The sequence below is a fragment of the Giraffa tippelskirchi genome, chromosome 14 (genome assembly GCF_054371585.1).
Source record: "Giraffa tippelskirchi isolate mGirTip1 chromosome 14, T2T-mGirTip1v1.2.pri, whole genome shotgun sequence".
NCBI classification, from domain to species: Eukaryota; Metazoa; Chordata; class Mammalia; order Artiodactyla; family Giraffidae; genus Giraffa; species Giraffa tippelskirchi.
In genome coordinates, this window is record NC_137288.1 from 20,841,482 (window position 1) to 20,985,660 (window position 144,179).

Here is a 144,179-nt window from a genome sequence, read left to right on the forward strand (position 1 = left end):
TGAAGATGCATAATCCATGACCTTGAAAACTAGTAGGATCAATACAATTCATTTTTACTACTTTATGTCATCAATAGATTTGATGACTTTTATGCATTTAAATTTGACTTTTATAGATTTAAAGTCCACAGAATGTTATTTTAATGATGAATACTTCTTACTTGCAGACAAGAACTTAACTCTGTTTATGAATATCCTGGAGAAATTATTTACTGGCAGATATAACCCAAGTAGACAGACTTTTTGTTAACACATTTCAGGTCAGTTATAATTGCTGTTATTATAATTACTACTAACTATTATTGTTAGGATGATGATGATATTTTTCCTCAGCTTCTACAAAACTGAAAGTTGCCAATTTAGGAAACTCAAGGAGAACAAACAGTCACTGTTGACAGGATGGCTTCATGTGTAAGTTTAACGGACAGGCACAGTAGAAGATCCACCTGCTAATGCAGGAGACAAGGGTTCGATCCCTGGGTTGGGAAAATCACCTGCAGAAGGAAATAGCAACCCCTTTCCTGTATTCTTGCCTGGTAAACCCCATGGACAGAGAGCCTGGTGGGCTACAGTTCATGGGGTCACAAAGAGTTGGACAGGAATGAGTGACTAAACAACAATAGCAGAAGAACCATACTTTATGAAAACAGTCTGGTTAAAGAGAGAAACTAAATAATGTCATACAATGACCTGTACTAACTGATTTTTCATCTATGGCGCCCCCAAAGGGGATATTGACTGTACTTACTATAGCAAAATATTTATAAGCAATATTTTTGAAACAATAAACATAAAAAACACCTGATATATTAGTCAAAATAGATCAGATTAATCTGATAATTCCAAAATCTCACTGTGGCCCTTTCACATATTATATAGCATGATGTTTTTACACACTTATTCCTGTTTAACCAGAGAAACTATTTTTGCTTATTCCTGGAAAGCTCTCCCCTCCCTCTCTGCCTGGCTTATGTCCACACTTCCTTAGGTGAGGATTTTGCTTTCATAGTCTCTTTTTAGTGTAATCATTCCTGACGTTCCTTCCTAAAATGTCTGTCTACTCCCTAATGCTATATTTGTCCCCTGGACATAATATCTTATTCCCAGGCTTTGTTTCGTTTTCACCACAGCAACTACAATATGGGGCACACTCTGTATCAATGAGTTACTTATTTTTGTATTCCTGTATTTGAACACAGAGGGCTTCCCTGGTGGCTCAGTGGTAAAGAATCCACAGAGTTGGGAAGATACAGGAAGATCCCCTGGAGAAGTAAATGGCAAACTACCCCAGTATTCTGCCTGGGAAATCCCATGGATAGGGGAGCCTGGTGGGCTACAGTCCATGGGTTCACGAAAGAGTTGGACACAACTTAGTGACTAAAAAACAACATTTGAATTCAGTTTGTGTGTTCTGTTTGTTCATCACTTCATCTCTTCTTGGGGCCCCAATATCTTCTGGCTCTATAGCAAACTATATATAGTACACTATCTATAGTAAACTTCAGCTTGGACCTTGGAGAGAGACTGTGAGAATGGACTCTGAAACTTGCCCTTGTTCTGCCTTTGCCGGCAATGTGTTCGTCTCTCTGGCCAAGTATAGATGCCTTGAGATCAACTCCTATGTCACTCAACATGGGTACATTTCCTGTTGTCATCATTATAATTTCATTTTAGCTTATAGATAAATAAGATAAGTAAGACTCACAGTCTATCTGCTGAGTGATATTAATGGATATTTTTCCTTTGATAGTTATGCACATTATGAGACTTTTAAATGGAAAATATCAAACTTATGATTTCTATTCTTCCTATGTGAAAGGTCCTGATCCATGTCAAGCTGGACAGTAACTCCTCTGCAAAATGATATATGGCAACAGAGAGGGTGAAATGGCAATACTTTTAGGGCAGTGACCTTAATTTCTTCATCATTTATTGTAAACAGCATGATTCCCTTCAATGACCCGTACCTATCAATATCAATTGTGTTTCCAATTTCGGCCTGTATGTCTGTCAGTGATGAGCAACTACCAGAAGCTGCTGCTGCCAATCCAGCTTCTATAGATATAAATGTCTCTAGGTTACCTTATTTTGTTTTTCTCTTCTTCTTTCTGATGTCTTAGTACCCTGGCGATAAATTGCCTGCTATCATTTCTTTTTCTTTTTTTAAACTAAGCCTCAGTTGCAGTTGAGGCTATATACTGAATTTGGTGTTGAAGAACTTCCAAAGAGAGTGTTCATTACTTGTTCCCAATCTTGCATTCAGGTCATGATGGTAGCAGAATTAACTCTAGACTCTTTTTAAAAGTATAAATTTAGAACTCTGTGATACTGTCTGAGCTATGAAATTATCTGCTAGAAAGGCTTCAAAATAAGTGCAAAGTTTTAAACACAAGAACGGTCAATGTGTTTGCCTGACACCTAACACAGCCCCTTGTTTGTGAAGTCTATATGTCATGCCTGAAGTGGTACCTCTGATGGGTGTGAGTGTCTGAAAATTGGCTTTTGCATTAAAGCAGAGAATTTTTAAAAAAATCTCTGAATATATATGACCTAGCCCTTAAAAAGTATCGATTTAAGATTGAATTCAATATCTAAGATTGAATTTAAGGTCTTCACTAACTTAATGAACATGAATTTGAGCAAAAACTGGGAGATAGTGAAGGACAGGGAAGCCTGGTACAGTCCACGGAGTTGCAAAGAGTCAGACATGACTTAGCAAATGAACCACAACAACAGAAACTGTATGAAAACATGTAAACATGGTATCTTTATATCTAGAATTTAAGGATTTTAGAACTGACAAATAGGGTGATCATGCCCCAGAACCATTGGGTTAAGCTCATATATGTCCCAATTTTACGTCTCTTGATGTGCTGAAATTATTAAATAATGCCTCCATTTTATTCTCTACGGTGTCCTTGTTTGGAAATTCAATTATAAGGTAACACAGGTGCACATTTGTTTATTCATCCATTCCTGTATCCATTCATTTTTCCATCCTCTGAACGAATATTTTCTGAGTCTGATGAGGAGCACACACTCTTCATTCTAGGGTTAGAAATGTGATTTTGAAAGAAGCAGACACAACTTCTTCCTCTTTCAAGGAGCTTGTTTTTGAGTGTAGAGTCCCAGACATTAAACGTATGAGTAGACAATAACAGCAGAATGATGTGCCGAACATCAGAATATAGAAATGTGCAGGAAAGGGAATTTTATTAAGTATGGAAAGATGAGGAAAAGCCTCCACTGAAAAGTTGACATTGAGGAAACTTTATTTCTGGTAGAAAAGCAAGGGCAAGTGCTCTCAAGGTGAAAACAAGTTTGAAGAGCTGCTGGGAATAAGTTCGGTGTGGATGGATGCATAGTGTGTGGTTTTGGGGATGGGTATAAAATTGGCTTAGGAATGTTCAGATAGGTGAGATAATATTTGTAAAGATAATATAAATTATCATTATTTTAGAAACCAACAATTTAGAGCAAATAAATACCACAAAAACGGGGCTTTGAGTGTCAACAATTAGTAACAAAAGATCTGGAACAAACATCCTCTTTTAAAGGTAACAGTAGCATTCCAGAAAGAAGACACTGCTTATGGCATAAAAGAACTACCTAGAATATACCTCCTGTAACACAGGTGATCAAAAGCTGTTTGTTTTAAATTCAATGGTTTCAAATAGTACTTGATCATCTATGTTATGGGAGGCCCATTCTAGTTAGTAACTGTCCTGCCATCTGCAAGATCCCCCGACTTTGCTAGGATCACTTGCTTGTTCTTGGAGGAATTTTTTGTCAGTTCTCTATTATATTTATAGCATCATGTTCTAGCATCATGACAATCATGTGAAAATGAAAGTAAAAGTCACTCAGTTGTGTCCAACTCTTTGCCACTCCATGGACTACACAGTCCATGGAAATCTCCAGGCCAGAATACTGGAGTGGGCAGCCTTTCCCTTCTCCAGGGGATCTTCCCAACCAAGGGATAGAACCCAGGTCTCCCACATTGCAGGTGGATTCTTTACCAGCTGAGCCACAAGGGAAGCCCAGGAACACTAGAGTGGGTAGCCCTTCTTCTCCAACAGATCTTCCCAACCCAGGCATGTTATCTGCAACAATTTCATTTCTTCCTTCTTGATCTTTATGCCTTTTATTGCTTTTCTTCTTTCATAGTGCAATAACTAGGACTTCTAGTACAATGCTGAAAAGCAAGGGAGAAAGGGGACATCCTTTTCTTGTTCCTGATCTTAGTAGACTTTCTCACAATTAAGTACGATATTAACTGTTGTTTTTCAGAAATGATCTTTATCAAGTTAAAGAAGTTTCTCTATATGGCTTCCCTGGTGGTTCAGGGGTTAAGAATCTGCCTTGCAATGCAGGAGATACTGGTTCAATCCCTGGTCTAGGAAGATCCCACATGCTGTGAAGCAACTAAGCCCAGGCTTTCTACAGCCCACGGGCCACAACTACAAAAGCCCATGTGCCTAGAGCCTGTGCTTCACAACAAGAGAAGCTGCAACAATGAGAAGCCTGCATGCCATGACTAGCGAGTAGCCCCCATTCTCTGCAACTAGAGAAAGCCTGCGTGCAGCAACCAAGACTCAGAGTGGCCAAAAATAGACAAATCTTAAAAAAAAAAACACTAGTTCCTCTCTATTACAAGTTTGAGATTTGAAGTTTGGTTGGAACGTGGTCAAATTCATTTATTTATTGTTTTGTGAATGGGTGTTGGGTTTTTCAAATGCCTTTCTGCACCTATATCTATATCATACAGATATGATCAGGTGATTTTCTTTTTCAGCCTGTCAATAACGATGGATTTATATTAAATGATTTTTCAATGTTGAAACAATCTTGCACACCTAGGATAAATCCTACTTGATTATGGTGTATTACAGTTTTTATAAACTGTTGAAACTGATTTGCTAATATTTGTGGAGGAACTTAGGCTATTTTTCATAAAGGAAATTGGCCAAGTATTACAAGTTGGCTCACACATTTTTTCTTCTCGGGTTTTTGATGTTTGTTGCTCCGTTCTTTGAAGACACAACATTGCTTGTAGTGTACTGACTGGCAAACTGGTTGGTATGTTTACATTGCCTTCATTTTCTTTTCGTTTTTTTCCTCATTCCCCTTCTCTTATCTCTTTTGAAAATAACCAACATATAATATGGGAAATAATTTAATAAAAGAAAGAGTTGATAAAATATATCTTTAAGTACATCTTTGATACATAATATTTGAAATTGTGTCTTATCTTTGTAGTTTATTGCTGATAAAGTTAACTGATGTCTAGTTTTAATTGCTTGCTTAAATTTTTGTCTGTAACAATATCAATATGCTGATTCAGGACTTTATATCAGAAAATAATTCTACTATCATTTAATTCAGTGGAGTTCTCTATATCAGTATATTTTTATTGTATTATATACTACCCTCGATAGCTATTAATTTCTATCAACTTTTGACTTTTTCATGTTTTCATTCCTTGTTATGACCTGATAATAATGTTAAAATTTATTTTAATTCGTCTATTATGTATCTTGATACTTCTAAAATCTTGATTAGTTATGTAGTATTATTTCTTTGTTCCTACAATGAATTAGCACCAGAAGTTTCCTTTTTATATCCCTTATTTTACATTGTTTGTATCACCTGGTCTTTGATGCTGACATTTTGTTGTTATTAATTTACTATATTGAGCAAACCATTCAATATGAGAAATCTGATTTTAGCTTATAACAAAAGATGTCTTCTGAACACTATACCACTTTCGCTCTCATATTTGTAGCTGAACTTTTACAGGTGTGCAATGTTTTCTTATTTGTTACACACTGAACATGAACATATTTCCCAAGAATCTTCTATGATTATGTAACAGTTATGGGGCCACAAAGAGTCAGATATTACTGAGCGCATGCACACACACACACACACACATTACAACTGACCCTAGAACAACATGAGGTTAACCCTTAATGGGTTCTGGCCCTCATAAAATCTGCACATAAATTTTGATTCTCCCAAAACTTAACTACTAAGAGCCTACTGTGGTCTGGCAACCTTACCAACTACCTTGCCAATAAACAGCCAATGAACACATATATGGTGTGTCATATGTATATCTCCATAAATTTTATGCACTCAGGAAAATACCTAATTTTTTTACTTTTTTCAACATTTCTAGATGACATGATTCATCTGTAAGTTTTTTTCAAAGTGTCACAAATCTCCAGAAAATTTTCCAATACATTTACTGAGAAAAATCAATGTACAAAAGGACCCGTGCAGTTAAAACCCTTGTTGTGCAAGTGTCAGCTGTTGCCTTGATTTCCAGCCCCATTTATCTGAAAACTATTTCTAACATTTCATTTAATGTTTTAGTTTTTTTTTTTTAATTTTTAATTGGAAGAAAATTGCTTTCCAATGTTGTATTGGCTTCTGCCATACCACTGCGCGTGCGCACACACACACACATATACACACAAAAAAAGTGTATAGATGTCTATCCTACTTTCTTTTTTCATCCCACTCTTTCTCTTCCCCACTGGGTCCATAAATCTGTTTATATCTGTGTCTCCATTCCTTCCCTGCAAATAGGCTCATCAATATCATTTTCTAGATTCTACATACATGCGTTAATATACAATATCCGTTTTTCTCTTTATGCTTTAGTCTGTTGGACAATTGACACATCTGATATTCTAGTGATAGTGACTAGAAGGGAGTAAGAGGTAAGAGGAAGCTTCTCTGCATTGTGTAATTGTTGAAATCCCTTCTACATAGTAAAAAAAAATCCTCTATTAAATGTCAGTCCACCTATTTGAAGAAATATTTGTTTGTTTGTTTTATTCTTTTGGGGGCATTCCATCCAAGATGCATTTTTGTCTCCAAATATTGCTTTTATAGACACAGTAATCTCCATGATTTGACTACATTGTGGGAGCAATTACAACCCCTAGACCGTCTGTCACAGGAGGAAAAAATGTAAATTACATAAATACTTAGCCAAGTCCTTATTAGTTCTAAACGGAGAAGAGTGAAAATACAACCGGAATATGTGGGAAAATATCGCCCATAGAGAGCCAGTTCCTGTAGAGTGTTTTATCTTATTTTTATCTCTTTATATGCCATCTAGTTAATCTCTATTTAAGTCTAAAGATAATTAATTCTTGGTGATTATGTTTATCTGTTCTTCCCTTTCATGCTTTTCTTCCAACGAGAAAAAATAAAACAAGAACAAAATACTGTATTCTGTGGAATTTCCCTGTGTTGTGGCTTAATTATGGAATTAACATCCTGTCTTAAGCAGGCTTCTGAGCCTTAGTCTTCCATCGGTATGGGAAGAGAACCCATTATTAGTTAGATTTGTTTTTTTCTTATACTTCACTCCTTTCACCAATAATAGTTGATAATTCCCCAAACTAAAATATATTGTTTTCTGTTGATTTCACATTATTTCTCAGAGTCTTGAGTGTGGCACTGTGCTTTGCCTTCCTTTCATGAACTGTGGTACTATATTTTTGATACATTGTTTTCTGGTTACATCATTAAGTGTGAGGGGAGAAAACCCTGAGACCTAGGTCAACATTGCCATCTTTCAATAGAAGTCTCTTTAAATTGATTTTAAAAATTACATTCTTGGCAAAAATCTTCATGCAGTAATTTTGAAGTCGATTTGTATCAGAAAAATGCTAAAAATCCTAGAGTATGTCAGACATTTGGAAGCTGCATTAATTATATTAAGTCATTAAAGTATAATGACTAAATAATTAATGAAAAGCCTGAGGAATTCTGAAGGTTTAAATCAAACTCTAAATTTTCTTAACAAACTATTGTCATAGGCACTTTGAAAGTTTTATTATGCAAACTATATATAAACTATAGAGATTTTAAAAGTTTTATTATATAAACTATACAAATATATAAATTCTATGTAAATTAGTGTTTTTGTAAAAGATTGTTTACTGCATTATAAAACATTTAAATCTGATCAAACCTTAGTTTTTGAGCAGTTATTTGCTATTTTTATTTTCATAACAGCAGTAGTATATGAGAGTGTATTTGTTTTAATTGAGGAGAAGAAAATTAGTCATCATCTCCTGATAATTTCAATGACTGACCAAGTCATAATGTTTGGTGTATATGAACACTATGCTTTCAAGGTGGGTATTCAGTAAGTTTTATTTATTTGTTTGTTTAGTTTTATATAAATGACTCCCCAAAAGAGATTAGGAATAATCACAGTACATTGTACAGTACATTAATAATCACAGTAATAAGTACAGTACATTGACATGTAGGTTAAGCCACAAGGTGGTAATTAATGAAATAGCTATAGCATGCTAGATAGATGTCACTTTCAAGAACCAGGGCAGGATAATGGAGGCACTTTCTGTACATCTCAGCCACTTTTCTACCAGTTCTCTCCCCTCCTCTCCTTTCCTCCTTAGAGACGCACTTAAATATTTATACTGCTGCTGCTTCAGTCGTGTTGGACTCTGCGTGACCCCATAGATGGCAGCCTACCAGGCTCCTCCATCCCTGGAATTCTCCAGGCAGGAACACTGGAGTGGGTTGCCATTTCCTTCTCCAATGCATGAAAGTGAAAAGAGAAAGTGAAGTTGCTCAGTCGCATCCAACTCTTAGCGACCCCATGGACTGCAGCCTACCAGGCTCCTCCGTCCATGGGATTTTCCAGGTGAGAGTACCGGAGTGGGGTGCCATTGCCTTCTCCGAAATATTTATACTAAGTCATATCTAATGGGGGGACATGAGAAGGATGAATAAGACAATGCAACTGCACAAATAGGTCTTCCAGGTTTCTCCAGAGAGCAGGTGGATAAATATAAACAGAAACACGGCTTGGCCTTCCCCACACTAGTGATGGACACACTTACCTTTACTGATGCTCTTTGCTTTTTCACAAGTAGGCAAATTACCATCTGGTTCCCTTGATTTCAGTAAGAAGACATTCTTTTATTATTTTTTTTTATAAGGTTGGTCTCCCAGTAATGATTTTTCTCAGTTTTGTTTTTCTCGAAATGTCTTTATTTTGCCGTCAAAAGTGAAAATTCCCTTTTACATGGCATGTAATTCTTTCTTTTGTTGCTTTTGATATTTTCTGTCACTTCACCCTGATGTGTCTACATGTGAATCTTCATCCTACTTGGAGTTGGCTGAGCTAATTAGATGTATAGGTCTATGTATTTTATCAAATGCGGGAATCTCTGAGTCCTGAGAGGAGAAGCGGAGATGCTGACAGGCCTGGTGGGAAAGGAAAATCTTAGGATCGGCTTAAGAACACCCAGGAGCAGGTGTTTGTAATTGGAGCTAATGACTAGATCCATGAGTTCAAGAAGTATTCAATACACAGAGGCCGAAAAGGCCAAAAGGAAATAGCGGAACCACAGGAAGAGCCCAGAAACTAGATCAGAACCCACTTCGTGGAAACCAAGCAGGGTCCAGAAGACAGCAAACACAAGCGTGGCTCCCCCTCTCAGGCTACACTGCTGTCCCACTGGAGTCACAGCCCACCTGTACTCTGAAGCCATCGCAGATCAAAGAGGAGGAGAAGGAAACACCATAGACTTCATATTTTACACTAGGAAGAGGGAGTTATCCTACAGCAGTTAAAAATAGATATGGATAGATATAGATATTTCATATAAAGGAAGCATATATGATAATATGCAATAGTCATCATCGAAAGTGACAATTTTAAAAAGAAAATACAATGGACTACTTAAGACCTCTGTCAGCTTACGGTGTAAGAAGAGCTTATGAGCAAGGACAAATCAGTCACTCGGAAATAAATAAGCTATGTTTTCTTTGCGTATCTGAGTACTAATATGTAACTACTTACATCTTTGTCATAGATACACAAGTATTAGTGAAGTAATCTCTAAAAATTTACTGAGTAGAATAAAAGGGAAAAAAAACTAACAGAAACTCTTAATGGAGCTTATGCACTGTAAGGTTCAGTATTTAAATAAACAAATTCTCCCCAAAACAATTTATAAAGATTTAAATTTCAGTAAAATGACTTTAAATTTAACCTGAAAAATGAACAATTCATCTGTTAAGAATATCTTGAAAAGCATGTACAGAGAGTAAGGAAAAAATATTTGAAAATAAATTCTATTTTATATTAACATTTGTATATAATTTGTAAATAAATTGAAATGATTTAAAACATAACATGAGATTTAAAAATAAATTATATGTCGCTATATAATTAATATATATTCAGTTGTGTCCAACTCTTTGTTATCCCATGGACTGTGACCTACCAGGCTCCTCTGTGCATGGGATTCTCCAGGCAAGAATACTGGAGTGGGTTGCTATGCCCTCCTCCAGGGGATCTTCTTGACCCAGGAATCAAACTTGCATCTTTTAAGTCTCCTGCCTTTGCAGGTGGGTTCTTTACCAGTAGCACCACCTGGGAAGCCCTATCATAAATTGAGCAGTGTGTATTTATTTTGAAAGTAGATACCAGTACTTCTCTGGCAGTGTAGTGGTTAAGACTCTGCTTACAATGCAGAGTATGCAGATTCGATAGCTGGTCGGGGAACTAAGATCCCACATGCCAAAAAATATGGGAGAAAAAAAATAGACACCAAACCAGAGACACTTACAAATAAAACAGAATATTACACAATAAAAGTTACCATAAGGTATAAGAGAAAGCTGTTGACTGTTTTATTTTCTTCTTGTTTTGTTATGAGGCTACCTTAGGAAAAGATGGTTTCAAGAAACATTCCTATTTATGTGTTATATACAACACTATAAGTATAAAATATAACGCTCTATATACAATGAGCTAGGGTTTCTATAATATACCTATCTTGGCCTCTGCTGTGAAATGTAGTGAAGTATCCGTTTTTAAAATGTAGTGAAGTATTCATTTTTAAAATTTTTACCTGATCATTATTAAACATTCATTCACTAAATGAATTAGAATTTTCCATACTATATGGAAAATAGTATTTCAACCATATTGGTTTTTTATTAGCATTTTATATATTATTATATTTCCATATGAATGCCTTTTACAGAATGTTGAATTATAGGCATTTTTTGTGTGTTTTAAGAAAGAAACAGAAATTTGCCTCTATTTTTCATTTTCTAAAGTAAAATTATTTAATAAATGTATCTAATTTTTGAGAAATAAGAGTATGTATGTATAAAATACACACATATATATCACATATATACACAGATGTATATTATATATACATTCATAACTACATATACATGTAGACTGAGAGGTAGATGCATCTGTAGATGAAGTCAGAGAATTTTATAGAACATATTTAGAGAGAAAATTTTTTATGAGACTAGAAAGTAGGAGTAGTTTTTTTTCTCCTCAGGTTATTTGCTTCCTATATGGAATCAAACATTTTTTAATATTGATTCAATTGGTTTTCTTCATGCAAAGTGATTTAAATATTACTTTAATTTTATTGTTATTGGGATACATCTTAAAAGCTTATTTCAAAAAGTCAACTAGTATAGGGATGACTAATAACTGAAAACATAGTTCTAATTTAAGATGTTCTGAAGAAATAGAATTTAATCCTCCAAGAATAGGCTCAAGAAAAGTACTGAAATGTTTCTTGTCTGTAATTCTTCAAATATTTTAAATTATTTTTGTTATCCTTGAAAAAGTCCTAGAATACATGACAAACAGGTCACAGCTGATACAAGACAAAGCGTGAGTACAAAAATGAAATAAATCAAAAATGAAAAAAAGTGCTTCCATTCTCTGCAGTTATTTAAAAATACAAGACTCCACTATAAGTATTTCATTCTATAAAAGTCAATTTACTTAGCAAATGGACAGGCTGAAGTAATTCTGGAAAGTCATATGAAGAAAACTGTACTAAAATTACATGAAAAATAATTAGTCTGAAGATGAAGAGAAAGAATAACTTATCTGTGAATAAATGAAAGATTTTAATGACATTAATATATACCCTATAAAATATGTTGATTTTTGAATGTCGTAGTATATCTCTACACATTAAATTTTAATTCTAGCTTTACATAATCTCACATCAGTTCATTTTTTCCTGAGTGTTTTGAATTGTATACATTTAGAGCTGTGTGTGTGTGTGTGTGTGTGTGTGTGTGTGTGTGTGTGTGTGTGGTGTGGGGAATTAGAAACAGGAGACCAATAGAAAAGAGAACCAGTGCTTAGCTGACATTTAAGTATTCTGTGTCATTGTGGAAATCACACCCAATTTCTGTTTTTTTTTAATGAACAAATGAGCATTTCCAGGACCTACATTTTTAAAGGTAGTGGTGTTTTGACCAATTTTATTGTCCCTCTCCAACAATGTGCCTTCTAAAAATTTCTCCTCTCACAATTCCTCCCACATCTCCTATTGTTCTGGAATGATCCATAGTAATCCTTTTCTTCTAACACTTCAACACTTTCCAAATATCTAATTCTTTTTAATTCTCCAAAACAACACTTTACTATGTGACATTTATTTTCCATAAATCCATTAGATAATTCTGACTTTCTGACCATACCTTTACATTAACGATTATATTACTTTCTCATTTTCATGCTACTTTTAGATATATTTCCGTATTTTAAGTTCTTTTCAGAACATTTCCTAATATCTATTTTGCTAGCCCCTTTACTTTAAATCTCCCTAAACTCCTAAATCTCCATATCACAACAATACCTATTAACAGCCACTCTACACTCATCACTGACCATGATACCTGAAATTTCATACCTGAAATTCCTAAATCAGTCTTTTCTCTCAGTAAGTCTATCAAAATTTAATCAGAATCTATTTTTTTTTTTTCTTATAAGTCCTTATTTTCTAAGTTTTCCCACCTCTCTAGCTTTTTAGCCAAGACTTTAATCAACTGCTGGTCAACTTACTACAGCACTGATTTCTATCTTCCATATGCACTGCCGCTAATAATTCTTTCTTGTTTTGATACAAGATGTAGACTAAGTAACACTCTATATCTTCTCTATGTGTTTTTGTAGGGAGCAGCCTGAGGATTTTAAGGTCAAAAAGCATCTAGACTTTTAGGCCTTCCCTCAAGAAAAGGAACTCATCATCAGCTGATAGGTTCAAGGGTGAGAATGTAAAGACATCAATTCTGATGGCCATGGCCAAGAATCCTCTCCATCATGCCTGGAATTTACTATCCAGGAATGGTTCCTACACATGGTGCATCCAGCATGCAACCTGAACGAGTTATTTGTAAGATAGTCGTTGCAGTTAATAACGGCAAAGCATAGAATAATGTTCTACATCCATGTCTTCCTCAAATTTAGATCACACAACTCTGAAATCCTGGGAGATTCCAAAATCCCAGAAGCCTTTTCTATCAGATCCAGCCCACAGAAACACACAATCACCCTTTTATAGTTCTTATAGACCGCCATACTTTTTCATACCAGCATATAATCTCAGGTCCTATTAAGTTTTCTATACATTTTTAGGGACTTTGTCCTTCAGCAGCATTTTTTATTTCATATTCCATCACTCTTCACAGCCCACCTAATGATTTAGCTATTACTCCATTACATGATTTGCAGAACAGTGTTATTACTAGCAAGTGATGTCTTAAAGATGATACAGAGAAATCTTAATGTGATAAAAGGAACAGAAAAGTGAAAGGGGACTGTCCCTACTATGCCACAGCTCTTTAATCTTTAAAATATTTATCAATAATTTAGAAGATAGCATTCCTTTCTTCCTCTTGAACTAAAGCATGACACTATACCTGTTTCCCTGAAATGTCAATGTGCCTTTTTTAAGATCCTGAATTAGTAAAAGGGATTGACTTAACAAGTTAAAACCTGATAATCTTAAGTTATATTTGTTCAGTCACTAAGTGGTGTCCAACTATTTGCAACCCCATGGACTATAGCAAGCTAGGCTTCCCTGTCCTTCACTATCTCCTGAAATGTATTCAAATTCATGCTCATTGAGTTGACCATGCCACGATGCATCTTAAGTAGAACTGAAACAAAGATGTGGAAGCTTAAGCCATCATTTTTATAGAAAATTTTACAGAGGCCTTCAATAGAAATCATTGGCAGCACTTAACTTATCAAAACAACAACTTTGGCTAGAAGAGCACCAGAAACAAGAAATCCCAGTCTAATTCTCTCCCTTAATTGCTCAGAAACCATCAGCTCCATAAATTGATTCCATTCTAACAATGCAATTTAAAAGATTTTTTAAAATTTTAATTGATTTTAATATTGTAAATGTTTTATCTGGTTCACTGTTCCTGATGGCATTGGAGAGGTATATCTCAATAATGCTGTTACTATATTAAATCAGTATATCAATATGCCCTGCATTAAGAAGCAAGGGCCTTAGAGAGTCTATGAATCAAAGAGGCAAGAAAAATGCTTGCTGAACTCCGGCTTTCCTTAAACAAACACATTAATGGAAAAACATCATAAAAGTCTTCCTTTGTGCTGAGGGATACATAAAACAAAAAATGAACAGCATGGTAGATATTTCCCCTCCATATAGTGATACCTAGCACTAAAATATTTTCTGTAAGACAGAAAATTCAAATGGCTACATCAAAATAATTCATAAGCTGTATGGATTAAAAAAAAAAAAGCAACGACCTTGTTTATGACAATCATTTTCTCTAAAATGAAAAAAGTAATGGTGGTGTCTACCTTTCTCACAGGAGTACACAGACAGCTTCAATTTATGGCTTGCTTACACCCCAAACTGGTACGTGAAGACAGCTGTAGACCTTTGAGTGAACTTCCACACACAAGTACGAAAATGGGTGAATGAGCAGATCCCTGAAGACAATTTATTCCTGACAAAGTGAAAGCAGAACAGTAGTTACACTGCATTGTCTTTCTTTCTCGTTCTTTATGTGTTGGCTGCGCGGGGTCTTTGTTGCCGTGCAGATGGGCTTTCTCTAGTTGTGGAGAGCGGGGGCTACTCTCCAGTTGCGGGGTGTGGGCTTCTCACTGCAGTGGCGTCTCTTGTTGTGGAGCACGGGTTTTAAAGAAGGTGGGCTTCGCTACTCATGGCTCCCAGGCTCTATTGCACAGGCTCAGCAGTTGCGGTGCATGAGCTTAGCTGCCCCGTGGCATGTGGGTCTTCCAGGACCAGGGTGGAACCGGTGTCCCTGCATCACAAGGCCGATTCTTAACCACCGGACCACCAGGGCAGCCCCACAGGGCTCTACTGGAAAACGCTTACCAAACGAAAGATGATAGTAATAGGCATCTATTTTCAAACACTGTAGCGCTTCCTGTGTGCTTTCACTTGCAATGTCAGTGTGTATTTTTTATTCATGGCTGAAAATATTACCACAGAAACTACCGTGTTAGCATTGTCCACTACAACAGATGGAGCTGTGTCTCTAGGGTCACTTGTTGTAAAGGGACTCTTCTGTCATGACTGGGGCACTGGCCTCTCTCCAGGGGTTAACTCTGCTGATGGAAAACAAGGTTAAAGTGAAACTGAGACAGTCGTTTCATAGAAAAGATGTATTTCTAAGGCTGCCCATGTATCGTGTCTTATATGGATGCATCACGGAGGAGAGAAGGTGGCGGTGTGGATATGAGCATAACCTTCCCAAACCATTTCTCTAAGCGGCCCCAGAGTCTGATACAAAGGCTGAATTTCTTCTGCCAAAACTAAGTGAAAATGCCAGGAGGAATTATTAAAAGGGAGTGTGCTAATGAATGGCTCTGTTTTGGAGGCAGAAGACCTGCAGTAACAGAACTTGGACAATGGAGGGGACAGCACTTGGAAAGCTGAGTGGAACAGAGGACACGTGGTCATCACTCAAGGGATTGTGTGCAGCTTTTACTAAGATGTGAAGAAGGAACTGATGTGTTCAAAATCATTTAAAGCATTTTAAATACAAGCTGGATCTTCCACATACACTGCATTACACATTTAATGCATTATGTCAATATTTGGAAGAGAAGCACTTGTCATTATGGTCTCGGGGATCATATGCTTCACATATCCCCCACCTCTTCATTTATCTCTGAGGTTGTTAATTTATATTTATAGAACATGCAATAAGGAAGCAGATCTTTAAATTAATGAAACTGATATTAATTTCAGAACCACAGATGGAGTCATGTTTCACATGAGACGAAGAAGGACCATGACGCCTGAAAATGGAGGCACAGATGATGTGGATGGAATGAAGTGTGTGGATTATTCAAGTAAACAGCAAGGTTGCATTTGGAGTAACTGTGCTTGTACAGTTAAAGTGAAAATTGTTTTGGAAACCATCCAGCATATTCTGTACTTATCATGAAAACTTACTAGGTTTTTTTATTACAATCACATTATAAATAAAGAAACTTCTCGCCTATTAATGACAGAGCCATAATTCAGATCTAGTTTTTAGAAAATCTGTAGCTCATGCCACTATACCATATAACAAGAGAAAACTTTCCTTCATTAATAGCTAAGACATAAATACCACCATATAGCAATTATAGAGAAATCATGCTGAAGTAAAACTAGGGGTTGGTCAAGTACCAATGCTCAAAGCATCAACCGTCCAAGCTAAAGTTTAAGGATGTAATCTTCTGCTCATCAGTGGGGAATATCACAGAAGTCAGGACAGTTACTGCTCAGCCAAAAACGTGGATGAGATCCAAGGTCATCATTGGCAGAAACAAATAACGAAAAAAGAAAAGTGGTGTCATTTTCAGCGAAAGGTATTTTAGTGATATTGGATATGTATTCACTCATCTATTGGGTGCAAAATTTAAAAATACATGTATGTACAACTTTGATGTTATTAAAGTTTCTACTTTAACCTTGGACATTACAGATATTTACTCCTGAAAAGTCTTACAAGCCACTCTGGGCTGCTTTCATATTTCAAGAGTCTGTTTTGAGTGGGAAAAAACTACTTATAAAATACACAATTTAAATCTTTTGACTTCTCTTATTTGACTCCATTCTTTGTCTTTTCATTTCTTTTGTGATGAGTCCCATGCCAAGCTTTTAATTCTAAATGACTTGTCACATTTCTAGAAATATGTCTTATGTTTTAGACTCCATGACTTGCTCAAACTTTTCCATCTTTCTGGAATAGCTTTCTTCCTGTTTACCTCTTACTCAAACTCTATGAGTTCACAAAACACAAATAAACAGCATCTTCTTCAATGAAAACTACTTTCACTTAGATTTATTTCTTGTTAACTCGTCATAACACACTATTAGCTAAGTCACCTCAGTCGTGTCCGACTCTGTAACACACTATACTAGGTATTAATTAGTATATTTGTCTGTACCCATTTAGATTTGAAGCCCTTAAGATATAAATCCCATGAGTTAGGCTCTGTGGAACAAATGTATACCAATCATTGAATTATCCTTGTAACATTTTTATAGGATTGAAATTAAAAAGAAAGTTGGAAAATGAGGAAAAATGATTTTGCCAATAATAATGACAGAACATTCATAGTAAGTAGGTCATATATAAATTCATTTTATAGAAATTTTATAATTTCATTTTATAATTTTATAGAAATCAAAGTTCAGCTCAGTAATTTAGCAATTTAAAGGAATATTTGTAATTGAAGAATTGTCTCCTACTCCAGTATTTTTGCTTGGAAAATCTCATGGACAGAGGAGCCTGGTGGGTTACAGTCCATGAGGTCACAAAGAGTCAGACATGACTGAGCAATTAAACCACCACCACCTATTTTTAATATAATAATATAGTTTTTCCAATGATTTCCACATGATGTGGAACTGAAAGAGACCTTTTATTCACTAGACATTCTTTAACGCAGCACAATATGTTCATTTGGAAAGAACTCTTACTTAATTATCTTGGGGTATGGGGCAAGTGTCCATACTCCAACTGGACTAGTCCACAGCCAAACTGATGTTTGGAGATAATCAGAAGACTTGTGTTTCTTTCCCTCTATATCCTGAGTGAACAATGGTTGGGAGAACAGGATTTATCAGTAAATAACATTGCTATTCAAAGATCATGAATAAAAACATAGATCTGTTTAATTCTTTTGTTCACATTGAGAAAGTAGTAGCCTACGACTCACTGTAAAACAAGAGAAAAAATATTCTCCACTGTATATTCTCAGAACTATGCTGGCAATTTTTTCACAGTGAAAACAAAGAGAAAACCTTTTATTCTTTTATACTTGTGTAGTCTTACAGTTGGCAAGCAGCTGTCCCCCAAAATGTAGTGCAGAATTTGAACAGTGGCAGTTTTTAAGGGTAAGCACCACTATGTTGATACACAGTTGATAAGGAAACCTCTTCCTCTCTTTCCAGGGACTCCACAGTGGTTCCTTTGTGGGTCTGTGAAACCCCTCTCTCCTCTCCTTCATAGCAAGTGAAAATAGGCTCACTTTCTGTGCTCAGTTAAATCAATCAACAAAACAGAGTCACTCACTGAAAGTAGAATGGCACATTAGTGTCGGATCAGGATTGCTTCATTTTTAGGGTGGTCATAAGGGAAATGTCAGCAGAATTGAAACGTATTTGATCAATAGTTTTTAAAGAAAGGCAAACACCTCAATGACTTCATGTGGAATAACTGGCTGTCACTGGAAAGAAACTCTTATTAAATGATCCCTTTAAAACATTAAAATTGAAGACGTGCTGAAAAGTATGGGTCATTGGAAAATTAAAAGCATGACATGCTGGAAATCTCTGGTGGATATCATATTTTATCACAAAACTCAGCTAACGCTATGGATGATTCATATTGATGTATGGCAGAGACCAACACAACACTGTAAAGCAATTATCCTCCAATTAAAAGTAAATAAAGTTTTAAAAAAGCTATCAAGGCCCTTTGGAAGAAATTTTATATCATACACCAGACTTTTGATAAATAGAAAATTGAAATTTACACTGCACTCACATTACATTTACTATTCAGATCAGAGATTTGTGACTCCTTATTCAAACTCTCAGATGTTATTAACAGGTCAAGGGTAATGTGTCTGCAAAGTGAGGAATTTGATACATTTACAGAAATAACATTTATTATTTGCCAACTTAGAAGAGAGTTTTTTCCTAAGTTTTTCCTATAAAATTGATAATATAGTTTAGAGGAGAATCTCTGTGTGGAGTGATTGTGAATCAAAGTTTAAAAAAATAAAATAAAAAACAGGGTTCAAAACAACAATAATTATGCATACATTCCCTCTTTCCCTGGCCTCTCTTCCTTCCCCATCCCATTCTTTCAGGTCATCACAGAGCACCAGACTGGGCTCCCTGTACTACAATGCAATTTCTCACCAGCTATCCATCTTACAACTGATAGCGTACATATGTTGATGCTACTTTCTCCATTCCTGTAACTTTCTCCCTCTCCCATTGTGTCCACAAGTCCATTTTCTACATATGCATCTCTATTCCTTCCCTGGAAATAGGTTCCTCAATATCATTTTCCGAGATTCCAGATATATGCATTAATATACTATATTTGTTTTTCTCTTTCTGACTTACTTCATTATGTATAACAAACTCTAGGTTCATCCACCTCACTAGAACTGACTCAAGTTCATTCTTTTTATGGCTGAGTAATATTCCATTGTATATATGTACCAAAACTTCTCAGCAGAAACCACAAAACACTGTAAAGCTATTATACTCCATGTGTGTATATATATATATATATATATATTAAACTTAAAAACAAAATTAATTTCCAGCCATGGGACTGGAAAAGGTCAGTTTTCATTCCAATCCCAAAGAAAGGCAATGCCAAAGAATGTTCAAACTAGTGCACAGCTGCACTCATCTCACACGCTAGTAAAGTAATGCTCAAAATTCTCCAAGCCAGGCTTCAACAGTATGTGAACCATGAAATTCCAGATGTTGAAGCTGGATTTACGAAAGGCAGAAGAACCAGAGATCAGATCGCCAACATCCGTTGGATCATCTAAAAAGCAAGAGAGTTCCAGAAAAACATCTACTTCTGCTTTATTGACTATGTCAAAGCCTTTGTGTGGATCACAACAAACTGTGGAAAATTCTTCAAGAGATTGGAATACCAAACCACCTGACCTGCCTTCTGAGAAATCTGTATGCAGGTCAAGAAGCAACAGTTAGAACTGGACATGAACAACAGACTGGTTCCAAATTGGGAAAGGAGTACATCAAGGCTGTATATTGTCACCCTGCTTATTTAACTAATATGCAGAGTATATCCTGGAATGGAGGAAGCACAAGCTGGAATCAAGATTGCCGGGAGAAATATCAATAACCTCAGATATGCAGATGACATCACCCTTATGGCATAAACAAAGAAGAACTAAAGAGCCTCTTGATGAAAATGAAAGAGGAGAGTGAAAAATCTGGCTTAAAAGTCAACATTCAGAAAACTAAGATCATGGCATCTGACCCCATCACTTTACGGCAAATGGAGATGGGAAAACAGTGACAGATTTTATTTTGGGTGGCTCCAAAATCACTGCAGATGGTGACTACAGTCATGAAATTAAAAGATGCTTGCTTCTTGGAAGAAAAGCTATGACCAACATAGACAGCATATTAGAAAGCAGAGACGTTACTTTGCCAACAAAGGCCCATCTAGTCAAAGCTATGGTTTTCCCAGTAGTCATGTATGGATGTAAGAGTTGGATTATAAAGAAATTGAGTGCCAAAGAATTGATGCTTTTGACCTGTGATGTTGGAGAAGTCTCTTGAGAGTCCCTTGGACTGCAAGGAGATCAAACCAATCAATCTTCAAGGAAATCAGTCCTTAATATTCATTGGAAGGACTGATGCTGAAGCTGAAGCGCCAATACTTGGGTCACCTGATATGAAGAACTGACTCACCGGAAAAGACCCTAACACTTAGAAAGATTGAAGGCAGGAGGAGAAGGGGATGACAGAGGATGAGATGGTTGGATGGCATCACCGAATCAATGGACATGAGTCTGAGTAAGCTCCGAGAGTTGGTGATGGACAGGGAAGACTAACGTGCTGCAGTCCATGGGGTCTCAGATTCGCACACGACTGAGCAACTGAACTGAACTGAACTAATATATGTAACTTAAAAATAAAATTAAATATTAAAAAGACTGGGTTCAAAATTTATTTTATACCTGAATTGTCTAAGCACTCAAAGACAAAGCATATATTTTTTTCTAAGTCCCAGTTGCATGACCTGTAATGCAAGAACAATAATAAGATTATTATAGTACTATTGTGAAAGTAAAAAATTTTAACACATACAAAACTTTTATCAGTGAATTTCAACAACAAAAACCTTACTAAGATCCTCAATTTGTTGTATTGACTATAAATTTAAGAACTATTACTGGAGCTTATTTATAGAAGTATATATGCTTATAGACATTGACTTTTTTTGTGTTTGTAAAGTAGTTGCACTTTGTTATTGAATGATTCTAACTTTTTATATTTCCTCAAGACACTGAAATACATTCTAATGGGATAAAATGGCTTTCATTTGACTAACGAAAAGGATATTTGAGGAAAGTCCCTCTACTTTCTAGTTTAATTCTTGTTGACACATGAGGAAGATACTACAATTAAGTTTTCTGGCAAAGAAGGAGAGCTAGCTGTGAGAGGAGTTTGATTTTGTGAGAGGAAAGAACAGTTAGTCATGGAGAACAAGAATAGGGGACGGTTGGTTTCTGGTTCTGTGGGGAAAGAACATGGAAGTCACCAAATCATCCAAACAAGTAGAAAGACTGAAAAATGAGCAACTCTTCTTGAATTGATGTGAAAGAGAAGATCAGAAGGCAAACTTCTCCCCCAAGAGTAGAAAGACAGGCACATACAGGGAGTTGTACAGAGACTATGAATGTTGGAAATATTTAAAGAATTTGAAAGTTTTCTTACATTGTTTGATGCTGTTTAGCTGGTAAGTCATGTCTGACTCTGTGAGACTCTATGGACTGTAGCCCACCAGGCTCTCTGTCCATGGGATTTCCCGGCAAGAATACTGGAATGGGTTGCCATTTTCTTCCCCAGGGGAGCCTCTCAACCCAGGGATTGAACCTATGTCCCCTGCATTGGCAGGCAGGTTCTTACCCACTGAGCCCCCAGGGAAGCTATCTTTAACTGTAAAATCAGAACTATATTTATTGATAGGAGCACTTATTTTTCTAAATGAAAGTAGCCTGCATTATTACAGTAATTCTACTTCAATTTTCTTGCACAGGTTTTTTTAAAACTAACTTTTATTGGAGTATTTTTGCTTTACAATGTTAAGTTAGTTTCTACTGTGTAGCATGAGAACTCTCTGGAAGTCCAGGGGTCAAGATTCGGCACATTCCAGTGTAGGGACAGGGGTTCCATCTCTGGTAGGGGAACTGGGATTCCACATGCTGTTGGGTGCAGCCAAAAAATGAAAAAGATTAATAAATAAAAATAAGTCACTATTTAAAACAAGTTGTTGGACTCCATCTTATGAACCATTTCCAGAAAATTGCACTTTTTTCATAATTCTGAAATATTTTAATTTATCTGATAAAAATTTCTGACTTGTGATAAAATGATGATACATCATCCCTAATTTATGCATGATTGAAGCTTAGGTTAAAACATTAAAAATGGCTATTATATATAAACACACACTCAAAATTCCCTATTATTTGGAAATTTTAATTTCTCCCAATTTGTATTTTGCTATGTTATTAATCAAATTAAAACAGTGATTTCATAGACATATTCATATGTTATCTAAGAAGCATATAGTTCTTCTCATAAGGCTTAGCAGTAGCACTCATTTAAACAATTTATTTCAACACTAACCTGGAGAATATATTTTACTATAAATTTGAAATTTAATATTTTATACAATATTTAATCTATGCTTTAATTAGTAACATCAATATTCTATTTAATATATTCTAACCACTCATGTAGCTAGTGAGACTATTATCTTTGTATACTTTTTTAGTCTAAGACTGATAACATAAGTAATATTATGAATGGAAACTATATTAGTTCATCTATTCAATCCTATTCCTAATAAAGGACTATTCCCTTTAGGGCATCCTTAAGTGTTCAATTTGCTCAGTTTTTAAATGATTCAGAGTACAAAATCTACAATCCATTCTCTCAAGAGCTCAGTCTACTGCCTAATAAATTCTATAGTTATAAAAAATGGTCTTCTATATTTAATGTTTCTTGCAATTGAATTAATTGCATTTTTAATTTTGCACTTGTATACCTATGTATGAATTTTGGCATTTTTTTAGCCTTCAGTGGGTTAACTATGTTTAAGCTTCTCCTTTTAATTATCAAATGCTGCTGCAGCTGCTGCTAAGTCACTTTAGTTGTGTCTGACTCTCTGTGACCCCATAGACGGCAGCCCACCAGGCTTCTCTGTCCCTGGGATTCTCCAGGCAAGAACACTGGAGCAGATTGCCATTTCCTTCTCCAATGCATGCATGTATGCTAAGTTGCTTCAGTCATGTCCAACTGTGTGCTACCCCATGGACAGCCGCCCACCGAGGCTTCTCTGTCCACGGGATTCTCTAGGCAAGAATACTGGAGTGGGTTGCCATTTCTTTCTCCAATTATCAAATAATTTACTGTAAATCTTTAATCATTTATATATTTTAAGGTGAGTTCCCAAATATACCACCAAACTGAGCCATTTTATATAGATTGTTTTAATAGTCCTTTATTTCTCTTTTAGAAGAAAAAAACAAGATGCTATCTTTATAAAACAATTCGGAAATTTTAAATAAATAAATACAATCATATCCCTGTAATTTTATACTATTTTTTAATAAATTTTGAGAGCATAGTTTATATTTCTCAGAGGATTCATAAGTAGACATTCACTGCCAATTCAATCTTCACTGAGGCTCTTCAACTGAAAAATTCAATTCATGTAACTCCTCAATAAGAATTTATTAAATAACTACTATAATTTTTGTTTTAGCAATTGAGGATATACTACTCAACAGGATGATGGAGAATCTTAATTAGCTCAAATTCAAGTGAGAGGAGCAGAAATTGAATCACTAAATTAATTTACCATCAATTTAATTACAGAAAGAGAGAGTCAAATGACTCCTCTCTTCCTTATGCTGAGGCTCAGTTCCTTCTTACCTCTTCCTACCACCCATCTGAGGAAAGAACTTAGGTTGTGCTGAGACTGTTTCTCTGAAGGATCTTCCAGGCAGCATTCAAATCCTTTTTCCTTTCTGATATCCCTGATATCTCTCAGAGGCATTAGGTTTTCTGCCGTAGTTTCCAATTCTAGATGCATCACTTGTGATTTTTTCTTAAATTGACCATTACTATTATCTATGTTCTAGTCTTTTGAATCACAAACAACTTCAGTTCAGTTCAGTCGCTCAGTCATGTCTGACTCTTTGTGACCCCTTGAACCACAGTACGCTAGGCCTCCCTGTCCATCACCAACTCCCGGAGTCCACCCAAACCCATGTCCATTGAGTTGGTGATGCCATCCAACAATCTCATCCTCTGTTGTCCCCTTCTCCTCCTGCCCTCAATCCTTCCCAGCATCAGGGTCTTTTCCAATGAGTCAGCACTTCACATCAGGTGGCCAAAGTATTGCAGTTTCATCTTCAACATCAGTCCTTCCAATGAACACCCAGGACTGAATCCTTTAGGATGGACTGGTTGGATCTCCTTGCAGTCCAAGGAACTCTCAAGAGTTTCCTCCAACACCACAGTTCAAAAGCATCAATTCTTCAGTGCTCAGCTTTCTTTATAGTCCAACTCTCACATCCACACATGACCACTGGAAAAACCATAGCCTTGACTAGACAGACCTTTGCTGAGAAGTAATCTCTCAGCTTTTTAATATGCTGTCTAGGTTGGTCATAACTTTCCTTCCAAGGAGTAAGCGTCTTTTAATCTCATGGCTGCAGTCACCATCTGCAGTGATTCTGGAGCCCAGAAAAATAAAGTCTCTTGCTGTTTCCACTGTTTCCCCATCCACTTGCCATGAAGTGATGGGACCAGATGCCATGAACTTAGTTTTTTGAATGTTGAGCTTTAAGCCAACTTTTTTACTCTCCTCTTTCACTTTCATCAAGAGGCTCTTTAGTTCTTCTTCACTTTCTGCCATAAGGGTGGTGTCATCTGCATATCTGAGGTTATTGATATTTCTCCTGGCAATCTTGATTCCAGATTGTGTTTCCTCCAGCCCAGCATTTCTCATGACGTACTCTGCATATAAGTTAAACAAGCAGGGTGACAATATACAGCCTTGACATACTCCTTTTTCTATTTGGAACCAGTCTGTTGTTCCATGTCCAGTTCTAACTGTTGCTTCCTGACCCGCATACAGATTTCTCAGAAGGCAGGTCAGGTTGTCTGGTCTTCCCATCTATTGAAGAATTTTCCACAGTTTATTGTGATCCACACAGTCAAAGGCTTTGGCATAGTCAATAAAGCAGAAATATATGTTTTTTCTGGAACTCTCTTGCTTTTTCAATGATCCAGTGGATGTTGGCAATTTGATCCCTGGTTCCTCTGCCTTTTCTAAAACCAGCTTGAACATCGGGAAGTTCACAGTTTACGTATTACTGAAGCCTGGTTTAGAGAATTTTGAGCATTACTTTACTAACGTGTGAGATGAGTGCAATTGTACGGTAGTTTGAACATTCTTTGGCATTGCCTTTCTTTGGGATTGGAATGAAAACTCACCTTTTCCAGTCCTGTGGCCACTGCTGAGTTTTCCAAATTTGCTGACATATTGAGTGCAGCACTTTCACAGCATCACTTTTTAGGATTTGAAATAGCTCAACTGGAATTCCATCACCTCCACTAGCTTTGTTCGTAGTGATGCTTCCTAACACCCCCTTGAGTTCACACTCCAGGATGCCTGGCTCTAGGTGAGTATGAGTGATCACACCATCATGATCATCTGGGTCATGAAGATCTTTTTTGTACAGTTCTTCTGTGTATTCTTGCCACCTCTTCTTAATATCTTCTGCTTCTGTTAGGTCCATACCATTTCTGTCCTTTTTTGAGCCCATCTTTGCATGAAATGTTCACTTGGTATCTCTAATTTTCTTGAAGCAACTTCAGAAGATCATAATTATACATATCCCCAGAAAGGAACATAGTCAGAGAGCGTGGTCTAGTATGATTATAAATACCTAGAACTTCCCAAGTGGCTCAGTGGTAAAGAATCTGTCTGCCAAGGAAGGAGATGCAGGAGATGTCGGTTTGATCCCTGGGTTAGAAAGATCCCCTAGAGAAGGAAATGGCATACCCACTGCAGTATTCTTGCCTGGAGAATCCCATGGACAGAGGAGCCTGGTGGGCTACAATCCATGGGGTTGCAAAGGGTCGAACAGGACTTAGTGACTGAGACACACATACTCCATAGAGAGCTAATTCTCCCTTCTCCTTATGTTTAAAATGTACATTAACAATAGATCACACCTTAAAATAAAATTTACAGCCACACTCACAGGTTGTTGTTTTTCTCATCCCCTACACAACTGAACAGAGAAGGCAACGGCAACCCACTCCTGTACTCCTTCCTGGAAAATCCCATGGACGAAGGAGCCTGGTAGGCTGCAGTCCATGGGGTTGCTAAGAGTCAGACACGACTGAGCGACTTCACTTTCACTTTTCACTTTCATGCATTGGAGAAGGAAATGGCAACCCACTCCAGAGTTCTTGCCTGGAGAATCCCAGGGACGGCGGAGCCTGGTGGGCTGCCGTCTATGCGGTCACACAGAGTCGGACACGACTGAAGTGACTTAGCAGCAGCAGCAGCACCACTGAAATTAATTTACAAAATGAAGAGTTCAGAGGATGAATTTCCATAACTCTTGACTTCTGTAGAGAATACTTAGATATATCAATAACTTTCATATGATTGTAAGAAGAGAGTTCTTCTCATGAGACAGCAAAATTCCTTAAAGAATTCTTTTTCACTTGAGCTGCTTAGAAATAACTAACTGGATTTATATAGTATTCCTTGGCAATAAATGGATTACAGTTTTCTGTAAAGGTAGGGTATTACAGAATCCTTCTGTGTGTGCTTAGTCACTCAGTCATGTCCGACACTTTGCGACCCCACGTACTGCAGCTTGCCGGGCTCCTCTGTCCATGGGGATTCTCCATGCAAGAATATCGGAATGGGTTGCCATGCCCTTCTTCAGGAGATCTTCCCAACCCAGGGATCAAACCCAGGTGTCCTGCATTGCGGGTGGTTCAGTTGGATTCTTTACCAACTGAGCCACCAGGAAAGCCCTATAGAATTGTAGAAGATTATAATCCAAAGGGATCTGAAGTGAAAGTCACTCAGTTCTGTCCGACTCTTTGCAACCCCATGGGCTATACAGTCCATGCAATTCTCCAGGCCATAATACTGGAGGCGGTAGCCTTTCTCTTCTCCAGGGGATCTTTCCAACCCAGGGATTGAACCCAGGTCTCCCATATTGCAGATGAATTCTTCACCAGCTGAGCCACAAGGGAAGCCCAAAGGGATCTTGGTAGTCATTTACCATAGATTGTTTGATTATCTAGAGATATTATGAAGGATGTCTCCTCTCAAGAGAATTGCAGATTAATGAGTGGGAAACACCATACCTCTCTCCATTCTACATACTTGCTATTTCACTAAATTTATTTAGGATAAGTGTCCTCTTCTTTTAAAACAAATAGTGCATACAATTTTAATCATATTTTGTACTAAACTTGGAAGCAGATTAATTTTAAGAGTTTTCCTGCTGTAGGTTCCTCCACAAAATAAATGGGGTGAGACTCTACCCTAAATATTTGTGCTTTACACAGGTATTTATTGAGGTCCAGCCCATTTATAATAGCTATTCTCTAGGTGCTGGGCATAGCTCAGAGTATAAAATATACAGAATTACTTTTATCATCAAAAATACATTCCAGTGCAGAGAGATAGGCAATCTAGAAAGTAATTAAAACATAGGTTGTTTAAAATATATCAGCCTTCTCTGTTTTGGCAGATTTTGTTTCAGAAAGAACAATAGCAAACAAACAACAAAAAAATAAAGAAGAAATCTCAGTGACTGATATTACCAAAATTATATTCATTTCCTTATTCACATGTTAGGTTAAAGGGGTTTTCCCTCTTTGAAACAGAGGGTTCTCAGGGCAGAGAAAAACGATTAACAGTGGAACTGTAAGTTTGTTCTTACAGCTTCTACTTGTGCTGACTTCCCAGGTGGTGCAATGGGAAAGAATCCACCTGCCAATGCAGGAGACATAAGAGACACAAGTTAGAAACCTGGACTGGTCAGATCTCCTGAAGGAGGGCATGGCAACCCACTCCAGTATTAATGCCTGGAAAATTCCATGGACAAGAGTCTGGTGGGCTACACACCATGGGGTCGCAGAGTAGAACACGACTGAATGACTGAACATGCACACCTGTGATGTAAATTCTATTTCATTTTTGTCCTTAATATCTTCATTGAGAAAGATGTGGCTACAGTGATTATGGTTTTAAATAATAAACATTTTCTTCAAAGAAGATTCATTATTTAAATTGAAACCTATTAAAACATTTTTCAAAAGAAACTTACTCCTACAGAGAATGCTGATGGCCACACATTTATCTTTCCCAGGAAAAATGTCAAGACCACATCACACCCCTGAAAATCATGTGGAGCTACAGATCTGGCTCCTAGATAGTGAACTAGAGGAAGATCATGTGCATCAACAGGCCGAGCCTCTAAAATGTCTTCTTGTTCAATTTCCTTCACTCTCTCTCTCTCTCCATCTCTCCCGTTCCCCCTCTCCTCATCATATGGATTCTCCAGTGGAAGAATCAGGGGCTCCAAGGGGCAGAGAAACCACAAGATGGATGGAAAATAAGCCCCATTTGTCCTTCACCAACATGAGGGGAAAAATGAAACTTCGCTGTGCTAAGCCGCTAAAAATTGGTGGGGGGGCGGGTAGATTTGTTACAGTAGCTGGTGTATAACACCAGTTACAATGAATAATAAATCTTTCATATTACATTTTACACACAGTATTTTTTCCTAAAATATATCTACAGATATTTCTCAAATAACATAACTGCTTGAAAAGACAAATGAAGGTGTTAGTCACTCTGTCATGTCTGACTGTGCGACCCCACAGACTGTAGCCCACCAAGCTCCTCTGTCCATGAAATTCTCCAGGCAGGAATACTAGAGTGGGTTGCCATTCCCTTCTCCAAACATAATTGTTTAGTTTAAATTAATTCACTTGGGGGAAAATAATGCTGATGTTCCCTTTTATTTTTTGGCACTAAAAAGTAAAATCCTTATCAAAGTATTATAATTAGGAAATATAAAACAAAGTAAGACAGACAAAAACCAAAATAGCAGATTTGCTAGGAACAAGTCTGTTTGCACAAGGGTACAAAATTAAGTGAAGTAGCTCTAAATGTTGAGTAAGATAGCAGTCAGTAATTGTTACAGATCTATGTGTGATGTGTATGCTATAATTTATTTTTTTTTCAAATATGCAATTTCCCTTAAGCACAGCTGTATGGATTCTTGTGTTGCTGAGATCGGGAGAATGCTTTGGCAGTCCCAATATGTTGGCCTCTCTGCTGTCATTTTTGGTAATAAAGTAAAATGATTTTCCCTTTCTACTAAACTCTTAATTGCCCCCTGAGGAGCAAAGTGTCAGCAAAGATTCCTACCAAATCTTGTATAATGATTAAAAATGGAGAAACCAAGGCAGCTAAAGAAAAGGTCAGTGTATAATCTCTTCTTATTGAAACAAAAACACTTAAGGGAAGTGCTCTATCTTTGGTGCATCTCAGTGATTTTTTTCAGTTCTGAAGATATTCACCTTCATCACACTGAATTAAATGTTATGTTCGGGAGCATTCTCTCGTCAACAGCAAGGAGGTAAGCATTTCTGATTTTACTCTTTTTTTTTCCTCGCAAAAATTAACTTTTAAATAATTGTACTTTCCTTTGTGAAGGACTAAAGAAATATGAGTTTCCACAGTAAAGAGCATTTTTCCCCCTTTTTTAGCTGCAGAGAATAAAGAATAAGGCCTATCCTGCTTTTTGAATTTAGAAGCTCACATTTTACTATTATGGTGTAAATACATTTACTTTTCCTTTAATATCTAGAAAGTGTTCTCTATGGTAGGAAATGCAATTAACATTGAATTACATTTGCGACAGTTTACTGTAGGGGCTTCCCTGATAGCTCAGTTGGTAAAGAATCCGCCTGCAATGCAGGAGACCCCGGTTTGATTCCTGAGTCAGGAAGATCCCATGGAGAAAGGAAAGGCTACCTACTCCAGTATTCTGGCTTGGAGAATTCCATGGACTGTATAGCCCATGGGGTCACAAAGAGTTGGACACCACTGAGTGACTTTCACTTTCACTGTAGGAAAAGAAACCAGATATACTTTATTTATGTAAATCTCAGTATTAGCAGAAGGATCATTGCATGATTAAGCAACTGTAGAGAGTGACTTAAATAATGATGATGATGACAATAATAATAATAGCCAATTTAGTTATTGGATCTGAGAGCAATGATAAGGCCTGTGCAATAAACTGTTTTGCCTGTATTTAACTAACTTAGCCCCTCAAAACCTTTATGGATAAAGCAACTATACTCCAATAAAAATTTCAAAATATAAGTACAATAAACCTTTTGTGGATATTTTCCATTATTACCCTATAATTTTTTTAGACATCACATCGACAATCTGAGGTCTAAACTCACATATACAGTTTAAAATAATTCAATGAAATCAGATTTAAAAAATACAGAACTTTTTTAAAAAGTTAACAAAATCTACTTGCCTTGAAGAATATTTGCCTTTAGAGCTGTGTGTGCTTTGGGTGTTGTAAAGTATATCTAAGATAACTTATTTTTAAAAAGTGATGAATGGAAAATAATAACTGCAGAAAGGATTTTACATTAATGGTAGCATTTTACAATAGGCTGCAACCTTACAATCCTATTATTTTAGGTTTAGCATTCTTAAATCTGAAATTTCTTTAAAATTTGAGATGAAATTTAGTAAGATAATTCTATTTAAACTGCCTTACTTTAATTCTCTCAGGGGTAATGATCGTTTGATTTGACAGGGAAAAATAAACTGTTATACAAAGTTTTGGGTAATAACCACTCAAAGGATTTGTCTAAAGAAACTGTTCAAAGGAACGTGCTCACAATTTGATTTGTTTAAGCAGTGTGAGAATAATTTTTAGTCAAAACATTTCATTTGCAGCAGTGCTTTCAAGAGGCCTAATGTTACAAAAAGCTATCTAATAAGAATATTGGTATACTTTTCATAGTTTAAACTAGAATGGAAAAATTATACTATTAAATTCAATAATATGTGTTGAGTTATGAAATTTGTCTTTTAAAATAGAGTTCAGTTTTCTTCTCTTGATCTGATACAATTCATGATGTTTTACTTACTGTGAACATTTAAACATCTGTAAACCTAAATATACACCCAATTTATTATTATATAAATGGTATACAAATATACAGTGAGAGACTTTATTTTGGGGGGCTCCAAAATCACTGCAGATGGTGACTGCAGCCATAAAATTAAAAGACACTTGTTCCTTGGAAGAAAAGTTATGACCAACCTAGACAGCATATTAAAAACAGACATTACTTTACCAACAAAGGTCCATCTAGTCAAAGCTATGGTTTCTCCAGTAGTCGTGTATGGATGTCAGAGTTGGACTATAAAGAAAGCTGAGTGCCGAAATATTGATGATTTTGAACTGTGGTATTGGAAAAGACTCTTAAGAGTCCCTTGGACTGCAAGGAGATCCACTCAGTCAATCCTAAAGAAAATCAGTCCTGAATATTCATTGGAAGAACTGATGCTGAAGTTGAAACTCCAATACTTTTGGCTACCTGATGCGAAGAACTGACTCAATGGAAAAGACCCCAAAGACCCCAAAGGAAAGATTGAGGGCAGGAGGAGAAGGGGACGACAGAGGATGAGATGGTTGGATGGCATCACCGACTCAATGGACATGAGTTTGAGCAAGCTCCAGGAGTTAGTGATGGACAGGGAAGCCTGGCGTGCTGCAGTCAACAGGGTCACAAAGAGTCAGACACGACTGAGTGACTGAACTGACTGAAATATACAAGGCTCACACACATTTAGATTATACCATTGAGATTATTCTGTAATATGTATTTTAAATATTTATTTCAAATGTTAGCATATGCCCATGTAATTCAATAGTTTATAAACATATCAATGACTACGTAGTTTTTTGAAAGATTTAGCAGTTTTTGAATAAATTATTTAGCAAATTTCCTCTCGTTTGTTTTTGATGATGGGGAGGACTTAGCATAGCCTAGCATAGCATAGCATAGCATAGAAAACTCTGAGACATATCTCTATGCTAAGAAAAATACGTTTTACGAAATGCTTCATGGTAAAATAAATATGTTGTTGAGATACTATGATACCTAAGATGAGTTGAATGACTGGAATCATATCATTCTTTTCTACTTTCATTTATTTGATAGGGTCCAGAGGAAATTTTGTGGAAAATGACATGAAATGTCATTTCTTTTGCTATTTCCATTCCCTTCATTAGAATTCTCTTACCATTGGAAAGGCCTATCATTTCAGGAAAAGCCTGAGGTTTGAAGTTAATGATTCCTTGAATGTCAGACTGAGTTTATTGTTCAAAATATAGTTTCTTTCTTCAATAGAAATACATACTTACATTAGTCACATAAAATTATAACTATGTTCTTCAGTTATTTGTTTTGATGGGCCACATTAAGTAATGATTACCAATCACCCCAGAGGATTTTATCTCTAAAACTCCTTATTTGCTTCATAGATGTTTATTTCTTTTTAATTTTAAAAATCTCACATTTATTCTGCTAAAGAATCTTGTGAATAAGTGTAGAATATTGCCATTAAAATTTCTTACACTGTCTATAAATACGTCATCAAAAAAGGATATGAACAAATCTGTGATGAAAGTCTAATACAACAGTTTACTGAATTTTGAAATCATAGGATGAAAAATTCTCCAATGAAATTAATAGAATAATTTCATTGTGATAGTCAATATAATAGATGTTGCCTATGTGAGTTGTCTAGCTTGCATTCACAGCTCACAAACATATCAGTTTCATTTGGGGGAGATTTTCCTCTCTGATTTTGATTGGTATTTAAAGAGCATTAAACTTACTTGCTCTCCTTTCTCTATGGAATCACAGGAACACCCAATTCTTTCTCTCCGGGATTCCTAGTGAAGTGAGTGGTGGGCATGACCACCGCTCTATCCTACACACATCTCCCAGGGCTCTGAGTTTTGAGTAAGTGGTTAGGCATAGGGCAATTCACTCCTGCCTCTTAGCAGTGGCTGTGGCAGCAACATCCAGCGTGTGCTCGGTCACTTCAGTCGTGTCTGACTCTCTGCAACCCTACGGACTTTAGCCCACCAGGCTCCTCTGTCCATGAAATTCTCCAGGCAAGAATACTGAAGTGGGTTGCCATTTCCTTCTCCAGGGGACCTTCTTCCCAACCCAGTGACCAAACCCGAGTCTCCGGCATTGCAGGCATATTCTTTACCAATTGAGTCACCAGGGAAGCCCCTGAACTTGGTATTATTCCTGCCCTAATTGCAGAGTAGGAAAAAGAAACAAACATCTAAGCAATTAAGTGAAAATGAATATGGTAGGCATCATGGCAGTTGTTGGGCTTCCCTGGTGGCTCAGACGGTAAAGAATCTGTCTGAAAACCCATGCAGGAGACCTGGGTTCAATCCCTGGGTTGGGAAGATCCCCTGGAGAAGGAAGTGGCAACCCACTACAGTATTCTTGCCTGGAGAATCCCAATGGACAGAGGAGTCGGACAGGCTACAGTCCATGGGGTCGCAAAGAGACATGACTGAGGGTCTAAGCATACACATGGTAGTTGCTGGGGGTGGGGAGAGTTTTATAAAGGCAATGATCACGGCCATGAAAAGATTTACAGCAAAAATGACCTATTAACTCTAAAGAATGTGAAGTGTTTTTTAGGCATCAAACTAAGGGAGCTATTCGAGGAAGAAGTAACACCTTGAGATAATATGTAAATACTGAAGCAAACTGCTGTATGTTGGATGAGGAATTCTACGATCATGGGTTTAGATTAGAGTAAAATTTAGATGAAAAACAGCCTGTAAACAAGGTTACAGATATGGACAAAGGCCAGATCTTGGAAAATATCAGATGTCATGATAAGAATTTAGATTTTTTTTTCTGTATTTAATAAGAATACGTTGATGGTTTTTAAAGTCCACACTAACAGAATCAATTAGGACTTTTTGAGGATCTTTATTGATAACAAGTTATACTGAAAAGAGTATAAAATCATAAATAATCTTAGCAATGGTAGCTAATACTATACCTGATGCTTTCAACTAGAAATTCTAAAAAAATCAAATATAGAGCGTGCCCGGGCAGTTAGGGGCTTTTAAATTGTGAATAATGTTGCTTGATATGTAGACTGTTGACTTTTTCTGTGGTTGTGGAGGTCTCTCTTGGCACAATGACTGTGTAGATAAAATCTCTCTTGACACTGTTTTCATCTCTGGGTTCTCTCAAGTGCCCTTTCCCCCATGAGTTCCTTCCTAGAATCTCATTCTTAGTTAAATGGTATCTAACAGCTTTATCCACACCTGCCTGCAAGTCCAGTGTCAGCATTCTCCTGTCCACCTGTTTATCCTTTAGTGACAGCAAAAAGTTAAAAAAAAAAAAAAACACACCTCAATTAAGTTAATAGTAAACAGGATGTTAATGTAGTTTCCCATCTAGGTTTTATGTATTTTAATAGCTATTGTCTGTATTTGCATTACTAACCTGAAAGGAAACATTAATTGCTGAAATATCAGGTGCAGCAGATAAACTGACCCAATTAATGAGAACTTGGGAGCACAAATTCAGAGAGCTGACTGATCCCAAATTTTTGTTTCTTTGTTTATGACTCTTTCATTTTCTGAGAAGTATGATTCTTTATTCTTTGCTGAGGCTAAAGAAATTTCTTCATATATTTCAGTATGAGTTATGGTTATCTTCCTGACACAGCATGGCAGACAGAATGACAAGAACTGAAAGAAGAGACACAATAAGATAGAATTTTGGAAAGAAGAGTTATCATGGTGATGAAAACAGCATGAAAATTTCCCTCCTTCGGTCTGCTTGTTCTTTGGGATTTATTTTTTAACTCTCTCCGTGTTCGTTGTAGGAAAAGAGCTAATTATGCAAAAAGGAAATTGCAAATATAATTAAAAACCTGGGAGCCATGATTAAAAAAGGTAACTGCTGTGTGTACCCATCTCCATGGCTTTTGTTGTCATTGTTCAGTCATGTCCAACCTGTGACTTCAATCAACACTAAAATGAGCAGCTTTACTACCAAAAAACTCTCCATTGTTTATTCTTGCAGATGTAGTCTATGTCATCAATAGGTAGAGTAAAAATAATGCTTATGATGGAAAAAGTAATCTGCTATGATTTCATGGAACAAAAAGCATTTTTGGTTAACATCAAGATATCAACATATAATATTTTGGTGTGTTTTTCGATAGGAATTGTATTATGTATTGCTGAAAGTCACTATGGCATTGTCTGATATGTTCACTGTAAAACTATTATATTTTATCAGTTCACATGGATGATCTTCTTAGATACATGACTGATGATTTGATTAAAATAGGAGAAAAGATACTATTAAAGATCTAGATAACCTTTGTGCTACATAACAATAATTCAGCATCATTAGGTCTTTTATGATTTTGTTGCCTTTCATTTGTTACGTTCACTTCTGTCAAATAGAATCAAATAGAGAATTTCAGCCCAGTTACTAAGGAAAGAAGAATTTAAAAAACATTATAAGGATAGAGTTTCATTAAGAGATCCTAGGACTCTTGGGAACTGAAGAATCATAGATTTTTCTTTCTTTTTAAATGTACATTTCCTGTTTTGATAACAAACCTATACAACTTAAAAAAAAAAGGGGCATTTTAATCAATTGGTATGTTATATTTTTATTTTCTTTAGATATGTTGTCATAGCTGTTTGCAATTTTAAGTGTTACATTTAGGCCTAAACTATGCATATTTACTGAGAATCAGTCCTAGGAGGAAGTACCTAGACTTACTTTGAACTAACAGCTCTCTTCTCAATTTGCCAAATATATGATCCCAGGTGGTGCAGTGGTAAAGAATATGCCTGCAATGCAGGAGACCTGGATTAATCCCTGGGTGGGAAAGATCCCCTGGAGTAGGAAATGGCACCCCACTCCAGTATTCTTGCCTGGAGAATTACATGGACAGAGTAGCCTGGCAGGATACAGTCCATGGGTCACGAAAGAGTCTGACACGATTGAGCAACTGTGCACAAATGATCCAGTTATCCTCCTTTACATCTGAAGTTTTATTTTCAAAAATGTTTGGTTTAAAAATTTATCCATGTCTGAAATTCCATTAGGTTCAAAATGAGATTTTTCTATATAAAGGTCTCTACATTACTGAACTTTTTCCAGCAATGCCACTAAGCCTTGGAGAGTGCATGTTCCCAAAGTTAGGACAGCTTTTTAAGTCAGAATTTTATTTTTTGTTATTGTGACTCTTTCCAAAAATGATTATTATTGTCTGGTGCTCTGCTAAGGGACGTTGAATTCCTACAAGAGCAAGGCCATTTCTCATTGATTGTTTTATCATTGACATTAACAATGAATGGTGTGTAATGAATGCCTTATTAATATTTTGTGATTGAATACATGATATTTGCTTTCCTGATTTACCCATGTATTTCAGAAATTCATAAAAGTTTCAGAAGCATTTTTTTTCTAATGAGTGCATAAACCCCTTACTATAATTATTTCCATAACTAATTCACCTTTGAAACCTGTTCTATTATGTATCTATTGAAAATATGTGATATATTTTAAATGATTGCTTATAATTTACATATTGTTAATTTAGTATATAGATGCAGTCTTTCTATTGCTTTTTTATTCATACTCATTTATTATATGAAATACAATAAATATTTATAAGTATAGTTCTCACTGATAGGAAATACTGATAAATATCTTTAAGATATTCTTTTATGCAGTCTGTCATATTCAAGATGCAAATACTTTAGGTCCAAGGCATAGCTGGCAAATAAATAGTGTTTATCTGATCTTTCTTTAGCTGCATTTATTAGGATTCAGAATTGGAACATTGAGATTTTCTATCTCTATGACAGCTATTTTCTACCCTGACGTCTTTCAGAATTCACCTGGTCATAGACTTAATTCAGCTTTTCATCTTCCCATCATTTCATTGCTGGGTAGACTGACAGATCCGTTTTCCTAGACCTGTGTAAATTTGGTGAAATGCACTGACTGGAAGACCCTGGCATCAGGAAACTTTCAAGCACCTCTGAAGAACTTATCCCATGGGGTCTTCACTGTCATAATTCCCTGAGAATCTCGCCCACCATGAAGGGGGCAAAAGCACAAGATGACAACATTTAAAACAATATTTCAAAGAAAAGCAGTTGCTACAATGAAATTCTGGCATGAGTTTCGCTGAATCCACTCCCCAGTAGGTTTAGAAGGACTGGTGAGATGCTGTTCTAATCATCCAGGGAAGAGCAATGGCGGCCTGAATTATATGGTGGCTGTGCAGATGCAGAGAAAAGGAGACGCTTGAGAGATACTCAGGAGAAGGAATCAACAGGACTCGATGCTCCACTGGTCATGCAGGTTATGGGAAAAAAGAAGTGTCAGTGATGGATTCCAGACTTGTGACACATTTCCTGCCATGATTTAATAATAGTAAAGGACTAGTGATGTAGCCATGATATCTTGAAATATAGTTCATGTGCTTTTATAAAATTCTCTTCACTATAATGTAAGATATCATAAATGGACATGTTGGAAACAGGAATACTATTAGATTGTCAGATTATCAAGTCACTGGTCTTCTGAAAGAAGTCAGATATTTCCCAAAGAAGAGTGAGTGGTAGTAAGGCTATTCTAGTGCAAGTTAAGTCCAGTAATGAAGGTAGTTCATGCTTAGTTACTCAGTCATGTCCTACTCTCTGTGACCTCACTGACTGTAGCCTGCCAGGCTTATCTGTCCATGGAATTTTTTCCAGGCAAGAATACCTGAATGGGTTGCCATGCCCTCCAGGGGATCTTCCTGACCCAGGGATCAAACCCACATCTCTTAAATCTCCTGCATTGTTGGCAGGTTCTTTACCACTAGAGCCACCTGGGAAGCCCTATCCATAGTACAAAGAAAGGCACAATAAATAGACAGCTCAAGACACTTTCTACATATTCCTACTTTTATTTATATGTAGTACATGTATCAGTATCATGGACAGAGGAGCCTGGTGGGCTACAGTCCATGGGGTCGCAAAGAGTTGGGCACAACTTAGAGACTAAACAACAGTAAGGATCAATATTAATTGTTATAATATTTTGTTTGCCATATGGTGTCATTACTGCTGCAATTCATTTGGTTTTAAACTTGGATAAAATAAGATAGTATGTGGTAGGGTGACAAAATGATTATATTTTAACACTTGTATTCATGTTTACCAAGTACTATAGGGGAATGTTGTCCTCAAGTAAACGCTTAGCTCACTGAAAACTAGGGTAGATGACAAAAATCCACCTACAGACTGCAGAAACCCACTATTAAACTTGCCTGTATCTCTGGTGATTATTAATTATAAACATGACATTCTGGGGGTCAATATAGATTGAACCACACTTCACAATCTATTTAGGTTGAGACACTGACATTTAAATTAAAATCTATACCTGAAATACCACATGACAAAGCATCCTTCATATGTGGTATATCAGGTCTCCTAAGGTGACTCTAGTGATTTCTGGGTAGAGCTGCCTAAAAGATCACTAGATATCAGTTCTGGAGACAGTACCAATGATGTGCGGCCCTTGAGGACATTAATTAACATTTCTGGGTTCCAATTTCTTATGCATGAAAAGAAAACTAATAGTTCTTACCATGTAGGCTGATTGTGAGGCTTTAATTAGTTAACATTTACAAAGTCCTCCAAAAAACACCAACTGCTTACTAACTACGAGTAACCCAACCTCCGAGATCTGATGCCTGATGATCTGAGGGGGAGCTGATATAATAGTAACAGAAATAAAGTGCACAATAAATGTGATGCACTTGAATTGTCCCAAACCATTCCCTCCCACCTCCAGTCCATGGAAAAATTATCTTCCACATCACCATCTTCTGGTGCCAAAACGGCTGGGGATTGTTGTATGACACTAAATGATATGCGAAAGATGTATCTTTTTCGGAAGCAAAATAATATGAAAATATTTATGAAACATTCTGATGGGTGAATCCATCAGAAGAGAGGGCTGCTCTACTTGCTAGAGGTCACCAGACCCTCTGAACAACTGCATTTAGCCCATCACAAGGGAAACTGGCCTGGGGAATGAATGAGCAAGTACTGGAGTATTATTAACATTTGCATGGGTTTCAGAGAAAGTACATAAACTACATGCGCCAATGTCACTGTTTTTCATTTTCCCTCTCCCACTTTCCTAGGATACTTCTATTTTGTAATCATTAAGTTGATTTTTGAAGGTAAATCAAGCTATAGTTTGAGATATCTTGAAATGGATACAGAAGACTATTCATGTAAGTAGTTTTCAATTAAAAGGTTATACAGAAGTAGAATGAGAGAGAAGAGGGATGAAGGTATTATCTTTAAAAGAATAGCATTGTTGTCAGCCAAAGCCATGTCCCTAATAAGTTAACGGTGTAGAATACTGTTGTCATATATCGTTAAAAAAAATCTTTCTTTTTCTTTACTATTAATCTCATTGCTAAGCTTTTTCTAATGAAATGATCCTGAGTTTCCTATTTTACAAAAGACAAGGATACCAACCACACAAATGGAATATAAACTCACACACCAGAAGACAGACTGTCCAGATCCACCAAGAGGATGACTGAGGACAGAGTCCCAAATGACTACTTCCCCACACAAAGGGTCCTCAATGTCAGACACACATCACAACCAGTTGGCAAAATGCCCCAATGCCTCCCAGTGCTCACAAATGGCCCTCCCTGGTAGACACACATCACAACCGATTGGCAAAATGCCCAAATGATACTGTGTGCTCACAAAATGTCCTCAACGTCAGATACAAATCAAAATACTTCGTGCGCAAAAGAGAAGTTAGCCGGGCGCACACCCGCAGACTTACTCGGTCTTGGAGCTTCCAGAAGAATCTTTCCGTTCTTCCAAGGAAAAATGTCAGCTGGTAGTCAGTGCCCAGTAGGAGAGAAACAGGGAGGACCCTTGAAATAAATGGCTTCGGCAGCTGCTATGAATGTCTCCCCAAATCTCCCTCCCGAGGCCAGCGAGCCAAGAGCAGAGAAGCGAGCAGCAAGGCTCTGCCCAGCCATCTCATGGCATTGTCATGGCCACAGTCCTGCCGGGGAATGCCGGAGACCGAGATATCGCGAGAACACAGAGGAGCCACATGAGCGCCAAAAACGGCAACCAGAAGCGGGGTCCAGCTGCTCCCAGCTCTAAAGTCCGTGAAGAGGCAAGGTTGGTGGAAATGAATGTTTGCTTTATCGCAGAGACGGGCAATGAGAGGAGGTAGGGAGGCAGACTCCTGCCCAAAGGCTGACTCCTTCGCACTGACCTTCAGGGAGCAAGAGCTTTTATAGACAGAGGGAGGGGCCGACAGGCAGAAACAGCACAGTCAGCTCTGACAGTAACCTTGAAATTGGCCACATAGTGGTCTGACCAGCGTCGTTTTGATTAAGTACCCTTCATCTCCAGTTCCGGGATCAGTTTGTTCCCATTTCTTTGAAGCCAGCTTTCAGAATTGTGGCAGCTTATGTTGTCAGCACGGTCTGGTCATCATGTCATTACCTTGTTCTACCTGGTGGCCTGTTCTATAAGACAGCTCACAGGATATGGCTCTGAATATTACCTATAGCCCTTGAAAAGGAGCTAAAGGTCCTTGACTGTGTTTAATAACCAAACTATTATTATTGACCCGTTGGACTGTTTTCCTTTGTTTCTTCATTTCCTCACTTCTCTGATTCAACTTATTCTTCCGCGAAAGTTCTTCTGCCAACAAAAGGCAGGCTGAGGATCCTGGGGGCAAGAACCATGGGGTCCTGCTCTGTTTCATTATGAGAAACTAAATTCCCTACATAATCTTATCTGACATGAGAAAGGTGATTTTGCCAGTTGCTTTTTTCAACTCTAATTTTCTGAAAGAGGATTTCACTCATTTATATTTTATTTGAATAAATATCCATCTGAAACTGTCCCAAGTGGGAACTTGCTTTATAAGCCATGTTAAGTCTTAGAGAAAATGTTCTTCGGTGCTCGAGGGAGAGTGTGTTTTAAAACTGTCTCAAAAAACCGCACAAGTCAATGTAGCCAACTGTACTAATCGATAGGACAGAAATTGTCTCTAAGGTTGGATAGGAAAGAGATCACCTTCTGTTAACCTGAAAAGCAATCATAGCAGTCAAACTCATCTGGGGAAGACAGAATTAAGGAAGAGAAAGATATTTGAAATGTATTAGTTTTCACCAGGAGGAATAGTCAATGACCTTCAGAAACAGGGACAATGGCAATACCAATGATATTTATCACTTGTCTTTATAATTAAAGGTGAGAAAGCAGAGCCATTGAACAGATACCATTGAAATTAGGCGTTAAGTAGCAGAGTGAAGATTCAAACCCATGCTGACTCCACAGCTTTTAAAGGGAAGTCGCTCAGTCGTGTCCGACTCTTTGCGACCCCGTGGACTGTAGCCTACCAGGCTCCTTCGTCCATGGGATTCTCCAGGCAAGAATACTGGAGTGGTTTGCCATTTCCTTCTCCAGGGGATCTTCCCGACCCAGGGATCGAACCGAGGTCTCCCACATTGGAGGCAGACGCTTTAACCTCTGAGCCACCAGGGAAGTCCACAGCTTTTAAGCCGTACTCTATTCAAAAGGCAGGTGAGAGAGTCTGAACAGACATACATCAACAAGGACAGGAAGATGGTGGGAAAAATAGGTGTCACGTTGGTAAGCTATATGTTGAGTAAGAAAGATCCAAAATTGACCCACCCTTCCCTTTTATCTGTGATGTAGTTTTTTAATCATCTGTTGTGAGTGAAGATGAGCTGGAAACCATGAATTCATAGCTGATAGATTCAGCCTGACTTTATGATATCTCTTCAGCAGCACTTTGTTGAAACCCTGTAGACAGGGAAAAACAGGCAGCTAGACTCAATGCAAGTATAAGGTTTTGACCCAAGCATCATGGTGGAAGGAAAACAAAGAGGCAATTTGATAGAATCTGATTCAGTCTTGGATTAAAAAAAGAAATGGGATGGCCAGGACTGTGAAAGCAAAAAGTGGCTAATAAGAAAAGAAATCAAAGTGTCATTGGACTAGAAGTGCTAATTTGTTTATGCAACAGGTATCCTGTCTAGTAATTCTAAAGGACTGTGAAAATAAAGGTTGTTGATGTTTTTTAGTCCGTAAATCATGTCTGACACTTTTTGGCCCCATGGACTGTAGCCTGCCAGGCTTCTCTGTCCATGGGAATCTCCAGGCAAGAATACTGGAATGGCTTGTCATTTCCTCTCCCAGGGGATCTTCCTGACCCAGGGATTGAACTTGCGTCTCCTGCTTGGCAGGTGGATTCTTTACCACTGAGTCACCTGGGAAGCCCCAAAAATAAAGGTACCCACAGAGAATAGATTGTTAGGAATACTTCTAGGTGTTACTAGGTCTACAGACTCCAAAGTGGGACCATGTTCGTACGTGGATACATTTCAGCTCAAGGACAGGTCATAGGAGAAAGCACCAAGAAATTGAGAGGCTACACTTGTGAAAAGTGTCATGGGAATGAATGTTAAATCTCTTGAAATGAAAAAGTAACTGGATAGTAAGAAAAATGGAGACATTAGTATTAACAGTATTTGTCAGTGAGTGATGGGAAGAGACTCAAGTTTGAGAAATGACAGCAAACAAGAGTAAGCAGGCACTAGGTTTAAATAAAGTGACAAAGAGGTACAAACAGTGAAGTTTGGGAGTTCATTAACTTTACGTGGATCCACAGAGAAATATGACTCACAAGATATTAGCAATGTTTTGAGTAGAGCTGGTAATATTTGGTAATCTTACATGGTATTTTAGGAGGAAAAGAGTCCAGGGTAGGTCAGAGATTAACAAAAGAGTGATGATTTGTCAAAATATTTGAGCCCTTTTGTATTACTTTTTCATTTGGACTTTAGGAAAGGATTTGCCTATATATTAATAGCAAAGATGTTGCTGTCATATGGGTTTGAATATTTCTTCTCTGAGTCAGAAATTTCCTGGCTCAGAGGTGCTGTCACTAATAGTCACAGAAATCACAGAGCTGAATAGTAACTGAGTCTTCCCCAACAGACTGTAAATTCATAAACGGCAAAGATGAGTGTTTTCATTAAAATAATAAAATCTGTACCTTGTTTGACCTGGGGAGAGTGAAGTAAATATTTTGAATGAATGAATGAAAAAAGAATAGAAAGTTCCTTCATTGCTATCTTCCTTTGCAATGACAAAGAGAAGGGGCAATGCATGTACCAGAACTAACTGGATGATATAGAATATAATGTTAGTATGGAGATGTGTGCTGTGTGCTGAGTTGAGGCTGACTCTTTGTAGCCTGCAAAGCTTCTCTGTCTGTGGAATTTCCGAGGCAAGAATACTGGAGTGGCTTGCCATTTCCTTCTCCAAGGGATCTTTCTCAACCCAGGGATCAAACCCGGGGATTGAACCCACGTCTCCTGCATCTCCTGCATTGGCAGGCAGATTCTTTACCACTGAATCACCTGGAAAGCCCAAGATGGAGATAGTTTCATTCAGTAGAATAAGCTATATCAAAAATTAAAATATTTTATAGTTTAGGTATTGCAGGCAAAATATTCATTTTAAATGATTTTTCTGCACCAGAGGGTTTGGGGAGAAAAAAAGTTCCAAAACTGGTCATTCAAGATTTTCAGAGAATGACTATTTCTCTCTGCCTATGATTTAAAAGAAAAATCTCAAAGGGAGGAACACTTCTGTTCTTGAAGTCCCAAATAGCTGAGACTTCGAAGCTCATTCTGTCCTCAGGCTTCTCAAAGCCTACATCCACTAGAAACTTGTGTAAAAAAGAAAAAGGACAGAACTCTAATTTGTATCAGTGTTAAGTACTTTGATATATTACCTTGGAATCACATTTCCTTTTTAAGGGAGAAAAGTCAGAGAGAAATCAAATAGGCACCTTAAAGAAGAGGTTATTAAGAAAAAAATAAAATAAGAAAGAGTGAGTTGCAGCAGACCAAAATTGCTGCAGGGCCTTCCATTTGTATTCCAGTGGATTCCTTAAAGGAGCCTTTGTGAACAGATGACTGACAGAGATTTGCATTTAATTTCCTTGGAGGCACAGAAAATCCTAAACCATCAGTTATTTTAGGGCAAAGTGATTGATCAATTAATAATTGAATTCACAAAGATAAGACATAATCTTAGTTCATTGGAATACTTGATGAACAGTCAACATATATTATTTTTCCAACAGATTTTTAAATGCCATTGACAATGATTCACACTATGCCAGGCTAAAGGGCTTTGGCAAGGGTATTCCAGTGAGCAGTTAGTTATCAGAATGTGACAGCTGGGACAACAGCCATCCTCTTTTGACACAAAAACATTTTGACATAAAGAAATAATCTACATTATCTAGAGGTGTGATGAGATAACAAAATAATAGCATTCATAAATACTCACGGGGGAGTTGAGAGCAATTGCATGTGTTGATTCTGCAGGACCCTCACCAGGAATGCTGCCTTCCTCATCACCCTTGAGGGTAAAGAACACAGCAATTTGCAAACAAGACTTCCACAGCTGGCAACAGCTAGGTGAGGTCCTTTAATGAGGCTCATCCTTAGGAGATGTTTTATTGAAAGCACTACCACACAAAGCTCACCTTTTCTCTTTGGCCTTTTCTTCCATTATTTACACTCACTTAGGCCTCAGGTTTAATTCCTGGCTTCTCTTAATTTGGTTTTTCTTTTTCTTTGTTTCTTTTCTTTTCCTTTTATCTTCTTATTCCTTTACTTTCTTAAGATTTATAAATCTCAGGGTTAAGTGGTCACCTTTATTTTCCTTGAGACATTCAAGGAGCTTCCTTATTTTTCTTATCAACCGCAATGCTAATCTCAAACCTCCAGTTTAGCTGAGGGGCCCTATTGGAAGCAATCAAGCTGCTGAATACTACTAGTAACACGCCAACATTCTTTTACTTTCAGGAAGATCCCCGTCGACCATCCCCAACACCACGAATCCATCATCTTTAAACTCTGTCCTGCTTTCTGGTACTGTGATAAATTTAAACAACATTTAAAACTTGTGCATCATCTGAGGTTTTATACAGGTTCAGTAACTCCTTGTTTTTAAATTGTGAAGGAAAAATATTTTGTCGTTGTTCAGTCGCTAAGTCGTATGTGACTCTTTGCGACTACAGCACACCAGGCTTCCCTGTCCTTCACTATCTCTCCGAGTTTGCTCAAATTCATGTCCATTGAGTCAGTGATGCCATCTAACCATCTCATCCTATGCTGCCCCTTTTTCCTTTTGCCTTCAACCTTCCCCAGCACTGGGGTCTTTTCCAGTGAATCGGCTCTTTGCCTTCATTAAGCTTACTTTCTAATGTGAGGAAGTGGCCAAAACCACATGAACAGAAGTATAAAAATGAATGCCAATGTAAATTGTTGTGAATAATTTGTAAAAATAGGTCAAAAAAATATGGTGGGGGAATCCTCTCTGGAAATTATAAAATTTACTCTGCGAGAAAATAACACCCAAGTTAGCCTGGTCTTTTAATATTATGAATGTTTATGTCTAGAATATGGTTCTTTAAAAATCATCCCGGATCTAAGTTACACAATTTATAAGACACTTTAGTAATCATTTATACCTCTGAAAAGGCCGTCTTTTTATATGCTACTTTAACTTAATGATTTGAGCCCAACAAACTTGGCCGTTGAGATCACCCAATTGAGATGCATGTTTTGTAGCCATTCCTTCAATGAGTTTACAGAATAATTTGTACTGACTGCAGAGAATTTATAACATACAACCCGTCAAACATCTTATCTAAGCATAAATGTAGATATAACTCACAGTTTAGTATGGTTTCAGACACATAATAAAATCCCCCACAAAGGAGACCACCGATTTTTATGGATTCTGATTTTTTTAAGGATTTCTTCAGCCTAAAAGGGAAAAAAAAATGATCATAGAATAGCATGAGAAATATTTAGTTTTGAAGAAAGAGGAACAAATACAAGTCTCTGAACTAAATCCATTAAAAAAATACATATAGAATTATGGCAGAGAATAATTATCTTACAGACAGTTACTTCAATTCTAAAGTAAAATGATGTGAAAGAAAAAAGAAAATAGATTACAAAGTTACTTGAAAGGAAGGGAAAAGTTACTTGTACTGGAAGGGAAAGATGAGTCATTTATATTCCACTCCTGTGCTGATGGCAAACTAGGCCTGAGAAGATTGGAGGGGCAATGCGGGGAACAATTGCAGATCACCAGGTGGATGAGTGGTTCGCTCACAGTAGACTGAGTTTAGTCATTGTCTTCTCTGTCATCTTCATCTTAAATAGAAACAAACTGCAACCTTGAGTATCTCCATCAGCATACATTTGTGAAGGCCCCAGAGTATAAAAGTCTTTAGGCAGTCCTGTGCTCTCTTCACTGGGCCCCTACGGCATTATAAGGAAGGCAAGTTAAGGAATACCTTTGCCCCTGCAAGAGTGACAGTGTGTAAGAAAAATATTATTTATTTTTACTATTATTCAACATATTAGGCTTCATTCATGGCTCAGTGGTGAAGAATCCACCTGCAGTGCAGGAGACGTGGGTTGGGCAGATCCCCTGGAGAAGGAAATGGTAACCACTCCAGTATTCTTGGCTGGGAAATCCCTCTGGCACAGGAACCTGATGGGCTACAGTCCATGGGGTCGCAAAGGGGTTGGATATGACTCAGCGACTAAACGACAACAGCAACATGTATGGAAATGACTGATTTACTGAGCAAAGTGCTAAAGGCTTGTTACATTGACTGATAACAGGCAAAAGAACCCTGTGAAACTAGTCTTTCTGTTCTCTGCATCAGGGTGAGGTGCTGTTAGCAGAGCCTAAAGGAGGCAGTGTGTTTGGGAGAAACAAGCAGTGTCTAGGCACGGTGCATCTGTTACCGATCAGCCTCTTTATATGGAACCCTTCATCTGAGAGAGAGCTATGACTAAATCCATATTTAAATGTGGACATTGGAACTCTTTCAGTCACATCTTACTCCCAAGTTTCGATTTTGGTTTTCCTGTTACAAGTCCACGCTGTGTCAATACAGAGAAAGATAAAAGAAATGCATTTTTGTTGCTTGTGAGTCAGTCAAATGGAGAAAAAGGAAGAAATGGAGATTAGCAAAGTGAAAACTAGAACCAACTCATAATTTTAATTTCTGTTTGGCACACTTTAATTTAGTCAACCCTATTTCTGAATAGCTGGAATATTTTTAAATGTGATTATATTGTTAGAATATCAATAAAAGGCTAAAATATATTCTCCCATCTTTTTGTTTGTTTCATTTTATTTCTCAATCTTGAGAAACTTTGTTGCTTTTCTTATATAGAAAGAACCTCAAGTTTCCAAAGCAAATTGTCCCACATTTTGGGGCAAGTACAGTTTTACCCACTTAATATTTACTGATCAGATATGTAAGTGTGCTGAAAGGCTATTTTGTGGTTGGTTCTAGGTTTATTCTGCAAAATAGGAAATTAAGCACCAAATATTATTCCTCTGGCCATTGCAAGTGTAATGTTTCTGTGACCCCCTTGAAGAATATAAGAAAGAAAGGAAAGAAAAAGGAAGAAATGAAAGAAAGGACAGGAAGGAAAAGAAAAATACTAAAAAATAATTATACAATGAAGAGTTTACTATTATCTGCTTAGGTTTTTTTCTTTTTTTTCCAAGAACACAATGATTGATTAATTCTGGTCATCACCTGGTAACTGCTAACCCTGGGCTTGCTCAAGAAAGCAAATGCTGAAGTTACAAAAGCATCTGGAAATCAGTATCTTATCACTGAAAACTGTGTCATATGTGTAGAAAATATATTAATTGGCCAAGCACAGAATACATGCAGGTTGCTGAGAATTAAAATGAACCTGTTAGTTCCTCAGTCGTGTCCGACTGTTAGCAACCACATGAACTGTAGCTTGCCAGGCTCCTTTGTCCATGGAATTCTCCAGGCGAGAATACTGGAGTGGACTATATCTCCAGGGGATCATCCCAACCATCCCTGATGGAACCTGGGTCTCTTAAGTCTCCTGCATTGGAAGATGGGTTCTTTACCACTAGTGCCACCTGGGAAGCCCACGCATACTCTTTCTGTCTCAAAACAAAAGCTGTATTTCTGCCCCCAGATACTTTTCCCAAGTGTGCATGGAAGATGTTTCCTTTAATTCTCCAAAGCACAGCAAAAATAAGCCTGGACTAACAGGTTCGTGAATTGTACAGGAGACAGGGATCAAGACTATCCCCATTGGAAAGAAATGCAAAAAAAGCGAAATGGCTGTCTGAGGAGGCCTTACAAATAGCTGGGAAAAGAAGAGAAGCAAAAAGCAAAGGAGAAAAAGAAAGGTAGTCCCACCTGAATGCAGAGTTCCAAAGAATAGCGAGGAGAGATAAGAAAGCCTTCCTCAGCGATCAATGCAAAGAAATAGAGGAAAACAACAGAATGGGAAAGACTAGAGATCTCTTCAAGAAAATTAGAGATACCAAGGGAACATTTCATGCAAAGATGGGCTCGATAAAGGACAGAAATGGTATGAACCTAACAGAAGTAGAAGATATTAAGAAGAGGTGGCAAGAATACACAGAAGAACTGTACAAAAAAGATCTTCACGACCCAGATAATCACGATGGTGTGATCACTCACCTAGAGCCAGACATCCTGGAGTGTGAAGTCAAGTGGGCCTTAGAAAGCATCACTACGAACAAAGCTAGTGGAGGTGATGGAATTCCAGTTGAGCTATTTCAAATCCTGATAGATGATGCTGTGAAAGTGCTGCACTCGATATGCCAGCAAATCTGGAAAACTCAGCAGTGGCCACAGGACTGGAAAAGGTCAGTTGTCATTCAACCAAAGAAAGGCAATGCCAAAGAATGTTCAAACTACCACACAATTGCACTCATCTCACATGCTAGTAACGTAATGCTCAAAATTCTCCAAGCCAGGCCTCAGCAATACGTGAACCGTGAACTTCCAGATGTTCAAGCTGGTTTTAGAAAAGGCAGAGGAACCAGAGATCAAATTGCCACTATCCGCTGGATCATCGAAAAAGCAAGAGAGTTCCAGAAGAACATCTATTTCTGCTTTATTGACTATGCCAAAGCCTTTGACTATGTTGATCATAATAAACTGTGGAAAATTCTGAAAGAGATGGGAATACCAGACCATCTGACCTGTCTCTTGAGAAACCTGTATGCAGGTCAGGAAGCAACAGTTCAAACTGGACATGGAACAACAGACTGGTTCCAAATAGGAAAAGGAGAACGTCAAGGCTGTATATTGTTACCCTGCTTATTTAACTTATATGTAGAGTACATCATGAGAAACGCTGGGCTGGAAGAAACACAAGCTGGATCAAGATTTCTGGGAGAAATATCAATAACCTCAGATATGCAGATGACACCACCCTTATGGCAGAAAGTGAAGAAGAACCAAAGAGCCTCTTGATGAAGGTGAAAGAGGAGAGTGAAAAAGTTGGCTTAAAGCTCAACGTTCAGAAAACTAAGATCATGGCATCTGGTCCCATCACTTCATGGGAAATAGATGGGGAAACAGTGGAAACAGTGTCAGACTTTATTTTTGGGGGCTCCAAAATCACTGCTGATGGTGATTGTAGCCATGAAATTAAAAGACGCTTACTCCTTGGAAGGAAGGTTATGACCAACCTAGGTAGCATATTGAAAAGCAGAGACATTACTTTACCAACAACGGTCCATCTAGTTAAAGCTATGGTTTTTTCCATTGGTCATGTATGGATGTGAGTGTTGGAGTATAAAGAAAGCTGAGCGCCGAAGAATTGATGCTTTTGAACTGTGGTGTTTGAGAAGACTCTTGAGAGTCCCTTGGACTGCAAGAAGAACCAACCAGTCCATCCTAAAGGAGATCAGTCCTGGGTGTTCATTGGAAGGACTGATGTTGAAGCTGAAACTCCAATACTTTGGCCACCTCATGCGAAGAGCTGACTCACTGGAAAAAACCCTAATGCTGGGAAGGATTGAGAGCAGGAGGAGAAGGGGGCGACAGAGGATGAGATGGTTGGATAGCATCACCGACTGGATGTACATGGGTTTGGGTGAACTCCGGGAGTTGGTCATGGACAGGGAGGCCTGGCGTGCTGTGATTCATGGGGTTGCAAAGAGTCGGACGCGACTGAGCGACTGAACTGAACTGAACTGAACCAGAAAATATTTGAATGATGATGCAAAAATAATACAAGATCACTACAGTGATTTTCACCTTTGTGGTTATCTCCTTTCTTATTCTTCCTCTATTTGGGGGGGTCGGGGGGGCATGTGATGTGCCTTATGAGATTTTAGTTTCCTGACCAGGGATCAAACCCATGCCCCCTGCATTAGGAGAGTGAAGTCTCAACCACGGGACTACCAGTAACTCCTCTCTGATCCTTTCTTTCAAACTTTTTGATTAGACCAGTGTTTTTCCAAATTTTATTCATTCCTTTAAGCTATAGCAACTTTAAGCACATAATGCATTTTTAGCAAATACCCTCCCAGGGAGAAAATTTGAACTCAGGGAGATCTTTGAGTCAGGGTAAGTAAAGACAGGTTTTTTAAGTTGGATTTTCCAGGGAAGCACCAGGGAGGTGAAATCATAATAATTCTTTGGAAACGAGGCTTTCTAATGGCACCAGCTCCACGTTGCCCGCTAGATATTGGGAATGTCAGGCTGTTTTTCAAGACTGCTGCTGAGCTAGCAGTGGAGGTTGAGGTTAAGGTGAGTTAATTGCCCCAAAGCTCCTGTTCTTAATGAGACTCAGCTCCTTGCTGGAATAAATATTCTCAAGTTGTTACTTACCTTAGTTAATTTCCAGAGTTCTGAAAAAGTTGACCCAGGTGTTGTGTGTGTGTGTGTGTGTTTGCCATTTATTGTTGCTTTTATGGATGCATGAATTTTCAGAGGGCTTCCCTGATGGCTCAGTGGTAAAGAATCCACCTGTCAATGCAGGAGATGCAAGTTCGATCCCTGGGTCGGAAAGATCCCCCGGAGTAAGAAATAGCAATCAACTCCAGTATTTTTGCCAGGAGAATCCCCATAGATAGAGAAGCCTGGAGAGCTACAGTCCGTGGGGTCACAAAAGAGCTGGACATGTCTGAAGTGACTGAACAACAACAACAAGAAAATTTTCAGAGGCTCTTACTCTGCCACTTTTCCTGGTAACACCCAATTTGCATTTTGGAAATTATTATTAAAGTGATATTTGATATATCTTTTGTTGCTCCATCAATTATTATAAACTTTCAGTGAGTAAGAATGTATTTTTACATTTCTACATGTTTGATATTCTACCGGGGTAATTCACTGTTAGCAAGGTTCAATCTGATTTTTGCTTATTAGAAAAGCATTTTGTTGCTTTTATTTATTGATTTATTTTTATTTTGTATTTGGCTGCATGGGGGTGTTAATTGTGGCAAGCGGGATTCAGCTCCCTGACCTGGAGTCTCCCACATTGGGAACGTGGAGTTTTAGACACGGGGCCACCAGGGAAGATCCTAGCAAACTATTTTAAAGAAAACAAAAGAAAAATCTCAACAGCATTGTCCATTGGTTAGGATTTCTTAATGACATTAGAAGGACATGTGAATGTTATTAACCTTCAAATGTAGGTCCTATGTAAATAAACCTAATAATAACATATACTGAATGAACCCTGACAGAATCTAGTGACTTTTCTGTCAAGGGAAGTTTCGGATTTTGTGAAAAGGAGCTGAAATTAATGTGGTATGTTAGGTAAAAAAGGTAAGGATTTGTCACTCAATTTCTCCCCTCATTATAATTACTCCTAATAATAGATTTATTTCCCAGTGTTTGAACCAAAGGGTAGATAATGGTATTTGCCACCTCTTAGCTCAGAGAAATTCTAAGTATAAAATGTTTGAACTCATGGAAATAAAGATACTGCATAATTTTAAAATAGTATTTGTCACACTTCAGAAAATATAGCTGTTCCACTCAAATTTTTGATTTTTTCTAATTTTCTATACTCATAGCAATATTTTAAAAGTAACTTTATAATTCAGGTAGCTCACAATAAAGAATAACTTCTTTCCATTATGATCATATATATTTATTTGTATTTATATGTATATATACATATATATATATATGTATAGCCTTAGAATAATTTTTTTAAAAACACAGTGAGTAGTTCTCATGCATTGTTTTATTCTGATCAGCATTTCTCTACAGCATTCATCTGCAGATGAATTATTAATGTATGTGAAGAAATAGACAAAGTCTATTTGCAAAGATTGACTATGCAGAGTGACTTATGAGCTCCCGATCAATAGGAGGGAGGCCTCAGTGAGTGTCCTGATGTCTGGGGATGGAGGAGATTGACAGACGCCAGGGATAAATAGTGAGCAGTGACAACAAACACAGAGTCCCGTGGTCTTTCCTGGTGAAGGAGAATCTCAGAGAAATGGGCATCTGAAGAAAAGCCTTTCAGATTTAACCCTTTCAGAATCTTTCTTGAATCATCTCACAGGTAGTTTACTTATTGGGGTGGCTTGATTCCAAACTAAGATAAAATAAAACAGGATGAACAACTTTTTTAAAAAAAAAGTATTTAATTTCTGTAGTTTTATTTTTTAATTAGGATATAGATGAAATTTACAGTTGCTTTACAATATTGTGTTGGTTTCTACTGTACAACATAGTGAATCAGCTATATGTACACATATGCCCCCTCCTGCGTGGCCCTCCCTCCCCACCCCAGCCTCATCCCACCCCTCTAGGTCATCACAGAGGCTGAGCTGAGCTCCCTGTGCTATCCAGCAGCTTCTCACTAGCTGTCTCTTTTACCCATATGTGCATATGTGTATATATGTCCAACCTAATCTCCCAGTTCATCCCACACTCCCTTCCTCACCTTGTGTCCACACGTCTGTTCTCTATGTCTGTGATTCTATTCCTGCCCTGCAAATAGTTTCATCTGCACCAATCTTCTAGACTTCAGACAACTTTTCATAATTCTCCTAGAGAGATACAGATTTCACGTTGTTTTTCTATAATAAAACCGAAGGTACTTATTTGGAGTTCAAAACAACATTTAAATCTATACATTTAGTAATGTGTTAAGTAGGAAGTCTTTCTTTTGAGATATTCTTTTTGATAAAATAAGAAGCTAAAGTTGATTTCAACACAAGGTTTATTTTTGTGAGTTGTATTTTTCAGTACTCAGTATTTGATAATAAAAAATCAGTCTTCTAAAAATCTCCCTAAATATTTTCTGTCTGCCTGTCCATCCTTGTCATTGGATCATTATCATTTAAGTTTTCCTGTTTTGTAAACATGCAACATCTCCCTCCCCTACCTCTGCCCTGTAGATGTCTTCCCTTTCTCTCTTCTGAATCATATCCATCCTGTTAATTTTTCAGTCCTATGTGCTCCATAAAACTGCTTTATTTCCCATGGAACCTTGGCCCTCCATTCATTTGAATTTCTATGCTCATGATTTTCTGAGTCAATAGAAATCTCCAGTTCTCACAATGACATACACAAGAGCATGTCCTTCTCCTCAGACACCAACCCTTCCTCTGTACTCCTGTCATCATAAGTGTGCTCAGTCTTATATGACTCTTTGTGACTCCATGGACAGTAGCCTTCCAGGCTCCTCTGTCCATGGAATTCTCCAGGCAAGAATACTAGAGTGGGTAGCAATTCCCTTCTCCAGGGGATCTTCTTGACCCAGGCGTAGAACCCAAGTCTCCTGTATTGCAAGCAGATTTTTTTACCATCTGAGCCACAAGGGAACATTCATAAGTACCATTACTGAAAAGCAATGAACTATTGATACATGTAAAAACAGTGGTGAAACCCAGAGTAAGTATTATGGTGGTGGTGGTGCTCATCGTGTCTGATTCTTTGGACCTCATGGACCCAGGGATCAAACCCAGGTCTCCTGCATTTCAGGCCAATTCTTTACCAGCTGAGCTATCAGGGAAGCCCAGTAAGTGTTGGGTTGGCCAAAAAGTTCATTTGGGTTTTTCCAAAAGATGTTACCAAAACCATGAACAAACTTCTGGCCAGCCCAACATGTTGACTAAAAGAAAACAGACCCAAAAGAGGACCTGCTCTATCATTCCACCTGTACAAAACTCTAGAGAAATGCAAGCTAATCTACAGTGTCAGAGCAGACCAGTAGTTGTGTGGAGAGGGAAGGAAAATAGGATGGGGCCAGTAAGAGGGATTAGGAATGGAAATTTAGTTATCTGTCCTGGAAGCTCCCTAAAGGAATCAAGGATAAGCTCAAGTCATCTTAGCATTACATGATCCTCTGGTGTTTCCTGAAATACCTCAAGGTCTCTCATGACTGACCTAAGCTCTCAGTCAGTGTTTCCAGCAGGAAAGCAAGTTCATGCTTAGTTTTCATACAAGAAGTGAAATCCCAAGGTCATATATGGTGTCCCTGGAAAGAGAATGCTTATAGCTCTTGGGGCTTCTTAAGCAGAAGCTACATCAGTTCAGGAGTACAGGTTGATGTATGCTCCAAAATGACCTCCTAACTGGCTGGTAGACTTTAGGGTCCCCAGTTCAGTTGGAATAACTGAATCCTTGTTCCTGAGGTATGGCTTAGAGTACTTCTCCTACCTGTGTTATTACTTCAAGTCATTAGATATTTTTCACATACAGAAAATGACTGAGAATGGGACTGTGGAAGATATCCACGTATGGGTGGACATTAGCATCGGAGATGCAGGAGCTAGGAGCATCCCTGACTGCTTCTGATGGATTCATTTCCATGTTAAGGAGACTATTGACCAAACCGTAGGCTTAGTCATCTTTCAGGAGATGAGAGACCCAGTAGTCAGTTAAATGTGAGGTGCTTGTCACAGTTTGGGAGGACTGTCCAGGATGTTTTCTTTTGGAGGAAGGCTATAGGCAATATTGTTTTGAAAAATAAAGTTGATTTATGCCTCTTCTTTCCCTGTACTTCATGAGGTCTAAGGTTTTCCCTCTTCATGTGTCTGGACCTCATTGTTGCTTTTTCCCTTCATTGTCACAAAATTACTGTGGTACATTCTGGAAGATAACCTTAATACTAATGAAGTGTTAAAGTCATTTTTTTTTAATAGTGACATCGATGGTTTACTGGACAAGGGAACCTCATACAAAGGGTCCTGGAGCAACACCCCAGCATGTGCAGTGCATGGTGGATAGGACATGGCAGAAGTCTTCACTACTAGGGGAGAAGGAGGCTGCCATTAATGGGGGGAATTGACATCAGGTGAGCTTGCTAGTTACCAGGGGCCAATTACACCTTATAACTAAGAGTCTTGGATAATTACGTGAGTAAAGCAGACTAGTCAAACAAGGGATGGCCAGAGGTGCTTGCCTGTGGTACCACTCCCTTCATTAGCCCATGGAAGCTAATATGACCTAAAAGATCTCTGAATCAGTAACCATTTTTCTTTAGCTTTCTGTTTAGAAGTGAACAATGATTAACGTGCACTGCCCTTTAAAGACAGAATTTGCTACTGTGTAGCTCAAGCTTCCCTGATAGCTCAGTTGGTAAAGAATCCGCCTGCAATGCAGGAGACCCCAGTTCCATTCCTGGGTTGGGAAGATCCCCTGGAGAAGGGATAGGCTACCCACTCCAGTATTCTTGGGCTTCCCTTGTGGCTCAGCTGGTAAAGAAACCTCTTGCAATGCAGGAGACCTGGGTTCAGTCCCTGGGTTGGGAAGATCCCCTGGAGAAGGGAAAGGCTACACACTCCAATATTCTGTCCTGGAGAATCCCATGGACTGTATAGTCCATGGGGTCGCAAAGAGTCGGACACGATTGAACAACTTCACTATGTAGCTCAGGGCATCTACTCATTGCTCTGTGGTGTCCTAAATAGGAAGGGGATCCAACAAAGAGGGGATATATATGTATGGTTGATTCACAGTAGAAATTATTGTTGATTCACAGTAGAAATTTTACAGTAGAAATTAACAAAACATTGTAAAGCAATTATACTCCAATAAAAATTAAATTAAAAAAAGATAGAATTTCCTCACCTCCCATCCAGGCTGGATGTATACCTATATGTGTATGGCTGAATCCTTCACTGTTTACCTGAAACTATCAAAACATTGTCATTGGCTGTACACCGATACAAAGCAAAAATTAAGAAAATAAATAAAAGCACAGAAAAAAAGAAAAAAATAGAATTTGCTTATCCAACATGAAATAAAATTGTTCTCATCATTATTAATAATTTAGCAAATTGTGTGTCTCTGACTGATCATGAATATCCCTAGTTTATTTTTTTGAGATACATCTTTATTGCTGTCAATTTAATTTGATTTAACTCCATACAAGTCAGTGTAATCAAATAAGCATTTTTAAAGCAATCAACTCATGTCTCTTTATTGTTAGAACAGAAATTATTCAGTTAGCTCTCAGTTATCATGTTCTTGATGTTGAGGGTAGGTTGTACATATTAAAAATAACAGGGTAAGAGTATAAAGCAAAGTACATAATAGATCCTGTAGACCAGTTTATAAAGGTTATAAAACTGTAGTGAAGATAAACTTATTTTATTGATACCATTATCTAGAAAAATCTTGGTAGCAATTTGAATTTTGGACTATCATTTTAAGAGGCTATATAGCTTGAGTTGAAAGAGGTAACCTATAATCTCCACGATACATTATAATATATCTTTCTTTTAAGCAAGCTAACTTTCTATCAATGTATCTGTCTCTACTCCATCTACAGATGGAGTACTGATATGCCCATTTATCAATTTTAATTTTCTGATTAAAACTGTATAGAGATAGACCAATTTAATTGCTCTTAATCTAATGTATAATGCACAGTATAAAATGGGTGCTAATATAAATATAGATTAAATTGTCTGCACATCTAGGAACTATTCTGAAAGTTGTTAAAAAATAACTTACAAAAAGTGCAATAGTGGGCCAAATGAGTCTGAATCTAATTTTTATGTCCACTCTACACAGGGAAAGAAGTTTTCCATTCTTTATAATTTGGCAGTTTGCAGGCCTGGCCTAGCTTTCCCTGAAAACAATAAGCCATGCTTGCCAAAACATAAGCCTTCTTGAATGTGTTCATCATCTGGCAAGAAAATAAAGAACATTCTGCCAAAAATAAAGTGACAGCAGACAGAGAGACACGTCAGTTATTGAAGCGCACTTTTTCCTAGAGGGTGTTCACCATAGAGGGGAATTTTAAGCTTTAGGTTAAGTCCTGAAGGTTCTGAAACGAGGAGAAAAGTCTAGAGCCATCCTAAGTGATAATTATAGGGCTTCCATAGTGGCTCAGTGGTGAAGAATCCAACGCAGGAAATGCAGTTTCAATCCCTGGGTCAGGAAGATGCCCTGGAGAAGGAAATGGCAACCCACTCCAGTATTCTTGCCTGGGAAATCCCATGGACAGAGGAGCCTGGTGGGCTGCAGTCCATGGGGTCACAGTGAGTAACACATGACTCAGCGATTGAACAAGAACAACAAAGTGATAAGTATAATAGTAAAGGTCCCTAAATGTAAGACCTGTGGAGTAGGGAGCTTGAAATAAACATTGCGCTCAAAGGATCCCTGAGAAAATCATCAAAACACAATAATGAACAGAAGGATAACCATGGTAATCAAATGAAGAGAAGGTAGAGGAAGGGGTGGGAGGCAGGGATGAGGACCGGGAGGAAAGCCACATGCCCTTGAGAAGCTAAAGGGAAGGCAGCTGGGTCTCTAAGGTGTTTGACAAATGAATGGAGTCCTCTCAAGTGGATTTTTAGAACTCAGACCAGTGATTTAACTTAAAACAGTTCTGACTTCCTAGTGAGCCCAGGCCGCTGAGAAAAAAATCAATTACGGTTTCTCTCTGGAAAAACCCATTTTAATTCAAAGAATTCTCACATCTCAAAGAATCATGAGAAACTCACTGTTGAAAAACTGACAAAATATTCAAGAGAAGAAGCCACCATATGTAAATCCCAGTAGAAACAGTAGAAATCAGACACAAAGCCCGTGTAGATGAGAATTACCAGACACAAGGAGGACACTAGAGATAACTGACATGTTCCACAAATAAACTAAATGAGTAGATATATGCAAATAATGTTTTCTAGATATAAAATATTTAGAGCTAAGAATAAAACATTTTAAGATAAAAAAGTCCATCATCGGGCTTCCCTGATAGCTCAATGGTAGAGAATCTGCCTACCAATGTAGGAGACATGGCTTCCACCCAATCCCGGAAGATCCCGCGTGCCTCGCAGCAGCTAAGCCCATGTGCCACGACCACCCAGCCTGTGCTGGAGAGCCGGGGAGCCCATACACCCTAGAGCCCGTGGCCCACAGCAAGAGAGCCTCCGCAATAAGAAGCACTGCAACTAGGGAGTAACTGCCACTCACCCCAGCTAGAGAAAGGCTCATGCAGCAGTGAAGACCAACACAGCCATAAATAAACAAATAAATATTTTTAAAAAAAATAACAGTTGTCAAATTTTGTGTCAAATAAGTGCTTTCTTCTATGTTATGAAAATTGATTCACATGGACACACTGACACAGCAAAAGACAGCCACGTGGCATTGGTTCTGGGGCCAGCCACAGCAGAGGCCAACGGTGGAGTCAATAAATCACTCCCAAAGGCTAGAAAAATAGTAAGACATTTCCCTTTGCAGTTTGGAATAAAAGGTCATCTTACTGCCTAATGGGCTTCCCTCATAGCTCAGTTGGTAAAGAATCTGCCTGCAGTGCAGGAGACCCCGGTTCAATTCCTAGGTCAGGAAGATCCCCTGGAGAAGGGATAGGCTACCCACTCCAGTATTTTGGATTTCCCTTGTGTCTCATCTGGTAAAGAATACACATGCAATGCAGGAGACCTGAGTTCGATCCCTGGTTTGGGAAGATCCCCTGGAGAAGGGAAAGACTACCCACTCCAGAATTCTGGCCTGGAGAATTCCAAGGACTGTGTATAGTCCATGGGGTCACAGAGAGTCGAACATGGCTGAGCGACTTTCACGTTCACTTATTACCTAACAGCAATATGATGGATCCATTTATTTCCTCCAGCAACTTGGGGAAAATAAGTAATGAACCTGTGGATTGGCTGTGGATATCTCCTGGCAAAGTGTTGAAAGAGTAATTCATTTAGTGGACCTCCATATTATAACACAAGGGAAGAGAGAGAACAACTACCTACAAACTCTTCCATTTGCAAACCAAATGTAAAGGAAATAGGAAAACAATGACTTGTTATGTTGGGTGATGGAAAAAAAGTCTTTTTCTCATCTTCAATCTCTCCACCAGCAAAAGATCCTCAAAGTAAAGTAGAACCTGGACATATGAATCAAATAAAATATGCCATATGTGGCTCACAGATCTTTTCTAAGAATCTTGGAAGATTTAAGCAGAACCTGGTTGACCTTCTCACTACATGAAAGGATGACTCAAATTCTTCAGAGTCTCATCTACACAGACCATCCTGGACAAGGGTAGTAGTTCCAGGCCATCTATCTTGGAAACAATTATGGATACATCTTTAGGACCATGAAGTGGAGAATGAATTCAACTCAGATTCACACAAAGCTGAAAAAGATTTTAGGTTTGTTATACTGAGAAATAGACCATCAGATTGGACTAAAAGAGAGTGAGACTTCAAAAAATGTTCTTGGGGTCCCTGATAATTTTATGGTAATGAGCAAGCTGAATTATTTACCCAGATGCTAGCACTGATGGGAATTTTATGACATATAAAGAGGGATGGGTCAGAAGTCTGTGCCCTCTGGGATCCATGATTTAAGGGCTCAGGTAGCAAATTAAAATCTGAGATGAGTGGTTACTTTTCTGTACTAGAGAAAAATAATTTTGGACATTTCAAATATTAAGAGCATGCAACAGTTCCCTAAGAAGTACATGTTGTCAGCCCTTTGCTTAAAATGAAACATGAAAAGTGTAGGTAATTTTTACAAAAAATTCTAAGTAATATGTGCCATTTTTGTAACTCACATACTTGTCACATTGTGTTTTTACCTTACTTCTCAAGGTCATAAAAATATACAAAATTCTTGTCCAATACTTTAGCTAATCTTGACAGTAATGGGAAGACAGAATATACTGTTAAAAATGAATTAATATAAGGTTTAAAATGAGTGGAAATATACACATGAATGTGTGCGTGAGAGAGAAAGAGACAGAGAGAGTTGTCAGCATGTGAGCACAGGTAAGCAAGGCTTTTCTCCTTGTCTATAAGTATCTAAGTTTCAGGTGGCTGAGTCTTATTCTCATCGAAAGAGGTAACAGGACACACCTTTTGTCAATGACATGTAAGGTACCTGTGCCACGAAGGTCTCTATGAAGCTTTTTACTTTGCTGATGTAAAGAGAGAGTTGTGTCTTCATGATTCCTCTTCATCCTGCCAAAAACCTGCACATAAACCTGGAGAAGCAACAACCTTCTTGCCGCTATAATGCAATAAACATGAGGAGAGAAGTCAAGGCAGTGAGCTGGATAAAGCAGAATGAGAAAGAGCCTGGTCTTCTGATGATCATATTGAGTATCTGAACCAGAACTAAGACTGCCCAGCCTTTCGGTAACGATATGTGGGAGAAAAAAAACACCCATGTGTTTACTCTACTTTGTCAGGTTTTCTACTACTTGCAGTTAAACACATTTCTTTCTTATACATATATTTAGAGAGAAAATCATTGAGTACTGATTCTTGCTTTTATTCTTCAACCCAATGAAAGCAATGGTTGCTTCAGGGAAAATGTAAAGCAGAAACAACATATTTTTAGTCCCCCTTTCCTTCTTTTTTATTTGCTTATTCATAGTGCAAAAGTATAAGTTTCCATTAGATCAGCTTATTAATTTAGGTCATCTACCTCTGGTCTGCTGTCCTAGTTTAAATCTTATCTCTGTTATGACCCAGTGGTGCCCAAATCAATCAATAGCAATGCTACTTTTTCCAGAATTCAATCTTTAAAAGAATTTTAATTCATTTCTTTTTCCCTGCTTCTTTCAGCAAATTCTTTCCTTCATCTTTCTAATTTTCGAGACTTCCACTGATGTACCATTCTAACTTACGTTGTCATCAACTGTTTCATAGACTATTGGACTTGACTTTTAGCTACACTGTCTATCTCTGCTCTGACTCCTGTGGTGGTGGTTTAGTCGCTAAGTCATGTCCAACTCTTCATGACCCCATGGACTATACCCCACCAGGCTCCTCTGTTCATGGGATTCTCTATGCAAGAATACTGAAGTTGAAGTGGGTTGCCATTTCCTTCTCCAGGAGATCTTCCTGACCCAGGGATCAAACCCACATCTGCTGCATTGCAGGTGAATTCTTTACCACTGAATCATCAGGGAAGCCCATCTTGACCCCTGTACTATCATTTAAGAATATGATCCTTTTATAACATAAATCAAGTAACATTATTACACTACCACAAACCTTAGTATGATTTCCCTTGTGATAAAAGTAAATAAAGCCACCTCACCATAAGCTCTAGTATCTTACATAATCTGACCCTGAAAACCACTCATCCTCTGAGTCATTTTGCCCCATTAGGTCTCCCCAACATATGTTCTTTAAACACACTGAGCTTATTGATTTTGTTGAGGAGGAATAAGTGAGGAAATGAGGGGAGTTACTCCAATGGAGCACCCTTTTCATAGACACATGAAGCCAAGGCAAAGGAAATTCCATGTTAAATCAGGAGGTTTTAAAGAGCATTAATGCAGTGGATAATATATTTTGCCCCATGACACAATGTTCAGTAATAGCATTTTAGACTTGAAATCAATATTAAATTGATTTAATACAATTACTCCAGGTAATCTACTTCTCTACATTATATTGTTACTGAAACGAATAGACTTGATTTTTAGAACTGTTTTGTATTTACTGAGAATTGAGGAGATAGAAGAGAATGCTAACATACAAACTTCTCTGCCCACAGTCACTGTTGATTCTTAGAATCTTGCTTTAGTATACTACATTTATTACAACTGATGAACTGATATTCATACATTATTATTAACTAATGTCTGTATATACAGTCTATAGTTTACACCAGAATTCACTCTACAGTGTACAGTTTTATGGATTTTGAGAAATTCATAACATTATCAAAACTTAAATCTTCCTGTGCTTCATTGATTCATCCTTCCGACCTGTCCCCATGTCTCTGGTGTTCACTAATGTTTTTTGTGTCTCTACAGTTTTGCTCTTTCCATAATGTCATATATTTGCAATCTTAGAGCTTGTTGCTTTTTATGGAACTCAGCAGTGGCCACAGGACTGGAAAAGGTCAGTTTTCATTCCAATCCCAAAGAAAGGCAATGCCAAAGAGTGCTCAAACTACTGCACAATAGCACTCATCTCACAGGCTAGTAAAGTAATGCTCAAAATTCTCCAAGCCAGGCTTCAGCAATATGTGAACCGTGAACTTCCAGATGTTCAAGCTGGTTTTAGAAAAGGCAGAGGAACCAGGGATCAAATTGCCAACATCCACTGGATCATCGAAAAAGCAAGAGAGTTCCAGAAAAACATCTATTTCTGCTTTATTGCCTACGCCAAAGCCTTGGACTGTGTGGATCATGACAAACTGTGGAAAATTCTTAAAAAAATGGGAATACCAGACCACCTGCCTCTTGAGAAATCTGTATGTAGGTCAAGAAGCAACCATTAGAACTGGACATGGAACAACAGACTGGTTCCAAATAGGAAAAGGAGTATGACAACGCTGTATATTGTCACCCTGCTTATTTAACTTATATGCAGAGTACATCATGAGAAACACAGGGCTGGAAGAAGCAGAGGCTGGAATTGAGATTTCTGGGAGAAATATCAGTAACCTCAGATATGCAGATGACACCACTCTTATGGCAGAAACTGAGGAGGAATTAAAAAGCCTCTTGATGAAAGTGAAAGAGGAAAGTGAAAAAGTTGGCTTAAAGCTCAACATTCAGAAAACTGAGATCATGGCATCTGGTCCCATCACTTCATGGGAAATAGATGGGGAAACAGTCGAAACAGTGTCAGACTATATTTTTGGGGGCTCCGAAATCACTGCAGATGGTAATTGCAGCCATGAAATTAAAAGATGCTTACTCTTTGGAAGGAAAGTTATGACCAACCTAGATAGTATATTCAAAAGCAGAGACATTACTTTGTCAACAAAGGTCCGTCTAGTCAAGGCTATGGTTTTTCCAGTGGTCATGTATGGATGTGAGAGTTGGACGGTGAAGAAAGCTGAGTGCCAAAGAATTGATGCTTTTGAACTGTGGTGTTGGAAAAGACTCTTGAGAGTCCCTTGGACTGCAAGGAGGTCCAACCAGTCCATCCTAAAGGATTCAGTCCTGGGTGTTCATTGGAAGGAGAGATGTTGAAGTTGAAACTCCAATACTTCGGCCACCTCATGCAAAGAGCTGACTCATTGGAAAAGACCCTGATGCTGGGAAAGATTGAGGATAGGAGGAGAAGGGGACGACAGAGGATGAGATGGCTGGATGGCATCACCGACTCAGTGGACATGAGTTTGGGTTAAACTACAGGAGTTGGTGATGGACAGGGAGGCCTGGCATGCTGCAATTCACGGGGTCGCAAAGAGTGGGACATGACTGAGCGACTGAACTGAACTGAACTGAAGCAATAGGCATTCAGATTTTCTCTGTGGATTTTTTTGGCATTATACCTCATTCCTTTATTAGTGAATAATATGTCATCACTTAAATGTACCATAGTTTGTTTATCCAGTCATTCTTTTTAAGGGCATGTTGGTTGCATTCAGTTTGGTCCAAAATCTTATACATCACCAGCACTTGATATTTTGTTTTCTTTTTATTTTGACCTTTTTTTTTTTTTTTTAATTTTAGCCATTCTATATGATGTGAAGTGACGGCACGTTGTTCCAGTTACCTAGTGATTGATAATGTTGGGCAGTTTTTCATGTTTAATTAATTGCCATCTGTATATCTTTTTTGGTGGGGTGCCTTTTCAGGTATTTTACAGATTTTAAATTGGGTTAATTGTCTCCTATTGAGGTTTAATGGAGAAGGCAATGGCACCCCACTCCAGTACTCTTGCCTGGAAAATCCCATGGACGGAGGAGCCTGGTAGGCTGTAGTCCATGGGGTCGCTAAGAGTCAGACATGACTGAGCGACTTCACTTTCACTTTTCCTGTTCATGCCCTGGAGAAGGAAATGGCAACCCACTCCAGTATTCTTGCCTGGAGAATCCCAGGGATGGCGGAGCCTGGTGGGCTGCCGTCTATGGGGTCGCACAGAGTTGGACATGACCTAAGCGACTTAGCAGCAGCAGCAGCAGCAGCATTGAGTTTTAAGAGTGCTTTGTGTGTAAGTCCTTTAACAGATAATGTGTTTTGCAAATATTTTCCACTAGTCTGTGATTTGTCTTTTTCTTTTCTTCAGTGTCTCTTATAGAGCAGAGGTTATCAATTTTAATGATGTCAAATTATTCACTTTTTCTTTCATAAATCATGGTTCAGCTGTGTTTTAAAAATTCATTTCTAACCTCAAATTGATGAACAAAATCTGTAAAGTAAAAAGATAAAATACCAGTCACTCTAAGCTTAAAAACCTGTATAATTTTAGAAAAAAAGGTATAAATTTCAACTTAAGTATAATTGAGATTCTTTGAAATGGAAAGAATTATATGAACAGGCTTGGATCATGTGTTATATTCCAAGAGATGCCTTAGGGAATTAACACCAAATGGGTGACTTAAAACCACAGAGTTGATTCTCTCACAGCTCTGGAGGACAGAGTCCAAAAGGAATCTTTCTCTGTCCTTACGTGGTCGAAAGGGAGAAGGAGCTCTCTGGGGTCTCCTTTAAAAGGGTACTATAATCAATCAAGAGGGCCCCTGGTATCTTGACTCAGGACTGATCTCCTTTTGGATGGACTGGTTGGACCTCCTTGCAGTCTAAGGACTCTCAACAGTCTTCTCCAACACCACAGGTCAAAAGCATCATTCTTCGGCACTCAGCTTTCTTCACTGTCCAACTCTCACATCCATACATGACCACTGGAAAAACCATAGCCTTGACTAGAAGGAACTTTGTTGACAAAGTAATGTCTCTGTTTTTCAATATGCTGTCTAGGTTGGTCATAACTTTCCTTCTAAGGAGTAAGCGTCTTTTAATTCATGGCTGCAGTCACCATCTGCAGTGATTTTGGAGACCCAAAAAATAAAGTCAGCCACTGTTTCAACTATTTCCCCATCTATTTCCCATGAATTTATGGGACCAGATGCCATCATCTTAGTTTTCTGAACGTTGAGGTTTAAGGCAACTTTTTCACTCTCCTCTTTCACTTTCATCAGAGGCCCTGTAGTTATTCTTCAATTTCTGCCATAAGGGTGGTGTCATCTGCACATCTGAGATTATTGATATTTCTCCCAGAAATCTTGACTCCAGCTTTCATCCAGCCCTGCATTTCTCATGATGTGTTCTGCATATAAGTTAAATAAGCAGGGTAACAATATACAGCCTTGACATACTCCTTTTCCTATTTGGAACCAGTCTGTTGTTCCATGTCCAGTTCTAACTGTTGCTTCCTGACCTGCATTAGGTTTCTCAAGAGACAGGTCAGGTGGTCTGGTATGCCCATCTCTTGAAGAATTTTCCACAGTTTATTGTGATCCACACAGCCAAAAGTTTTGGCATAGTCAATAAAGCAGAAATAGATGTTTTTCTGGAACTCTCTTGCTTTTTTGATGATCCAGCAGATGTTGGCAATTTGATCCCTGGTTCCTCTGCCTTTTCTAAAATCAGCTTGAACATCTGGAAGTTCACAGTTCATGTATTGCTGAAGCCTGGCTTGGAGAATTTTGAGCATTACTTTACTAGCCTGTGAGATGAGTGCAATTGTGCGGTAGTTTGAGCATTCTTTGGCATTGCCTTTCTTTGGGATTGGAATGAAAACTGACCTTTTCCAGTCCTGTGGCCACTGCTGAGTTTTCCAAATTTTCTGGCATATTGAGTGCACCACGTTCACAGCATCATCTTTTAGGATTTGAAATAGCTCAGCTAGAATTCCATCTCACCATTATGATTATCTGAGTCATGAAGATCTTTTCTGTACAGTGCTTCTGTGTATTCTTGCCACCTCTTCTTAATATCTACAGCTTCTGTTAGATCCATACCACCTCTGTCCTTTACTGAGCCCAACTTTGCATGAAATGTTCATTGGTATCTCTCATTTTCTTGAAGAGATCTCTAGTCTTTCCCATTCTATTGGTTTCCTCTATTTTTTTACATTGATCACTGAGGAAGGCTTTCTTATTTCTCCCTGCTATTCTTTGGAACTCTGCATTCAAATGTATATATTGTTCCTTTTCTCCTTTGCTTTTCACTTCTCTTCTTTTACCAGCTATTTGTAAAGCCTCCTCAAACAGCCATTTTGTGTTTTTGCATTCCATTTTCATGGGGATGCTCTTGATCCCTGTCTCCTGTACAATGTCACGAAACTCAGTCCATAGTTCATCAGGCACTCTGTCTGTCAGATCTAGTCCCTTAAATCTATTTCTCACTTCCACTATATAATCGTAAGGGATTTGATTTAGGTCATACCTGAATGGTCTAGTGGTTTTCCCTACTTTCTTCCATTTAAATCTGAATTTGGCAGTAAGCAGTTCATGATCAATCCACAGTCAGCTCCCGGTCTTGTTTTTGCTGACTGTATAGAGCTTCTCCATCTTTGGCTGCAAAGAATATAATCAATCTGATTTCAGTGTTGACCATCTGGTGATGTCCACGTGTAGAATCTTCTCTTGTGTTGTTGGAAGAGGGTGTTTGCTATGACCAGTGCATTCTCTTGGCAAAACTCTATTAGCCTTTGCCCTGCTTCATTCTGTACTCCAAGGCCAAATTTGCCTGCTATTCCAGGGGTTTCTTGACTCCTACTTTTGCATTCCAGTCCCCTATAATGAAAAGGACATCTTTTACGGGTGTTAGTTCTAAAAGGTCTTGTATGTCTTCATAGAACCATTCAACTTTACCTTCTTCAGCATTACTGGTTGGGGCATAGACTTGGATTACCGTGATATTGAATGGTTTGCCTTGGAAAGGAACAGACTTCATTCTGTCATTTTTGAGATTGCATCCGAGTACTGCATTTTGGATTCTTTTGTTGACTATGATGGCTACTCCATTTCTTCTAAGGGATTCTTGCCCACAGTAGTAGATATAATGGTCATCTTACTTAGATTCATCCATTCCAGTACATTTTAATTCAGTTCAGTTCAGTACAGTCACTCAGTCGTGTCTGACTATTTGTGACCCCATGAATCGCAGCATGCCAGGCCTCCCTGTCCATCACCAACTCCCAGAGTTTACCCAAACTCATGTCCATCGAGTCGGTGATGCCATCCTACCATCTCATTCTCTGTAGTCCCCTTCTCCTTCTGCCCCCAATCCTTCCCAGCATCAGGGTTTTTCCAATGAGTCAACTCTTCGCATGAGGTGGCCGAAGTATTGGAGTTTCAGCTTCAACATCTCTCCTTACATTGAACACCCAGGACTGATCTCCTTTAGGATGGAATGGTTGGACCTCCTTGCAGTCCAAAGGACTCTCAAGAATCTTCTCCAACACCACAGTTCAAAAGCATCAATGCTTGGGCGCTCAGCTTTCTTCACCATCCAACTCTCACATCCATACATGACTATTGGAAAAACCATAGCCTTGACTAGATGGACATTTGTTGATAAAGTAATGTCTCTGCTTTTTAATATGCTATCTAGGTTGGTCATAACTTTCTTTCCAAGGAATAAGCATCTTTTAATTTCATGGCTGCAGTCACCATCTGCAGTGATTTTGGAGCCCAAGAAAATAAAGTCTGACACCATTTCCACTGTTTCCCCATCTATTTCCCATGAAGTGATGGGACCAGATGCCATGATCTTAGTTTTCTGAATGTTGAGCTTTAAGCCAACTTTTTCACTCTCCTCTTTCACTTTCATCAAGAGGCTTTTTAGTTCTTCTTCACTTTCTGCCATAAGGGTGGTATCATCTGCATATCTGAGGTTATTGATATTTCTCCTGGCAACCGTGATTCCAGCTTGTGCTTCTTCCAGCCCAGCCTTTCTCATGATGTATTCTGCATATAAGTTAAATAACCAGAGTGACAATATACAGTGTTGTCATACTCCTTTTCCTATTTGGAACCAGTCTGTTGTTTCATGTCCAGTCCTAACTGTTGCTTCCTGCCCTGCATACAGGTTTCTCAAGAGACAGGTCAGGTGGTCTGGTATGCCCATCTCTTGAAGAATTTTCCACAGGTTATTGTGATCCACACTGTCAAAGGCTTTGGCATAATCAATAAAGCAGAAATAGATATTTTTCTGGAATTGTCTTGCTTTTTCAATGATCCAGCAGATGTTGGCAATTTGATCTCTGGTTCCTCTACCTTTTCTAAAATCAGCTTGAGCATATGGAAGTTCACCATTCATGTATTGCTGAAGCCTGGCTTGGAGAATTTTGAGCATTACTTTACTAGCGTTTTAGTTCGCAGATTCCTAAAATGTCGACCTTCACTCTTACCATTTCCTGTTTGACTACTTCCAATTTTCCTTGATTCATTGACCTAGCATTCCAGTTTCCTGTGCAATATTGTTCTTTACAGCATTGGAGTTTACTTCCATCACGAATCATATCCACAACAGGCTGTTGATTTTGCTTTGGCTCTGTCTCTTCATTCTTTCTAGAGTTATTTCTCGACTGATCTCCAGTAGCATATTGGGCACCTACCAACCTGGGGAGTTCATCGTTCAGTGCCCTATCTTTTTGCCTTTTCAAATCAAATCCCTTACGATTATACAGTAGAAGTGACAAATAGATCCAAGGGATTATATCTGACAGACAGAGTGCCTGAAGAACTATGGATGGAGGTTCGTGACATTGTACAGAAGGCAGTGATCAAGACCATCCCCCCAAAAAAATGAATGCAAAAAGACAAAATGATTGTCTGAGGAGGCCTTCCAAATATCGGTGAAAAGGAGAGATGTGAAAGATGTGAAAGGCAAAGGAGAAAAGGAAAGATATACCCATTTGAATGCAGAGTTCCAGAGAATATCAAGGAGAGATAAGAAAGCCTTCCTCAGTGATCAATGCAAAGAAATAGAGGAAAACATAGAATGGGAAAAACTAGAGATCTCTTCAAGAAAATGAGAGATACCAAGGGAATATTTCATGCAAAGATGAGCACAATAAAGGACAGAAATGGTATGCAGCTAACAGAAGCAGAAGATATTAAGAAGAGGTGGCAAGAATACACAGAAGCACTGTACAAAAAAGATCTTAATGACCCAGATAACCACAATGGTATGATCACTCACCTAGAGCCAGATATCCTGGAATGCAATCACGTGGGCCTTAGGAAGCATCACTACGAACAACGCTGATGGAGCTGATGGAATTCGAGTTGAGCTATTTCAAATCCTAAAAGATGATACTGTGAAAATGGTGCACTCAATATGCCAGAAAATTTGGAAAACTCAGCAGTGGTCACAGGATTGGAAAAGGTTAGTTTTCATTCCAATCCCAAAGAAAGGCAATGCCAAAGAATGTTCAAACTATTGCACAATTGAACTCATCTCACATGCTAGCAAATAATGCCAAAATTCTCCAAGCCAGGATTCAGCAATACGTGAACGGTGAACTTCCAGATGTTCAAGCTGGCTTTAGAAAAGGTAGAGGAACTAGAGATCAAATTTACAGCATCTCCTGAGTCATCAAAAAAGCAAAAGAGTTCCAGAAAATCATCTATTTCTGCTTTATTGACTATGCCAAAGCCTTTGACTGTGTGGATCACAATAAACTGTGGAAAATTCTGAAAGAGATGGGAATACCAGACCACCTGACCTGCCTCCTGAGAAATCTGTATGCTGCTCAGGAAGCAACAGTTAGAACTGGACATGGAATAACAGACTGGTTTCAAATTGGAAAAGGAGTACGTCAAGGCTGTATATTATCACCCTGCTTATTTATTTAACTTATATGCAGAGTACATCATGAGAAATGCAGGAAATGATGAAGCACAAGCTGGAGTCAAGATTTCCGGGAGAAATATCAATAACCTCAGATATGCAGATGACACCACACTTATGGCAGAATGTGAAGAAGAACTAAAGGGCCTCTTGATGAAAGTGAAAGAAGAGAGTGAAAAAGCTTGCTTAAGACTCAACATTCAGAAAACTAAGATCATGACATCTGGTCCCACCACTTCATGGGAAATAGATGGGGAAACAGTGACAGACTTTATTTTCTTGGGCTCCAAAATCACTGTAGATCGTGACTGCAGCCATGAAATTAACAGACGCTTGCTCCTTGGGAAAAAAAGTTATGACCAACCTAGACAGCATTTGAAAAATCAGACACATTACTTTGCCAACTGAGGTCTGTCTAGTCAAAGGTTTCATTTTTCCAGTAGTCATGTTTGGCTATGAGTGTTGGACAGTAAAGAAAGATGAGCACCAAAGAATTGATGCTTTTGAACTTTGGTGTTGGAGAAGACTTTTGAGAGTCCATTGGACAGCAAGGAGAACCAGCCTGTCCATCCTAATGGAAATCAGTCCTGAATATTCTTTGAAAGGACTGATGATGAAGTTGAAACTCCAATACTTTGGCCACCTGATGTGAAGTACTAACTCATTTGAAAAACCCTGATGCTGGTAAAGATTGAAGGCAGGTGGAGAAGGGGACAACAGAAGATGAAACAGTTGCGTGGCATCACCAACTCAATGGACGTGAGTTTGAGTAGGCTCCAGGAGTTGGTGATGGACAGGGAAACCTGGAATGCTGCAGTCCATGGGGTCGTAAAGAGTCAGATATGACTGAGTGACTAAACTGAACTAATTGAAATTGCATATGCAAAGACTGGGGCTTCCCAGGTTGGTCAGTGGTAAAGACTACCTGCCAATGCAAGATACTCAGGAGATGTGGGTTCCATCCCTGGGTGGGGAAGATATCCTGGAGGTGGAAATGGTAGTGCAGTCTAGTTCTGTTGCCTGAGAAATCCCATGGACAGAAGAACCTGGCTGGCTATGTGATCCACAATCCATGGGAACTTTGAACACATCCTCTATTTTGTAGGCAGCTGGGAAAACAACAGAAGACGTGTTCTCAATATCATACCACACATTTGTCCATGTTGAGAAAATTCAGAAGAAGTTCACTAGAAAATCATCCTCATCAGTTCTCTTAAAGTACATTTTGGGGTACAGAATAGCATCCACAAGTTTATTTTGTACTAGACTTTTAGTGTTTATTATCATAGTCATCTTATTCTTCCCAAAAAAATTAACAATGGGCATGATGTTTCTGTTCCTTGAGTGAAAATTTAGTGTTCAATTTTTTATTTATTTATTTTTTTTATTATTATTTTTTATTATTTTTTTTATTTATTTATTTATTTTTAATTTTATTTTATAAATTTTTTAATTTTAGTTGGGGGCTAATTACTTTACAATATTGTAATAGTTTTTGCCATACATTGACATGAATCAGCCACGGGTATAAGTTTGTCAATTGTCTCTGTCATAGGAACAATCACTTTTACCACTGTCATGTACAAAAACAGCAAATGTGAGGAAACAAACTCACAAATGCAATTATTGACTAATTTATAATTTGGAAAAGGAAATGACAACCTACTCCAGTATTCTCACCTGGAAAATCCCACAGACAGAGAAGTCTGGTGGGCTAGAGTCCATGCAGTTCACAAAGAGTTGGGCACTACTGAGCATGCATGCACATTTTATAGTTAAAAGAGTAATTCTTAATTTAACGTTCATGCGTGAATTCTTGGAGGAAATTTAAGAAATTAAATATTAATAAGATTGGATAAAATGTCCCCCTTATATGTAGTATCTGGATATCCAATATTTCTGGTTTTGAGAAATTCAAAAATAGTAAAATTGCTGATGATTACGAAATATTGATAATTATGACAACTTTCCTCATAAGTTGTAAAGGAATTGCAAATGTCAAGATTTCTGTGATGCTAGAATGGAAATGTGAAAGAAAATTTCCAGCAATTCCATTTCAGGAGCTGAAACACCAAGTGGGTACAAGTTGTCCATATCCCCATGCAGAGAGAAGCATCATGTGGTGAATAGATGATATTTTAAAGCTAGATTGAAACAAGTGTTCTTTGTCAAGTCTCTGAGTTATTTCATCTTCAAACTTAATATTTACTCTGCAGGGTTGGAAAGATTCAAAAATATGGGGCGAAGCCACCACGATTGTGTCTAACAGTTTGGATGGTTGCTGAGAATATATCCTTAGCTGGAAAGTGACCCCATGAGCACGTGGAACCCCTTTTGACTCTTAGATTAATCTTTCTCCCATTAGGATGAATAAGGTCTGGGAAAATGAGATTTCTGAGACTCCTTCATCATCAAGGTGCCAGATAATATTCAGGTACAGAAAAAAAACACTTAACTGAAATAACTACAGAGGACTGTGGAAGTCTGTCCTGTTTTCCCAGAGGAATTTCTTGCACCATGCCTTTTCTTCACTTTATAGATATGTTCATTGTAATTATATACCAACTGTATTATGTTTATTATTAAAATATTTAGTATAGCCTTGCATCCCTCCACCTGACTCATAGAGGAGGGACCACCATCCCATTTTGCAAACCAAGGGACTAGATGCATTTTGATCACATTCTAGGGGTTCATAAACATTAGTTTACAAACAAGTAATTAATTAAATGGCAGTGTGAATATGAAGTCAGATACTATAAGGTTTCTTGGAATTAATTCTGTTTAAGAGCTACAAATACTTTCTGTGCATAAATCCTGGTCTAAAATCCTTTAACATAATGTAATTCTTTATTTTCAGAATTCTTATAAGAACTGCCTAGAAAGTGAAAGTCTAACAGGGACTTCTTGGTGACCCAGTGATTAAGACTTCACTTTCCAATGCAGGAGATGCAGGTTCAATACCTCGTTAGGAGCTAAGACCCCAAATGCCTCACAGCCAAAAACCAAGACATAAAACAGAAACAGTGTAACAGATTCAATGAAGACTTTAAAAATGGTCCATACCCAAGAAATCTTTTAAAAAATTGTATTTTAAAAACATGGCTTTTACAACCACACTGGCATTGAAGGGTTAAATGCTTTCTTAAGTATGACTGATTAAGACGTATTGCTGATTTGGAATAAAGAAATAAACTTACTTGATTAAGGTATGAAAAAGGATTATGAATAATATTATTTTAATTATATGTCACTATTGAAGATCCTCAGGAAAATACTTTGCAAAATATCAATCAAGGTATGATTAATTAACTTAGTTTACTTCTTTTATGGTAAGGAGAAAAGTTAATTTTACCTTCACTTATTTATATTGTAATGTATATTGAATTTATATGGTTCAGTAAGAGATATTTCTAATCTGCAGCCATATTTACAATCATATAATAATTTATTTAAAATAAGATACTTAAGTTTAAAAACTTAAAGATACCAAAGAAGTTACCAAGTATTTTCAATGGTTAAATTCTATCTTAAAGATTTGGAACCTATGTAAATAATGTTTTTGTTTAATTCACTTGTAAGGGAACCTTGTTTTATGTTAGAAGAAAACTAACCAATTGTAATACATATAAGGATATTCTTGATTTGTTTGCATTAACAAACCTTAACAAAGAGAAATGTTAATTTTTAAAATAATACATTTTGACTTTAAGAACTCAATGCTTACTGATAAAAAAATTTGACAATATTACTTTGTAATTGCAGTTTCTACTTTTTAACTTAAACTTGTTTTATATTCAGAGCTATGAAGTGAAAACTTATTTTTGACCTATTTACAAAACTTTATCCATTAGTTCCATTTACACAGAGAAATGAAAACTTGGGTTTAGAATTTAGCTGGAGGTATAGTTATATACACCTAATGGTCCCTAAAGGTATGCTTTTCAGCTCTCAAAGGAAAAGCTGGATCTCCTTGACCTATTTACTAGTGAGAAAACATATATTTATTAATGTAGTTGTCAATAAGCTATTCTTAAAATATGTTAACTTTAAAATTTTACCTTAAAGGCTTTACATTTAAAAAATATGAACAAAATAGATGTTTATTTTTATAAATGGACGTAGGATTTTATTTTCTTTATAATATTTTTAGCATAAAATCCAAATAAATATATTTCCACTAAAATATGATTCACAAACATTAGCCAATGTATACTTTCTACTATAAATACAGAGATCAAAATGTTCCTGGTTATGCTAAAATCTAAATTCAGAAAACCCAACCTTTCAGGTAACCAAAATTTGTTAGAACTGCCTGGGATCCTTTGCATCAGCAATGATCACATTTATCTTTTTATTAGATTTTAATTAACTTATGAATTTCTCCCAGTCTGAACAACCTATATATTATACCTGGGAAAAATAAGTAAAACTTAAGATATGGACTAAACCCTTATGGTAATCAATTTCTTTGCAAAATTGATAATTGTCCTATCAAAAGAAACTTTTTAGTCTAGTAATATATTTTAGTCCCTATTCAATTAAAAGACACTATAAGAATATTGACCAGAGTATTAAAATTTGTGCTAAAGTTTTCCAATCTACATATTACATATTAATGATGAAATCATAACTCTATCATAACTCTATCATTGCATTTTCAGACAACTTGATATTATAGTCACAATAAATAATGTAGAAACATTATTTTTTTGTCTAACTTCCCCCATATTATTTATACATATTGATTAAACAAATTTTGATAAATGTAATAAAATGCAAACCTGCTCTAAAAATAGAAATAAACAAATATTATAGTAAAATGAATAAACACAGCAGTCATGACCCACACTGCTTATCCTATAGTTGAAATATAGATATAGCCCAACTGAAAGTTTTATTTTCATTAGCCTTAACTGTGTAACACAGAAGGATCACAGAAGACAGATTTTGAAATTCCTTATTTTTGTTTAAGTGATAAAATATTTTACACAAGCCATTTAGATATAAAAATTTTAAAACTATTACTGATATATATATACACATACATATAAATGTATAATGTTTTGTCATCGGGTCCCAAGTCTTTTTTCTTGTTCCTGCAGTCAAATATAGATGCTGACTGACATTCTCCAGGAGGAGAATCCTGAGAAGGATAAGTGGATATTCTGTAATACTGTTTCTAAGAACTGTTAGTTCTGTTGTATTTTCTTCATTTGACATCTTGCCAAATCCTCCTGTCTTCATTTGCAGGATAGAATTGAATGTTTGTGAAGACTTAGACAACTTTTCTCTAAAATCTGCCAGTTCATTAGACAACTGAGATTGGAATTAAGGTGCTTTATAATATAGTAAATACAAAAATGAGCAGTTCTCTAATCAGCCCCTAGAAAGCAATTTATTCTGGAGCTTTAGAATTTCCTTTGTTTGCTCTCTGTATTAAGGCTTTGTGGAGAGTCATACTTTTCATATGATAAACTCCCTTCTGGAAATATAAGGTTGTATGACGTTCAGTTCAGTTCAGATGTTCAGTTCAGTTCAGTCGCTCAGTCATGTCTGACTCTTTGTGACCCCATGGACTGCAGCACTCCAGGCTTCTCTGTCCATCACCAACTCCCGGAGCTTGCTCAAACTCATGTCCATCGAGTCAGTGATGCCATTCAACCATCTCATCCTCTGACATCCCCTCTCCTCCCGCCTTCAATCTTTCCCAGCATCAGGGTCTTTTCCAATGAGTCAGTTCTTCAAATCAGGTGTCCAAAGTATTGGAGTTTCAGCTTCAGCATCGGTCCTTCCAATTTCTAAGGACTAATTTCTTCTAAGATTGACTGGTTGGATCTCCTTTCAGTCCAAGGGACTCTCAAGAGTCTTCTCCAACACCACAGGTCAAAAGCATGAATTCTTCTGCTCTCAGCTTTCTTTATAGTCCAACTCTCACATCTGTACATGGCTACTGGAAAAACCATAGCTTTGACTAGACAGACCTTTGTTGGCAAAGTAATGTCTCTGTTTTTTAATATGCTATCTAGGTTGGTCATAACTTTCCTTCCAAGGAGCAAGCATCTTTTAATTTCATGGCTGCAGTCACCATCTGCAGTGATTTTGGAGCCAAAGAAAATAACGTTACTAAATGTATGATGTTACTAAATGACGAATAATGAATTGGCCAAAGAGTTCATTCAAGTTTTTTCTTAAGATGTTATGGAAAACCTGAACGAACCATTTGGCCAACCCAGTAGAAACATGGTTAGTATATACTTCACAAAGAATACTGGAGTGGGTAGCCATTCCCTTCCCCAGGGGATCATCCCTACCCAAGGACCGAACCCTGGTCTCCCCCGTTGCTGCAGGTTCTTTACCATCTGAGTCACCAGGGAAGCTCAGTATGTACTCAGTGTGTTCAGCAACAGCACTTTCAATTTCATATAAATCTGACTTCCACAATATACTTCCTTTTAAATTCAGTTTAAAGCACAAGTCCAAGAGTGCATAATTTATGATAAACTTTAGGCTGAATGATGGAAATAAAAAGATTAACATGACAGAGCTCTTTCAAAGTATCTCACTTCCAGTTGGGAAGGAATAAATTTAAATTTAAGAAATAATATATTAAGGTGAAAATGAATGAAGAGCTTAAAAGAAGGAGGAATGATGTGTTATTATTGAGAAATTTTAAGATGTTTAATTATTTATGGCAATGATATCAGTGCACACTCTGCTATGGTATTAATATTCTAATCCTGTCAAAGCCTACCATTAAAAGTTCTTTTGTTTGGATTTAACTGAAAGTATTCATGCACAAGTCATTTTTATTTTTACCAGACATAGCTACTTTACTTTCACCAAAAGAACAAATTTGTTGTTAGATATTATATTTAGTATTTTCATTCCATCATATATGTCTTCAGGCCAGTAGACAAAGATAGAATTTAGTCAAAGGATTTCTTATATAATTGAATCTATTAGAAAAAGTTTGTATTGTTATTTAGCAAAATAATTGTCCTCTCTCTTAAATTATTTAATTCCTTGCCAAAGAAATAAAAGATGCTACAGGCAAAATGTCCACAATATCCTCATCGTTTTAGCCTGTAAAGGATCAGCAGCAGGTTGATACCAGACATTTTTGAAACATTTATGAGAAAGGAATGAGAGAGCAAAGATTTACTAGCTCTCACATTAAGAAGAAAGCAAGTAAAATATATTCTATTTCATATTCCACTGAATTAAATAACAGGATTTGCTTGGTATTCTGAAGATCTGTTGTTTAGAGAAATTGTCCTGTATTAACTTCTCATCTAAATGATGTCACCTAAATAAAAATAGTTTAAATAAGTTGAATCCACAGATTCCTATTTAAATAAGATACTAGAAGGCAAAAATGAGTTGTATATATGGTTATAAGTGTAAGGAAAGATTCTATATATGAGATCACAAATATGCACACCTGTGTTATTATTCTTACCTAATTTATACTTTAACCTACTTTGCATCAAAAGGTGATACCTCAGAAAACTGAGATCTAGAAACCAGCTTATAGAATGTACCTAGAAACACTTTCCACCATTTATGATCTTTCTTTAATTTCTAAGACTTGGCCAAGTTCAATATGTGGTATACGTTACCAACAGAAACTTTCATGGTTAAGAAACCAAATTCTTTTTACCCTTTTATACAACATTTTTTTCTTGTCTGTTGATACCAATGAGCTGATATCTAAACAATTTGCTTTTCTAAATTCAAATAATTAAAGAAGAAAATGCTATCTTAAAATAATTTATCAAAATCAGCAATAATATACTGCTACATACCTATTAGAATGGCTAAATCCAAGAAATGATAATATCAATTGTTGGTGAGTTTACTGAAGAATGCAGAAGGAAATGGCAACCCACTCCAGTATTCTTGCCTGGAGAATCCCATGGACCCATGGACAGAGGAGCCTGGAAGCTATATTACAGTCCATGGAGTCACAAGAGTCGGACATGACAGTAAACATCACCATACGAAGAATGTAAAATTTCATTTACTGCTGATGGGAAGCAAAATGATACACTTGTGGGGACAGGGTAGGGGCAACTTGGCAGTTTCTTACCAAATTAAACATAGTCTTATCCTATGATCCAGTAAAGGATTTGAAAACTCGTATCCACAAGAATATCTGCACAGTAATGTTTACAGTAGCTTTATTCATAATGCCAAACAAATAGAAGTTCAAGATTCTCTTTGTGGGTAAGTGGATCAGCAATAAAACAATAAGCTGGGCCAGAGTTCCTTAGAGAAATGTCTGATTCTAGGCCTGGGGCAGGAAAGTTAAGTGGTGGTTAACCCAAAGTGTCTTATACTTTCAGAAAATGTTAAGGCATATACCCCGAACACACACACAGATGGATATATGTCAGGTGTCACCAAAGTCAGTGGAAAGAGCTCCCAATGGTCAAAACTTGATAAATTTTAACCACAAAATATATAAAGTAGCTTTGGGTTATAACCTCAAATACACAAACTATTTCTATGAGACTATAATGATATAAGTAAACGTGTGAGTGAAAGTTGCTCAGTGATATCTGATTCTTTGCAACCCCATGGACTATACAGTCCATGGAATTCTCCAGGCCAAAATACTAGAGTGGGTAGCCTTTCCCTTCTCTGGGGGATCATCCCAACTCAGGGATCAAACCCCGGTCTCCTGCATTACAGGCAGATTCTTTACCAGCTGAGCCACAAGGGAAGCCCAAGAATTCTGGAGTGGGTAGCCTATCCCTTCTCCAGGGGATCTTCCTGACCCAGGAATCAAATCAGGGTCTCCTGCATTGTGAGTAGCAAAATTATGGTATGAAAAGTAGCAGGTTGTGGAAAGTGGTGTAGAGTCCAGAAAGTATGACCTCAACCAGGTGACCAAGGTCCACATCAACAGCCATAATTTCAAGTTGACAGTATGGACCCTTGATACAAAAAGGTGAAACTGACACTTTACAATCTTCGTCCCAACAGTCCCAGACTCAATCTAATCATGAACAAAAATCACACAAATTTCAATAGACAGACATCCTACAGAATGCCTGACCATTTCAAAACTGTCGATGTCACCAAGACAATAAGAATCTTAGAAATTGTCACAGCCAAGAAAAGCCTAAGGAGACAAGATGAATTGGTATAATGTGATATCCCGAATGAGCTCCTGCATAGGAAGAGAAAAAGAGCCTTAGGTAAAAATTACAGAAAAGTGAATAATCTATGAACTGTGGTTTATAATGTTGTTACTGTTATTGTTTAGTCACTCAGTCATGCCCAACTCTGTGACCCCTTGGACCGTAGCCTGCAAGGCTTCTCTGTCCATGGGATTTTCCAGTCAAGAATCCTGGAGAAGGTTGCCATTTCCTCCTCCAGGGGATTCCTGACCCAGCAATCAAACCCATGTCTCCTGCATTGGCAGGCAGATTCTTCACCACTCAGCTGCTTGGAAAGCTTGATTTATAATAATGTATCCATCCCATGGGCAGAGGAGCCTGGCAGGCTACAGTCCTTACAGTCAAAATGAGTAGGACACAAAGTAACTTAGCACAAAGCATTACTTCATTAATTGTAAGAAGTGCACCTTACTGACAAGATATTAACAATAGGGGGGACAGTGTACAGCATATGTTAAAAATCTACACAATTTTTTAAATTTTTTTCTATAAAGCTGAAACTCCACTAAATATAAAATTTACTTAAAATGACCACTTCATAAAATTTCTACTTAATAGTATCAAGAAAGTATGTAAAGAATATCTTTGATCTTCAGCATGTATGACAACCTATCCCATTGGTTGTCCCTAGACTGGATCCTCAGTAAAGCTCAAAATATAGGTTTGGATGACAACACTGAAGCAGGGAGAAAGGGAATGCATGTGGCACCATCAAGTCCAGTGTTTTGGAATTGCCTGGCAACCCAAGATATGATGATGGTTAGAGAATTACTGAAGCTATCCAATGTGAACCTAACAGGGTTATAATAAACATGCAGAGCTTAAAGCATTGTTCCTCGAATAACATGTGTGTCTCTAGTGTTTAGAGTATGTATTATATACCACTGGTATCAAGTACCCTGAAAAGTCTTTGGAAAAGGTATTATTGTACAACTAAAATATTGAGTATTTAATTTTTTAAGAGATGGATATAATCAACAGATATAATTCAAGAATTTGTCTATCTAAGGAAATTTTTGACTTTTTACTATACACCATAAAATAGAACAAAGTGCAGATTAATTTATCTGTCAAATGTTAAATAAATAAATAGCAGTGGTAAATAATACTTCAAGATCTTAAGCATCTTGTGATAGAGAAAAACTTTCTAAGCTTACATGTAGTGAATGAAAAGACATTTCTACATTAAATGTAATCATGAAAACCTCTAAATTTCTTGTAAATTACTTATCAAGAAAGCTGTAAAAATATGGCTATAAGATTCTTCATCTTTATGGAATATTTACAAACCAATAAAAAATTACTCTCAAATCCCAAAACAAAAATGGACCAAGTAAGTAAATGATTCACATAAGTAAAATGACAAGTGTAGACATATGAAAAAACGATCAAATTCTCTAATAATCAAGTAAGTATGAATTTAATGGCTAATATTTTTCAAGTATTAAAGTAGCAAAGATTTTTCAAAGATAGTTCTAGTGTTGGCAAGGATGCAACACTAATATTTTAGAGTAAAATATTGAGTATTTTTTAAAAAATCATTCTTTCCATGAGCAAACCCTTTCACTTAAATGGGATAGATGTGGAAAGAAGTTTATCAATTCCTGGTGATAAATTCTGTTACCATTCTCTTCTTCACTGCTTTCTGCTAAAAGTGAATATTTTGATGTTTCCCTTCATAATAACTATTTGTCCCTTGGCTATTCCAAGTTCATAGGAGAAACACCTGCACCTTCTTATCACTGCTAAATCTCCTGTGCCTGCTCAAAATTTTAGTATATTATTTAACTTTTTCTCTTTCTACCTCCTCTTTGATCAGAACCATGCAGAGCACTGAGTCACCAGCTATGGCTGCTGGCACCACCGTGATAATTCCTGCACAATTAACTCTATTTCAGATGGCAAAGCTTGCAGAGACAAATGTTTTTGTCATTTTGCATTGAAAGTGAAAATATTGGTCTCTCAGTCATGTCTGACTCTTTGCGACCCCATGGACTATGGCCTGCCAGGCTCTCTGTCCATGGGATTTTCTAGGTAAGAATACTAGAGTGGGTAGCCATTCCCTTCTCCAGAGGATCTTCCCAATCCAGGGATCGAATATAGGTCTTCTGCATTGCAGGCAGATTTTACCATATGAGCCACCAGGGAAGCTTTGGAGGGGGACACAAAATACATTTTGAAGCTGTAAGAACCTTTTCATACAGCTAGGTCAAAGTTTAATGCAAAAATAGTTACTAAGAACATCTGTAGGCAGGTAGCTTGAGATGTCCAGTGTTAACCACAATTTGCCTAAACTCAGGGCAGGCAGAACTTCTTGTCAGAAGAGGTAATAGTACAGCTAGGGCTAAAATTTTTACTTGGAAACTCACTTTCAAATCTTGATTCTTCTAGCATAAAGCCTGATGAGTCTTATCAGTATTCTTAGTGTGTAATAAATTATAGGAACTCCTTTTCTTATGAAATTTCATTGATGAGAGCAAAACTATACAACAAAACAAAATATTGACTGTGCCCACCACCAAAAAATGACAGTCATCCTCATTTGTTTTGTGTTGTTGCTGTTCAGTCACTAAGTCAAATCCAACTCTTTTGCAACCCCATGGACTCTAGCCCACCAGGCTATCCATGGGATTTACCAGGCAAGAATACTAGAGTGGGTTGCCATTTCCATGTCCTGAGGATCTTCCCTACCCAGGGATAAAATCTGCATCTCTTGCATTGGCAGACAGATTCTTTACCACTGAGCCACCTGGGAAGGCTTTGTATTGTGTTGCTTTGGATTAAATACAAATAGTATCAAAACCTGTTTTCTGGAACCTAAATATCTGTGAGTGAAAGTTGCTCAGTCGTGTCTGACTCTTTGTGTCCCCATGGACTATACAGTCCATGGAATTCTCCAGGCCAGAATACTGGAGTGGGTAGCCCTTCCCTTCTCCAGGGGATCTTCCCAACCCAGGGATGGAACCCAGGTCTCCCACATTGCAGGCAGATTTTTTACGAGCTGAGCCAGCAGGGAAGCTATCTGTAACAAAGTGTGACTTTTTAATCAAAACTGGTAATTTTGAATTTAATGTGATAAACTTTTTTTGCTATGGTTGATTTTAAATAAATACCTGTGTTTACCGAATGTCAAGGTGATATCTTCTAGGCTGCCTGCTGATCAGAATGTCAGTTTTCACCAGAATATTTTAAGCTATTTTTCAGTAAGAGCTGGGTTATTCATTATCTAACTTTCACCTATGGAGCATTTCCAGTGTCTGGCTAAAGTCACCCAGGAGGCTTTAGATACAGTTTTATTTAGCCTGTGTATCCGTTTAGCACTTCCTTGTAGTTCTCAGCTTTGTCCTTTCCTTTTGGATCAAAGAGAAGAGAAGCGTCAGTAAGTGAAATGCTGGTTCACCTGGGCAATCCGGGGCCCACTGGCCCACGTGCCATTGCAGAAACAGCACGTCCAGCTACGTAGACATCCCAGAGTTGCTTTCCATCCATGTGGTTTCCTTTACCCACTGTTAATAGAAAAATGGCTCTGCCTATCAATGATACATTTGAGAAAGGATGTGAAGTTCATGAATTTGAGTTTACTTAACTGTTTTCCAAGTAACTAAAATGCCCTTTCTTCTGGCAGATAGTTAGATTTTCACTTGGTATTAGATGAACAGCCCCGTTTTTCCAATGGCATCCTGTTACCTGGTATTGAAATGGGGCAGGGCCCTATGGTCCTTGCCCCTCATGTCTGCAGCCGTCTTCTTGTTGACAGAAAAGCTTTAGCCAAAGAATAAGTTTAATCAGAGATGTGAGAGCATACAGAGACAAAGGAAAACAGTACAACAAGGCTAAATAGTAATGGTTTAGTCATTAAACTTAGTCAAGGACCTTTAGTTCCTCCTCAAAGGCTATAAGATGACATTGTGAGCCCTGTCCTGTGAGCTGTCTTATAGAGTCAGAAACCCCCACCAGGTGGAGGAAATTAACAAGGTGATGACCAGAATGACATAAGCTGCACAGTTCTAAGAACTAGCCTCAAGGAAATGGGAGCAAACTGGCCCTAGACTTGAAGATTAACTGTACTTGAAACAGTCAAGAGTATGCCGATCAGGTTACCACGTGGCCAGTTGCAAAGTGACCATCAGAGCCAACCATGCTACTTCTGTATGCAGCCCCCTCCCTCGGTCTATGAAAGCCCGCCCAGGACTGAAGGGGCCGGGTTGGGGGTGGGGAGGGAGTCAGCCTTTGGATAAGAGTCTGCTCCTCCCCCAGCCCCTGGTGCTGGTCTCTGAAATACAGCATGCTTTCCTTTCCATCAGCCTTGCCTCTTTATCGGCTTTTGAGCTGGGGTGGGGGACAGCCGGACCCTGCTTACAGTTTTCGGTGCCACGTGGGGCGGCTGCGTTCTCAGGACATCTCGCTGTCCCTCGTTCCCAGCAGAGGCGTGGCCACGATGACTCCCGGGGAGGGCTTCGAGAAGCCCACTGGTCGTGTCATGGCTCGCTGGCCCCAGGAGAGGGGTTTGGGTGGACGTTCCTAGCAGCTGCCGAAACCGTTTGCTTCCAGGGGCCTCCCTGTTTCTCCCCCTGCTCAGCTGCTGCTGCTGCTAAGTCGCTTCAGTCATATCTGACTCTGTGCGACCCCATAGACGGCAGTCCACCAGGCTCCCCCGTCCCTGGGATTCTCCAGGCAAGAACACTGGAGTGGGTTGCCGTTTCCTTCTCCAATGCATGAAAGTGAAAAGTGAAAGTGAAGTCGCTCAGTCGTGTCCGACTCTTCGCGACCCCTTGGACTACAGCCTACCAGGCTCCGCCGTCCCTGGGATTCTCCAGGCAAGAGTACTGGAGTGGGGTGCCATTTCCCTGCTCAGCACTGGCTGCCAATTGATGCTTTTCCTTGGTGGAATGGAAAGATGCTTCTGGAAGCTCCAAGACCAAGTAAGTCCACAAGTGTGTATCCAGTTAACTTCTCTTCTGAGCACTGAGGGTCATCTGGGCATTTTGCTAATTGACTCTGACCTGTGTCTGACTTTGAGACCTGTAAAAGTTCTCCCTGTCAGCAGGTATTTGTACTTGTTTATATCACGCTTCCCTGATAGCTCAGTTGGTAAAGAATCAACCTGCAATGCAGGAGACCCCAGTTGGATCCCTGAGTGGAGAAGATCTGCTGGAGAAGGGATAGGATACCCACTCCATTATTCTTGGGCTTCTCTTGTGGCTCAGCTGGTCAAGAATCCTCCTGCAATGCGGTTGACCTGGGTTCAAACCCTGGGTTGGGAAGATCCCCTGGAGAAGGGAAAGGCTCCCCCCTCCAGTGGGGTCACAAAGAGTCGGACACCACTAAGCGACTTTCACTTTCTGTATGTGGAGTATGTTTGATTCGTTTCCTCCGATGTGGCCTGTGTGTGTGCTAAGTTGCTTCAGTCACCTGTGACTCTTTGCAACCCTGTGAACTGTAACCTGCCAGGCTCCTCTGTCCAAGGGATTCTCCAGGCATGAATACTGGAGTGGGTTGTCATGTCCTCCTCCAGGGGATCTTGCCAACCCAGGGATCGAACCTGAGTCTCCTATGGCTCCTGCACTGCAGGCGGATTCTTTACCATTTAGCACTGGGGAAGACCCTCCGATGTGGATGACTAGGCAATATATAATATATTTATACAATATATAAGCAAAAGGTAGGCCATCACCGAGGACCATGGACAGACCCAGAGCAGAAGGCTGAGCCACTCTGGCAATGCCAGAGAAGTACATAGTTCATCAGTATTTTCTATGGAAAGATTTACAATTAAAAGGGGAAAATTATCAAAGTTGACGTATAAGGTATAAGGAAGTCATTCTGCCTTATACATGATTTAATTTGAACTTTAACCAAAACAATCCATCTGTGGCCTATTAACCATACACTGTACACCTGCTTGTGACAATTATTAGACAGCCCCATGAGGATGCTGTGTAGGCCGCTGGGATCATCAGATTCAAGAAAGAGGAGCAGTGTGGAGCCTTGGACCTGGGTGCGGTGAACACAGACGGAGTGTAGTCTATAACCCTGCAAAGCTCGTAGGATGACGGTGTCACTGGTCTGACTGTGTGTGCGCAGTCACTTCACTCGTGTCTGACTCTGATCCCGTGGACTGTAGCCCACCAGACTCCTCTGTCCATGGGATTCTCTAGGCAAGAATATTGTTGTGGGTTGTCATGCCCTCTTCCAGGAGATATTCCCGACCCAGGGATCGAACTCATGTCTCCACATTGCGGATGAATTCTTCACCAACTGAACCACCAGGGAAGCCTAGTTTTACTGTGATCATTGCCTAATGTACAGAAACATCGGATTACTACGCTGTGCAGCTGAATCTAATGCAATAGTATATTTAATTAGAAAAATGTCAAAGGGTTGTGTGCCTCATCATTATTAAAAACATCAACTACAATTTAAAGGTGATGCTGAGCGAAAGCCTGATTCAGTTTGATTTAAAAATAATAATAATTCAATTAAACTACTGAGTGAGTGAGTGAGTACTCAGTTGTGTCCAACTCTTTGCAACCGCATGCACTGTAAACCCCATGCCATGGAATTTCCCAGGCAAGAATACTGGACTGGGTTGCCATTTCCTTCTACAGGAGATCTTCCTGAACCAGAGTTGGAACCTGGGTGTCTTGTGTCTCCTGCATTGGCAGGCAGGTTCTTTACCACCTGGGAAGCCTGAATTAAACTAAGGTGAACTGTATAACCTCTATGGTTATTTTGTAAAAAAAAAAACCAAAAATATGGTAAAGGACTTCTTGTTGACACCCTCCTACTTTTTTCTGTCTTCTGTGGTATCAGAGCATTAGCTAGGTCTATGACACAGTCCCTCTTAGCTAGGCTGCCTGATGAATAACTGGCCCACCTTCTAGGTGATTGTGTGCGGGTTTCTGCAGGCAGTGGAAAGGCAGGGATGATCTTCCTGCAGTTCTGGTTGTTCCTGCCGTCTTGCATCATCATGATTTCCTGCAGCTAAGCCCGTAGGAACCATCTGATAGAAAAATTGGGCCAGCAAGGCTCAGTGATTCACCTTGCGGGGTAGTCACTAGCTCTTTTTTTGCCAACAGTTCCAATGATTTTATAAGGTCTTCTACTCTGAACTAAACCTCTTGCTGATTAAAATACCTAGAGTGATTTCTACTTCCTGCATTATGTCCCGACTGACAGATAGAGGCAGCGGCCACACCCTATCTGAACGGTGCAGGATGGAACATTAGGTTCATACAACGAACAAACTGAGGAATGCCAAAGGAAAATCAGTTCTACCTGACATCACACTTCATGTGTGTTGGTTTATTTAATTCTTTGCATATAAGGAAGATAGGACTTATAATAATTCTATTTTAAAACAATCTGATTTCACAAACTGTGATGAGAAATGTCAAGTAGGAAGAACAATGTACAGGACTAGGTATCACTTCAGTTCCAAAACAATATTTTAAGAGTGTCTGTTGTATTTTGAAAGTGGCATTTGACACAAAAGGTGTTGGATTATAGTTACCATCTTTCAAATTCCATATATATGCATTAGTATACTGTATTGTTGTTTTTCTTTCTGGCTTACTTCACTCTGTATAATGGGCTCCAGTTTCATCCATCTCAGTAGAACCGATTCAAATGTATTTTTTTTAATGGCTGAGTAATATTCCATTGTGTATATGTACCACAGCTTCCTTATCCATTCGTCTGCTGATGGACATCTAGGTTGCTTCCATGTCCTGGCTATTGTAAACAGTGCTGCGATGAACATTGGGGTACACGCGTCTCTTTCAATTCTGGTTTCCTCGGTGTATATGCCCAGCAGTGGGATTGCTGGGTCATATGGCAGTTCTATTCCCAGTTTTTTAAGGAATCTCCACACTGCTCTCCATAGTGGCTGTACTAGTTTGCATTCCCACCAACAGTGTAAGAGGGTTCCCTTTTCTCCACACCCTCTCCAGCATAGAACAATTTTATGGACTCTGAGGGAGAAGGTGAGGGTGGGACGTTCTGGGAGAATAGCATTGAAACATGTATATTATCATATGTGAAACAGAACACCATTCCTTGTTCGATGCATGAGACAAGGGCTCAGGGCCGGGGCAATGGGATGACCCAGAGGGATGGGATGGGGAGGGAGGTGGGTGGGGGTCCAGGAAGGGGAACACATGTAAACCCATGGCTGATTCATGTCAATGTATGGCAAAAACTATTACAATATTGTAAAGTAATTAGCCCCCAACTAAAATAAATAAATTTATAAAAAAAAAAAAAAGAAAAGACATAGAAATCAGAAAGGCTGAAAAGAAAGGAAAATTGTTTTTGTTCAGTATAGTTTGATATTACTTATATGTGGAATGTAAAAACTTAGTGGACTAGTGAATATAACAAAATGAGAAGCAGACTCACAGATACAAAGAACAAACTAGTGTTTACCAGTAGGGAGAGGAGAGAGGGGCAAACTATTGGATATAAAATAAGCTCAAGGATATATTGTACAACATGGGTAATATAGCCAATATTTTATAATAACTGTAGATGGAAAGTAATCTTTAAAATTAAATAAAAATTTTTTAAAGAAAAAAAAAAGAATTCATGGGAAAAAAAAAGGTGTTGGAAATATTATTTCTTCACAAAACAAATCTGAGAAGCTATTGTCATTTGTGAGAGGTTTCTTCATTCTGCGGCTGAAGACATCGACTGTCTCTGTCACGGTGATTACACACAAACGTCAAGGATGCTGTATCAAACATAGTCCTTTCTTATTAAATAATCAAATACATACCTAAAGTCAAATTCTTCCTAAATACAACAGCACTTTTGTATTCTTGTGCATATACCCTGTGAATTCAGAAAATATATTACCATATTTCATATCACTAGCCACATTTTTACATTAAGTTGTATATTAAATGTCATCTGGTAGAACGGAGATACAGCGATACATACTCATGTATTAATTATTCATTTATTCAATACTCACTGATGGAATTCAGTCTTTGCCAAACATTTTATTGGTGTTTCTTGGAAATTTGGTAAAACGATAATCAGTTAGAGGTAGATGTAGCAAAGAATGCGTATTTTGCTCTTCTGGGGGAAATTTTTCATAAACATCAATAAATTCAAATTGACTAAGTTAGCTAAGTCACTTAGGTCCTTGCTGACTGCCCACCAACTTGCTTCTACCAGTTACTATGACTCAAGTTGTGGATTTGTTTATCCTTACAATTCTATAAGGTTTTCCATCATTTATTTTGAAGCTCTTTTATTAGGTGCATAAATGTTTGGGATTATTATATCCTCTTGATGAATAAACCCTTGATCATTCTGAAAATCCCCTCTTTATTCCCAGTAACAGCTTTGACATGGAATTTACTTAGTCTGTTATTAATATAACCACTAAATGTTCCTTGACTTCATCATAACATGGCATTCATCCCATCCATTTACTTTTAAACATTTTGTGCATTTATGTTACATTATGAATTTACATTAAAGTAATTTTTTAGGCAGTTTTTATTTGTTCTTGCTTCTTACCCAATGTGACAAAATTTCATATGGTACCATGTAAAATTAATGTGATTATTATTCTTACTGATCTTGGTTAAAATGGGTGAATGTATTTAAAGATAATAAAATGAGGAAAATTTGTATTTATGTATATATTTACCATGTAAGGTGACTTAAATTCCAAGTATCATTTCATTCATGAGGTGGAGGTCCTTTTACAATGATTGTGGGACCAATCTACTTGCAATGCATTGTTTTGGCTTTTGCTCATCTGAGAAAATATCTTGCTTTTGTCTTTGAAACATGTAAACATAAAATTTTAATTTGTAACACTTTTTTTGTTCTTATTTGTGTTGCTGCAGCTCTTCAGCAGTGCTTTAAGGTTAATAACCCACTGTCATCCAGGCTGTTTCCAAATAGAACAGTGGTCTCTCTCCCTCATCTTTGTTCATCTGTGTGTTTTCTCTCTGTCCATTTTTAATCTGCTTTTATCATAATTTTTATGCAATTTGATGATCATATAGGCTTTATTATCATTTTCTTCATGTTCTATGTTGTGTCACTGAGCTCCTTTGTTCTCAGAGTTCCTGTTATTCATTAATGTTGTAAAATTGTAGCCATGGTTTTTTCAGGTATTTCTTCTCCCTGTGTTCCCTTCTTCTCTCTAAAGGGCACACCAGACTCACATATATTGATCACTCAAAACTGCCCCATAGGTTTTTCATGCTCTCTAATCTTTTTTTCTTGTAAACTTTTTGGTTGTTTCAAGTTTCCTTTTTATGTCATTTTCTTTCTCTATATTGATGTCTCTTTAAGTTCACTAATGTTTCCTTTTGGAGTATGTGTTACTAAGCCCACGAAGTGCATCCTTTTTACTTTCAGACATTGCTACAGTCCTCTCTAGAAGTTACAGTGTGTCTTTGTTACATCTTTCAATTCTTTGCTCTACCTTTGTGACTCTAAGAATGTACTTACAATAGAAGTTCTTAAGTCCCTGCCTACTAATTCTATCACCTCTGTCTCATGTAGTTCTGCCTCTACTGATGGTTTTGTTATTGTGTCTTGTATTTTCTTGCCTCTTAGAATGCCCAGTCATCAATACTAGTATTCTACCCTACACTCTGAAGAGTATAAAGTTTTCCACTCTGGCCAGGGGAATACAAACTATTCCTGGTCCTTTGGAAGCTTTAGAGATTATACCTGTAATTCTTCTCAGCGGTTATTTTTCAGAGGCTGGATAGTTCCTTCACATGCATGATCTGGTAAGTTTTTGCCTGGGAACCTAAGAAAGACCTTAGCAGAACCCCATTGTGTTCTCTGCCTTTTGCTCTGTCCATCTGTCTTTCTTTGTCTCTACAATTCTCTCTGGTTCTCATCCCTGCACACTCCAGCCATATGGCTCCTTAGATTAACAGCTTCCATTCCTTGACTAACAGTGACTGGTTCGTTGTGTGCCCAGTGGCCTGAATACTTGCTTGAGGCAGTAATTTGGGCAATTTTAGGACTCATGCTTGTGTACCTATTTCTCAAGAATTGCTTTCCTGCACTGCTGACATCCAAAGTTTGTATCAGTTTTTAAAAAATATTTGATTAGTATTTTTTTTTTCCATTCTTTTTTAGCAGTTTCAGTAGAAGGACAAATTTGGTCTATGTTACTCCATCTGGACAGGAGTTAAAGCTTTATTTTTTAAATTTTATTTTAGGATGATTTTTAGGTAACATTGCATAATACAAATAGATGGGACTGTAGACTTTTGACAGAGAAACGGACATGAGGGTAACTATAGGGAGAGCATAGATGCATGCTAGAGTCCTTCAGAATTTCAGTAGGTGGAACAGGATGAACAATAAAGAGTGTTATTGGCTCTCCCGCCCTTGCTTTCCTTAGTCAACTTTTCACTCACTTTCATTTTCTTAGACTTGAACTCTTTAACAAAATACTCAGGCATAAGCCTTTGTCCCAGATTCTGTTTCTGGGGTACAGAGACTAAGATATTTAGTGACAATTTTTGTGTGTCTTTTTTCCATAGTGATCTCATTGGCAAAATGAAAAATAATTAACTCTATAAATATATAATTCTACTTTCTAAGTTTTCAGTCAGTTGTAACAACTCAGGAGAAAAGCAATTTGACTTGTGTAATGTTTAATATCATTATCACAGAAAAATCAAATATCACATGGACCTCATTAACAATTTCTCAACAGTTCAACTGATTGTTTCATACATTAATATAGCAAGAGATTTTTATATTATTAATGACATTTTATGTTTTATAGCTTTGTCACTTTTAAACTCACCAGCACTGTGCTTATTACAAATAGTTGCTCATAAACAATTACCAAATACCACATACTTTTCCCAAGCTTCAATATTCACTGGGTTCCTCTTTCCCTGAGTTCTTCATATAATTATATAAGAATAAATCATTGAAAAACAAGGGCAAATGTACCAATTTTCAAAGTTGGCACTTTTATAAAGTACCAATAATTAAAACCTTACACTAGCAAAGAGTTTAACTTCAGTGAAAATAACATTAACCAAAGAATATGGCTTTCAAACCTAGTTCTATAAATTGTTCAAGTTTAAGGATAAATTACTTAGAAAATAAATTTTAATTTGCTGAATGTGAACTGGGTAAATAATTTTGTGCTAATATTTCATAAAGATTTTTTTCTAAGGGACTTTCAATATCAGTAAAACTTTCAGAACATTTCAGTTGTTAAATGCTTTAAAAATATTTAATGTCATCTTAAAGGTGGCTTGGGCTTCCCTGGTGGCTCATTGGTAAAGAATCTGCCTGCCAATTCAGGAGTCTCCTTTGATCCCTGCATTGGGAAGAACCCACAGAGAGTAAGATGGCTACCCACTCCAGTATTCTTGCCTGAGAATCCCTTGGACAGAGAAGCCTGGTGAGCTATAGTCCATGGGGTAGCAAAAGAGTCAGACGTGACTTAGCAACTAAACAACAACAATAACAAATAGAATGTGTGAGCACCTTGAAACTTGATAACTTGTAAAGTCAAATAAATTTAGTTATTAGATGAAAGCATGAAGAAAACTATGATGACTACTTCCCTAACTAAAATTGGGACACTAGCCTAAGTCACCTGGGCAGTTACCCAATTGTTGCTTCTTAGGCCCTTGAGAGTTTTGCCTAGATGTCGGTGCTAAGAACATAATATGTAAATAGCAATCCTCTCTCTGGAACAATGGTTTATTTACAGCATGAGCTTTGGAAATCAAGTTCATTTGGATGACCTGTCTAGAATACAGCATATTCTAATTTCTTTGAGTTGCCATGAAACTCACTAGGACACGTGGATTTATTGACACTCAGTGCTGTTCTGACTTCACATAATTCCTACTCTGCCTGAAGCACTAATGAATACTGCAATGGCTGTTTCTCACCTTCAAATTCAGCCCCATCAAGGAGGGATAAATCAGAGACATGAACTTAAGTTTACTCCAAATTTGGGGGCCTAATAAGCTAAAGACTATATAATTATAGAAAACAGTGGTTGGTGGTTTAGTCACTAAGTCGTGTCCAACTCTTGCGACCCCATGGACTGTAGCCTGCCATACTCCTCTGTCCATGGGATTTTCCCAGCAAGAATACTGGAGTGGGTTGCCATTTCCTTCTGTAATAGAAAAGAGTAGCTATCTTATATTTAGAGAGCACAGGCCTAGCAGTTTCTAAATTCCTTAAAAATGGCAGTGGAATACAGTCTGTCCATGTTTTTAAATTAGCTTAATTCTTAAATTGAAATATAGCTGATTTACAATGTGTCAGTTTAAGGTTTACAGCAAAGTGGTTTATATACATATATATATGTATATGTATACATATATATATGTATACGTATACATATATAGATGCATAAGGGCTTCCCTTGTGGCTCAGCTGTAATACGGGAGACTTGGGTTCAATCCCTGGGTTGGGAAGATCTGCTGAGAAGAGAAAGGCTACCCATTCCAGCACTCTGGCCTAGAGAATCCCATGGACCGTACAGTCCATGGGGTCGCAAAGAGTCAGACACGACTGAGCAACTTTCACTTTCACTTTCCTATATGCTTACATAAATTATATATATATATATATATATATATACATACATATATTATACAGATATATATGTGTGTGTGTGTGTGTATATATATATATTCTTTTTCAGATTCTTTCCCCATATAGGTTATCACAAAATATTGAGTAGAGTTCCCTGTTATTTGCAGTAGGTTCTTGCTGTTTTTCTATTTTATATGTCCTAGTGTGTATAAGTCTCTTCCAAATTTCTAATGTATCCCATCCCCCTCCCTTTCCCCTCCAGTAACCATAAGTTTGTTTTCCATGTCTCAACTCTTCTTTCTTCTCCATCTCCTCCTTCCTCTCCCCTCTCCCATGCCGCCCCTCCCTCTTGTTCTCTCCCCATCTTCTTTAGGATTTCAGAAGGAATGAACTTGTAGAGGTCTCTGCTATGGGTATTTTGTTTTCCTAGAGGGAAATGAGAACAAGTGCCTTTCTTAATACGCTTTAGTGCGGCAACCTCATGTTTTCTTTGTCTATTATATCAAGCTATCTTTGATAAATAACCAGAAAGAAAATGAAGAAAATAAAAGTAACATTTATTGACATCTCCTGGGTTTCAGACATGGCATTGGTTCTTTCCATATAGAAGGAATCTCATGTGGTGTTCTTTCTCTCATGTGTAGAAATCATAGTTTAATTTTTCACATGAGAAAATCGAGATCAAAACATTTTATGATTTGCTTAAGATCACAGAGTCAATTTGTTCATGAGAATATTATCAATTGGGAATTTAAATCTAAATTTTTTAAATTGTAGAACTCATGTTATTTTTATTAATAATTAAGTATGCAACCTTCCTTTGATCATTTCTAATGAGTAAAATTAAAATTGTACTATAAATTCTAAATTTCCATAAACTAAAATAACAGACATAAGAATTCACTCATCTTAATCATTAGTAATTAAACCAATTTTGCACACTTAGTTCTCAAAAAAATGAAAGAAAAAGAAGCACACATTTTTGTATTAAGCTAAGATGATTTTGGCACTATTTGGTTTGTAGCATAAAGTAGCCTATCCTGATTAACAGAGAAATACAATCAATAGATAAACAAGCCAAAGTACAGTGACAGAAATGTTAACATTGTGCTTTGAATTTTTTCTTGGATCCTGAGAAAAGGGAATTAAAAAAAAAAAGAGAGGGAGGAAAAAAATATTGGCCATCATCTTAAAACTGCTACATCTTTCAGTATATATGTGGTGTTTAAAAGTTAAAAGTATGTTCAACAGGTCCCCTTATAAACTCAATATATTCCAACTGGTGGTATATAAGACCAGTTAAAGGCATATTTCTCACCTGGTGACATGATTTGCTCACCTCTGAGGACATTCTGAGAGTAATAAAGGTAATTAAGTCACTTTGGTCTTTTAATCTGATATGTATCGGGTTTCCCTGGAGGCTCAGATGGTAAAGAATCTGCCTGCAATGCAGGAGACCAGGGTTTGATCCCTGGGTCAGGAAGATCCTTTAACAGTACGTGGACCGTGAACTTTCAGATGTTCAAGCTTGTTTTAGAAAAGCAGAGGAACCAGAGATCAAATTGCAAACATCCAGGGGATTATTGAAAAAGCAAGAGAGTTCCAGAAAAAAACATCTATTTCTGCTTTGTTGACTATGCCAAAGCCTTTGACTGTGTGGATCACAATAAACCGTGGCAATTCTTAAAGAGGTGGGAATACCAGACCACCTGACATGCCTCCTGAGAAATCTGTATGCAGGTCAAGAAGCAACAGTTAGAACTGGACATGGAACAGACTGGCTCCAAATCAGGAAAAGAGTGCATCAAGGCTGTATATTGTCACCCTGCTTATTTAACTTACATTCAGAGTACATCATGAGAAACGCTGGGCTGGAGGAAGCACAAGCTCTAATCAAGATTGCCGGGAGAAATATCAATAACCTCAGATATGCAGATGACACCACCCTTATGGCAGAAAGCAAAGAACTAAAGGGCCTCTTGATGAAAGTAAAAGAGAAGAGTGAAAAAGTTGGCTTAAAAGTCAACGTTCAGAAAACTAAGATCATGGCATGTGGTCCTATCACTTCATTGCAAATAGATGGGGAAACAGTGACAGACTTTATTTTGGGGGGCTCCAAAATCACTGCAGATGGTAAATGCAGCCATGAAATTAAAAGACACTTGCTCCTTGGAAGGAAAGTTATGACCAACCTAGACAGCATATTAAAAAGCAGAGACATTACTTTGTCAACAAAGGTGCATCCAGTCAAGGCTATGGTTTTTCCAGTAGTCATGTGTTGATGTGAGAGTCGGACTATAAAGAAAGCTGAGCGATGAAGAATTGATGCTTTTGAACTGCGATGCTTTTGAACTGATGCTTTTGTTGGAGAAGACTCTTGAAAGTCCCTTGGACTGCAAGGAGATCCAATCAGTCTTTCCTAGAGAAGATCAGTCCTGAAGATTGATTGGAAGGACTGATGTTGAAGCTGAAACTCCAATACTTTGGCCACCTGATGGGAAGAACTGACTCATTGGAAAAGACCCTGATGCTGGGAAAGATTGAAGGCAGGAGGAGAAGGGGACGACAGAGGATGAGATGGTTGGATGGCATCACCGACTCAATGGACATGAGTTTGATTAAACTCTGGGAGATGGTGATAGACAGGGAGGCCTGGCTTGCGGCAGTCCATGGGGTTGCAAAGAGTCAGTCATGGCTGAGCAACTGAACTGAGCTGAACTCAGGAAGGTCCCCGGGAGAAGGAAATGACAACCCACTGCAATATTCCTTTTGGAGAATTCCATGGACAGAGGCGCCTGTTGGGCTATGGTTTCGCAAAGAGTCAGACATGATCTATATCATGCCCTATGCAACTGATGTTTCTTTGTAGTGCATATGTATGATTTAGTGCATATGTGTGATGCTTTTTTAAAAGACTGTAACCGTATGGAATAAGAATATACTCTGACATTTTTTTCGTTAAGGATTTCATCCTGAAATCCATCTGAGGTCTAATCAAATTATATATGTGATACATGATCCATCATGCAAAACCCACAATTCTGCTATTATCTGCCATAGTTTTTCAGCCTGAAAAACTTAGCCTGAAACTGTGTCTTTAGCATTCAAACTAGGTGTGAATATTTGCTTTTAATGTAGCCACTTCCCAAGGAAAGCAAGTAAATGAAAATTCAATTACATTCTTTCAACAAGGCATTTCTCCTGCTACTTCCTTGTACAGTACAAGCTCAGAAAGCATGGGAGGGTTTTTCAGCAGCACAAATCTACCAACAAGTCTATTACCTACTAAATGAAGCATAAAATGAACAGATTCTCCTAAGCCTGTTAGCCATATCATTGTTGCTAATACAGTAGGCATAATAATGAACAGTACACCACTGAGCTGCATATACGCTAGGCAGTGAAAAAGAGGAAAAACAAATAGAAGGAAATGTTGGTGGCAATGATTCATTCACTTAGACAAGTAGAAGTCCCTTGACGGGATAAATGAGAATTCATACATTCTGCAAGAGCATCTAAAGGCACAAAATAGTGCCAGTATTGATTATTTTAATCAAAAAAAAAAAAAAAGCTGAGATATATGTGAGTGCAAAGGAAAGAGAGAAAGTGAGAGAACAAAAAAGAAAATTTAGTCATTAACCAGCAGATGGATCTGTCCTGTGTGTGGAATTTCTTTACTGATGTTTGATTTTTCTGTTATTAAAAAGACAATGTATAAATATTGTCTGCAGCCATTAAATTAGAAGATGTTTGCTTTTTGGAAGGAAAGGTATGACAAACCTAGACAGTGCATTAAAAAGCAAAGACATCACTTTGTAGAAAACGTCCGTATAGTGAACCCTTAATATTCATTGGAAGGACTGATGCTGAAGCTGAAGCTTCAATATTTTGGTCTCACAAAGCGAAGAGCCAACTCATTGGGCAAGAACCTGATGCTGGGAAAGATCGAAGGCAGAAGGAGAAGGGAGTGACAGAGGATGAGATGGTTGGATGGTATCACCAACTCAATAGACATGGGTGTGAGCAAGCTCTGGGAGAGAGTGGAGGCAGAGGAGTCTGGAGTGCTGCAGTCATCCATGGGTTCGCAGTCAGACACAACTCAGTGACTGAGCAACAACATAACTATTTTGGTTCCTACAGTAGGGAGAAAGATCACATCCCTGGATAACAGATGGGTTCATTAAATCAGGGGAGACGTGGGAAAATCTCAACAGGAATTAGGAGTGGGACTGCCAGCATTACGGCATTATCAGACAAATGTCAAAGCACAGGAGCTATTTTAATTAGGGGATTTTGGCAATCACTTAAAGGTATCCTAGCTAGTCTTAGGGTGGCTTCCACCTTTTCCTGGATTTTACCTCCATGAACCCCTCCAGATTCTCACTAGGAAAGCCAAGACTAACCCCCTCACAGCTCTGGCAGAGGAAGGAAATGTATACCTTTAAGTACATACATTAGAAAACAGGGGCTTCCCCAGTGGCTCAGCGGTAAAGAATCTGCCTGCAATATAGGAGACTCAAGTTCGATTCCTGGGTCAGGAAGATCCCCTGGAGAAGTGAATGACTACCCACTCCAGTACGCTTGTGTGAAAAATTCTATAGACAGAGGAGCCTATTGAGCTACAGCCCATGGGGTTGCAAAAAATTCCAACGTGACTGAGTGGCTAACTTTTCACTTTTCTTTCAAGTACATGTATTAGAAAACATTCATGCATTCATGCATGCTAAATCACTTCAGTCGTGCCTGTCTCTTTGTGACCCTGTGGAATGTAGGCTTCTGAACTTCTCTGTCAGTGGGATTCCTCAGGCAAGAATACTGGAGTGGGTTGCCAGGCTCTCCTCCAGGGGATCTTCCTGAACCAGGGATGGAACCCACATCTCTTATGTTCACAGAATTGGCAGGCAGCTTCTTTATGACTAGTGCCACCTTGGAAGCTATAATTATACATAATTATAATAAATGTTGTTGTTGTTGAGTAGCTAAGTCATTTCTGACTGTTGAGGACCCCATGGATTGTAGCCCAATAGTATGTAACATATATTTGGATTTTATTAAAATATATGTTAAAAAAGGGAAAGATAGCAAGGCAACTCCTATTTATGTGTATAAGAAATGTCATTAGAAGGATAAGGGAAACGTAATAATCTTTAATTCACTCCCCAGCTTGTAAGGGCACAATTTTTCTTTGGTAATAAAAATGTTTGCCATCACAATTCAAGATGAAATTTCTTTGAGTAGAGTGTTCTAGGAATATGACTTGGAGGTCATACATTTACCTGTTAAAAACAAAACAAATCAAAACCAAATTCTTGAACTAATAAAGAGGCAATGGAGAATAAAAATATGAGTTATGGAATTACCAAAGTCAGACGTTCCCATGAAAATGTTTACTGAAATCAAAGCTGGGTTAAATAACACAGCAATTAAGAAGTAAATGTTAAAGTTTAAGTTCTGTATCCCTTTCTCTTTTATTTATATATATATATAATATATATTAATGTTTACATATATATATAATATACAGTAATGTAGTTTCTCATACAGGTCACTTAGCCTCTGTCATATGTTTTTGGCATATTTTGGTCAGTTGAAAATCACAAATTCTGAAACTGTGTGCCTGCAGCAATTTTAAAAAGTAAAAATAGAAATTTCACAAAATCACTAGTTTGGAATTGATAGAGCCAGGAAACCAGATGTCATTTCAACAGAGATTTTACCCAAATAGATTATATATTTATTTCAGATAACATTTACTAAGAGATCTATTGACTCACAATAGATTCACAGATGTTCATTTTTCAGTGACTATATTTCTAAAGCTTTTTGGAAATGAAAATAGGACATATTTAGTGGGGTATTTCAAGTCAACATTTTTTCCAGGATAATACCACTATATTGACTTGATTCTGAGTCAATAGAGCACAGATCAATTACATTTGAAAGTGTTTCTTCACTGGACACAATTTAATTGTGATACCAAAAAACTCCTTAAATGAATGAGTTTTTAAATGACATTTGAATAAGTGTAATTTTAATAGGTTTTAAATGACAGGGAAATCATTGAGAGACCTACACATCTCATAATCCTTGGTAAGCACCCCCCCCTCCAAATAATACATGAGAATTGAGGATGTCGATTGCACTACACGTTTTCCTTAGTTGTCACATGTATTAAACTAAGAGAAGCATTTTGCTTATTCCAACTACAGTGCACATAAATTCCCAGTAGAATACATACTAGTAACAGTCTATACCTATAAAACTGCCTTTTTAAACCCCATCAAAATATTAAGCAATTTTTGAATAACACTGCCTTAAAAATAAAACATATTTATATACACACTTTTTAAGCACACAATTCATTTTTCAAAAGCCATATTACTATGTCCACTGAAGGATGTGTCTTCATATTCTGACAGTCTTTGGATAGAAAGAAGAATAGAGGAAGAATATGCTGTTTTATAACTTATAAATGATCTTCCATGCATACGATTGTAATCATTATATTTGGTGTTTCATCACTTCCATAGATGTCTAAGAGGAGACACAACTGAAGATATATTTTCAAAAAGATTTCTCAGTGCATTTGAATCGTTGCCAGGTGCACATAAAAGGACCCAGGTGAGCGGAGGTCTAGACCACAGGTATTTGATAGGTGTGTTAGAGTGTAACTCATGTTCCTGATTGCAGAGGGAAAAAGGATCACTAGAAGCACTTGTATCCAAAGACAGTCTCAGGAAAGAAACACAGCAATTCCACGTGGTCCCTCTCCTTGTCCAGAGGATGAAATCCCAGGAGTGAACAGCAGTCTTGATCAGCAGCACAGCTGGAACTGCTCACCGTCTGCCACTGAAACTGGCTATTCTTGTGCAGGTTCACAGAATTTTGTTAACAGAGATGTGCCCCCAGAAGGCCATCTCTACAGGTAACACCAGCTGCTACATTTGTCATCATCCTTAACTTCTTCTGAAAGGCAGAAACTGGTTGTTTTTTTGGCAATGTGAGCATGTTTTAGAAAATAAAATTCAGATATTGTTGCTGTTCAGTCACTAAGTTGTGTCTGACTCTTTGTGACCTCATGGACTGCAGCACGTCAGTCTTCCCTGTCCTTCACCATCTCCCAGAGTTTGCTCAAACTCATGTCCATTGAGTCGGTGATGCCATCCAACAGTCTCATCCACTGCCGCCCCCTTCTCCTCCTGCCCTCAAGTAAAAACAAAAATTCTAGTATTTGAGTTTGTATCCACTACCATAAATCTGTTATACAAAATAACATTTCATTATCTTTAAATTTAGCTTCTGAGCCTGTGTGCAATTTAGTTTTTACATCCCTGAATTCTAAAGTAGGAGCCTGTAACACAACTTTGGCAGAGAGGGATTTAACTAGTTCATGTTAAAATCATTCAGACAGGGTGAAAATTAGAAAAGATCAAAGCCTATGAGATCTCAGATGAGTACCTTGTAAATAAAATAAGTATTAGACTATTTGAATAAGGGACAATATCAACTTGACATTCTACAAGTTCTATTTGGAACTAAACAAAGTTTTGGCGTAATCATTATTAGCATATAGAACATTTAACCTTAAAAATTGCTTCCTAAGAAAACCCACATTTAAAAGGAATGATAAGAACTTCCAGTTGTTCATGATTTGGGGATCAGTTCAACTCTTCTGTCAGAACAGTTGTCTAAATAATGATTAAATTCTCCTCATTGACCTTGACATTGCCATGACTTTCATAGACTCACTTACTTTCACACCCATTGTGGAAGCAAGCAAAGACCACTCAGTTGAGAAAAGCAAAGATTACTAATTCAGAGCTTGCAGTGATGAGGGTGTAGGTCACATTGCTTGCATTTGGTAGAGAGTCAGAGCCCATAAAAGAATAGGAAAGTTTTGCAGTGATAAAAAGGATGGCCTGAGAAATTCAGAATTCAGCAGAGTGTTGGTCTCATTCATTGGAAGTGGAATCTGATACGGAGATTGTTCTTGAGGTTAATTTTTAGGGGATTCTCTCAGAAGAAATGGAGTGAAGACAGGACAAGTGCAGGTCGCTCAGTCATATCCGACTCTTTGTGACCACATGGACTTTACAGTCCATGGGATTCTCCAGGCCAGAATACTGGAGTGGGTAGCTTTTCGCTTCTTCAGGGGATCTTCCCAACCCAGGGGTCGAACCCAGGTCTCCCTCATTGAAGGCAGATCCTTTACCAGCTGAGCCACAAGGGAAGCCCAAGAATACTGGAGTGGGTAGCCTATCCCTTCTCCAGCAGATCTTCCCCACCCAGGAATCAAACCGGGGTCTCCTGCATTGCAGGCAGACTCTTTACCAACTGAGCTAAGAGGACAATGCAAAACCTTCAAAAAGAGGTGATTGTGTGTGCTCAGTCTAACTGAAAGTACAGAAAAACCTGACCACAAATAAATGAAATATTTTAGAAGAAAATGATTGTACAAGTAGATTTGAACAAGATAGTGAAATGTTTTGTGCTCTTTTGCATTTTTAAGATTGATTGTCCAATATGTTTTCATATTTAACAGTTAATGCCAACACATTTACAGAATTCTGAATTTATCAACATTTCATTATTAAGATTTCAGAGGCAGAACCCATGGGAGATCCCATTCCTGAATTTGAATGTATATTTGGAAATCCATTGTACAGAGTTTGCTTAGATTACAGACTTCAGGAAAGCAAGTAGTGCTTCAAGCTTGCTCAGTTTCTGGCACACAGTAGGTGTCAATAAATATCTGAAATAATGAATGAATTTATCTGGGTGTAGAAAGTGCTTTCTCTCTAGGTAAATATGGCATTTCATTCTTTTCATAGTGAATAAATATGCTGTTTAATGTTTCTGATTTATTTTCTGCTGGAAAATTCTTTTTAATCTTGAATATGTAAATGAAAATGTGTATAAATTTTGATTGAATGAATCCCATAAGAACATGCCTTATGTATTTGAAAGAGGGTTAAGGGAAAAAAAAAAAGATTCATGAATAGGCTTGATGTCTTTTACTAATTGTTTTCTGTTAGCAATTCAAGGAGAAAAGATCTGAAACTGACAGGGAGCCATATGCTCATCTTTGTTGAAAGTAGATGGAACTATTTTTTTGCTTGCCATGCATGAGAAGAGAAACAAAACTGATACTTGTAATACAATATTTTCAAAAACCTGCCATGGAAAAGACTATCAGTTAGTAGAATAATTTTTGTCATGAAAAGCTGATTATAAAGTCACAGTTTCTCTCAGCATCCCAATAAAAATCACATTTTCATGCATTACAGTCTACTAGGTAAGCTTGAAACTGCATTGTTTAAGGAAGCCTATAAAGCCTCTGCACATTTTTGCCACAGCTAACCTGAGGTTATTTGTTACTTTACTATGAAAACTATTGTAATAAAAATTTCCAACATAATGAAACTAACAAAATTAAATCTTGAATAAAATGAAATACAGCAAAATTCATTCAGGAGACTCACCATATACCCATTGTGTAATAAGCCTAGAAATGAAGGAATCTCATCATGTCTTTGTGTGTGTGTCTGTCTGTGTTTGCTCTCTCCTGCAATTTCCCACTTCCCTTCATGTCTATTACATCTCTTTTATCCCTAGTCTGGAACCAAAAGATGATATCATGTGAAGAAAAGGTGCTTTAATAAAATATAATCTTACTACTTAAATGTCAAGGAATATAAAGGTTGTTTCAAACACATGTACATCCATGGCGGATTCATGTCAATGTATAGCAAAACCAATACAATATTGTTAAGTTAAAAAATAGATAAATTAATAAAAAAAAATTGCAGAGAAAATAAGAAGGGAAATATGTTTGGGAGGCATAGGTAAGTCCAACTGATCAGTTTCATTTTCTGTTTGTCTTCAGAGGTATTGCTCCCCGCACTGTTCTGTGCTGAATGCTGGCAGCTGCATCAGACTCAACAACAAAGAGGAGAGAGAGAGGGCTTCAATCTGAGTGATAAAGTGAAAGTAGGAAGTAAATGATGCCTCTTATACAATGTCTCTGAACTGTTTAAAGACTGTTGACCACATCAGGGGTGTACGCTCAACCTTGCTTTTGTTCAGTCACCAAGTCGTGTCTGACGCTTCACGACCCCTGTGGACTGCAGTGTGCCAGGCCCCCTGCCCCTCACCATCTCCCGGAGCTCGCCATTTTTTGAAGATATGCTGAAATACTTGGTGCCCTTCTCTGCTTCTCAAATCTCTGCATCATTCAATACGGGCATTTGAATAAGTAAGGTATTCACCCTTTGACTTAATTGCACAAATAATCATGGAGCCAAATATGTGTGCGGAGTCAATAAAGCATTTCAGAGCAGGAGTCCAGAAGACTGATTACAGAATATTTTCAAGGATTGTCTCTCTCCCTCTAGTCAAGTTTCTCTTCTTTGCTTTTTAAAAACATGTCCTACCTCATGCTCCCCTCATCTGTGAAGTGAATTCAGCACGGGCAAAAGGGATGAGATATGTCAAATATGAAATATGACATCTCTGGGGTTGTATCTTGGCACTATCAACTTACTCAGGAACACATAATATGAAAAATGTGAACAGATTTAGCTCTATGATTTACTGAAGACCGTTAGATTCATCAATCGATGTAACACAATTTACCTGTACTCTCTTGAAAAAGTTACCTTCTAAAAATACCCCCCGCCCCCGCCTTTCTTTTTGCCTATTTACTTCTAGGAAGAATGTCTTATTCAGACATGTGTTTGGAGCTTGGATCCTGTTTCCCAATCTTCAGATTTTAACTGAAATGTAATTGCTGTTGTTATGTATGTATATTATTTTTCTGTTGTTGTTATTCAGTCCCTCAGTCACGCCTGCCTCTTTGTGACCCCATGGACCACAGCACACCAGGCTTCCCTGTCCTTTACCATCTCCCAAAATTTGCTCAAACTCATGTCCATTGAGTCAATGACACCATCCAACCATCTCATTCTCTGTTGCCTTCTTTTCTTCCTGCTCTCAGTATTTGCCAGCATCAGGCTCTTTTCTGGAAGACTATGTAGTCAGAGAAAATAAAAGAAAAATTGTGATTTTTTTTTTCACTTTTGCCAGGATGGCAACCTGTTAATATTCAGAATCTTATAAAATGGTCATATGTATAAAACCCAACCAGCAGAGATCTCCAACTAAGAGATTTTATTGTATTGGTTACCATATATAGTGCAACCAATTATCAAAACAAGAATGCTCACTCTAAGGGAATAATATTTTAAATAGTCCAGTCTTCTTGAAAATGAGAATTTTTTTTATTGTGACTGCTCTTTCATCATGTCCTCGTCTTTTTCTTAATGACCAATCTGTATATTATGAATTTCTACTCTTATCTACCTTTTGTCTATTTCTTGTCCCATAATGCTATCTTGAATGAAGTCTCATTGATCAATAGTCTCTACTATCTCTTGATATCAGAACCTTAAATTATGTTTTATAATTTTCACTTCCCTTGTGGCTCCGAGTAAAGAATCTGCCTGCCAATGCAGGAGACACAAAAGACATGGGTTCAGTCCCTGGGTCAGGAAGATCCCCTGGAGAAGTAAATAGCAATCACTCCAGTGTTCTTGCCTGGGAAACCCTATGGACAGAGGAATCTGGTGGGCTACAGTCCATGGGGTCACAAAGAGTCAGACATAACTGAGAGACTGAGGACGCACAATCACCCTCAGTCACAAGTGTTTTAGACTAGCTCTGCACCTCTCCAAAGCTTATTTACAATAACATGTCAACATACTGACTTGTCCTTTTCTCTGCAGGAATTCCATGCATCTGTGAGCTCCTTCGCCCAGTGGTGGAATTGTCTTGTCTTCACACTTGTCTCAGTTGGAGAATCACATCCAGGTAATTCTGACTGAGGGATGTTGCTGCAACTTGCAAAATTTGTGTCCTCAGAAGCCTCCGTGCCTAGAGTTTGTGTTCCCTCTCCCCTAAAACTTTGTTTTCCTCTCCTTTTGAAATTCCTAGGATTTCAGTTGCAAAAGAATTTCCTCTCTATCATTTTTATTTCAGCAGCAGTGTCCCCTGTTCCATTTCCATTCTGCGCTTCTTTAATGTATAAGATGCTGAATTTTGAAAACCTTGAACTGCTCACTAAATGGTTCCCTTTTCTTCTCCACCACATGTAGAGATAAATCCATAATCTTTGCTTTCATTTTTTTTTTTTTTCTTACATGACCTTCCAAATTGCACCCAGTGAAGCTCCTGATGAACCTGTATGGAATGTTTCTGATTCTGATAAAACTAATGATTTTTTTCCCAAATAAACATTGCCATTATTAAGGGCTTTATCTCTCTAAGTAAGATATCTCCTCTTTTGGTCTGTTCCTACATCCGAATTCTCTTATGTGTTTCTCTATAGTTTGCCAAACAATTCTTCAATTCTCTGATATCCACTGGATATCCTATAATTCAATTAAATTCTGATACTAAGGACTCAGTATCACAAGACTTTCCTCACTTCAGATGCCAGCCACAAATGGGGTCACTAGGTTACCATGTTTCTCTCTGGCCAATTCTAAGTCCAGGGGTTCTGATTAGCATTTCCCTAATAATTAGTGATGTCAACTATCTTTTCATGTGCTTATTGGCCATCTGCATTTCTTCTTTGGACAAGTATCTGTTTAGGTCTTCTGCCTATTTTTCAACTGAGTTGTTTGTTTCGTTGTTGTAGAATTGTATGAGCTAATTGTATGAGCTATTTGTATATTTTGGAAGTTAAGCCCTTGTTGGTCACATCGTTTGAAAATATTTTCTCAGAGTCTGTAAGTTGTCTTTTCATTTTGTTTATGGTTTCCTTTGCTGTGCAAAAGGTTGTAAGATTGATTAGGTCCCATTTGTTTATTTTTGTTTTTACTTCTATTGCTTGGGAGACTGACCTAAGGAAACATTGTACGGTTTATCAATATGTCAGAGAATGTTTTGCCTATATTCTCTTCCAGGAGTTTTAACGGTTTGTGCTTTAAGTCTTTAAGCCATTTTGAGTTTATATTGGGTGTTTGGTGAAAGGGTGTGTTCTAACATCATTGATTCACATGCAGTGTTCACCCTTCCCACATGACTTGGTGAAGAGACCATCTCTTTCCTATTGTATCTTTTTGTCTCCGTGGTGGCACGGCTGCCTCCTCTGGTGACCAGCCCCATCCCGAAGCTGTCTGGGGACCCCACCAAGAGTCACTCATCAGCATACACCCAGGGATGGTCAGAAGGAGCTCCTTATAGCAAAGACACTCCTATCAGTCAGGACATTCCAAGGGTTTTAGGAGCTCTCTGCCAAGAATTTTTGACAAAGACCATGTGTTCAGGCTTTTGTCTTTCTATTGTACCACAGTTCCTTTGACACTTATTCTGTGCATTTACTGGAATATACTCGTTTTATAGACTTGGAGTGATGGGCATTGATTTTAACACATTGGGGAGAAGTAGCTCTTGAGTTCTTCTCATGGAAAGGTTAAATTAAAAAAAAAATACTATCCATATGAAACTCATCAATGAGAGCAACTACAGTTACCTTATGGGAAAATAATAAGGATATGTCTGTATTTTTATTCTTTTCCTTGAATAAAATGGCAGTGAATAATCTGGTGACTGGAAATTACATCTATATTGTAAGAAATACTAATCAAAAATACTATAAAATGACATTTCTTCATGGATCCCAAATATTAAACTATATTTATTATGTCCTGGTTCTTGAGATCTAACTGGTTCACCTCCGTAAGTAGGTTAGCTGAAAAAAGGGAAGCCATGAACAGCAGCATTTTTCAAAGGTCATCACCCCTCACCTTTTACCTTTGATGTCCATATGCTAGTTCTTTCGCAGGCATTGGCTTCTTGCTACCTGCTGTACTATTCAGAGTTACTTCTGAGTGGCCACTCAGTTCCTGAAGTTTGCAGTTGGCGATTTGTCTCTGTACGTGTAATGTGATAGGGCATGGTGTGTTTCATCTCTAAAATGGTTCTAGGCTTCATTTATAGCTCTGATCTTGACAATTTCCAATTTGCTCACTTAGGAAACTCCTTAGTGAATAAAATCTCAATGGCCTAACTGGGGTATGGCTCTTTCTTCAATACTAAGTCTTAGGCATAAATCACACAAATCACATTTACATTAAATCGTGCTTATTTTTTAATATAACTCTTTTTCACAATCAGCTAGGAACTCATTGATATTAAGGTTTTATCTTGGTCATTTTAATACACCAAACTTAGCACAGAGCATGGTGTATTATTATTGCATAAACTAACAGATGAGTAAACATGTAGATTTCAAATATGAAATGGTGTTACTATAATATTTACCTGTTTTTTTTTTCTTTTTTCCCCCCAAATTTTATTTATTTATTTTGTATTGGGGGATAGCCAATTAACAATAGTGCTGTAGTTTCAGATGAACAGCAAAGGAACTCAGCCATACATATACATATAAACTGAAAGTTCACTGGATTGAAAAATTTCTGTCTTCAAACTGAATTGTGGATAAGAAGATGATGGTTAAGTAAAGTAAAGAGAAATAAAATACTTATATAAAATACATTAGCCTAGAAAGTATTCATGTTACGTGAGAGAAAGAGTGGTTTTACTAATTACATTTGCTACCTGGAGGGGCTTCCCAGGTGGCTCAGTGGTAAAGAGTCCACCCGCACTGCAGGAGACACAGGAGATGCTGGTTCGATCCCTGGGTCGGGAAGATCCCGTGTAGAAGGAAATGGCAGCCCACTCCAGGGTTCTTGCCAGAGAATCCCATGGGCAGAGGAGCCTGGTGGACTACAGTCCAGTTAGCACTTCAGTGAGCAGATCACCAAAAATGATAGCATATCACACGTTACTTGGAATTGTGAAGCATGGTATAATAATTCATATTTTGAAATAAATTTTAGGTTCATCAGTCTGAACTTAAATCAATCTTCATCTTTTCCCTCTTAATATTGACTTTCAAATCAGGGAGTATTATCAGAATAATTTCCTTCAAAGATAAAATTAATCTTTATTTTTCAGTGTAAAATATTGCCAGTAGATCAGTTATATCCCTTTAGATTAGCTGCTAATTATTTTACAAATAAAATTCAAGTTGTTGCTGTCTGCAAATATACCATATGAATTAAAGTACTCATTGCTTTTGAAAACCTATGTTATTAATATGCTCATCTCAGGGTACTTGTTTATTTCCCTTCATTATAAATGATTTATGCAATTCATTAGATTGAGATAATTATTATTTAAGACTCATAAACCTCTTGCTCATGCAAACTTTGCTGGTGTTGATGAAGTGTATACTGACTCACAAGACAGGTTTGATAAGTTGTATATATAGGATAATGAACCATTCAAATTATCTTTAGAAGATAACAAGATACAATGTATTTTATTTCTGGTGAAACCATAACTGGAGATGATTTATGAAACAATTATGTTGTACTGGGTATACTGGGGAACTACAAGAAAAGAAAATACTTAGGCCAATTTTGGTTTATTACCCGCAGATTAAACACAAAGCTGGAACTGGTAGTCAGGGCTGCCCAAACACAAAATGGAAGTTAACTGAAATTACATCTGACTGCTGTATCTTTCCAAGCACTGCAGTTATCATAGTGAAAGCTGATTTAATCCATAAGCTGAAACAACCAGGGCTTCCCTTGTGGCTCAGCTGGTAAAGAATCCACCTACAATGTGGGAGACCTGAGTTTGGTCCCTGGTTTGGGAAGATCCCCTGGAGAAGGGAAAGGCTACCCACTCCAGTATTCTGGTCTGGAGAATTCCATGGACTGTATGTTCCATGGGGTCGCGAAGAGTCAGACTGGACTGAGAGAATTTCACTTTCACTGAAACAACCAGGAAATTACAGTACACAGATTTTTAAAATATATCCTAAAGGGATAAATTCTTATTCTCTTAATTCAACATTTGAACATTTTTCCTTTTGTGTTCAAATTTTCCCCTTGTTTTTTTCCAAGGTCACCAAGATGCTTAAAGAGTAGACTCCAGCCTTGGTCTCTCCAGCAAAAGTGAACAGCTAAGCAGCTATCAGGGAAGGAAAACTCCTCCGAGGGAGTTCAGAAGGCCACTGGAGAAACTCCAGCCACACAGTGGAACCAAAAGCCCTGGGAGTAACCGCACAAAAAGGAAGGAGGAACAGCTTCCTGTTGCCATATGGTCCCATCGCCCAGGGAGCACCGCTCAGTGCAGAGAACTGAACTAGCAGGGGTTCCCGTCCCCCTCCCCAAGCAGGGAGAGCAAGTGAGCAAGCACCTTTTCCTGCTTTGCAGGCGGCGCACCTGGAGGGCTGCAAAGCTGAGACACCCAGAACCAGGGGGGAGAGCAGGACGACCCGCATGGATCACGCGGTGGGGTGAGCTCGGTTCTCAGGGAGAACCCAGCCGCCTTCCCCGCTGAAGACACCACGGGCAAGCACAGCTGCGGCGGACCTCTGGCAAATTTCACGGTTTTCTCCCCACAGGCATAAACGCCTGCAGGTACCAGCCGCCGAGTCCCTGGTCCCTGCCGGCCTGGATCCTCGGCTCACCTCCCATCCCAACCCCGCTCCCAACAGCCGTCTCAGTCTGCGTGTCTGCCCCTGCTCAAGGGCGAAGTGCCAGGTAGACAAAGCCAGTGATACGCGCCGCCGCCATCAAACGAGACCTGAGGATTTCCCCACACGAATTTCAGACCATAGCAGCATTCACATCAAAATACACCCCAAGTAGTGTTTGACAGGAGTGATCCTAGAAACCACCATTTACAGCAATAATGAAACTAAGCAGCAGTATAACTGAAAAAGCTACAAAAATATAGCCCAGCAAACTCAAACTGCTGCTGCTGCTGCTGCTAAGTCGCTTCAGTCGTGTCCGACTCTGTGCGACCCCATAGAGGGCAGCCCACCAGGCTCCCCCGTCCATGGGACTCTCCAGGCAAGAGTACTGGAGTGGGTTGCCATTTCCTTCTCCAATGCATGAAAGTGAAAAGTGAAAGTGAAGTCGCTCAGTCGTGTCCGACTCTTAGGGACTCATGGGCTGCAGCCTACCAGTCTCCTCCATGGGATTTTCCAGGCAAGAGTACTGGAGTGGGGTGCCATTGCCTTCTCCTCAAACTCAAACTAAATCTATCCTAATTTAGTTTCTCTACATTTCTTCCCAAAGTTGATAGGGAATGCCAGCCAAAATAAAAGTATGATAGGAAAATAGTTGGAATGTATAAAAGGAAGTGATCGTAACTCATTGCAGTTAAATTCATTTTTTTTTTTTTTTTTTGGAAAATTTACAGATGTATTGGACTATGTAGCGATATTATTCGGGTTTCCTCCCAGAGTTTTGGATGGCTCCGTGGAAGTAAAGGCTTCCCCAATGGCTCAGTGGGTAAAGAATCCACCTGCAAACTGGAGACACAAGAGACCGAGGTTCGATCCCTGGCTGGGGAAGATCCCCTGGAGAAGGAATGGCAACCCACTCCAGTGTTCTTGCCTGGGAAATCCCAGGGACAGAGGAGCCTGGTGGGTTACAGTCTAAAGGGTCACAAAGAGGTGGAAGCGCACAGGCACACACACATAAGTTAGGATTCCTAAAATTAGTTTCATTAGCTCTTGATTATATTTGCCTCCAATTTGCATTAAAACTTCTGCAAAACAGAAAAAGATTAACAGAGTAAATCTGCCCTAGCTAAGAAAAAAAAAAAAAAAAATCCTATGAACTGCTAAAGTCTTTTGTCCCTTTTTTGCTCAAAACTGCATGTGGATTACATACAGGAAATCCACTAGAAATTCTTCTTGTAAAAAAGCTTATTTTTTCCATCCTAGTTAAGCACTAACATTTAACTAAATAAGCACTGACATTTAGGCATACCAAGATTTTCTTCCAGGTACCTGGAATTCTACTAAGAACAAGGGCCAACTGAATTGATCTACCAAAAACACACCCATTTTTTTTGCCCTTGAAAGCATTTTATCTTATATGGGTCACATCAAATTGCTTAGATAAAAACGTGTCATTAAATATACAAAGATACAGTTTATCTATATTAATAATTGTGTCTAATTCTACTAAATTAAAAATGTCATCATTCTAGATACAGCTACACAGCAAAAAAAAGATGTGGTTTAGATATATATCTATGAAATGCATGCCAAATTATTTTTAATTAAATAATAGCATATGATGAGAAAACAGAATTTTTATTTGATGAAAATAACCAGTTTTAACATGTGGAAACTGTGTGTCAAGAATAACTGAAATTACAAGCTCATATTCCAACAAATGTCTTTTTATTCCCCTGTAAAAATGCTGAGGATACTGAGTGAAAATAAAAGCTGAATCCAAATTTGGCACTTAAAATGGAGCAACTTCTGTCATAAGAATTGTCAGAGCAATCAATTAGAGACAAGAAGTTAAAAAGCCACATTTTAATGAGTATTTTTAAAGGTCTGAGCTTTGCCATGGAAAGAAATCAATGCTGATTTTATATCTTTCTTATGCTCCTAAAGTTTCAATACTCAGTTAAAAATAGAAAACAGATTTTTTAGAACACCCATGAATTCCAAATTTTCATTCAATCGATACTGATTAGATTTAGCTTAACTACAATTTGTATCGATTTTACCAGACCATCTTTTTTTCTTATATTTTGTTTCTGGACAGATCTCTACAATAGGAATTGTTTTAATCTCATTTTCTGACAGACCAGCTACTACAGTGCAATTTAATTTTTCAAATGCTGATATTTTTAACTTCTGCAATTAGGGCAAATTTACATTTTGAAATAAATGATATTGTAATTCTCAAGCTCAGATTTTCAGTTGGGAATTTCCTTGTTTGACTCCCATCTAGTGAGATGATATTTATCATCCATCTGAATCACCATACTTTCTTCTCAAACTGAATAATAAGACTAAAATCTAACATTCTGTAAATTTCAGGATCTACCTATCTATCTGTCTATATAGGATCTATACATGTGTATATATATGCCTTTGGCATGCTAATGGACTCTGATAAAACTTTGGCCTTAGGATCATAGATGAGTCAAAAGATGTCATCAATCAGAACATGTTTGCAGTAGTCTAGGGGCCAGGTGAAAAATATGCTTTAGTACCATTCTATAACATCTATGCCAGAAAGTCACAGAAATCTGAGGAGGTGAAGTTACCTGGCATTTATAATGCTGTCAATCTTGCTAAGGGAATCTACTTTTATTCTACTCTTTCCATCTGTTTTCTAGGCAGTTGCTTCTGGTTGATGATTTGCCATTGTAGTTCCTCAAATATTTTGATTCAGGTGATTTTTTTCCAATAGTTCTCAATATTAACTATGTATCACACTTGCTAAATATCAGTGGACAGTCCTAAAATGTAAAGCAAGCAAATAAACAAAACTAACACACACACACACACACACACACACACACACACACACCCCTATAGTATTGGAAATAAGCTGTGTACAGAAATAGCAATAACTGAGTTGAGTCCTTAGATAACTGCTTCAGACAAAATTAGAGACAAACATGAGACAGCTAAATGATAACATGAAGAAGGTCAACATCTTTAAGTATGATCGACGTTTGATTTACTCACATCCTATTTCACAAAAGTAAATGTAATTCATTTTCTAATACTCTGATACCAAGTAAAATAAGGTACTCTGGTTATGAGTAAAGTATATATAATAACACCAGCAAGTACTTTAGCAACTTTAGCTAATCTTTTAAGTTATTTATGGTAGAACCTATAATATCCATGCCCAGAGGGAACTCAGCAATAATTTAGCCAAAGGGGGCTTGTAAGATGACTATAAGGACATCATGGAAGTTCAAAGAACTATTCCAAGATAGAAAACTCAAAATTTCTTACAAAATTTATTAAAATATTTAGAAAAATAATAATATATAAAATAAGTAAATGTGCTTTTATTTTCACATGTTTCTGTATGTTAGTAAAACATTGCCATGACTGTTATCCTGAATTTTGTAAACTAGATTATTCTCAGTAAAGAAGATATTTTCCCAAAAAGAATTATGCATAAGCATACACAAACACACATCCACAGATGTGTCAAAATATGTTGCTGTTTTTTACATACTTAATACAATGCTCAGTATAATTTCCTTTTCAAAGAAGTATTAAGCATCATTTCAAACTTTCACCTTAGTATTTTAGTAGTTCTTCTATATCAGTGGTCATCAGTATTTATGCAGGCTCAAACAGCTGAGCAAAGCAATACAATTATCTTAGTTTTAAGAGAAAGGTTCAAAGTCCCTATGGTCCTCCATCAAAGTGAAGGGAAAAGTGTGAGCCTATGTTTTAACCATCCACATTTCTTTTCACAAACTCCTGGGAATCACTGATTTTTTTTTTTTTTTATTGTTTTACCTTTTCCAGAATGTCATACAATTGGAATCATATTATATAATCTTTCAAAATTCAACCTTTCACTTAGAAATGTGTGATTTCATGCATCTGTTTTGTAGCTTGATACCACATTTATTATTGCTGAATAGTATTCCATTGTATGGATATACCAAAGTTTGTTTACCCATTCACCTATTTAAGAATATCTTAGTTGCTTCTAGTTTTTGGCATATAGGATATTTTTATTTTTAGTGTGTTTTTATAGATATAAAATTTTAAAATTTGTTAGTTAAATATGTGGGCATACAATTATTGGGTCATATGGCAAGACTATCTTTAGTTTTGTAAGAAACAGCCATAGTCTTCTTTTAAAACATAAGGAAAAAAAATCATCTTTAAGACTTGTCATTCTATCCCAGAAATGCAAGCATTTTCTGATATATGCAAGTCAATCAGTGTGATATATTGCATTAACAAATTGAAGAATAAAAACCATATAGTCATCTCAATAGAATGAAGAAAAAGTTTTGAGATTCAACCATGAAGAATGTGTCTATCTATCTATCTATATATTATACTAAGAAAACTATGGAGAAGGCAGAGCAATCTTATGTGTCAAAAATATCTACACTGCATGGAAAATTCCAGCTGTCAGTGAACATTTCAGGTGGATAGAGACACTGAAGTAAGTGTTATTCTAGGAAAATGATTGAACTGCGTAGCCAGATGGACAAACTGATAGCATGAGTGACGTGTGCAGAAGAGATGCAGGCAAGCTCCCAGTGTCTGCTTCCCAGCCATCGGCTCCATCACGTCTTAGGCTAAATGTAGAGAATCAGGGAAAACTCCTGACGGAACTTTTTAAAAATTTTACTTCTTACACAGTAAAACAATGTTCCTCAAAATACAAACATGCAACACCTGCACCAAAACTCCCTAAGGTATTAATATATACTTGATAATTCAGATTCTTGGGCATCTCAATATTCCATAAATTCTGCTTTTGACACCAAAGTTCCTGATTTTTAAAACCAGGCATCCTAGGTGATACATAGTGAAACTTATATACTTGCAAAGTTTGAGAACTGCAGAGACATGAGAAACAATTGACTGAACTGATTCCCTGAATGCAATCAAACAGAAGTTGGTGAGGGAACATAAGGAAATGTGATTATTTTATCCAAAACTGTGTTATCACCAAGGAAGGAGAAATTAGGAAGAACCAGCCTGCCTCGCTCTCCTCTATGAGAGTAGTTTTCAAAAGCTTAAGTGAAATGTCAGCTTCATGTCACAGCAGAAGTCTTTGCTTCCCCATAATGAGCCGGGCACAGCATCTAAAGATGCCAGCGTGGTTGTTTGTGTAGGAGCTGTCGGAGTTCTGATTTCTGAAAGGAGGCACACAAGACAGAGAAGAGGTGGTGGGGCTCCCTTTTCAAGGGCAAATAGAAGGTGTTGGCACAGAATTGTAGGGTGTAAAGAAGGTCATGCTCTGAAATGAGCAGAGGCCAAAATGCTAACACAAGTTTATTCATTTACTTATCTATCTCATTATTGTTTCATTTTACAAAGATCAGAAGAGGAACGTTTTGCTATTAGGGTTTATTGTGAAATGATAAAGATTGTCTTTTTGAACTGCTACTGTATTTCTATCCTCTAAATTATTTTCACAGACACAAATGGTGCAAAAAAACAGAGAGAAAATCCAGAAGAGGACTGTTTTTCCCCGAACAGAGACTGGAACTTGGCACTGTCACTCACTAGTTCTTTGACTTCAGCAAAGTTCTTACTCTTTTGAGCATCATTATTCTATCCTTCTTATCTTAAACACAGAGAGAAAAAATATCTGATGATTTATTGTGGATAATAAAGAAATAACAGTATAAAACTCTTATGCAGATACATAAAATATTTTTTTTCAACAAAGTCAAGTTTTAAGCTCAACTTTCCTCTTATCCTACCAAAAGTATTTGCAAATAAAATTGGAAATTGCTCAATCAGGTGGGTCATATTTGAAATGTAAAAAATGGGAGAAGCATCAAGACAAAGCCATTCTGATTTTTAAACAGGGGACATTGTCAGATTTAGAAAAACAGAGATTCGTGCATTTAACGGTGATGTCTGGCAGGATTTTTATGCATTTTATTCAAAGAGCAGGATGTATGCATGTATAGGAGACCTAAGACACACTGTCCAGATGGAGTTCACTATGAGCAAGTCACATCAGATTAACTTAATTTCCTTCTTTGATAAGATGAATTGATCAAGGAACCTTGTTGGCAGGAGTACATGAATTATTGTGAAACATCTGTTTCTTTGTGTTTAAAAATTAAATGCCTATAGCTATGATTGCTGGATTAGGAACTGATTGAATATTGATATGTTTTTAATGTATTAAAAGATAAACGGAGGCGTGTGAAAAATTTAAGCAATTTATTTGAGCAAAAACCCATTCACATCGGGCCGCATCCAATCTAGCAGATAGGAAGGAGCTCAGAAGAGCTGTACAGAGGAGAGTTCTACAGGCAGAGGGGAGCGGGAGCAAGGAAGCTGCACTTTGCAAGAAGAGCAGGTTGGTTTTTGCAAAGTCACTTTCCTTCAGGGGGTGGCTGGGGTGTTCCAGGCAGGTTACCTTACTAGTGGTCATCAACTGACTTCTGATTGGTTGGCTTAACATTCTGTTTCCTGGAGAACCAAACTGCAATTAACTCTGTCTTGGTTTGGCTATGTGTGGCTTCAGCATAAGTGTCTCCATTTAGGACCTGTTGTCTTGTTTTTGACACTGTCTATGAATTTTCCTCAGAAACTCAGCGATCACCCCTTACAGCTCGGGTACCATGTAGGTTGTGAGTATCGCTGGCCTGGGTGGTTTTCCTTTGCTGCTGTGGCCATGTTTCCTAATAGTGTCTACCTGCTCGGTTCCTTCAATTGTGTCTGACTCTTTACAACCCCATGGGCTGTAGCCCCCAGGCTCCTCTGTTCATGGGGTTCTCCAGGCAAGAATACTGGAGTGGGTTGCCATTTCCTCCTCCAGGGGACCTTCCCAGTGAGGGATCAAACTGAGTCTCTTACCTCTGCTGCAATGGCAGGTGGGTTCTTTACCACTAGCATCACCTGGGAAGCCCTAATAGTCCATTCCCTTTAATGGAAGGACCAATGGGGTGGTTCTTAGGAAGGGGGCCTGGGTGTGGGTGCAACACAAAGGGACCCAGGCTATCTTAATCCCCACAAATACCAAAACCAAAACAAACAAACAAACAAACCTCCTAATCTCCAGGGAGAACACTTAGTTACATTTATTCCCAGGTAAAGATGCCTGTGACATTTTTGTAACACATGTATTTTTTTCCCCAAGCATCTGATACAAAGTCTAGAGTTTTCTTAAGCTTTGCTTTTATCCTGGGCTTGACAACCCACACTAGACACGCCACTTTTTTTGGAGAATAGTTCTCAATTTTTATTCAAGGAGTTAAAGCTTTTCTCTACAGAAGCCAGGAACAAAGGGCGGCTGCACCCTTGTGACCAGCTGTTGTGAATTAAGGTTGTTAGTGGGCTTCCCAGGTGGCGCTAGTGGTAACGAAGCTGCCTGCCAAAGCAGGAGTTGCAAGAGACGCGGGTTCGATCCCTTGGTTGGAACGATCCCCTGGAGGAGAAAACAGCAACCTATTCCAGTAATCTTTCCGGGAGAATCCCTTGGACACAGGAACTTGGCAGGCTACAGTCCATGGGGTTGCAAAGAGTTGGACATGACCGAGACTCTGAGCAGAGTGGCTACCCTGCTCTTGAGCCCAGGCAGGTGGAGAACCAGCACCCACGTGACCCAGTGTCAGCAATTAAGGTGCTTAGCTGTTCCCCGCCCGCGGGCCCGCCGAGCTCCACACCTGCCTCTTATCCTGGTCGCTTCTCCCGCAGTTTGCTCTGAGCTCTTCTGGGATGAACCACGCTCTCCTCCGCTCTCTTGGGTGAGTGTTTCCCTGGTCTTTATTTCCCTCAGTCTCTTTTTCACTTTCTTGGAGTCTAGTTTTTCCAACATTGTTATGGCTTTCTGCTCCCCTTTATGATGTCTTATTGCCCTTTCATCTGGACCATGAGAGAGACAGAAGGTAAGCAGACACACTGGTTGGTTTCTTTGCTTCGCAATGTTGATAGGGTGGTTTCTTTGGGGAAAAACCGACAAACCAAGAGACAGCTTTTGTTAGTTGAGATGACAGTTTTGCAAAGTGCTTATAAATTGTCATAGATTTTAAGAAATGTTTGCTTCTGGAATCTTGTGAAATAAAAGTCATCTCAACTTGAGAGATGAGGAAACTAGAAATTAGTAGCTTGACCTCAGCTAGAAGGTGGACGAGGCAGGAACTGGCTGAAGTCTCATGACTCCAAAGGTAAAAATTTGTGATAAATTATATTAAAAGCATTATAGTATATTGGATGAACTGAAAATATATTTTAAAAATGCTCTAAAAATCTAAGCTGCTGTAATTAGACTATGCATGTGTTTTCACATCCAGAATTTTGTATTTTTATGTAATTGTGTTAAAAATTCAGGAATAGCAGACATAAAACAACTGAATCACTGAGGTAGTAATTAGTAAAATAAATAAATAAATAAAAATTTGGTGTGCATTTGAACAAAGCTGGTGACCTGGACACTCTCAAAGCAAACATAAACTGAATCTCAGAGGTATGTTGGAAAGCAGTTCATGCGGTAAGGAGGCAGTGGCTATGTATTCTTCACAGTGGTTGGTTATAACGTTAGCGTTTTCTTGGTGATAAGGAATTGGTTAGCTTCTATCAACTTGGGGGAACAACTGAAGTTTTGGTTATGATTTTCAAAGGCATTAACAAGAAATGACCCAGGTTGTCTCACTTATCTCACAAAATTAGCTAAATTCAGATTTGGTTGTGTGAATAAAGTGAATTTGTCTGCTCAAGAAGTTTCCAAGTCTCATCTCTACTTGTGTTTGATTTTAACAATTATTATAGTGGTTTATCATTTAAAAAATTGTTTTCATTTTCACCAAAAAATCAATATTAAAAATATTGCTGTTACATACATCTTTATGCACTGGCTTTCAACATTTCCTGAGAACAAATTCACCAAAGTGGAAATTTCAACTCAAAAATTAAGAGGTCTCAATACTTAATTTATTGGAGTATAGTTGGTTTATAATGTTGTATAAGTTTCAGTAATACAGAAAAGTGATTCAGTTATGCATACACATATTATCTGTTTTTCCAATCTTTTCTCACTTAGATTATTAAAGAATATGGAGTAGCATCACCTGTGCTATACAGATGGTTGTTGGTGGCTCTACTTTAAATTGTGCATGTTCATCTGAAGTATTTCATATTATATGTCAACAAATCAATTTTCAGATGTTTTGCTCCAATGAACCTCAGTCTCACACAGCAAAAATCCTGGTGATTTGTAGCGCCCTAGTCATCATCTACCTTTGTAAACAATGCTTCATGAGCTGGCTTTCACTATCAGTCCATCTTAAAGTGCAAAGTACAGGAGATGTCTTAACAGCTACTAACCATTAAAAGATTAAAAAAAAAAAACCTTTATTTGTAATTCCAAGCCTTACATGAGGAAAGGTGCATTAAAAACTAGCAGAAACATGATATTGGCCTTCCAATAAAGACAAAATGTAATTCAGCTACTCTGAGTCCTTCATTTGTTAAACTGTACCCAGAGCATCAAGGCCAGTGTGTGGTTTGTAATAGTTACCTATAAAGTGAAGAGAAAATATTTTTGGTTCCCAATAGCATGGCTTTAAAAATAGAAGTTTTATCCCCCTAGGTGAATGAAATGGAAATGAAAGGGTTTAAAACTTTGCAAAAAGGTTTAAAACTTCGGCATGTTAAGAAAAGTTAAAAAGATATATAACTGGAAGAAAATAAGAGAATGATACTCTTGAAAAATAAGATACTCTACTTAATCCCAAGTGATAGAACTAGAAAGCAAGATTGAAGTTTAAGTGATCTGAGGTCAATATGAGGAAGAACTTTCTAACAAATCAGATCAAATATAAAATGTGAAGTGAGAGCTAATGAATTTTTGGCCCCTTTATTGGAAATTCTGTGGCATTGATGATGGGGGTTGAATTTGGTTAGCTTAATTTTTATAACTGCTGCTCTGTCACAATTACCAGGACAGCTGCTTGGACTCTTTAATCAATTGAATTGGTAAGAGGATAGAGGAGAGGTTCAGGTGAGGCATTACTGGGACTCAGCTGTGGCATGAGGGGCGAGAATCAGTAACAGGTGTCCTTGCTTCCTGAGCAGGCGGGCTGCTTCCTTAAATGGGGTGAGGGTGGGCATGGACTGGTGAGTTGGGCTGGAGGGGGGCTTACTGGCCTGCCCACCCACTTCCTGGCTGGGTGCAGGGATGATGCGCGGGACCCTGCTTCTGCTGCTGGCGTCTCAGAAGCAGCAGCTGGTGATTTACCCCAACTGCACTCGCCTACCAACATTTTTCGTCCCTTACTTTCTTTGCATCTGTTGCTCATAGAGACGTTTGTCCAGGTGCAAATTCTGCAGGAGGGGCCTCAGGTCCCAGTCTGTCTCAATATCTCATGAGAACATGTTCATTATAACTCAGGATTCCCCAGATAGGAGTCTTGTGTTTGTATGCAGCACAGGTGAGATCTGGGTGAATAGAAGTGATAAATACAGTGTTTTTCAAAACTGCATTTCAATAATTTATCAATTGGATTTGTGTCTGAATCTAAAATGAAATGACTTAACTTTGCGTTATTTAAAAAAATGTAATCTAAGAAATGGTAATTTGTTTTGGATTTTCTATAACCATAAAAAGGATAAATGGTATTTGGGAAGAGGTTTATTGTATCTCTTATTAATTTGTCCTGAAGAGAGACACTTCCAGATAATTGGTTAATTGCCTTAATAAATGTAATTTGATTAAAGTTAAATACACATTACTTTTTTGAGTGGAGAAGGAAATGGCAACCCACTCTAGCATTCTTGCCTGGAGAATCCCCATGGACAAAAGAGCCTGGAGGGCTAGAGTCCATGAGGTCGCAAAGAGTTGGACATGGCTGAGCAACTAAGCACTTTTTTGAGACATACTAATAATCAACTTTTTATTCAGCCAATATTTCAAGAAAGTGTTCTAAAGTCTATATTGTCTCCACAAAAATTCCTAATTCGCTTTTTCATAATGTATCAAGCCTATTTTATGGTTAATGAAAAAGTAGTAGTTACTAGATCACTAGATCACTCATTTGTTTTGATGATAAATTAAGATTATTTGATTTGCTAGTCACATGGACAATAAAGTTAGAAAACCAGTAAACTGTGCTTATGGTTTAAAATCCTAGGTAGGAAAGGAGAAAGTGGGATTGATGTTTCTTTAGTAGGCAGGCGGAGGCAAGGGAACTCCGTATTATTAATAGCTGTTCTAAGGTTTACTGTGCTCTGAAAAACTGACTTTGAAAAAGGACTCTCCGGGGCTTCGAGTGTGTCCTGTGCTGGACAGATGTGGCCGAGAAGACACCAGGGGGAGGTCATGGTACTCACAGGAACAGAGCAGATTCCGTTCTGGTGGCCTGGAAATCACATAAATCAAAGTGATGGATGTATTTTTATTATGGATCCCTTTATAGTAAATAAATGCTTCCATCTCCCATAACCCTTTAGACATATAAACTGAAAGGTCCTAAACAAGTGGAATAGAACACTCAAGGAAGCAACCCACCAAATTACATCGAAATCTCAAACTCGGGGTCTCCAGTACATTCTTAAGGTAGTGGCTGAACCAGGACAGTATAGACAGGAATAGATTTTTTATGACAGTAACGATGGTTTCCTCAACTCCTCGAGTGTGTCTGATTCCTCGTCACATGACTTACAGTTGCCAACAACGGGTTGGTAACTTTTTATGGTTGTCAGCTCTGTCCTTAGTACAATCATATTTTCATCTCTCCATGAGCCAATTTTTCAAAGATTTTGCCCTCTTGTCAGGTGATTTTTTTTATTTGTTGCAAGTTGTTGAAGGCCTCCAAATCCTCTATTTTGAACTGGTTGGAGTAAAGTGAGAGCCCTCTTCTCAGAAGAGGAGACAAGGTGAGTGACACAGTCCACGCCCCCAACTGTGGCCTCATCGATGAGACTTTAAAGGGGATAGAGTCATTATAAAGTGGAGGTAGCCCCCAGCCAGTTTTCAAATGGGGGCTTTAAGGAAAAAAAGCAACAAACAAGAGCATCTTCATTGATTCCCAAAGGCTTCATTTTCTCGTTGTGTAGTCTAAATATGTTCTCTGGGTTCATATCAGTATTTCTTGTAAGTGGAATGTAAATCTGTATGTCTAAGGCGGGGATGCCTTGAGGTATTAGTTACTGGCCAAAGAATAGACTTAGGACCAATAAGTCTCTTTGTTTTGGAAACTAGTTGCATCAGGGCAACTCTTTGGAGCTTCAAGACGCACAGTTGATTCTGTGATCATCTGTAGCTTCAAAGCATCTTGGAATGACCTTGGGACTCCATTTTGACTAGCTGAGTAGAATTTCCTTGCTTCACCTGTTTCTGCCTTTCATAATATCCTTCTGTAGCTTTCTATCTCATACCAAATGACATCCAAATGTTTGACTTAGACTAGTGTTTCTCAGAATTTAGCCTCATTAGAATCACTTGCTGGAGAGAGAAATGACAACCCACTCCAGTATTCTTGCATGGGAAATCCCATGGATGGAGGAGGCGGGCAGGCTACAGTCCATGGGATTGTGAGGAGTAGGACATGACTGAGTGACTTAACACTATGCTAGAGTCACTTGGAGGGGTTATAAAATAGTTGATCCTTAAATGTGGGTTTGAACTGCCTGGATCCATTCACCGTAGTGAATGCTACATGGTAATACAAGATCTCTGGTTGGCTGACTCCTGGATGTGGGCCTGTGGATGTTGAGGACCGTAGGATACAGAGGAATTTTGTGATGGAGAGCATATTACATGCAGCATCCCTCACCCCCAAGTTGTTCAAGGGTCAGTTGAGTAGATGCTGAAATTGAGGATGAAGCCCAAGAATTTGCATCAGAAGTTCCCAGGTGGTGCTGATGCTGCCAGGGGACTACCCTTGGGGAGCCAGCAGCATAGACTGTCCCGCTGGTCTGACCCAGGCAGCCTCATCTTGGACCGTTTCCCCATGCTCAGGCAGGTGTGTCAAACTGCTTGCACGTCCCACATACACATGCTCTTTCGTGCCCCTCTGCTTCACCTTCTTCCTTTTCAGGTCTTTCAGCTGAAATCTTCTCTGAAGTCTGACACCCAACCCCCACCAAGGTCTCCTTCAGGTCTCCCCTCTGCTGTTCCAGACATTTAACACAGTTCATTAGTTGACAGTGAGTTTCCTTGAGGCTCTAATCTTACTTTATTTTTGTTTCCTTTGTTTCTGCCCCTGAATTTTGGGTTTTCTGGGAAGAACTGTAATCACGTGTCAGATTCCCAAGTTTTTCCTTAGTTTTCTCTGCTCCAATTCAATGGTTCTTAGCAAGTATTTCAGAACCAGGTGGCCTGTGTTCAGATCTCTTCTTTCAGCATCTTTCTGTCTGTAACTAGGGGCAAGTCCCTTTGCCTCTCGGAGCCTGAGTTGTCACATCTATAGGGGATGATACTAATGATCCCACTCCTTGTGATGTCACCAGTGTTAAGTGAGTTAACACAAAAAGAATTGAGATGGAAACCTGGCAATTATGTCAGCAATTCACAAATGTATACCATTATCACTAGAATGTACTGTCCACAAGAACAGTGATTTACACCTAAATAAGTTTGATCTAAGGACGGCCTCAGTAACTTGGAGTGAATGATGACAATATTTGTAGGTGGAAGATTATGTCAGCAAGAACTACCTCAACATGGTAATGTTTCTCTTATTGAATATGCAGTGTTTACACTTTAAAAAACAGCAGTTAGTTTTAGAGCAGTCTTACATTCATAGAAAAATTGAGCAGAATTCTCATGTGTCCCTTTACAGGGGCATAGTTTCTCCTATTAACATCTTGCATTGTGGTATATTATGCTGCTGCTGCTAAGTCGCTTCAGTCATGTCCGACTCTGTGCGACCCCATAGATGGCAGCCCGCCAGGCTCTGCAGTCCCTGGGATTCTCCAGCCAAGGACACTGGAATGGGTTGCCATTTTTCTTCTCCAATGCATGAAAGTGAGAAGTGAAAGTGAAGTCACTCAGTCGTGTCTGACTCTTCGCGACCCCATGGACTGCAGCCTATCGGGCTCCTCCGTCCATGGGATTTTCCAGGCAAGAGTACTGGAGTGGGTTGCCATTGCCTTCTCCGGTGGTATATTATAATTGAAGCAATATTAATACATTATTATCTAAAGCCTGTAGTTTACATTGGGTTCACTCTTTGTACAGTGGGTCTTGATAGATTCATAGCACCTATTCAGTGTTACTATTGCTAGAGGCCAGGGATCTGGCTCAGCTGGTAAAGAATCTAGCAGCAATACGGGAGACCTTGGTTTGATCCCTGGGTTGGGCAGATCCCCTGGAGAAGGGAACAGCTACCCACTCCAGTATTCTGGCCTGGAGAATTCCATGGACTGGATAGTCCATGGGATCACAAAGAGTCAGACATGACTGAGCAACTTTCACAGGGATCACAGGGGATCCAATGTTATAGTTTCATACAGAACAGTTTCACCTCCTTAAAATGACCTGTTCCACCTCATCATCTCCCAGGAAACCAACACAGCTTACTCTTTCTACTGTAGAAAGGTACTCTTTCTCCTGCCCAAGTTTGCCTTTTCCAGAATTTCATAGTTAGAATCATACAGTATGTAGACTTTATGATTAGCTTCTTTCACTCTGCCCTGTACACTGAAGGTTCTCCATCTCTTTATGGTTGATAAAACTCGTTACTTTCTATCACTGAATACTGTTCTATTATCTGGATGTACCATAGTTTGTTTATTGACCTATTGAAGGACATCTTTGTTGATATTAGTTTTTGACAGTTATGAGTAAAGCTGCTGTCAACATTCATGTCCAGGTTTTTGTGTGAACAAAAGTTAACTCACTTGGGTAAAGCCTGGGAGCATGAGTGCTGGATCGGATGATCAGCCTCCATTCAGTTTTGTGGGAACCTGGGGAGCTGTCTTCCCACATGGCCGCACTGTTTCTTTCCACCATCGGTGGGTAAGCCCTCCACCTCTAGGATCCGGTGCTGTCTGTGTTTTGGATTTTAGCAGTAATAGCAGATCCTTTTGTTTACGTTAAAAGAAACTCCTTCCCATAAAACTCCCTCTTGATTCTTTGCTGGTCGTGGGCTTGTCTGGTGGGAGATTGATGTCGACAGACGGTTCATCCAGGGCTGACCCTTTCCTTTGTTTCCAGCCTGAAGCTAAACTTGAGAGAAACTTGCCAATCAAACTGTGTAAAGTGAGCTGTGTAGCATCACTCATGTGGGCTGCACGGAGAACTCCCTAACTCATCTTGGGAATAGGGGGCCGCAGGCATGGAGCTGATCTTTGACCTCATCTCCTTAGATGGTGCAGGGTTTCATAACATCAGTCCTCATAACACAGCACAGGAGGAGGATGAGGGCTGAGTACCTGGAGCCAGGGGTAACGGACCTGATGTTCCACTAGTTAATCCGGTGACCTTCAAGCACGTCGCATAACTTGCAGATCCACAGAGACGTGTACTATGGAATTTGCGAGATCCTCGTAAGCTCCAAAAGTCTGGTTCTAAAATCAGCCTCGGCACAAGCGGATCAGCGCAGAAGAAAGGAAAGAGGCCCTCAGCCCTCACTCGGAGGCAGACATGAGTTCATCGAGCAGAAAACTCTCTTGAGTGAGTTCTCCATCTTTGAAGCAGCTGAGACTCGTGTCAGGGCAGCCTAAGGTAAATTTCTTCGGCGAGATGCTGGAAAATTCTCAAAGGGGATCCTGCGTGTTGTCGACCTGAGCGCGGGCATCACAGGGAGTCGGCGTCCCCGGCCGGGTTGGGGTTTGGTTGCTGGTTTGCAGCAGTCACAGCAGAAGGGATTTGGGAAACGCAGTGAAACACGCCTGTTTTGAGCGCTCTGATGTACAGTGACGCTCTGTCACGCTGAGAGCTTTTTTATTTTTCACTTATAGGCAAGGTTAGAGGGATTGTGTGACAAGCAAATGAAAAACTGAGTGGGTGAAGAGGGACACGGCAGAGAGCCGGGGAGTGATAGACAAAAGCCATTGTCTCAGCGTGTGGTTCTGCAGCGCGGCGCCGGGACTCACAGCGCTTTTTAGGGGCAATGAAATCGCCTCTCTCCCTTTGAGACTGAACGGCAGGCGAGATATTGCTGGGAACAAAAGGGACGTTTAACTGTAAGAAAAAGAAAGACATCACTCACACTTTTCTGTCCTGCATGTATCTTTGTCTCTAGTTAACATTTCGCAGGGAGCTAATTGGTCTTTCCAAAAAGTCACTGGGGTGCAGGAAGCCAAAGGGCTGTAGTGAGCCCGGACGATCGCTGCCAACCCCCGGGTCAGGGAGGCGTCCTGAACCATCACTGCTTTGTTGTTCTTTTTTTTTTTTTTTAATTATTTTAATTGAAGGCTAATTACTTTACAATATTGTAGTGGTTTTGCCGTACATTGACATGAATCTGCCACAGGTGTACATGTGTTCCCCATCCTGAACCCCCTTCCCACCTCCCTCCCTATCCCATCCCTCTGGGTCATCCCAGTGCACTAGCCCTGAGCACCCTGTCTCATGCATCGAACCTGGACTGGCGATCTATTTCACATATGATAATATACATGTTTTTCAATGCTATTCTCTCACATCATCCCACCCTCACCTTCTCCCACAGTCCAGAAGACTGTTCTATACATCTGTGTCTCTTTTGCTGTCTCACATATAGGGTCATCGTTACCATCTTTCTAAATTCCATATATATATATGTGTTAGTATACTGTATTGGTGTTTTTCTTTCTGACTTACTTCACTCTGTATAATAGGCTCCAGTTTCATCCACCTCATTAGAACTGATTCAAATGTATTCTTTTTAATGGCTGAGTAATATTCCATTGTGTATATGTACCACAGCTTCCTTATCCATTTGTCTGCTGATGGGCATCTAGGCTGCTTCCATGTCCTGGCTATTATAAACAGTGCTGCAATGAACATTAGGGTACACGTGTCTCTTTCAATTCTGGTTTCCTCGGTGTGTATGCCCAGTAGTGGGATTGCTGGGTCATATGGCAGTTCTATTTCCAGTTTTTTAAGGAATCTCCACACTGTTCTCCATAGTGGCTGTACTAGTTTGCATTCCCACCAATATTGCAAGAGGATTCCCTTTTCTCCACACCCTCTCCAGCATTTATTGTTTGTAGACTTTGATAGCAGCCATTCTGACCAGCGTGATATGGCACCTCATTGCGGTTTTGATTTGCATTTCCCTGATAATGAGTGATGTTGAGCATCTTTTCACGTGTTTGTTAGCCATCTGTATGTCTTCTTTGGAGAAATGTCTGTTTAGTTCTTTGGCCCATTTTTTGATTAGGTTGTTTACTTTTCTGGCTTTGAGCCACTGCTTTTAATAATCGGCCTTTGTGGCCACAGAGGAGCGGGTCCCGCTCATCCGTTGGGCTGTCCTCATCCTTCGGAAGCAGCCCCCTGAGCATCTCTGAGTCTCCTCAGGGCGTTGTCATCCCCCCTCCCTGCGCAGAGACCACCAGAGTGAGGCCTCTGATGCAATCCACGTGCTCCCCCTTGCCTCTCTGCTCAGGGGCCTCGAGACACTGCTCCAGGCGCTTATCCGAGGGGGGGACCGGGGCCCAAGACCTCGGCCCCGAGGGACACGCGGGGACCGGGGCCCCAAAACATGGGCCCCAAGTGACACGGGGGGACCAGGACCCCGAGACATGGGCCCCGAGGGATGAAAGGCTTGGACACGACAAACAAGAAGGTCCCGGAGGGCCGCCCAGGCCGGGAGCGCGCTCACACAGGTGCCCCGGTGCTGAGCGGGGGGCTTGACCCAGCTGTAACAGGTGATCTCTGCGGTGACCCGGTGGGGGTGCAGCCGTCCCAGCTGAAGAAGAGCTCAGAGCAAGGCTGGGGTCGGGGGAAACCGAGAAGTGGCTCCGGTCACTTCTGTTCACTCCCGGGAGCCCAGCCCCACCGTCCTTCCTGGTGACAGAGTCGGGTTTCTGTCGCCCCGTGCGCTCCTCTGGGAAGGACAGAGCAGACACGTCGGCAGGAAGGACACTGGCCTTGAGAGTGTCTGAACCGAGGTGGTGATGGCTCCCGCCGTGCTTGGGATGGGGCGTCCCAGGGAGCCTTGTTCCGGACGGAGGGCCACGTGGACCTGGGGAAGGCGGGGAAGCAGTGTCCTCACTGGGGTCAGGGGAGGGGCAGGAGGGGTGACCCAGGCCTTCCGTGGTTCATGTAGAAAATGCAGAGAGGCCGGCTCTGGTCTACCCTCCCCTGGTTCATAACATGCAAGACTGCGTTTCTCAGTGAGATTCTGACCTTCTCCCTGTTCTACCAGGGAGCCTGGGGCGGAGGGACGGAGGGAGCCGTGTCTCTCTTACCCTGGTGGTGGGCGTGTCCTCTGCACGGATCTTACTGTTTAATCACGCATTCCTGGATAAAGTGGTGAATTTTTGTGGAGTCTGCTATTCGTATATATGTTTTCCAAAGGATTTAAAATTATTTGTGTAGCTGGCAAATTCTATTTGAAAAGAATTCACATGGCTGGTATCTACCCATGCTTGGCAGAGAGGAGGATCCCCCTCACATTCATCTGAAAATGATTAGGAATAAATACAGCTTTAAAAGGCAAAGGATAAACTGTAGTCACAGTTCCCCTAACTGTTCATTTTACAATTTATACAGATTTTTCTTGAAACATCCATTTTAATTCCAAAATAATTGGTGACACTTATCTTTCCTCTCTTCATAGGCCTATTCATAATTATGTCTTCTAAGGGAAATAGCTATATCCATAAATGTTGTTATTGTTTACATATTATAGTTCAATAAATATTTGTCTTAATAAAACTTCTCCTCTGTTCTACATTTCTCCATCCTGTCCTTCCTTGCGTTTACGTAAACCTTTAGAAAGAGAAGACTTATAAAACACAAAATTAAGACAAAAGAAACACAATGCATTGTATTTACCTTAAGACTTCCTAAAATTCATAAAAATTTCCAGATTTTAGTATACTTCTGTGGTGCTGAGCGAAAGCATGTTCCTTTTGGATTAGTTGAACATTATGGATCCTGAAACTCTCAACATTAATAGAAAAACATGAGCTAAAATATAAGAAAGAACATTGGAAAAATAGAAATATTCTCAGTATTTCAACAAAACATATTGTATGTTGAGAAAAAATGGAAGGCAGGAAACAAGATTAATGTAACATCCAGTAAATGAAAAAAGTGGTAAATCCAATATTTCAGTTATCAAAATAATCATGTTTTTTTTTAACTGTCTTATTAAAACCCAAAGATACTCAGATGTTTAAAATGTAAATAAAAGCAAATATTCCAAATATGCTACTAAAACACCTCAACATCAAGCCCAGAGAGCTCTGATCAAAGGATGGAAGAAGCGGGAAGAGAAGAATCAGGAAAAAGGACCACTGAGTCCCTGAACCTGGTGGAGAAAGGGGTGTTCAACTCTCCCCCAAGCCCTCCCCCTCCGCCGCAACCCTCACCCCTGCCCACCTCCCATAAGGGGGTCTTGGCCTGGGGCAACCCCTGCATGGAGGTCCCCAAGCACAGAGCACAGGTCTTCTTAAGAACAGGGCTGCCTGGAGGGTGGAGGACGGTGACTTTAGCTGAAGCTTCCTCCAGGGTTGGCTGTGGGTTGTCTCTGTGCTAAGTCTGGTGTGTGGGGGAGGTCGGGAGTCGGGGGGAGGGGGGAGAGAGGTGGGGGGTGGGGAGCAGGTGAAGCCTTTGTCATTGCCAAGGGCTGGGCCTAACGGATTGATCACTCCCAGAGTTTGGGTGTGAAGCCAGACTCCTCAATGAAACTATTGTTTCTTGTTTGTTTGTTTGTTTTAAATCTAAGAGCCAAAAAGTCACAATTGTTTTGTCAGCTGGGAAGAACTGTCATACCTTGAAAAGACTTCACTGTCAAAATATCACAATGGACATTTAATTTTATTTTCGAATTTTATAATTCCAGTGTCAGAAATAGGAAGAGGATGATAATTATTATCAATATGATAGTGTCCTGTCATAGCAATTGAATTGTTACCTTTCCTCTGGGCTGCATGGACAAAGGATTAGACAGTTCCTTCTTTCCTGATAAATTTCTATAAATTCCTAAAGGGAAGAAAGGATGCTAGGATAAAGTGTTAAGTTTAAATATGTAAGAATGTCCTTGTTTTTGTTTTTTTTTAAATTAAACCTCCTCACTATGGAGACTATGGAGAGTGGTTATTTGGAGACGCTGCATTGGTGCACAGTAAACTCGATACAGAAATTGAAAAACTAGCCCACTTAACTATGGATTTTCAATATTCCCATGTGGCTCAGTCAGTAAAGAATCTGCCTGCAATGCCTGAGACCTGGGTTTGATCCCTGGGTTGGGAAGATCCCTGGAGAAGGGAAAAGCTACCCACTCCAGTATTTTGGCCTGGAGAATCCCATGGACTCTATAGGCCATGGGGTTGCAGTCGGACACGACTGAGTGACTTTCACTTTTCCAATCTTCCAAAATATTTAGGCAATTAATTCGTGGGAATGTTGACTCCATTTCTGGCACAGTCCAGCATTTGGAGAGTTCCAGAAAGAGTTGCACAAATGAGCCACGGTATTACTAACTGACAGTTGTTAATTTTGAGCCAGACTGAGTAACATAGTTGCATTGTTATCTTTTTTTGTGATTTTCATGCAAGATTGCTTAATGCCTGCGTATATGCCCTCACAGAAAATAGACTTGAAGCGTGACATGATAACTTGTGATAGCTTTTCTGAGGTATTTGGACAGTTATTGTCGCCATGTAAACAGCCTGATAACTGACTGCCTGTGGTGCTCACAGAGTTGGATAGATGGCAGTTTTCTGAGTTTTTCCTAAAATTGAAGTAGGAACAGTAGCGAAGCAGCGCTGTAACAATGAAAGAGGCAGGGAAAGGGAAATCTACAACTTTTTTTTTCTTTTTTTTAATATTTACACTACTACTTGATGATTAAAACCTAGTTGTATATAATGATCATGAGTCATTCCTACCACCCCCACACCACACCCTTAGATCTGTGATTCTTTGAGGGGCTTAGGGGTTATCACAAAGAAGCAGAAAATTGTTTTAAAATAGCACTTATAAATCACACAAAGCCTTCACAGAAACGGTATAAAGTCTAAAGAAAGGCAAGCATTTATCTTCAAAGTTGTTAACTTCCTCTTCTTCAAGGAGAGGGTGGTTAACATTTTTCCTCCATGAATTTTTTTTCTTTTTTTTTTCTCGCTGAGACAGTTAAAACCACTCACAGTAAATTGCCCTGCCTCTGTGCTCCACATCTGATTTCATGTCCTGCCCTGAATGGGGTGTCCCCCAGGACACCCTGGAAGAGTTGCTGGGCTCAGCTAAAACAAAATCCCCTTACTCTGACAACACATCTGGCAGAGTTGTTTATCTGTCCTACAACTTCTTAAGTGAATGCAAAATACCTAGTAAAATTAGTTTCCTAACCATCAATGCCCAGGATCACTTGATAACCAATTCAGCATTTTCTGAGCAAAGATTTTAAAAAGTCGTTTAAATTAACGCTGCATCACTGTAAAGACAATTTACATAATTTTAACTTCATATCAACCACAGTGGTCTTATAAGTAAACTATGTCTTTTTGGAAATGCAAACTGAAAGTATATCTATGCCCATTTCTTTAAAAAAAAAAAAAAGCAACAGTGTTTGTGCCTGCACCTTTAATAATGAGCTATATTAATCAACTTGGTCTTTGTGTAGGCAAATAGGTAATCTAGTAATCATGAACTTTTTTTTTGCTAGTAGTTTTTATTCTCTTATTGATTTTACTGCATGATACTCTACCATGAATCGGTAGAAGCCTAAAACGTAGTACCCGAACAGAGAAAGTATTTCCTCTTCTTCAACACTTTGCTCTGGTTTAACCTGAAATCAAGTTCAGAATTTCTACATTCAACTGATGAGTCTGCATACACTACCAAGTCAAATGTGTATGAGCCCAGAAACAAATTCTTTCTTGGCTCATCTTCCTTCTTAAATCTATGAACTGAAATAATTTTTGGCAGACTTTTAACCACATTGTTCTGTTGTTCCAATATACTTTAAAAAAGACAAAAGCAAAAACCTACTTTACCTCTGGTCTCCACTGCTGAACCATATAGCTGTCATTCTAAATTATGCCCTAAATCTAAAGTAGGTTGTAAATATTGCTCCATAATCTGTCATTGTCCTCTGGGCAAATCCACTTTCTCCTCCACAGCCTTCTCCTATTTATACAATAAGCCTTTAACAAACACCCAGTCCAGGCTGGATGTTGATCTCATGGGGCTGATAGTCTAGTAGGAGAGATGGGCATCAAACAAAATTGGACAATAAATTGTTTCACTGCATTGGTAATAAACTCTGTTAAGCAAAAATATGAGGGGCAAGTTCTCTTGATGACAGTGGTATTCCAGCAGACTGAGATGTTGGAAAGAGTGAATGGCCCAAAGTCGAGGGGATCAGTTCAGGAGTGAAGATCCACTGATGGGAAGCCATTGAGGCAGAAAATCAAAAACCAGATGTCTCACCCTGGAGAGGACAGTGGTACCTAAAACAGGTGAGGATCAAGACCAGTTCATGTAGGGGGTGACTGGGATAAGCTGAGGGTATGTTGGTGCCTTGATTGGGAAGCAGGGGGTTCTTTGTGGTTTTAAGAAGAGAAGGAGGAATTATATTTGGAAGTTAAAATATTCTGACTGCTAGTGGAGAAAACTGCAGGAGTGTGAATGTAGGAACTCAGGATACTGGGGTGGGGGCTAGTATGAGATATTGGGGAGATGGTGGAGGCTGGGATTGCTGTGGAAGCTTCGAAGATACAACAAGAGGAAGACTGGAGAAATACTGAGAAAGCCGAGTTGACAGCACCTGGAAAAATTAACTGGGTGTGATGGTGCAAAGTGGTTCCAGGAGGGGCTGGCAGGTCAATGCAGGAGCAGCCCTGGGCTCCAGGGGTGCCATTTCCCAGGCAGGGGACGTAGGATTAAGGGCAGCCTGTTGTGCTGTCTGTCTCTGTGGTGTAGACTGGAGGGATATGCTACTGAGGCTTTCTTAAAGTGGAAAAGCCTAGTTTGGGTCTCTTAGTCACCTGCGGACGTGACATCCCAGGTCAAGCGTGTGCTTCAGTGTGTGCTCAGTCGCTTCAGTCATGTCCAACTCTTTGCAGCTGCCTCAGTCCATGGGATTTTCCCGGCAGGAATAGTAGAGTGGGTTGCCATGCCCTTCTCCAGGGGATCTTCCCAATCCAGGGATTGAACCTGTGTCTCCTGATTGTAAAATTCAAGGAGGCCGCTTGTAGCTGCATCTTTGTTGTATCAATGATCATAATAGCTGGACACATTCTCACTGGTGAATGTGACCTTTTTAACGGTAAATCCCCAGGGACTCTCGATCACCTTCTTCCTACGCCCCCTAGAAGTTTCCTCCAACTTGCTATCCACCAACCCTGCTTGAGAAGCTGACAGCAGACTCCCGTAGAAATGGAGAGAAGCTGCCCTCATGGAGACTTCGTGAATCTAATTTTATTCTGTTACTACACAGGTTCCATCAAACACATTGCAGGGAGATGTGGGATTGTGACTTGTTTTCTGGGATACTTGCCCATGAGCTATTCAAGGAAGGACATCACCCACATAATAGGATGTAGTGATTCGGACTTAAATGTCTTATCTGGGCTGGAGAGAGATGTTTAGCAATCCTCCAAAGACATGGAAAATAATTTTATTTAAGTAGGTAGTAATTAATACGGCTCAGACATTGTTGTACATGTTTTTACAAGTAAAATTTTATCATCAAAATAGCATCCTCAAAAGTTCAGTGCTATTATACCATGGACAAAGGAGCCTACAGTCCATGGGATCAAAAAAGTGATGGCCATGACTTAGCCACTAACAATGGCATTATCTCCATTTTACAGGCAGGGAAACTGAAACACAGAGAAATGACTTTTTTAGATGCACATAGGCAGGAAATGGTGGAGCAGGTGTTCTGAATGCAGACTAACTATAAGCTTCATGCTGTTAATCACCGTACTCTTCTGTCTAAGGAAAGAGTCAAGATTAAAACCAAGCAGGCATCTAGGAGTTCTCCTCCTAAGAGCTTTGAGTCACTCCTGCAGTTACATCACAGGAGTTGTGATAAATCAGCAGCAAACTTAATTCTTCCTTACTTGCTTCAGACAACCTACTGCTCTGTTTTCTTAGGTCCTTTGATGCCCTTGCAATTGTCAGAAATTAGATGCCATTGGACAAGAATTACTGAGTGGCTGCCACCATCTTGGCAAGAGTCTCTGCTCTTTCTGTTCCCCCTCCTAATCAAGCTTCTTAAAAAAAATAATAATAATTATACCTGGGGAGATAAACAGCATCCGAATGGGAACCAGCAGTGGCTATTTATTCAGAACTTTCTGTAGTCAAAGTGTCCACCACCATCTCTTGTGTTTGATGGAGACTCAAGGGCAGATAGGGGAGTGGCAAAGCTTTGGGATGAAAAATCAAAAGGCGAGGCTTCAGGTGTGTCTTGGCAGGAGACTAGGGGCACAGGGAAATTGACCAGGGGTGAACCAGGAGCAAGGTATCCTATGTGATTGGTTAGGGGAGAAGATTGGCTTTTTTCTGCTTGGTTTATTTTGGAAGTGAGGGAATTAATAAAATGTCGGAAAACTGTCAGGTTTTCCAAGAGTGACGGAGTCCTGGCCCTGTGGAGCCTATTGCAGAAGCTGGGGTTTGGCTTCAGGGCTGGTCGCTGCATCTCGTGGGCCAGTGTTCTGTCTTGTTTATGGTCTGGCTGATGTCCTGTGAAGCATTTAGTCTCTCATAACTGTCATTCATCATTTTCTTACAATCTTGACACGCACTTTCCTTAACTTCTATGACACCACAACCCTCCTGGATTTAGTGCCTTCTCAAGTTTTTATTGCTTTTATTTCGGGAGGGGGCTCTCTTTCTTTGCTGTTCACTGAATTTTGCTGTTGGCTAAATGGCTCTCTGTCATTTGGAACCTTTTCTTTATCCTCATCTCAGCTTCTGTGCATTGAATTCTATGTCCCAGCCAGAGTCAACCACAGAAATCTTCAGCTCACCTGGAGAGTCTCCTGCCTCATTTCCACTGGGTGGCTAATTCCTCTTTACTTTTAAACTTCAGCTTAGACATCACTTCCCTCAGAAACCATTCTGGAAACCCTAAAAAAGTCTGAGCTCCCAGAGTCCTCACTCTTCCAACACTTTTAAAAACATTGATCACTATTGTACTGTGTTGTCTCTTAACTCATATTTTCACCCCCAAACTCTAAACACTTCTGGGGAGCAGTTACCAGCATAGAGCTCTGCAGAGCAGACAGTCAAGAAATGTTTATCAAAATAAAGAACTGATTCAAAACGGAGTGTGAGAAAGTAGACCCAAGCTCCCCAGGTTCACAGAATGCTTCATGAGCCTTGGAGGGTTGGCGCAGGTGCGTTCTGGGAGCTGTTTTCTCTAAGCTCTATATAGACTGGTCAGCAATGAGATGGAAAACCAGGCATTTACACCTTCGGAATAGAAAATGGAGGCCTTTATGCTCTTCTTGAAATGTGGAAACTAGAAGGCCGATGGGCGATGCACCCAGAGGCCATGGCGGGGAGCGGGAGTATGCGGGGAGACCGCGGAGGACTGGGGGAGCTCAGGATTCCTCCCGCCTCCCAACGGCGGGAACTTGCTAGCACTAACCGTGCCCCGTAAACACGCTTTGGCCAGTTTTATTTCACTGAACACGTTAAAAACAAAATTTATTTTTTGTGAAGGGCAAGTGAGGTTCATCTTCCCTCTTGAAATTTCATTAGAAATTGAAAAAAGCTTATCTGGAAAATGCTGAACATTTTTGCCCCAGCACAGAGACGCGTTCTTTTCAACGCCCTTTTGGACCGTTTGGATGGTTTCAGTTCTCTGGTGTGAGTTGCTCTCATCCAACTTATTTTTCAATTTAGTTTGCTGAGAGATAAGAAAAAAATCCTGTAGTGAGAGCACAATGAACTAATTAAGTTCCTCCAGAAACTTAATTTTAGGAAGGTTTTGATTTGTCTGAGAAGGGACTGGAATCTGAATTCCCTTTGGAGGGGGTGGGGTCGTCTGAGGAATCTGAGACCCACCAGCTCCTTCACTGTAATCAGTCATGTGAGGGGTGGAAGGGAATTAAAAATTCAGTGTTAACACAAGTAGGGGAAGCTTTCAATGTGCTTCCTTGCTGGCTCCTCTCTGCTCTGCTCGGATTGAGCATAGACTTTTCTGCCTCCCCTAAGGACAGATTAGGGCTTCCCTGGTGACTCAGTTGGTAAAGAATTTGCCTGCAAGGCGAGAAACCCGGGTTCCATCCCTGGGTCGGGAAGACCTCCTGGAGGCAGAAATGGCTACCCATTCCAGTATTCTCGCCCTGAGAATTCCATGGACAGAGGAGCCTGGCGGGCTACAGTTCCTGGAGTTTGGATTCTATGATTGGACACATAACTGAGCAGCTTACACACACACACACACACACACACACACACACACACACACACACACGAACACACGAACACACGAACACGAACAGCTTATTCACGGAGTAACTATGGAATTGCTCTTACACTGCAGGAAACCTGGAGTCCACTTCCTGTCTGCAGAGCTGATCCCTGTGGGGATCCTTGCGTGTTGCTCAGTCATCCAGGCCCTGAGAATTTATTTTTCCTTGCTTTCCAGTATGAGTCTTGTCTAGTCCTAGTGAATGACAGTTGTAGCTTTACCTTGATTTTTCCAGGACCTCTGTGTTTCTGAGCTTGTAACTATAGGTGCTGAGGGTTTTACTTCAAACTCAATTCCACACAGAAACTTCAGGAATCTTAGTAAAATTTCAGGTGCATGTATACGTGTCTCAAAACTTAAGGGAAAAACAAAGAAGATTTATTTATAATTTTATTCACTTTGTTAAGGGTGAATTGTTGGAGAAAGACATTTTTCCCTACTCTTCTGGGTTTCTGTGGCTGATCCAAGAACTGAATTGATATCAGAATAACAGGAAACAATGAAACTTAAAAAAAAATGATACATACATGGGAGAGACCTAGAAAAACTCAGTAATTCACCAAAATGGCTGTACTTCTCACCTAAAATATCTTCATCTAAAGACAGATAAGGTCTGAGAGCATTGGGGAGAGTGGTGTAGGGACTTCGAAGGGAGGAAGGCAGTTTACATGGAGAAGGAAAAGCAAATGTTCTGATAAATACATGTTTCCTGGGCCGGACAGAGAGCATGGAATACAGTGGACTCAGATCCACAGGCCTTGCTGGGCTTCCCCACCACACCCACCACACAGCCCTGGCAGATGCTCTGATGCTGGCTCAGTTCCAGGACCTGAACTTTACCTAATTTTTTGAAAATCAAAGATGTTTCCGGAGTTTTTTTGGACCGTGATTGTTTTCAGCTTGAAATAATCCATAAACGAAAAGAGACACTTGACGGTGGCAAATATTGTTCCCCTACATAATCAACTTACAATCAAATTATTATACTTAAAAAAAATTAAAGATGTGGAGTTCTAAAAGGCAAAAACCAACACCCACACACACACACACACACACAAATCAAAACCCTCATTTCTGAGGGCTCACTTTTTCCTACTTCTGACTTGTTCTGATTCCAAATCCCTGTCTTGGGATTGCCCATCTGTGTCTCCACTGTCACCTCTGTGGGTCCACCCTTCACGAGGTGTCCCTAAATCCACGCCTCCCAGCACCGCATATGCCCTTTGCAGCTTGGCACCTCACCCAGGCTTGTCCACAGCCAAATACCTTGTCAGAAAGCAGTTTCTGGAAGGAGAGATTTAAGAACACTGGATGGGTACTGAGTTACTAATACTTTTGTTGATTTGCTAAATTTTATCTTAATTTAAATTTAATTTTTAGTTTATATTACTTGATTTACAATGTTGTATTAGTTTCAGGTTTACAACAAAGCAATTCAGTTATGTATGTGTGTGTGTGTTCAGTCAGTCAGCTGTGTCACATTCCTTGTGACCCCGTGGACTGTAGCCCGCCAGGCTCCTCTGTCCATGGGATTTCCCAGGCAAGAATACTGGAGTAGGTTGCCGTTTCCTCCTCCAGGGGATTTTTCTGATCCAGGGATTGAACCCACCTCTTTTCCGTCTCCTGCATGGGTTAGGTGGATTCTTTACCACGGTGTCGCCTGGGAAGCCCCCATTATATATATATATATATATCATTCTTTTTCAAATTTTATTCCCCTATTGATTGTTACAGACTGTTAAGTAGAGTTCCTTGTGTTACACAGTAGGTCTATGTTGATTATTTTATTTATGGTAGTGTGTATATGTTAATGCTGAATTGCTAAGTTATCCCTCCCCTACTTTCCCCTTTCGTAACCATAAGCCATAAGTTTTTTTTTTCTTTAATTTATTTGTTTTTGAATTGAAGGATAATTTCTTTAGAGAATTGTGTTGGTTTCTGCCAAACATCAACATGAATCTGTGAGTCTATTTCGGTTTTGTAAATACGTTGGTTTGTATCATTTCTTTGGATTTCACATATAAGTGGCATCATATGATATTTGTCTTTGATTTGGCATGTTATGTCTATGTTCATCCATGTGAGTTTTGTGGCTGAATAATATTCCACTGTGTGTGTATCACACTGTCTTTATCCATTCCTCTGCCGATGAACACTTAGATAACTTCCATGTCTTGGCTGCTGTAAACAGTGGTGTGATGAATGTTGGGATGCATGTAACTCTCCAAAGTAAGGTTTTCTTTAGGTTTATGTCCAGCAGTGGAATTACTGGGTCATATGGTAGCTCTATTTTTGGATTTTTAAGGAATATCCATACTGCTCGCCATAATGGTTGTACCAGTTTATGTTCCCACCAACAGGGTAGGAGGGCTCCCCTCTATATATCCTAACCAGTTTCTGGTTTCATGAAAATTGCTATCAGTAACTTATTAGGAATTGCATTAAATTTGTAGATTGCCTTAAGTAGCATAATCATTTTGATGATACTGATTCTCCCAATCCAAGAACATGGTATACCTTACCATCTGTTTGGGTCCTCTTCAATTTCTTTCATCAGCATCTTATAGTTTTCAGAGTATAGATCTTTTGCCTCCTTAGGTAGAATTACTCCTAGGTATTTTATTCTTTTTGATGGCAAATGGGACTGTTTCCTTAACGCATTATTGACTAGGGACATATAAATATGTCTTTTGTTACCTGAATAACCTGAATGTTATTTCAATATTCACTTACCTAACACATCTCTGGTTATAGGCATTAGCTTCTGCAAAAATTCCCTCATCAATAATGTGTTAATTTCTCTTCCTACTCTTTTGTTGTCAGAATATAGAAATGCAAGAGATTTCCTCATATTAATTTTGTATCCTGCCACATTACTGAATTCATTGATGAGCTCTAGTATTTCTCTGGTAGCATCTTTAGGATTTTTATGTATGTTATCACATCATCTGCAAGTAGTGACAGTTTTACTTTTCCAATTTAGATTCTTTTTATTTCTTCTCTAATGGGGGCTAGGACTTCCAAAATTATTTTGAATAAAAGTGGTGAGAGTGGATATCCATGTCTTGTTTTTGATCTTGAAATGCTTTCAGTTTTTTACATATGAGTATGATGTTAGGTGTGGGTTGGTCATATATGGCTTTATTATGTTGAGATATGTTTCCTTTAAGACATTTTTCTGGAGAGCTTTTATCATAAATGAGTATTAAATTTTTTCAAAAGCTTTTTCTGCATATATTGAAATGATCATATGGTTTTTATTCTTCATTTTTAAAATGTGGTGTAACACACTGATTTGTGGATATTGAAAAATCCTTGCATCCCTGGGATGAATCCCACTTGATCATGGTGTTTAATCCTTTTAATGTTCTGTTGGATTCAGTTTCCCAGTATTTTGTTGAAGATTTTTACATCTGTGTTCATTAATGATATTGGTCTGTAATTTTCTTTTTTTGTGGTATCTTTGTCTGGTTTTGGTATCAGGGTGATGGTGGCCTCATATAATGAGTTTGGAATGTTCCTTCCTCTGCAATTTTTGAAGTTTCTAAAGGATAGGTATTGACTTTTGCCTAAATGTTTGATTGCTCTGACAATTCAAAATTGTCAGATTTTACCATTTAGTTTGAAGTTCTTTTTTTAAAAAACAAAATTTCTGATCAACTCTTCATTACAACTGAAGTGTTACTTTATCAAAATACTTATTCCTTTGTGTGACATGCTGGATTCCCATGAATGTGTAGCTGATCATTTCTACTGTAAATATTACCTAACTTTACATAAATGATATCATCATAAACTACTTTTGCATCACACTTAAAAAATAAATGTTTGCTAGAATTCATCTGTGAAGCCATCTGGTCCTGGAATTTGTTTATTGGAAGTTTTTTAAATCACAGTTTCCATTTCAGTACTTGTGATTGCCTTGTTCATATTTTCTATTTCTTTCTGGCTCAGTCTTGCAAGATTGTTCCTTTCTAAGAATGTCTATTTCTTCTAGGTTGTCCATTTTATTAAACGTGGTTGCTTGTACTAAATCTCTTATGGGTCCTTTTGTATTTCTGTGGTGTCCTTTGTGAGTTCTCCTTTTTCATTTCTAATTTTATCAATTTGAGTCCTCTCCCTTTCTTCTTGATCAATCTGGTTAAAAGTTGATCAAAGGACCAGCTTTTAGTTTCATTGATCTTTTCTATTGTTTTCTGTGTTTGGATTGCTTTTTTTTGTGTGTGTGTACCTATTGCAGATTTGTGGTTACCATGAGGTTTTGATATAGAAGTTTATATATGTAATATATATACATATATATTATATATAAAGATTGTTTTAAGTTGCTGGTCTCTTAACTTCAAATGCATCTCCATTGTCTGGCATTTGTACTCTCCTCTTCTCATGATTGCTGATTGTGTTATCATATTTGTGTGCAGATGATTTCCTATCTTTAGTCTATGTTTCCCTTTAATGGTGAGTTTTCCAATTTGCAATAATATTATTTAAAAATCTTACTTCACATGTTCATCTCATTTACCTTTTCCAGGTTTTCTATTCTGAGGTATTCCTACACGTATTGTTTTTTAACATTAAATGTCTTTCAGAAGTTACTTGAAAAGGTTATGATGACTGAATTATTGTAATTCACACATGGTTGGCTGTCTGTCAGACAGAAAAGAAAGAGGGATTTATTTTGTAATAACATTTCTAAACTATCTGTTATACTTAACAGTGATAGAACACGTATTTCTGAGCCTTTTGAAAACAATGACTTTCTGTATAAACATAAAGACTGAATGTCGGTAATCTTGAATTTTAAAAAATAACACTCAAGACATGCCTAGGTTTTTCTGTATTTATATTACTGGTTTGACACAACTAGGACATAAAGTTAAATAGAATTATTTTAATGATATCACCAAGTAAAAATTGAAATTGTTGCATAAAAGTTGACTATGTTAATAGTTGAAGATTTTTAAAGAAGGGAAGATAATGAATAGGGCATATTTTGTACCCAAATAACCCAATTGTAATTTCTTCCCTGAAGGTTGGCTTTGCCTCTTCACATTTTTCAGTTGACATAGATTTGTTTCTATATTGAATAATACACATTAACACACTTTAACATAAGCATGATACACTCACAGTAAAATATCAGAAAAGGATTGTAAACTATCCCTTTTATAATTGCATCAAAAAATAAAATACTTAAGAATAAACCTCACCAAGGAGGTAGAGAATAATGCATAGAAATTGAAAAACATCCCATGTCCTCAATTAGAAGAATTGATAATGTATAAAGAGCCCTACTACCCAAAGCAACCTATGGATTTAATGCAATCCCTATCAGATTATCCATGACATTTTTTTTTAAACAGAATTGGAACAAATAATCCTATAATTTGCATGGAACCATAGAAGACCCAGAGTTGCCAAAGCAATACCGATGAAAATACACTAGTGATGTAATACCTAAAAATAAAATAAGAAAATGCTTTCACTTACCATATCACCAATATAAACATATTTTAAAAATTAACAAAATAAATGCAAGATTTAAATTTACAAATTAAAGTGATAAAACATTTTTGGGGAGAAAGCTAAGGCAGTGAGGACCATGAAAAATGGGGTGTCTGTGTTCAGGCTCTTCTAGCTCCTGTCATGTTGCATTTGAGGAGTTTATGTTCCTGAAGGATTTAGACAGAGAGCTGTTGATGATACTCATGTTGCTATTATGCTAATACTTTTGGCCTCCTGAAAAGAAAAGCATTTACTCTGAACCAGAAGTAGATTAGTTTACATGCTGATATGTCTGCTCTATTTCAACAGAAATGAAGGAGATTTTTGATAACACTCACCAGGAGGCTCTACTGATCCCCCAAATCAGGAAAAACAAATACCAACTTCACTGTATCCAATTTATACACTAGACAGACAATCCAGAAAAATGTGCCTGCTCTGTATTCAGTTCCCAGATGCCAGAGATCCTGGTCCCAGTGGTGGTGGTAAAGCCTAGCCTTCTAACTGCCCGCTCCTCATACACACCACTCCTTGTACATCTTAGGATCTCATATATAATACTTAAGCTGTCAGAAAGGAAAGTCATCCCTGGTCTCTTCTTAGCAAAAATTTGTTAGATTAAGCCAATAGTTAACAATGGAGCAGGAAGGCAGTGATGCACACAAATGTCACAGAGTCAGATGAAATCATCTTTGTTCCAATTTATTTGGCAGTTAATTTTCTTTAGATACTGATATTTTTCCTGGAAATTAGAAAATCACACTATAGAGTTACTCTGAACCTGAGACCAATCCTCAGTATTAATTGAAAGAGATAAGAATCAACTATCTAATTAGGTAAACATGGGGGAAAAAATTAAGATTAGTTTTATCTATTCAGTGCTATTATCTTAAAAGCCCATAAGTTCTTTTACGTTTGATTTAGGTAGCTGCCATTGTCCCACATTCATGGTTTTTATTATCACTGTAACATTAGCTTTTCTTATCTTACATATTGAAAAAGTCCTCTAATTGGTGTGTGTCTGGGTATAAACTGTGTAAAATAAATAACCAAAACAGATTGACCAAACCACCACAGTTTCAAATTGTCAATGACACATCTCAGCTACAAGAGAGTAAAGGGCAGTTGAAGACTCATGGTGTGATCAGTGTTAATGGAGGAGAAGCCCTAGACTTGACAATATTTTATTTCAAAAAGCAAAGTTACCTTGTGTTTCTCCTAATTCTAACGGTAAGGCAAACTAAATATCCCAATTAAAGGGTCTTCCCACTCAGAGACCATAAGTCAAGAGTAGCTATTCTGAGGCCAGTGTTTGTAGACAGTAAAATGTCCAGAATTTAATTGTTGAAAGCAACATATTTTACCCTTTTTGTGCCCAGAGATGGGCAATCAACTTTCAGCAAAGGCAGGAAGGAACAATGCACACTCAAGAGCCTAAAATAAGATTCATGAGATTGGAAAGATGAGAGCCTGCAAGATGTGGGAGCTTTTAGTTTTCCTCCTGGGAGAGGAATCGGATTGTGCTTAATGTTGTAATTCAGGTGACACCCTGGAGAGACGACTGGAAGTAGAGGGGGTGGCTGAATGTGGCCAAATCACATCAGCGGCTGCAGCTTAATCCTGGTGAAAGATGGTGGCAGACTAGAAGGTAAAGTTTGAAGTGGGGACAGAAAGACCATCTTGCTAACAGTGAAAGTGAATGTCGCTCAATCGTGTCTGACTTTTTGCGACCCCATGGATACAGTCTGTGGAGTTCTCCAGGCCATAATCCTGGAGTGGGTAGCATATCCCTTCTCCAGTGGATCTTCCCAACCCAGGAATCCAACCGGGGTCTCCTGTGTTGCAGCGGATTCTTCAGCAACTGAGCTAACTTTGATAAATGCACAGAGCCGGGCACTGCTGAGTTACAGGTTACAAAGGTCAGTATAAAGGATGGCTTACTAGTTTCTCACTTATGAAACTTTCTTGGATGGTGGCAATTTATTCTGTGTTTTATGTTAATATGTTGAGGATCTACTTAACATAGACAAACAGGTATACTATGACAAGTTGCAAAATAGCAAAACAATATTATTCTCCTGTAAATTTTAGTTATACAAATGCTTCCTAAATTTAATTTTCCTGGAAACTACACAATTTTTTGTACTTTTGCTAACAATCTTCCTGCCAAAGAAATATTTTTTGAACTTCATGCTGTTTAGAGTTGGGTACAAAATTTTATGATAGTTTCTTTTACTTGAGGTATTACTTTTAAACACACAACTAACCAAATTCAATGGCAACCCACTCCAGTACTCTTGGCTGGAAAATCCCAGGGATGGGGGAGCCTGGTGGGCTGAAGTCCATGGGGTCGCACAGAGTCAGACACGACTGAAGCGACTTAGCAGCAGCAGCAGCAACCAAATTCAGAATCTCATATTAGCTGCAAATGCATTCTTATTACTTCATAAAAATGTTAAATAAATAACATAAGTCCTAAGAATTAATCGCTTTAGATTTCCT

The 144,179-nt window shown here is 38.5% G+C and overlaps 1 protein-coding gene and 4 long non-coding RNA genes across 19 annotated transcripts; 2 read left to right on the forward strand and 3 right to left on the reverse strand.

The window, feature by feature from the left end:
- Positions 1-12,060: 12,060 nt before the first annotated feature.
- LOC145534648 (uncharacterized) lies at positions 12,061-40,411 on the reverse strand. Its single transcript, XR_014074842.1, has 3 exons — positions 40,182-40,411; positions 17,820-17,929; positions 12,061-14,823 (listed from the first exon to the last, which is right to left on the reverse strand). It is a non-coding gene; the product is annotated as an uncharacterized LOC145534648 (long non-coding RNA).
- A 38-nt stretch (positions 40,412-40,449) lies between these two features.
- On the forward strand, positions 40,450-115,315 carry LOC145534646 (uncharacterized). 15 transcript variants are annotated; one of them, XR_014074831.1, is made up of 7 exons: positions 89,976-90,268; positions 99,602-99,692; positions 102,958-103,331; positions 104,855-104,939; positions 109,049-109,331; positions 109,552-109,690; positions 115,101-115,315. XR_014074831.1 is itself a non-coding variant. In XM_081562659.1 (7 exons), exons 5-7 carry the CDS (start codon positions 109,245-109,247, stop codon positions 115,189-115,191), a joined length of 429 nt encoding a protein of 142 aa, XP_081418785.1. In that variant the 5' UTR covers positions 89,976-90,268; positions 99,602-99,692; positions 102,958-103,331; positions 104,855-104,939; positions 109,049-109,244; the 3' UTR covers positions 115,192-115,315. The 15 variants fall into 15 exon arrangements, 3 of the variants coding, with proteins under 3 accessions (XP_081418785.1, XP_081418786.1, XP_081418787.1); XR_014074837.1 differs by having other exon boundaries at positions 102,958-103,061; XR_014074829.1 differs by lacking the exon at positions 115,101-115,315 and adding an exon at positions 110,355-111,095 and having other exon boundaries at positions 109,049-109,443.
- On the reverse strand, positions 40,466-46,268 carry LOC145534654 (uncharacterized). Its single transcript, XR_014074848.1, has 2 exons — positions 43,693-46,268; positions 40,466-41,804 (listed from the first exon to the last, which is right to left on the reverse strand). It is a non-coding gene; the product is annotated as an uncharacterized LOC145534654 (long non-coding RNA).
- On the reverse strand, positions 87,909-89,908 carry LOC145534651 (uncharacterized). Its single transcript, XR_014074845.1, has 2 exons — positions 89,167-89,908; positions 87,909-88,337 (listed from the first exon to the last, which is right to left on the reverse strand). It is a non-coding gene; the product is annotated as an uncharacterized LOC145534651 (long non-coding RNA).
- Positions 115,316-116,114: 799 nt separating the features above from the next.
- Positions 116,115-119,086, forward strand: LOC145534647 (uncharacterized). Its single transcript, XR_014074841.1, has 3 exons — positions 116,115-116,273; positions 117,220-117,389; positions 118,682-119,086. It is a non-coding gene; the product is annotated as an uncharacterized LOC145534647 (long non-coding RNA).
- The last annotated feature ends 25,093 nt before the right edge of the window (positions 119,087-144,179 follow it).

What these genes read in the sequence shown, in the direction of transcription:
- LOC145534646 (XM_081562659.1), top strand. Translation starts at nt 109,245, where the DNA reads ATGGTCCCATCGCCCAGGGAGCACCGCTCAGTGCAGAGAACTGAACTA. An exon ending in CGCATGGATCACGCGGTGGG is followed by an intron (nt 109,444 to 109,551) that starts GTGAGCTCGGTT and finishes TTCTCCCCACAG; the next exon opens with GCATAAACGCCTGCAGGTAC. An exon ending in GCTCAAGGGCGAAGTGCCAG is followed by an intron (nt 109,691 to 115,100) that starts GTAGACAAAGCC and finishes TTATTTTCACAG; the next exon opens with ACACAAATGGTGCAAAAAAA.